A 144,179-nucleotide genomic window follows, 5' to 3' on the forward strand; every position below is an offset into this window, starting at 1 on the left:
TCTGGACTTGGGGACTGTGAAGAGACCTCTTGTGGCATGTCTTGTGGGGTATGCGTGGGTGTCAGAGCTGTATGCTAGTAGTTTAGACAGACACATTGGTGCATTCAGCATGTCAACACTTCTTACAAAAGCAAGTACTGATGAAGTCAATCTCTCCTTTACTTTGAGCCATGAGAGATTTACATGCATGTTATTAATGTTAGCTCTCTGTGTACATGTAATGGCCAGCCGTGCTGCCCTGTTCTGAGCCAAATGCAATTTTCTGAGGTCCCTCTGTGGCACCTGACCACACGACTGAACAGTAGTCCAGGTGCGACAAAACTAGGGCCTGTAGGACCTGCCTTGTTGATAGTGTTGTAAAAAAGGCAGAGCAACACTTTGTTATAGACAGACTTCTCCCTATCTTAGCTACTATTGTATCAACATGTTTTAAGGTTACAATCCAGGGTTACTCCAAACAGTTTAGTCATCTCAACTTCCTCAATTTCCACATTATTTATTACAAGATTTAGTTGAGGTTTAGGGCTTAGTTAATGATTTGTCTTAAAAAAATTCAAATATTTAGGACTAACTTATTCCTTGTCACCCATTCTGAAACTAACTCCAGCTCTTTGTTGAGTGTTGCAGTGATTTCACTCGCTGTAGTGCTGACGTGTATAGTGTTGGGTCATCAGCATACATAGACACACTGACTTTACTCAAGGCCAGTGGCATGTCATTAGTAAAAATTGAAAAAAGTAAGGGGCCTAGACAGCTACCCTGGGGAATTCCTGATTCTACCTGGATTATATTGGAGAAACTTCCATTAAAGAACACCCTCTGTGTTCTGTTAGACAGGTACCTTTTTATCCCCAATATAGCAGGGGGTGCAAAGCCATTACACATATGTTTTTCCATCAGCAGACTATGATCGATAATGTCAAAAGCCACACTGAAGTCTAACAAGACAGCTCCCACAATCTTTTTATCATCAATTTCTCTCAGCCAATCATCAGTCATTTCAGTGCTGAGCTTGTTGAATGTCCTTCCCTGTAAACCTGCTGAAAGTCTGTCAATTTGTTTACAGTAAAATAGCATTGTATCGTCCACTATTATCCTCAGTAATTTTCCATCCAGGATGTCAGACCCTCGTAGCCTGTCATTGTTGAAAAACAACAATAATATTTTCACTTCTTCCACACTCACTTTACAGAATTCAAAATTACAATGCTTGTCTTTCAGAATTTGATCAGTTATACTTGAATGTGTTGTGTCAGAGTTTGTTGCTGGCATGTCATGCCTAAATGATCTAATCTTGCCAATGAAAAAATCATTAAAGTAATTGGCAATATCCATGGGTTTTGTGATGAATGAGCCATCTGATTCAATGAATGATGGAGCTGAGTTTGCCTTTTTGCCGCAAATTTCCTCTAAGGAGCTCCAAAGACTTTTTCATTCTCATATATCTTTGTTTCATAGTATAGTTTGTTCTTCTTTTTATTAAATTTAGTCACATGATTTCTCAATTTGCAGTACGTTTGCCAATCAGTTGTGCAGCCAGACTTATTTGCCATTCCTTTTGCCTCATCCCTCTCAACCATACAATTGTTTAATTCCTCATAAATCCACAGGGATTTAAGTTTTTACAGTCATTTCCTAATGGGTGCATGCTTATTAGTAACTGGAATAAGCAATTTCAGTAAATGTGTCAAGTGCAGCGTCTGGTTGCGCCTCATTACACACAACAGACAAATACTCTTTACATCAACAACATAGGAATCACTTGTAACGACTGTCTATCTCTTCCTCCTCGTCTGACGAGGAGAGGCGAGAAGGATCGGAGGACCAATACGCAGAGTGGTAAGTTTCCATGTTTTAATATAATCCACGAAAACAAGACACAATACAAAATAACAAAATACCTAACCGAAACAGTCCCGTGTGGCGACAAACACTGACATGGAAGACAAACACCCACAAACCAACAGTGAAAACAGGCAACCTAAATATGGCTCCCAATCAGAGACAATGCAAAACACCTGCCTCTGATTGAGAACCATATCAGGCTAAATGAACAAACCTAAACATAGAAACAAATAACATAGACTGCCCACCCCAACTCACGCCCTGACCATACTAAATAAAGACAAAACAAAGGAAAATAAAGGTCAGAACGTGACATCACTACAAAATGTATACACTATATTAGGCCCAGCCTTTGGAACTTTGGTTTTCCTAGATATGGCTATATTGTGATCACTACATCCGATGGATTTGGATACTGCTTTAAATCAAATATCTGCAGAATTAGTAAAGATGTGATCAATACATGTTGATGATTTAATTCCTGTGCTGTTTGTAACTACCCATGTAGGTTGACTGATAACCTGAACCAGGTTGCAGGCACTAGTTACAGTTTGAAGCGTTTTCTTGATGAAAGCCAGTTAATATTTAAATAACCCAGAAAATATATCTCTGTTGATATCACATACATTATCAAGCATTTCACACGATCTCCAGATACTGACTGTTAGCAGTTGGTGGTCTATAGCAGTTTCCCACCAGCATGGGCTTTTGGTGAGGCAGATGAGCCTGTTGCCATATTACTTCAACAGTATTTAACATTAGATCATCTCTAAGCTTTACAGGAATGTGGTTTTGAATATAAACGGCAACACCCCCACCTTTGACATTTCTGTCTCTTTAGACAAAAGCAGTCCCAGCGATGAAGACTCAGGTAGATCAGGTACCAGTGCAACAAAGCTATTCCTTATGTCAATCTGTCCAAACCTCTCGCAGACACTCCAGTCTACTTAGCAGCATGCTGCTGCCTTCGGTTTCCACAACTTGTGACATGGGACCAGAGCTGATTGGAACAATCCTCTTGCTGTTCTCAGTCTACTCCACTACAAGATGGAGGAGAAGCAGATAGAGATTACTTTCTTGGAATGCAAGTTCCAGGTAGCACAGGGCATTCGGATGGGGACAAATGACAAGGCGGGGGGATACATGTATCAGGCACGAGCGGCGTCCAGGTACAGGAGTTGAGAACGACAAAGTTCCCATTTGCGTTTTCCCCATAAGTTCGCACATTCCTGTAATCCTCCACAAGCAAACAATTGCCCCATTGGAACTCTGGATTGTCAATATTGACCCGGACAAGAGCGTAATAAACACAGCTTCTACAGTGTTGGAAACTTTCATTAGCTATTCCAGGCTAAGCAGGCTCCATTGCAACCTAGCTAGCTGGCTAGTTGGTAGCAGGTGTTGACACAAACATTTATGAACAAAATAAAAAATAAAACAAAATACAACTTTGGAAACAACAGGCCGAAACAACAAGTCGAGCGCAGGAGGTATCCTAGTTCTTCACAGCAGTTTGTGGAGTTACAAGTGTGATCAGGGATTTTTATTGGAGTGACCCAAATTTCAGTATGGCATGGCTGACCGTGTCGAATGCAGCACTGTGGTCCAGCAGTATGAGGATGCTGGCAGCCCCAGAGTCAGCATTTATGTGGAGGTCATTGGTGACCCTCACCAGGGCAGTCTCAGTGCTGTGTCTAGTTCTGAAACCCGACTGGAAAGGCTCAAGTAGGTTGTAAGTGGCCAGATGGTTTTGGTGTTGGCTAGAAACCGCACGTACGAGGAGCTTACTCAGGAAGAGCAGGTTGGAGATAGGCCTATAGTTCTGGAGGTTGTCAGAGTCAGATCCAGGCTTTGTAAGTACTGGTGTGACTGCAGCCAGTTTGAGCTGAGAAGAGACAGATCCAGTGATGAGGGACTTCTTGATCATTTCTGTGAAGAAAGGCTCCAGAGCAGGTAAGCAAGTCTTGACAAGGGAGTTGGTGATGGGATCAAGTGAGCAAGTCGTGAGGCTCATTGTCCTAACCAGCTTGGTTACTTCAGCTGCAGTGACTGTGGTGAAGGTGGAGAACCTTGACTCAGGGAGCGTAGGACTGGGTAGCTCCACCACCGGGTTTGAACCGTTCTGGAGAGGCTGAGATAGCAGAATTGTTCACAGGTTGGAGGAGCTTGCTCACAGGTAGTTACCACTGCCGTTGCTGATCAGTTGGGAGTAGTAGAATGTACGAGCTGGTTTTATGGCCTGTTTGTATTCTTGCTGACGTTGCTCATACATCTGTGCATGTACAGTTATCCCAGTTTCCCTATAATGTCGTTCTAGACGACACCCAGTTGCTGGCAGGTAGGAGGTGTATTCAGTAAGCTGGGCAGTGTTTATTGTTTTCAGACTCCTAAACTGAATGGAGCGTTTCTTGGGCTGAGTGGGTAGGTAAGGGTGATGAGTTTATGGTCGGACAGCCCTGACACATTTCTTTTCAATTTGGCGAGATCCACACCTGTGGTACAGACCATGTCCAGTGTATGGATGACGTTACAATGATTTTAGAGCTTTTTAATGGGAATTCCTAAGCCAAAAATAGTGAACATAGAAAAACATTCTATTGTCTCTGTCAGGTCCACATTGAGTAGACCTCAATAGAAGAATAGGAAATGACTATGAAATAATAAAATATTTCATTTGTGTATATTACTTAGTTTTTCCGAAAGGCTTGGCACATATATTACTTTGTTTTTCCGAATGACTTGGCACATAAATACTTAGGCTGACTGGCTGTCGTTCAGGTAAATTAGAAATAAGCACACTCAGGCTCTACGGAAGGCCACATTTTTTTACTTTAAGGAGCAGTTCTCTCTCTTTGGGTCTAACCCCAAGAAGTTCTGGAAAACAGTGAAAGACCTGGAGAATTGTAACGCTCATCGTTAGGTGGAAGAGAGGAGGACCAAAGCGCAGCGTGGTATGTTTCCATATTTATTGGAAACACTTAACAACACAAACAAAACAATAAACAGAAAATGAAACTAACGACGCTACAGACCTGAACATGTGAACATACAGACAACGAAGAACGCAATGAACAGGAACAATCACCCACAAACAAACAGTGAGAACAGCCTACCTAAATATGGTTCCCAATCAGAGGAAACGTAAAACACCTGCCCCTGATTGAGAACCATATCAGGCTAGTTGACAACCCTAAACCAAACATAGAAACACATAACATAGAATGCTGAGTCACTGGCTTGCTGGTGCTCTTTCATGCCGTCCCTAGGAGGGGTGCGTCACTTGAGTGGGTTGAGTTACTGACGTGATCTTCCTGTCTGGGTTGGCGCCCCCCCTTGGTTTGTGCTGTGGTGGAGACCTTTGTGGGCTATACTCGGCCTTGTCTCAGGATTGTAAGTTGGTGGTTGAGGATTTCCCTCTAGTGCGTGTGGGGGTGTGCTTTGGCAAAGTGGGTGGGGTTAATCCTTCCTATTTGCCCTGTGGGGGTTTCTTCGGATGGGGCACAGTGTCTGACCGCTCCTGTCTCAGCTCTCAGATTTATGCTGCAGTAGTTTTTGTCGGGGGGCTAGGGTCATGTTGGTTACCTGGAGTACTTCTCCTGTCTTATCCAGTGTCCTGTGTGAGATTTAAGTATGCTTCTTCTAATTTTCTCCTTTCGCTTTCTTTCTCTCGGAGGAGCCTGAGCTAGGACCATACGTTCGGGGACTACACCGCCTGTGGTGACTTTCTTGCTGTCCCCACCCGCCGGCCTTGCTGCTATTCCAGTTTCCAACTGTTCTGCCTGCGGTGATGGAACCCCTACCTGTCCCAGACGCGTGTTTTCAACTCTTAATGATCGGCTATGAAAAGCCAACTGAGATTTACCTGATATATTATTGACGCATGCTTGTCATTTGGAAAAATTTGTGAAAATTGGCTCTCTCTCTAATTTTCTCCTTCTCTCTTTCCTTCTCTCGGAGGACCTGGGCCTAGGACCTGCGTCGGGACTCGGCCGCCGTGGTGATCTTGCTGTCCCCAGTCCGCTGGCCTTGCTGCTATTCCAGTTCAGCTGTTCTGCCTGCGGTTATGGAACCGCCACCTGTCCCAGACCTGTGTTTTTTCAACTCTTGAGGATCGCTAGAAAAAGCCAACTGAAAATTAATTCATGATATTATTTGACCATGGCTTGTCATTATGAACATTTTTGAACTCTTGGCATAGTTCGTTATATTCTCCACCCGGCACAGCCAGAAGTAGGACTGGCAGCCTCATATAGCCTGGTTCCTCTCTAGGTTTCTTCCTAGGTTTTGGCCTTTCTAGGGAGTTTTTCTAGCGAACCGGTGCTTCTACACCTGCATTACTAGCTGTTTGGGGTTTTAGGCTGGGTGTCTGTACAGCACTTCGAGATATTAGCTGATGTACGAAGGGCTATATAAAATAAAATTGATTGATTGATTGAATGCCCACCCAGCTCACGTCCTGACCAACTAAACAAGACTAAACAAAGGAAATAAGGTCAGGAACGTGACAAGAATAAACAATCCTCCTCACAGCTACCCATGTCCCTTAATGTTGATGATGTGGTTGTTACTGACAAGGAGTGTATAGCTGAGCTCTTTAATTACCACTTCACTAAGTCAGAATTCCTATTTTATTCAGCCATGCCTCCTTGCCTGTCCAATACTTCCCCTATCCCAGCCCTTCTAATGCAACTAGCCCTGATGCGCCTGCCTCTTTTCCCCCTGCCCCGCTACACAGCTTCTCCCTGCAGGCAGTCACTGAGTCTGAGGTGCTAAAAGAGCTCCTTAAACTTAACCCAAAAAAAACATCTGGGTCAGATGGTTTAGATCCTTCCCAGCACCTATCATCGCCGAGCCTGTCTCTCCTCTCTGGGAAGGTTCCCAGTGCTTGGAAGGCAGCCACAGTGCATATTTTATTTAAAGGGGGAGATCAAGCTAATCCTAACTGTTACAGGCCAATTTCTATCTTGCCCTGTTTATTAAAAGTGTTGGAAAATCTTGTCAATAATCAACTGACGGGATTTCTTGATGTCTATAGTATTTTCTCTGGTATGCAATCTGGTTTCCGCTCAGGTTATGGATGTGTCACTACAACCTTAAAGATTCTAAATGATGTCACCACTGCCCTTGATTCTGAGCAATGTTGTGCTGCTATTTCTATTGACTTGGCCAAAGCTTTTGTGGGTCGGCTGAGGAGCATTGGTGTCTCTGAGGGGTCTTTGGCCTGGTTTGCTGACTACGTCTCTCAAAGAGAGCACTTTGTAAAGCCAATGCCTGTCACCAAGGGAGTACTCTAAGGATCGATCCTAGGTCCTACGTTCTTCTCAAATTACGTCAACAACATAGCTCCGGCAGTAGGAAGCTCTCTCATCCATTTATATGCGGATGATAGTCTTATACTCAGCTGGCCCCTCCCCAGAGACTTGAATTCCTCTATCGTAATCATTCCTCTCTCACCCCAGCTGCCAAATTAACCTTGATTCAGATGACCATCCTACCCATGCTAGATTACGGAGACGTAATTTATCGATTGGCAGGTAAGGGTGCTCTCGGGTGGCTAAATGTTCTTTACCATTCAGCCATCAGATTGGACACCAATGCTCCTTATAGGACACATCACTGCACTCTATACTCCTCTGTAAACTGGCCATCTCTGTCAAGACGGTACTGTACATACTCATTGAACACTGGTCACTTTAATGTTTACATACTGTTTTACCAACTTCAAATATGTATACTGTATTCTATTCAATGCTCATCCTATATAACTACTGTTGTACACATATTTTCTACTCATATACTGTCAATCATTTCTATACACACCATCATATACATATAAATGTAAATTCCAGACTGACATTACTTGTTCTAATACTTCTATATTTCTTTTTTGTATTTGCGTGTGTTGTTTTGTTAGATATTACTACACTGTTGGAGCTAGGAACATAAGTATTTCGACTTACCCACGATAAAATTTGCAAAATATGTGTACGTGACCAATAACATTTTATTTGATATATACTCATTGGGCTGATGCCAAGGCTTAGTGAGGCAGAGAAAGTCTAGACTTGTATCACTGATGATGTCATTCAGTAGTAAGCCTTTGTTGTTCATGGATCTTGCATTTAAAAGCCCCAGTTGAATTACCTGAGGGGCAGCCTGCAGAACTGTCCAGTGTCCTTTATCATCCACCTCCGCTGTGCATGATGTACTGCTCGCATTGCAAGTGCACACAATAGACTTAAGTTTGTTCATTTGTGTCTTACCGCCCCACACATTTGCAATTTAGTTTTTTTGTCAATTACAAAACTAGATTTCAGAAAAGTACATGTCTAAAGATGACTTTTCAACATTGCCTGCTCCTGAACGTTCTCACTACTTAGAAAAACATAATATTGTAGGGCTTTCTTTATGCCCCTGTTTATGATGGTGCTAGCAGTCATGTGAAGGAACATTGAAGTGGCACTGACAGCATTTTAGTAACAAGAAAATGACTGTTTTAAAAAAAAACATTTTAGACATTTTATAGATTCATAGAATGTTTGGGAATGACGTATACAAAGGTATTTGGGAAAATTCTATAGCAATATACTGTAGAGTGGGAAAACAGCGTTTGGGCAATTAATAGACACTGCAGGAAATAAAAACGAAATAAAAACATCTGTCTTGTCCAGGACCGGTGTCTACGCAGATGTGCGAGTGCCTTTTGAATTTTGTATTACTTCTAAACAAAATAACTTTTTTAGGTTGTCATACACTTACAATTATGTTTTTATTCTTGCTTGATCAGTCTCTAAGATTATATTTGGTTGTGATCTTTGCAAATGAACTATTTTGGATGCAGCAGTTGTTAGCTAGAATGCTAACACATTGATATAGGCTATAGCAACATCTTGCTAAAGAGACATTTAACTGTTTGCAGTTGAAGTGTTTTTTAAGTATAATACAGTTTATTTGTGATGATGACACAAACATTATATTAAGCAGGACAAGCAGGCCATTCATACGAGCCTTAAAATCTATTTATAATCCAAAAGTAGTGTGAAATGTACTCATAAGCAACATGTAATAGTGGTTAGAGCGTTGGGCCTGTAACCGAAAGGTTGCTGGATCGAATCCCCGAGCTGACAAGGTAAAAATCTGTTGTTCTGCCCCTGAGCAAGCCAGTTAACCCACTGTTCACTGGGCGCCGAAGACGTCGATTAAGCCAGCCCCCCACACCTCTCTGATTTAGAGGGGTTGGGTTCAATGCAGAAGACACATTTCAGTTGAAGGCATTCAGTTGTACAATAGAGGCTTTTTCTGCTGGCGTTCTATAAGAACCCCCCTTTGTTCTACCACCAACTTGCGCTCATCACCCTCGTGCGGCAATGTTTGTAAACAGAGAAAGGGGTCTATATCGACTATGAGTATTCAGTTCCCACTGGGATTCTTATTTCCTCCTCTAATATCAATTTCAATTCAATTTAAGGGCTTGTATTGGCATGAGAAACATATGTTAACATTGCCAAAGCAAGTGAAGTAGATAATTAACAAAAGTTAAATAAACTATACAAATGAACAGTAAACATTGCACTCAACAAAAGTTCCAAAAGAATAAAGACATTTCAAATGTCATACTATGTGCAAATAGTTAAAGTACAAAAAGGAAGATAAATAAACCTAAGTATGGGTTGTATTTACAATGGTATTTGTTCTTCTCTGGTTGCCCTTTTCTTGTGGCCACAGGTCACAAATATTGCTACTGTGATGGCACACTGTGGTATTTCACCCAATAGATATGGGAGTTTATCAAAATTGGGTTTGTTTTCTAATTTTTTTTTTTTTTTAAGGGGTGGATCAGCTTAATATTGCGGAAAGAATGTTGCTTCCAATGTAATTGTCTGCATCATTTCCAATCCCCCATATTTTTGGGGTAAATATATATATCCATACACGCATGCATACATATACACATATATACATACACATACCTATATAGACATACATACTTTTTAAAAAGAATATACCTTTATTATTATTCCCCGCAAACCCTACCGCCAATCCCCCAATTGCAGTAAACTAATAAACACTTCTGCTTTTACCTTCAATTTATACATCTTATACACATTTTACAGACACAGTCTACTTTACAATAGTTCTCTCTTGTTTGTTCTTAGTCCTGCCTCTATTTCTGATGTCCATCCAGTTTGATTTCTATTTGTAACTATTTGTAACTATGCTATTTGACAAAAGTTCCGAACCTATATACATTTTACAGATCCCGTATGCTTTACATTGTTTATCTTGTTATTAGTCCCACCCTTCAAGCCCATTCAACCCCTCCCATCTATCTCTCAACATCATCCATTTCGGATTTCTATTRGCCATATATTTTTCAACTGTGCTGTGATGCTTCACAAAATAATTGAACCTTCCTATTCTCATAGCTTCTACAGATTGTAAATTAAAAATAAACATTTTTGCTAAAATAATTATTATATTATTGATTGATTGACTATGGCTTTTCAAATTCCCCAGTATTGTTATCTGTAGCGTTAGTTCTAAGTAAATGTTGCAATTCTTCAGCCATTCCTGGACCTGTGACCAAAAACGAGCTACATATGGACAATACCAAAATAAATGATCTAATGACTCTGCCTCCTCACAGCAGAATCTGCAGAGCTGGGAAGATTGTATCCCCCATATATATAACATTCTATTAGTTGGAATAATTTTGTTTAGTAATTTAAATAGAAAAATTCGAAGTTTTGAATACGGCGTTGTTTTGCGTATCAATTCATAAACCATGTGCCATGGAATGGGTACATCAAAAATCTCTTCCCAACTATTTTGCAATTTATATGGCAGAGCTGTCAGTTTTTTGGTCCTTAAATGAAATTGGTATATGTTTTTATTTATCACACTTTTCTTTAACCATTTATGTTCTTTAATACAGGGCCYACATACAAGTTCCTTACTTTTTTCCCCTTCTACTTGCCTCTTCCATTTTTYTGGTAATGCTGCAATTAATTGGTTGTAATTTTGGGTAGAGCAGACATTTCCATATGTCTGTGTTAGCTGCATGTGTGACATAACTCCACCAGTCCTATTTATGATATCATTCACTAAAATTATACCTTTTTTAAAAATGTCTTCGATAAATACAGTTTTTTTTAATCAATTAGTATATTTGAATTTAACCACAATATTTGTTGTACTATTTGTTCCGTCCTTTCAGGTGGATTAAACTGAAATTGCAACCAACTTTCTAAAGCTTGTGTCACGCCCTGGCCTTAGTATTCTTTGTTCTCTTTATTATTTTAGTTAGGTCAGGGTGTGACATGGGGAATGTTTGGGTTTTATCGGTTTTGGGTGGTTATATGGTAAAGGGGGTGTTGGGTGTAGTGTATGGGTTTGTGTTGAGTGTATGTGTCTAGCTGTGTCTATGTTGGTGTAGTTGTCTAGGAGAGTCTATGGTTGCCTGAATGGGTTCCCAATTAGAGACAGCTGATTTCTGTTGTCTCTGATTGGGAGCCATATTTAGGGTAGCCATAGGCTTTCGTTTGATGTGGGTAATTGTCTATGTCTGAATGTTTGTAGCCTGTATGTGCACTACGTTTATTAGCTTCACGTTTGTTAGTTTTGTAAGAGTGTTTTGTTTTTGGTTCTCCTTCTTTTTAATAAAAAGAAGATGGCTTATTTTCCTACTGCTGCGTTTTGGTCCGTCAATCCTCCACACGATCGTGACAGAATTACCCACCAATACAGGACCAAGCGGCATGTAAAGCGGCAACAGGACCCACCTACACAGGATTCTTGGACATGGGAGGAGATACTGGATGGTAAGGGGCCGTGGGCACAACCGGGAGAATATCGCCTTCCTCGTGAAGAGCTGGAGGCAGCTAAAGCCGAGAGGAGGCGATATGAGGAGGCAGCACGGAGACAAGGCTGGAAGCCCGTGAGTACAACCCAAAAATTTCTTGGGGGGGGGCCTTAAAGGGAGTGTGGCGAAGTCAGGTAGGAAACCTGCGCCTACTTCCTGTACTTACCGTGGAGAGCGAGAGTACGGGCAGACACCGTGTTACGCAGTAGAGCGCACGGTGTCTCCTGTACGCGTGCATAGCCCGGTTCGGTACATTCCAGCTCCACGTATCGGCCGGGCTAGACTGAGCGTTGAGCCTTATGTCATGAAGCCGGCCCAACGCATCTGGTCACCAGTGCGTCTCCTCGGGCCGGCGTACATGGCACCAGCCTTACGCATGGTGTCCCCGGTTCGCCTACATAGGCCGGTGCGGGTTATTCCACCTCCCCGCACTGGTCAGGCGACGGGGAGCATACAACCAGGTAAGGTTGGGCAGGCTCGGCGCTCAAGGGAGCCAGTACGCATGCACGGTCCGGTATTTCCGGCGCCACCTCCCCGCCCCTACCCAGTACCACCAGTGCCTCCTCCACGCACTAACCCTATGGTGCGTGTCTCCAGCCCTTTACCACCAGTGCCTAAACCACGCAACAAGCCTCCTGTGTGTCCCCAGAGTCCTGTGCGTCCTGTTGCTGCTCCCCGCACTAGCCCTGAGATGCGTGTCCACAGTCCGGTACCACCAGTTCCGGCACCACGCACTAGGCCTAATGTGCGCTCCCAGGGTCCAGTATGCCCTGTTCCTTCTCCCCGCACTAGCCCTGAGATGCGTGTCCCCAGCCCGGTACCACCAGTTCCGGCACCACGCACCAGGCCTACAGTGCGCCTCAAGAGTCTGCCGTCTGCACAGCGATGCCTGAACTGCCCGTCTGCCAAGCGCCATCTGAGCCATCCGTCTACCCAGCGCCATCTGAGCCATCCGTCTACCCAGCGCCATCTGAGCCATCCGTCTGCCCCGAGCCATTAGAGCCGCCCGTCTGTCCCGAGCCGTTAGAGCCATTCGTCAGACAGGATCTGCCAGAGCCGCCAACCAGACAGGATCTGCCAGAGCCGCCAACCAGACAGGATCTGCCAGAGCCGCCAACCAGACAGGATCTGCCAGAGCCGCCAACCAGACAGGATCTGCCAGACCGCCAGCCAGACAGGATTGCCGATCCGCCAGCCAGCCATGTGCAGCCAGATCGTCAGCCAGCCATGTGCAGCCAGATCCGTCAGCCAGCATGCAGCCAGATCCGTCAGCCAGCCATGAGCAGCCAGATCCGTCAGCCAGCCATGAGCAGCCAGATCCGTCAGCCAGCCATGAGCAGCCAGATCCGTCAGCAGCCATGAGCAGCCAGATCCGTCAGCCAGCCATGAGCAGCCAATCCGTCAGCCAGCCATGAGCAGCCAGATCCGTCAGCCAGCCTGAGCAGCCAGATCCGTCAGCCAGCCATGAGCAGCCAGATCCGTCAGCAGCCATGAGCAGCAGATCCGTCAGCAGCATGAGCAGCCAGATCCGTCAGCCAGCCATGAGCAGCCAGATCGTCAGCCAGCCATGAGAGCAGTCCGTCAGCAGCATGGCAGCAGTCGTCAGCCAGCTGCGTCCTCAGTCCGAGCTGCGTCCCGTCCGGAGCTGCGTCCCTCAGTCCGGAGCTGCCGTCCTCAGTCCGGAGCTGCCGTCCCTCAGTCCGGAGCTGCCGTCTCAGTCCGGAGCTGCCGTCCCTCAGTCCGGAGCTGCCGTCCTCAGTCCGGAGCTGCCCGTCCTTCAGTCCGGAGCTGCCGTCCCTCAGCTCCGGAGCTGCCCTTACCCTGGTACTGCCTCTTAGTCGCGGAGCTTGCCCTTACTCGAGCTGCCCTTAATTCAGTGGGGTTAATGTGGAGGGGGGTCTTTGGAGGAAGCTAAGGAGGCGGTTAGTGACTGTGGTGGGGTGGGGACCACGACCAGTGCCGGAGCCGCCACCGTGGAAGGAAGCCCACCCAGACCTCCCCTAGACTGTGTGCTGGTGCGCCCGGAGTTCGCACCTTAAGGGGGGGTTATGTCACGCCCTGGCTTAGTATTCTTTGTTTTCTTTATTATTTTAGTTAGGTCAGGGTGTGACATGGGGAATGTTTGTTTTATCGGTTTTGGGTGGTTATATGGTAGGGGGTGTTGGGTGTAGTGTATGGGTTTGTTGAGTGTATGTGTCTAGCGTGTCTATGTTGGTGTAGTTGTCTAGGAGAGTCTATGGTTGCCTGAATGGGTTCCCAATTAGAGACAGCTGATTTCTGTTGTCTCTGATTGGGAGCCATATTTAGGTAGCCATAGGCTTTCGTTTGATGTGGGTAATTGTCTATGTCTGAACGTTTGTAGCCTGTATGTGCACTACGTTTATTAGCTTCACGTCGTTTTGTTTGTTTTGTTAGTTTTGTAAGAGTGTTTTGTTTTCGTTTTCTCTTCTTCTTAATAAAAAGAAGATGGCTTATTTTCCTACTGCTGCGTTTTGGTCCGTCAATCCTCCACACGATCGTGACAGCTTGTTTAAAAATTTGATATTTTGAGATTATTTCCTTTTCAAACCACGAAAGTGAGCAGGTGTAATCTGAATAAAGGGGAAAAGGCCCTTCCTGAATATAGGATGAGACATTTGTACCAATTGACTAGAGAACCAGTTTGGATTTAAGTATAACTTTTCTATGACTGATGCCTTTAGTGAGAGGTCTAATGCTTTAATATTTAATAATTTCTGCCCCGAATTCATATTCGTTATATAAATAGGCCCTTTTCATTTTATCTGGCTTGCCGTTCCAAATAAATTGAAATATTTTTAGTTCATATAATTTAAAAAAAACAGGTCACTAGTGGTAGGCAAAACCATAAGACAAATAGGTAAACTGTGAATATAACTAAAGTTAATCAGGGTGATTTTTCCACAATAGACAGGTATTTTCCTTTCCATGGTAGAAGATTTATCTATTTTTGCTAACTTTCTATAAAATTTATTGGAGTGAGATCATTTCTTTTTTTGGGATTTGTATACGCAGTATGTCCACATCCCGTCAGACATTTTAATTGGTAAACTACATGGAATGTAAAATTGATTTTTAATGATCCAATACGTAATATGGTACATTTATCATAATTTGGTTTAATCCAGAGAGGATAGCAAAAGTATCTAGATCCTCTAAGAGGCCGTGGAGAGACTCTAATTGTGGTTTTAAAGAAAACTGAATCATCAGCGTACAATGACACTTAAGTTTTTTAAGCCACGTATTTCTAATCCTTAATTATTATTGTTTTGATCTAATTTTAGCAGCTAACATTTCGATGGCAATAATAAATAGATATGCCGATAGTGGACAACCTTGTTTTACTCCTCTAGATAGTTTAAAAACTTTCTGAGATGTAGCCATTATTTACTATTTTACACCTAGGGTTACTATACATAACTTAACCCATTTTATAAAAGATTCCCCAAAATTGAAATGTTCTAGGCATTTATATATAAACTCCAGTCGTACTTTAACAAAAGCCTTTTAAAATCACTACTGTATGAAAACAGGCCTGGTGTCCCGATATTTCATAGTGTTCTATTGTTTCCAGTACTTGTCTTATATTATCTCCAATGTATCGTCCATGTAAAAACCTGTCTGATTAGGATGAATAATATCTGACAATACTTTTTTAATTCTATGCGCCAAGCATTTTGCTAGGATTTTGCATCACAACACTGAAGTGTAAGAGGTCTCCCAATTTTTATAATTGGCTGGATCTTTATATAATTACCACTTGGGTCCTGTTTCAGTAATAATGATATCAGACCTTCTTGTTGCGTGTCTGATAATCTACCATTTATATAGGAGTGGTTAAAACAAGCTAATAATGGTCCTTTGAGTATATCAAAAAAGGTTTTGTATACTTCCACTGGTATGCCATCCAGCCCTGGAGTTTTCCCATCCTTAAAGGCCCCAATTGCATCAAGCAGTTCCTCCTCTGTAATTTGAACTTCGCATGAGTCTTTCTGTACAGATGTTAATTTTACATTATTATTAGGAAAAAAATCCATACAATTAGTTTCAGTTAGTGGAGATGGAGGAGCCTGAAACGAAAACATATACAAGTACTTTACTTCCTCTTTCAAAATATKATTTGGTGAATCATGCGTGACTCCATCATTTGTAACAAGTTTTAATACATTTTTTTTGGTAGCATTTCTATATTGAAGATTGAAAAAGAATTTGGTGCATTTTTCCCCATATTCCATCCAGTTCGCTTTATTTTTATAATATATTACACTGGATCTTTCTTGAATAAGTTCCTCCATTTCTTTTTGTTTTTCCTCTAACTTATTCTGTGCCTCTATAGTACCGTTTTTATTGCTATCTAACTGTACTGTTAGTCCTTCAATTTCCTTTGTTAATATGGACTCTTGATCTAAATTGCTTTTGTTTTATAGATGAGTACTGAATTGCATTGCCTCTAAAGGCACATTTAAAAGTGGCCCATACAATAAGGGGATCTGCTGTCTGAAAAAGTCAGTTATAAATTCTTCTGTCCTAGTTCTAAACAATTTATCATCTAGTAGACTTTGATTAAATTTCCAATATCCTCGCCCACGTGGAAATTCTGTAAGAGTAATATATATGCCAATTATGTGATGATCCGACCGCATTCTGTCCCCTATCAACACTTTTTAAACTTTTGGTGCCAGAGAGAATGGTATAAGAAAGTAGTCAAGACGACTAGCTTGATTAACCCTCCGCCATGTATATCTCACTAGGTCAGGGTATTTGAGTCTCCATATATCCACTAATTCCAATATATCCATGATATTCATGATTTCCTTAAGTGCCTGAGGGTGATAGTTTGTAGTGTGATTTCCTTTCCGGTCAATAGAGGTATTTAAGACCTTATTAAAATCTCCCACCATAATAAGAGTCTAGTGTTGCTTGTAGAGTTGATAAATTCTTATATATATTTTCAAAGAAGCTTGGATCATCATTATTCGGACCGTATAGGTTAATAAGCCATATCTGTTTATTGTCCAATAACATATTTAAAATAATCCATCTACCTTGAGGATCTGTTTGGACAATTTGCGCATTTGGTTTTAATTAACAATAATTTTGATCCATCACCCCTTTTGAATTTCTTTGCCCATGGGAGAAGTATATTTCGCCCCCCCAGTTCTTTTTCCACAACTTCATCTAAAACTGTTGAATGGGTTTCCTGTAAACAATAGATATTATATTCCTTCTCTTTTAGCCAGGTAAATACTGATTGTCTTTTCTTATTATCTGCTAGGCCATTACAATTGTAACTGGCTATACTTATTTCACCACCTATCATAATGAGACACAACTTTCAATTATTTTTATCAAAATATATGTTTGTAAACGTACCATTAAAAAGTAACATGATGATTGAGTGTCTATATAGCTGTACCATGATATTTGCATTTCTACTAAGTAAACCTCCAATTGGTCCCTACTATTCCACCCGCTAAAAGCCCTCCTCATCCCGAGTTGGGTTGTCATCCCAATGCCCGGCAGACCACCCTCGACCCCCTGCATCCCATTGCCCTGAACCGACTGGGATCCATCCTTTGAAAAGAGCACACAGTGCCATTTACCGAATTGAAGTAGATTAACTGCCAAATGCATTTCCATCGCCCTCCCCTCGATTTGTATTATATATAGCTGTGGATCATCCTCTATTGTCCCTAACATATTTTGCTCCTTCGCAACAGTTGTGGGATACACACATACACCCACACACACTCAACCCATACCCCCACACAACCATAAGCTCACTTACTCAACAATTGCACCAACCCAGAGCCCAACTCAAGATAGGTCTTGATTTACAAATGCACTTGCAGTTGCAACTGCATGAGAAGGCCTGCAAGACCGCGCAAAAAAATAGGCAAAAATTGAGAGATTTTATTTACCATTGTCACATCCTAGATGATGGAGGTCAAATGTACACCTTCTTCCTGAAACACCCACAATGCGGTCACCCGTATTGACCATATTCCCAATATTCCATGCAGTCCGACTTTGATTTTGTGCCACCAGGGTCACAATAATATACCCCCTCTCTGAATGTCAGTGGGGCGAACCCCTCCCCATGGGTTACTGCAGCTAGTGTTGCCAGCACTGCCACTGCCTGTGTGGGGGCACCCCACCGGGATCCCCACCGGCTAGGTACAAGGTCATCAAGGTTCTCATTAGCAGCTTTGAGAATTTCCTTGTGTAGTATGCTCTCCCTTTAGGGGGCTTTGGCTTTGCAGGACCAARCCTGCCAAGCAGGCTCAGAATCTTGAGYGGGCAGTGCTGCTCTTGGTCTCTGACCTCATTTTGGCTGCARACAGACCGCTTACAGCAMGCACATAAAACAGTTAGGGACTTCTCCTTAGTATCTGGGTCATTCAGSTGGGTGTCTASGMTATAGGGTCATGGACCGTARCATTAAAATAGGATCATAAATAAATAATTAGATATAATTTATTTAAAAAATGTAGTTCCCCATGATAGGACAATAACAAATCAAATGTATCATTTATTTTAAAACTGTTCCACCATGATAGGACAATAAATAAATAAGACGTATAATTCATTATAAAAGTATATCCATCATCTGAACAACATTGAAAGCCCTCTCATACCCCGGCTCACAACAATACATTGGCTCTGGGCTATGCACCATTTCATTACTCACTCACTCAACTTTCCAAACATAACAAATAAAAATAAACACACACCACACCATCCACACATACTGTGCCTCCTGTTTACTTAGTTTTTATCTTCACTGTGAATTAGTGCTTGTGTGTTCAATTAGTTATATGTGAAGATATATAGAAAAGCTCTATTTTTTTATTGTATTGTTACAATCCATAACCGGGCTAGAATTGTTTATTTTCCTCATCTATGAGAACTTTGTAATTTTTTAAATAACCATGGAGTAGTCTTTGTGTCTCTGAACAACTGGTTATCAATATATAGTTTATCAACGACGAGAGCTACTCATTTCGCTTTTAATCTATTTTCTTTGAAAATTTGATAATTTCATTGAGGATACTATCAACACCACAGGCCTTTTTGGGTTGGAGGGTTTGTATTTTGTCCTGTAGTTCATTCAATGTCATTGTAGAATCCAGTGGGTTCTGGTAGTCTTTAATAGTTGATTCTAAGATTTGTATTTGATCATGTATATGTCTTTGCTGTTTGTTCTTTGTTATAGGGCCAAAAAGATTGGATAAGTGGTTTACCCATGCATCTCCATTATGGATTGATAACTCTTCGTATTGTTTGTTTGGTGTTTTCCAATTTTCCCAGAAGTCGTTAGAGTCTATGGATTCTCAATGACATTGAGCTGATTTCTGATGTGCTGTTCCTTCTTTTTCCGTAGTGTATTTCTGTATTCTTTGTTTCACCATAGTCAATCAATCAATCAAATGTATTTATAAAGCCCTTCTTACATCAGCTGATGTCACAAAGTGCTGTACAGAAACCCAGCCTAATACCCCAAACAGCAAGCAATGTAGGTGTAGAAGCACGGTGGCTAGGAAAAACTCCCTAGAAAAGCCAGAACCTAGGAAGAAACCTGGAGAGGAACCAAGCTATGAGGGGTGGCCAGTCCTCTTCTGGCTGTGCGGGGTGGAGATTATAACAGAACATGGCCAAGATGTTCAAATGTTCATAGATGACCAGTAGGGTCAAATAATAATAGTGAAGGCGTAGGCTCTGGTTTTCTGGGTCCCTTTGTTTTTGGTTGGATAAGTTTCTCAATTTCTTTCTAAGGTTTTTGCATTCTTCATCAAACCATTTGTCATTGGTGTTAATTTTCTTTGGTTTTCTGTTTGACATCTTTAGATTTGATAGGGAAGCTGAGAGGTCAAATATACTGTTTAGCTTTTCTACTGCTAAGTTTACACCTTCACTATTACAGTGCAACGTTTTGTCCAGGAACTTGTCTCAAAGGGATTCAATTTGTTGTTGCCTAATTGTTTTTTTGTAGGTTTCCAAACTACTTTCCTTCCATCTATAGCATTTCTTATTATTATTTAGTTCCTTTGGCTTTGATGAGTCATGATTGAGTATTGCTCTGTTCAAGTAGACTGTGATTTTGAGATAACCACTTGTGCATTGGGGAAAGTAGAAGAAGCTTTTTCAATCACTCCCTTGAGCGCTGTGGCCAGCCTTTCCTGTGTTCTCAGGTCATTGTGCCTGTGTGTATTATTATGTGGCTGGGTGACCCTAGTTGGTTCTGGGTGACCCTCGACCTTCTGTCCTGAGACAGAAGATCTAGGGTGCGCTAGGTTTTTGGACACCAGAGTTTAGACACTGTGTTTGGGGAAAAAGTGTATTTTCTTGTATATATTTCCCATTTGAGTCCATAAGTATTACAATCTGTGGCTTGTGTATGTCCTCAGTGGGTGTGTGGGGGGGGTTATCAGGAGCGCTATCAGGATGGCTGACAGGGGGGCTGCTCAGAGGGGGTGGGACTGTTGGGGTTCTTCATTTGTCTGTCCTGCTGTGATGTCGAGGCTATGGTCATGGTCTGGGGTAGACTGTTCTGCTGTGGTGTCGAGACTTTGGTCAGGGTCTGAGGTGAGCTGTTCTACTGGCTTCTCTGCGAGGGTGGCCAGCTCTTTAATTGGTTGTCCTCTGTCACACATCATCGTTCTCACCTTCTACTCAAGCACTTTCACCTTCTCCTCTAGTGCTTTGTTCTTCTACTGCTCCTGCTCTTTCTCCAGTTCATGTTGTCTCACCACAGTCCAGTGAAGATATGTCTCTCTCCACCTCCAGCTCTCCGGGTCTGGTTAAGAGGGTGTTATTGAGCTGGACTATTTTTTGTGCTGACTGGAGTGTGTTCACATGCTGATACAGCTCCACCTGCCGTACCTCCAGCTGGGTTAATTTATCCTTCATTTCAAGGAGGGAGTAGTACCCTGTGCTGGAAGGTTGACCTTCTGCTCGGGGTTGCTCGTCTGTGGCGTTGGATATTGAAGAGGTCTGGTCTGACACGCTCGGGGTGGGAGTATGTTTTTCAAAGGAGAGCTTATCCTGCTGAGCTATCTCTTTGATTATGTGAAAGTCCAGCTGAAACTGTTTGGGGTTGCCCTGTACCATTACTCTTCCAGACTTGTACAGGTTGACATGGGCTGACTCAGAGTCCTCATTGTCTAATAATATCCTGAGTTTCCACCCATCGCTAACACCCCCCTCTTAACAGAGGGGTAGTGTGTTAATATAGCTTTTTTCAAAGGCCTCTGCATTTGGGTGGGGTAGGCTGTGAAACTCTTCTGCCATTGTTGGGCTCAAGGGCTTTGACACCTTTCAATTCACACCTCAGTGCTAATTGAAGCTGCAGTCAGATATGTTCTGTCCAAGCAAGCTTGGTAGCCTTGACTTAGCATTCAGTCCTTATAAAATATATAATTGTAATGTATTTTTCTTCTTTGCTTTAAAAGTAGATTCTGACTAAACATGCCTCACTCAGTTCCAGGTTGGATGGTGTTTTCAGGTTTCTGTTGTTTGTTTGCCAGAGCATTTGCTGTATAGCTTGGAAATTAGTATCTTTGGTAGAAGGAATCATTCCATGTTATTTTGTCCAAAATCAGGTTGTGGGTTTGGAGTTTTGATTTGGAGTGAAGGTTATGCCAAAAGAATCCAAGTTTATCTCACTCTAAATCTATATTTTTGTAAAAACATGCTGAAAAATGCAGAAGCTCATCTGCTCAACTCTCTTTCTTCTGTATTCAGTGTGTATCTCTGTCTAACAGTCGTCTCGCGCACGAACTGCATATGTGCCGGCCATCAAATCAAAGGCACTCCTTCGATATAAATTTGTTTTTGACGAAAATGAAAACATGTCAGTTTGTCACATTCACAAGGTTGGAGTAATAACATGTTCAACTACTTAATACATTGGCTCGAATCTAGGTTGTGCCTTTAGATTTTGAGAAAATCAACAACTAAGGAATAATCTTTTAAGGTTTAAAATTGTTTCACAGTTTTTTTTCTAGTCTCTGCCTCTTATAAAGAAACAGTCTGTGAGAAAAGCACCTCAAAGATAAACACAGAACCCTGCAGGGGAAAGAGATAAGAGACTATTCAGACATACCTCTGTAAATCAACTTGGGGAGTGGATATTTACTGCTGAGCCCTTATAAAACACTGGAACTATTGTATCTCTCTTGCAAGTTTGTATAGCTGTGTATGCATGGGCTTGGTCTGTTGAGTAGAAGGTAATGACGTATGTAGTGACATCACTAGAGCTGGACTACGGGCTAAATAAAATATCTTGGGACTTTTCCTATTTTGCAGAACTCAGGATAAACATCAGTTGTATGTGTGATGTTTGATATTTGACTTCTGTCTACAGCTGTCTTTTGTTTTAAAAAAATGATGATTTATAAGTGCACATTTTGAGTGTTCCTTATTTGTTAAGTAAATAAAACGGAGCACAGAAAAACGGAACCAGCACTATCTACCACTCGAGTTTGGACAAATTACCATTATTCTGGTCTATGTGCAATAAGGAAGCTGCTGACAGGATCACAGACTGTTTCAATGCTGCGCTTTCACGATCAACTGACCAGCCAGTATTTGTGCTTGGGGATTTTAATACGCTCTCCCTCTCCGCACACCTCCCCACTCTGCAACAGTACGTCACCTGTCCAACTCGCATCCTGGATCAGTGTTATGGGAACGTAGAGGACGCATATAAGGCAGTGCAGAGCACCCATTGGGAAATCAGACCATAATGTTATCCATCTCCTCCCGAGATACAGGCAGCAGGTGAAACGCAAAAAAACCTGTAGAGAAATCCATTCAGGTTTGGACAGAGGAGAGTAGGGAGGAGCTCAAGGATTGCTTTGATGTCACAGACTGCGAGGTGTTCTTTGACTCATGCAGAGATCCCCACGAGTTGACAGACAGCATTGCATCATACATCCAGTTCTGTGAGGATACTGTCATTAATACAAAAACTGTCAGAGTATTTCCCAACAACAAGCCCTGGGTGTCTCAAGACTTGAAAATGTGCCTCAATGAAAGGAAGTTTGCGTTCCTGAAAGGAGATGATGATGCTGTAAAGGAGAATGAAAATGAATTCAGGTCAAAAATATGGAATTCAAAAAAGGACTTCAAGGATAAAGTGGAGCAGAGGTTCTGTACAGAAAATCCAAGACAAGCATGGGAAAGGCTTATTGCAATGATGGGAAGAGAAAGGAAAAGAGAGAACAATAATATGGCAGACTGTTCATCCTTTGTAAACGACCTAAACTGTTTTATGGAAGATTTGATACTGTTGATTTAAAGACGAATGTAAACCAATATGTGAGAGTATCCCCAAATTCTCTCCTGTCCAGATAACAGAGAACGAGGTGGACTCGTGCTTGTCAAATATTAAGCCACACAGAGCACCGGGCCCAGACGGACTACGGGGCAAAGTACTGAAGGTTTGCGCCGACCAGCTCAAGGGAGTTCTCACACGACTGTCTCAACTCCTGCTGAGCACCTGTACAGTGCCAAAATCTTGGAAGGTGTCGGCCATTGTACCGGTGCCTAAGAAATCCCCAAATGACTTTCAACCTGTGGCCCTCACGCCCCTTTTGGCCAAATGCATGGAAAGGGTTGTTAGTAAGCACCTTACCCTTTCCATAGCAGATCAACTGGACCCGTTACAGTTTGCCTATAAGGCACAGAGGGGGACTGAGGATGCTACCCTGACCTTGGTGAACATGGTTGCTAGTCACCTTCAACATGCAAAATCATATGCACACATTTTATTTATTTACTTTAGTTCAGCTTTCAAACAATGCAAATACACATACTGCTGAAACGACTACTGGACCTGAATGTCAACAGAGGTCTCACAGGTTGGATCAAGGACTTTTTAACTGAACGCCCACAGAGGGTCCTCATGAATGGGGCCCTCTCTGATGAACTGACCCTGAACACAGGGGCGCCCCAGGGGTGTGTCCTTTCACTGTTGTTGTTCTCTACCTACACTAAAAAGATGAAGATCCGAGGAAACAATGTGAGCCTTTTCAAGTTCGTGGATGACATGGCTCTGGTAGGACACTTTTTTAAAGATGCTACGTCAGATGGGGACAGCTATTTTAAATAGACCAACAACCTTCAAGAATGGTGTCGGTCAAGTGCCTTCCACTTCAATGTGGAAAAGAAAAATGAGCTGATCATCAACAGCAACAACTTACCAATGTCCCAACCACTGTCTCTGAATGACCAACCAGTGGAGGTGGTTGAGTGTTTTAAATACCTAGGGCCACAAATTGATAACAAGCTGAGTTTTACAGAGAATGCAGACAGTATTTTTTTTAAAGCAAGCCAAAGCCTGTTCTTAATCAGGAAATTAAAGGGGTTTGGGGTCAGCCAGGATGTTCTGGAGAGGGTGTACAGCAGCTTGGTGGAGAGCATCCTCACGTTCAATATGACAGTCTGGTATGGTAATCTGAGCGTGAGGTTAACACAGCCAGCAAAGTAATTGGTCGACCACAGGCACATTTGAGCATTCTGTTCCACAAGTCAACCATAAAGAAGGCACTGGCTTTCATTGGCGACCCCTCCCACCCTCTACACCCTCAGTTCGAGAGGCTTCCCTCTGGCCGGCGCTTCAGAATGCTCATGGCCAAGAATAACATGTTAAAACATTCATTCGTTCCTTGTGCTGTTGGCCTACTAAATGCAAAGTAAATTGTAGCGGTATATGTACTATCTAGTGCAGTTGAGACAGTGATCAGTTGTGAGTGAATGTATTAATGTCCTCTATGTTGTTAGTGTATGCAACATGATGGACTGACTGGTTTAAATGTGTATGATGTGAGAATGTACTGTATGTGTAATGTGATTATTTTAATGAAGGTGATGGCAAAGAAAAATGTCCATCCTGGATGGACAATAAAGTTGTATTCTATTCTATTCTATAGCTTAGCTATTGAGCTACTGTACATCGTTGCTTTGTACTTTGAGAGGTAATACTTTTCTGGTTAATTAAAATGTCAAGCAGGTCAGTAGTTTACTTAATTCAGAAAATAGCATATTCCTGCGATCATCCTTTACTCAGCAAAATCCTATTTAACTGTTTTCATCCCGTCCTATGGTGAAATGGATAGCACTCTGGACTTTGAATCCAGCGATCCGAGTTCAAATCTCGGTAGGACCTTGTCCTTTTGAGACACACAGAGTGCTGATATCACTGTACGAAAATTCTAAAAGCTAACACTGTGTGAATGTGGATCAAACGGCATTGATTCATTCCTGCATAGGTTTGCAAAACTACTGGTGTGGTGATACTGACGGTTCTCTGCACTGATGGCTTCTACTGTTGTGGCTAGATGGAGTACAGCATTTCAGCTAAGCTTAACCCTTTTCCTAATTATCCTAACCTGCTACTTTAATTCTCCAAAGGTCAGTGCAATACATGATCCTTGGGACGCCATTAACCTAAACCCTAACCTTAACCCCTACCGTTACCCTAAACCTAACCCTTACTTTAACCACTTTACATTTCAACTTCAATGGGGTAGTGTCGGAGTTGGGAAGTCCCAAGTATACCGGATAGCAAGGATCATTCTCCTAACCAGCTGCTACATTAAAGGTAGACTCAGCTAAATTACGTTGCTGCGAGCAGCACCACAGAAAATAGCAGTACCACAGATGATAGCCATATTCGAGAGCATCAAAACCGTGATGTATCATGGGTAAATTGTGGCTGACTGACTGAACTACAAATAATAATTATTCGTTATTTATGATACAAGGTGATTTGTAGATCAGTCAGTCGGCAGTCGCCTGCACTGTCGGAGGCAATGTCGAACAAGCCCATTGCGATGAGCAAGATGCAAGTCTTCGCTCCCACTGTGGTAGGTACAGGACCTAAACAGTGAAGTTTAGGCTTGCGCTTCAAAGCTCTTAGTTGTGGTAATTGACCCACTATGTTGTTTACTTCTCACCTACGTCACAGATGGAACAAGTAGCCTGATGTGTCACCGGATTTATAAATCTGAAGCATCCGGTTGGAATTTCCTCTCCCCACCAAATATGGCAAGGATATGAAGCCCAGTGGCTGGCCTTGTGATAGTAGGGAGCGAGATGGAGCCAGGCAGACATTCTGCTGATTTTCTGTTCGAAGAAAAGCCCGTTCTCAATACAGTTCTCGGTTCCCAAAACTATAATATTTTATGAACAGAGTGCACTAAGTTTTGTAGACTTGACAATTTGCCAGTTTCAAAACAATGGTGTCGTTTGCAATGAGTGCAAGGGAGAATTGAGTGATTGCTCACAAACACTTTACAGAGAAGGCGTTCCCTAACGCCAATAGGCTATCACTAGCTTGTGCTGAGCTCTGCCCACCTCCTTGCTTGTTATGCCCACTATGCTTAATTTGCTCCCATAGAAAACAGATAAACTCTCAGTTTAGTTATAAATATCTTTGCCTATGTCACAGAGCTGAGTCTATCTTTTAATTATCCATCTAGCCACAATGTAGAAGAAGACAGTAATTAAAAGTTAGAGGAATTCAGTCATTTTGGTAAATGGTAACTTTGGTAATTACAAAAACAATGTTTTACTTTTTTTATATTCTGTGTCTGTGTCCATACTATCCATGAGTTTCTAGACCATATGGATCAGGAGAAAATAGCCAAATTAATTCAAAAAGCATCTCAACAATTAACTCTGCAACTCAACCAACTATTTACTTTTTTTCAACACTGCCACCAGTTTTGTGCAAAAACATTTACAATAGACATTGACATAGTAAAATAAATAAAAGTGCATACAAATATAAAGTAGTTTTCATGCTGAAATCCTTTTATTAAACCAATGGTATTTGCTAAGTTGAAGTGTTATATTTAGGAAAATGTTTTACAGCTTTGTAATTCAATATACAGTGGGGAGAACAAGTATTTGACACACTGCCGATTTTGCAGGTTTTCCTACTTACAAAGCATGTAGAGGTCTGTAATATTTATCATAGGTACACTTCAACTGTGAGAGACGGAATCTAAAACAAAAATCCAGAAAATCACATTGTATGATTTTTAAGTAATTAATTTGCATTTTATTGCATGACACTAAGTATTTGATCACTACCAACCAGTAAGAATTCCGGCTCTCACAGACCTTAGTTGTTTTTCTTTAAGAAGCCCTCCTGTTCTCCACTCATTACCTGTATTAACTGCACCTGTTTGAACTCGTTACCTGTAGAAAAGACACCTGTCCACACACTCAATCAAACAGACTCCAACCTCTCCCACAATGGCCAAGACCAGAGAGCTGTGTAAGGACATCAGGGATAAAATTGTAGACCTGCCACAGGCTGGGATGGGCTACAGGACAATAGGCAAGCAGCTTGGTGAGAAGGCAACAACTGTTGCGCAATTATTAGAAAATGGAAGAAGTTCAGATGACGGTCAATCACCCTCGGTCTGGGCTCCATGCAAGATCTCACCTCGTGGGGCATCAATGATCATGAGGAAGGTGAGGGATCAGCCCAGAACTACACGGCAGGACCTGGTCAATGACCTGAAGAGAGCTGGGACCACAGTCTCAAAGAAAACCATTAGTAACACCACTACGCTGTCATGGATTAAAATCCTGCAGCGCCACGCAATGTCCCCCTGCTCAAGCCAGCGCATGTCCAGGCCCGTCTGAAGTTTGCCAATGACCATCTGGATGATCCAGAGGAGAATGGGAGAAGGCATGTGGTCTGATGAGACAAAAAATAGAGCTTTTTGGTCTAAACTCCACTCGCCGTGTTTGGAGAAGAAGAAGATGAGTACAACCCAAGAACACCATCCCAACCGTGAAGCATGGAGGAGGAAACATTCATTCTTTGGGGATGCTTTTCTGCAAAGGGGACAGGACGACTGCACCGTATTGAGGGGAGGAGGATGGGGCCATGTATCGCGAGATCTTGGCCAATTACCTCCTTCCCTCAGTAAGCGCATTGAAGATGGGTCGTGGCTGGGTCTTCCAGCATGACAATGACCCGAAAACACACAGCCAGGGCAACTAAGGTGTTTCTCCGTAAGAAGCATCTCAAGGTCCTGGAGTGGCCTAGCCAGTCTCCAGACCTGAACCCAATAGAAAATCTTTGGAGGTAGCTGAAAGTCCGTATTGCCCAGCGACAGCCCCGAAACCTGAAGGATCTGGAGAAGTCTGTATGGAGGAGTGGGCCAAAATCCCTGCTGCAGTGTGTGCAAACCTGGTCAAGAACTACAGGAAACGTATGATCTCTGTAATTGCAAACAAAGGTTTCTGTACCAAAATATTAAGTTCTGCTTTTCTGATGTATCAAATACTTATGTCATGCAATAAAATGCAAAGGAATTGCTTAAAAATCATACAATGTGATTTTCTGGATTTTTGTTTTTAGATTCCGTCTCTCACAGTTGAAGTGTACCAATGATAAAAATTACAGACCTCTACATGCTTTGTAAGTAGGAAAACCTGCAAAATCGTCAGTGTAGCAAATACTTGTTCTCCCCACTGTATATTAATATATATATATAGTATATTATGAGACAGTTGAATTCGGAAGTTTACATACACCTTAGCCAAATACATTTAAACTCAGTTTTTCACAATTTCGGACATTTAATCCTGGTAAAAATTCCCTGTTTTAGGTCAGTTAGGATCACCACTTTATTTTAAGAATGTGAAATGTCAGAATAATAGTAGAGAGAATGATTTATTTCCGCTTTTATTTCTTTCATCACATTCCCAGTGGGTCAGAAGTTTACATACACTCAATTAGTATTTGGTAGAATTGCCTTTAAATTGTTTAACTTTGGTCAAACGTTTTGGGGAGCCTTCCACAAACTTCCCACAATAAGTTGGGTGAATATTGGCCCATTCCTCCTGACAGAGCTGGTGTAATGGAGTCAGGTTTGTAGGACTCCTTGCTCGCACACGCTTTTTCAGTTCAGCCCACAAATTTTCTATAGGATTGAGGTCAGGGCTTTGTGATGGCCACTCCAATACCTTGACTTTGTTGTCCTTAAGCCATTTTGCCACAACTTTGGAAGTATGCTTGGGGTCATTGTCCATTTGGAGGACCCATTTGCGACCAAGCTTTAACTCCCTGACTAATGTCTTGAGATGTTGCTTCAATATATCCACATAATTTTACTCCTCATGATGCCATCTATTTTGTGAAGTGCACTAGTCCCTCCTGCAGCAAAGCATCCCCACAACATGATGTTGCCACCCCCATGCTTCACGGTTGGGATGGTGTACTTTGGCTTGCAAGCATCCCCCTTTATCGCTCCAAACATAACGATGGTCATTATGGCCAAACAGTTCTATTTTTATTTCATCAGACCAGAGGACCATCCCCATTTCTCCAAAGTATGATCTTTGTCCCCATGTGCAGTTGCAAACCGTAGTCTGGCTTTTTTATGGCAGTTTTGGAGCAGTGGCTTCTTCCTTGCTTAGCGGCCTTTCAGGTTATGTCGAATTAGGACTCGTTTTACTGTGGATATAGATACTTTTGTACTAATTTCCTCCAGCATCTTCACAAAGTCCTTTGCTGTTGTTCTGGGATTGATTTGCACTTTTCGCACCAAAGTACGTTAATCTCTTCCTGAGCGGTAGGACGGCTGCGTGGTACCATTGTGTTTATACTTGCGTACTATTGTTTGTACAGATGAGCGTGGTACCTTCAGGCATTTGGAAATTGCTCCCAAGGATGAACCAGACTTGTGGAGGGCTACAATTTTTTTTCTGAGGTCTTGGCTGATTTCTTTTGATTTTCCCATGATGTCATGCTAAGAGGCACTGAGTTTGAAGTTAGGCCTTGAAATACATCCACAGGTACACCTCCAATTGACTCAAATGATGTCAATTAGCCTATCAGAAGCTTCTAAAGCCATGAAATAATTTTCTGGAATTTTCCAAGCTGTTTAAAGGCACAGTCAACTCAGTGTATGTAAACTTCTGACCCATTGGAATTGTGATACAGTGAAATATAAGTGAAATAATCTGTCCATAAACAATTGTTGGAAAAATTGCTTGTGTCATGCACAAAGTAGATGTCCTAAACGACTTGCCAAAACTATAGTTTGTTAACAAGAAATTTGTGGAGTGGTTGAAAAACGAGTTTTTCTAAGTGTAAGTAAACTTCCGACTTCAACTGTATATATGGGTAGAATCTACTGTACACCAAAAACAATTAGCTAAGGTGCTGGATGCAAAATGCTAAGCTGGAGAAACAGTCAGATGGTAATTTATTTAAATAGAGAATCTAAGTTTTTGGTCAATCGACTTTCAGAGAATATTTGTAATAACGGAGCTGTGAGTCGGGAAGCACGTGCAGGTGAAACACTTAATAAAACAGCGAAACCAGTAACAAGACAATTCCATAAGGCTACACGCCGGTAAACAAGAACAATAACAACTGGTGAGAAAACATAAGGGAGTGACATATAAAGGGGAGGAAATTATGACAGTAATGAAGTCCAGGTGTGAATCATGATGAACAGATGTGCGTAATGATGAATCCAAGGACCGGTGGTTAGTATTCTGGCGATGTTGTACGCCGGAGGGGAGGAGCAGAAGAGGATGTGACAATATTCCCACAAACAATTATGGAGTGCAACTCTTCCCGGTGCACGGTAGGCCTTATGTTCATCATCTTCAATATATCTGCAATAAATGGAACATCACCCAACTAAAGACCTACGTCTGGAACGTCAATTACCTACATTATGTGGACTCATCATGAACTGCTCTCAACCTGTACCAATAGCGTATCATAGGGAATTGCCATTACAAATAATGCTGGCCTAATGTCACGGTTTTCTAAAATCGAACCCAGAAGCAGACCAGGACAAGGAGAGTAGGACGAAGGTGAGTATTTATTTACAAGTTTAAACGTGGAGGTAGAAAGATCCGGTGGGGAGCGGGCAGCGGAGGTGAGTTGATGGGAGTGAATAGGCAGATCCAAGGGAGTAACAGAAGCCACCGACGACCAGGCAGGGATGGGTGAGTGTTCCGGGTGAATGACTGTAGACAGAACAAACGGAGGTAAGTTCAGGCAAGCAAGACGTACAAAACAATAAACACAAACTCTATCAAACTGGAGGCTGATACGCTGGCACAACATACTGTTCATGGCTAACGATCCGGCAGGGAATGGATGGCAGGTCAGAGCTTATGAAGTGGAGGGGTGATGATCAGGACCAGGTGTGCAGATAGCTGTATGAGATACAGGTGCGGGTAATCAGAGATCTCCCAACTAGCTACGTCGCCCGGCAACCAGACAGGGTACGTTCCAGGACACCGGAAAAACACTCCAGGACAGAACACAGGAAAAACAGACTCAGGAAGCGGGATTCGTGACACCTAAATTGGATGTAAGGTTCATGTGATCAAGTATTTACTTTAGGTAGCTTTTTTTAATGTGGAGAGAAGCCTAATCTAAGACACAGGAGTAACCAGCCCTAAAAAGTAACCCCTAAAAATTTCTAGCAATACAGGATTGACACAGTCCCTTATCCACCTAAGATGAAAGGAGTCTGGAAAATAACCAGCCCATTTTTAATAGCAATCTTTATGGTTTGCAAGAAATATCCCCTTTCGACTTGCAAGTTTAAAACTTCTTATGGCTGAAGTCCGTTAACGGGATCGATATGACAACAGCCAGTCGAAGTGCAGGGCGCCAAATTCAAAAAACAAATCTCATAATTAAAATTCCTCAGTGTCTTACAGTGGGGCAAAAAAGTATTTAGTCAGCCATCAATTGTGCAAGTTCTCCCACTTAAAAAGATGGAGAGGCCTGTAATTTTCATCATAGGTACACTTCAACTATGACAGACAAAATTAGAAAAGAAATCCAGAAAATCACTTTGTAGGATTTTTTATGAATTTATTTGCAAATTATGGTGGAAAATAAGTATTTGGTCAATAACAAAAGTTTATCTCAATACTTTGTTATATACCTTTGTTGCAATGACAGAGGTCAAACGTTTTCTGTAAGTTTCACAAGGTTTTCACACACTGTTGCTGGTATTTTGGCCCATTCCTCATGCAGATCTCCTCTAGAGCAGTGATGTTTTGGGGCTGTTGCTGGGCAACGCGGACTTTCAACTCCCTCCAAAGATTTTCTATGGAGATCTGGAGACTGGCTAGGCCACTCCAGGACCTTGAAATGCTTCTTACGAAGCCACTCCTTCGTTGCCGGGCGGCGTGTCTGGGATCATTGTCATGCTGAAAGACCCAGCCACGTTTCATCTTCAATGCCCTTGCTGATGGAAGGAGTTTTCATCAAAATCTCACGATACATGGCCCATTCATTTTTCCTTTAACACGGATCAGTCGTCCTGGTCCCTTTGCAGAAAAAAGCCCCAAAGCATGATGTTTCCACCCCATGCTTCACAGTAGGTATGGTGTTTCTTGGATGCAACTCAGCATTCTTTGTCCTCCAACACGACGAGTTGAGTTTTTAACCAAAAAGTTATATTTGGTTTCATCTGACCATATGACATTCTCCCAATCTTCTTCTGGATCATCCAAATGCTCTCTAGCAAACTTCAGACGGGCCTGGACATGTACTGGCTTAAGCAGGGGGACACGTCTGGCATTGCAGGATTTGAGTCCCTGGCGGCGTAGTGTGTTACTGATGGTAGGCTTTTGTTACTTTGGTCCCAGCTCTCTGCAGGTCATTCACTAAGTCCCCGTGTGGTTCTGGGATTTTTGCTCACCGTTCTTGTGATAATTTTGACCCCACGAGGGTGAGATCTTGCGTGGAGCCCCAGATCGAGGGAGATTATCAGTGGTCTTGTATGTCTTCCATTTCCTAATAATTGCTCCAACAGTTGATTTCTTCAAACCAAGCTGCTTACCTTGAGATTCAGTCTTCCCAGCCTTGGTGCAGGTCTACAATTTTGTTTCTGGTGTCCTTTGACAGCTCTTTGGTCTTGGCCATAGTGGAGTTTGGAGTGTGACTGTTTGAGGTTGTGGACAGGTGTCTTTTATACTGATAACAAGTTCAAACAGGTGCCATTAATACAGGTAACGAGTGGAGGACAGAGGAGCCTCTTAAAAGAAGAATTACAGGTCTGTGAGAGCCAGATTTGCTTGTTTGTAGGTGACCAAATACTTATTTTCCACCATATTTGCAAATAAATTCATTAAAAATCCACAATGTGATTTTCTGGATTTTTTTTCTCATTTTGTCTGTCATAGTTGAAGTGTACCTATGATGCAAATTACAGGCCTCTCTCATCTTTTTAAGTGGGAGAACTTGCACAATTGGTGGCTGACTAAATACTTTTTTTGCCCCACTGTATATCATTTTAAAGGTAATCTTGTTGTTATTCCCACCAAAGTGTCCGATTTCAAATGGCTTTTCAAGCGATGACAGAATAGCCTTAGAGGAGTAATTTCTGAAACAGGAACATAGATGTTAAAACCGAAGCATCAACTAAAAAAACAAGGGCGGCACTACAAACGATTATGTTAGGTCACCACAAAACCACAATAATCACAGCCATTTTTTCCAGCTAAAGATAGCTTCACAAAAACCAGAATAGAGATAAAATGAATCACCAACCTTCGATTATTTTCATCAGATGACACTCATAGGACTTCATGTTACACAATACATGCATGTTTTGTTTGATTAAATTCATATTTATATGAAATAATCTGAGTTTACATTGAGGCGACTAGATTCACTAGTGGCAAAAATATCAAGTGACTTTGCATAGCCACATCGTTTCAACAGAAATACTCATAAATATAGATGATAATACAAGTTATACACATGGAATTATAGATATACCTCTCCTTAATGCAACCGCTGTGTCAGATTACAAAACAACTTTACGGAAAAAGAAACCCACGCTATAATCTGAGACGGCGCTCAAAAGTAAAACACCACAGCCGCAAAGATGGCGTCAACATAAACAAGAAAATATATGATAAATATTCCCTTACCTTTGATGATCTACATCAGAAAGCACACCAGGAATCCCAGGTCCACAATAAATGTCTGTTTTGTTAGAAAAAATCCGTTATTTATGTCCAAATACCTTCTTTTGTTAGCGAGTCTGGTTTACATATCCGTTATATCGGACAAAAACTTCAAAAAGTGTTATTACTGGTCGACGCAACATTTCAAACTAAGTACAGAATCAATCATTAGGATGTTTTTAACATATAGCTTCAATAAAGTTCCAACCGGAGTATTCTTTCTTGTCTTTGTGAGCAATGGAACGTAAGTGACTTCCATGAGGAAAAAGCATGATCAGAAAATGGCTGCTTGATGGACACCTGACTGATTCTGCTATCATTCTCTCCCACATCATAGAAGTCTCATCATAATTTCTATTGATGGTTGACATCTAGTGGAACCCCTAGGCAGTGCACAATCATTCATATCTCAAGGGGATTTCATTAGGGACTCATACATACAAGCTCAGATTTTTGACTTCCTGTTTTGATTTCAACTCAGGATTTTGCCTGCCAATATGAGTTCTGTTAATCTCAGACATAATTCAAACAGTTTTAGAAACTTTAGATTGTTTTCTATCCAATACTAATATGCAAATATTAGCAACTATGACTGAGGAGCAGGCCGTTTGATATGGGCACCTTTCATCCAAGCTACTCAATACTGCCCCTTCAGCCATAAGAAGTTAACTAAAGTTAATGAGTGTCCGTTTTTAACTAAAGCTTTTCACTCCTGGTGGTCGTATTTATTTTAATACATTCTGAGCGAGTCAGACCTACATTATTAAAAAATAACCCCAAAACCATAATTCTATGGACAAGAAAACTCAGGCACAAACCAAAATAATAAACATTTATTAAATTATTATTTAATTTTTTTTACACTTAAAACACAAGTCATTTGGAAGTTAAAGTGGAATGTTTTTCATACACTGCATAGTAAATTCTCCCCACTACACCCATACAGAGTATGCACAGTTCAACTGCAGCTCAGCGGTATAATACATGTATCCTCTTTGATTTTTCAAAGATTGTGTGTAGCAACTCAATATACAAGATCTGCTAAAGCATAAGAAAGTAACACTGGATAAAAAGTGTTGTGTCAGACATAGTAGAACCTGTGATGAGGGATGCCCTATTAGAGATTGAAAGGACACAGCCAGACTTTTCCTCATTGTGTTGTATTCCTTATACACTGTCATCTTACTTGCCTCAGAGAACTTAACATTCAGCAGTCAGAACTATGCCAAGTTAAGTAGTCATTTCATTTTTTTAAAAAGGCAAGATTATGTAACACATTTATATAATAAGTTCCACATCATTAAAGTGACATAGAAAATACTGATCCAAACCTTTACAATATAGCCTTAGCAGTGTCAGAGTAATAAAAAAAAAAAAATTAACGACACCAAAAATTCCTAATATACCAACACTTACAGTGGCAAGAAAAAGTATGTGAACCCTTCGGAATTACCTGGATTTCACCATAAATTGGCCATCAAATTTGATCTGATCTTCATCTAAGTCCTAACAATATACATACATAGTGTCTAATAACACAAATTGTATTTTTCCTTGTCTATATTGAATACATAATTTAAACAGTCACAGTGTAGGTTGGAAAAAGTATGTGATACCCTAGGCTAATGACTTCTCCAAAAGCTAATTGGAGTCAGGAGTCAGCTAACCTGGGGTTCAATCAATGAGACGAGATTGGAGATGTTGGTCAGAGCTGCCTTGCCCTATTAAAAAAAAAAAAAAAAAAAAAACTCACTAAATTTGAGTTTGCTACTCAAAAGAAGCATTGCCTGATGTGAACCATGTCTCGAACAAAAGAGATCTCAGAAGACCTAATATTAAGAATTGTTGACTTACATAAAGTTGGAAAGGGTTACAAAATTATCTCTAAAAGCCTTGATGTTCATCAGTCCACGGTAAGACAAATTGTCTATAAATGGAGAAAGTTCAGAACTGTTGCTACTCTCCCTAGGAATGGCCATCCTGCAAAGATGACTGCAAGGGCACACCACAGAATGCTCAATGAGGTTAAGAAGAATCCTAGAGTGTCAGCTAAAGATTTACAAAAATCTCTGGAATACGCTAACATCTCTGTTGACGAGTCTACGATACGTAAAACACTAAACAAGGATGGTGTTCATGGGAGGACACCACAGCAGAAGCCACTGCTCTCCAAAAAAAACATTGCTGCAAGTCTGAAGTTTGCAAAAGTGCACCTGGATGTTCCACAGCGCTACTGACAAAATATTCTGTGGACAGATGAAACTACAGTTGAGTTGTTTGGAAGGAACACACATGCACCACTGTGTCGAGAGAAAATAAAGGCACAGCACACCAACACCTAACCCAACTGTAAAGTATGGTGGAGGGAGCATCATGGTTGGGGCTGCTTTGCTGCCTCAGGGCCTGGAAAGCTTGCTATAGTCGACGGAAGAATGTATTCCCAAGTTTATCAAGACATTTTGCCAGAGAATGTAAGGCTATCTGTCTGCCAATTGAAGCTCAATAGAAGAAGTTGGGTGATGAAACAGGACATTGACCCAAAACATAAGTAAATCAGCAATAYAATGGTTTCAACAGAAGTCCTGACCTCAACACGATTGAGATGCTGTGGCATGACTTCGAGCAGTTCACACCAGACATCAAGAATATTGCTGAACTGAAACAGTTCTGTAAAGAATGGGCCAAAATTCCTTCTGACTGTTGTGCAGATCTGATCCGCAACTACAGAAAACGTTTGGTTGAGGTTATTGCTGCCAAAGGAGGGTAAACCAGTTATTAAATCCAATGGATCACATACTTTTCCCACCCTGCACTGTGAATGTTTACACAGTGTGTAAAATAAAGACAAACGTATAGGGTTCATACTTTCTTGCCACTGTATATACTGTCCAATAGGCCCACAGGAATTGATTACATCAGACACTGATTGGCACTGAAGGCCAATAAACATTGCCAGAGATAACCCTCTTTATTGGGTCATGTTATCACTGGGATTGTTCCATAATATCTCGTGCCTAAGGCCAAAATCAGCAACAATGAAAAGCTACCGTGAAATGTATATACATCTGGTGGCAAATAATTGTCTGTAAGGTTTCAACTGGACCCTGTAAGCTGCTCATTCATTATCAGATGTCTGTATATGTGTTTTTGTCTGTGTTTGCATGTGTATCTTGTACACATTTGTGTGTGTATATTCTTACCACGTGTGTGATCCAACATTTACAATAACACAAAAGGTCATGGCCCCCCATTTTCTGCATTGATCAATTGTCTGTGGCCAATCTGTGAGTTTAGTGAGCCTGTTTGTCACAGCATCATGTGATGGTGCCTATGGGAAGTGACAGTGCTGTGCTATCAGATGTCCGTGGTCTCCAGGATCCTGGGCGTGTCCATCTCCCCGTTGGTGCAGCGTTTGCCGTTGCTCTGTCCATTGGCTCGGTAGTGCACACTACCACCTGGCTTAATGATGGTGTTCCCCTCAGGAGCGGTGAGCTCCAGGCTAACTGTAGCACGACTCGTCTCGGTCACAGAGGAGTTGGTGTGGTAGTGGGAGTAGGAATCTGTCCATTTCCACACCAGCTTAGTCTGTAACCATTTCCTCCTAAGACATGCCTGCACCTATGGAACCAGACACTGAGTGGTTTAAGAGCAACATAAATGCTAGCTTGAACATTCTCAGTAAATACTGGCAAACAAATATAAGAATTTCTGAATGATAATGATTATATTATTAAATAGAAATGTAAATTGTGATAGGTATACTGAGCTTAATAATCATATTTAAGATACTGGCACTTACCTCTGCATTGTAAAAGCAGAATATAATTGCGACCAGCAGTCCCTATATAAATATAAAAGTAATTCAGTGAATATTGAGTGTGGAGAGGTTATAACAATGTTTTGAATACATGATACATACTGTATGTAGGCTAGTTATATTCATTTGTAAGGCACTGTCTATGCTACCAAACATCGATTTAGGTTTGTATAGAATGGAACTGTGAGCAGCACCATCCAATCCATACCTGGAAATGTGCAAAAATGTTCATGATGAACTCGTAGATGGCCCTGGCCTTACGTCCCTCTGGCCTCCAGGGAACCAGGATGAACTGGGCTCCCAGCAGAGGGATCAGGATGAGAGTAGCTCTCACCACCTTCATATAGGCATTAGACTCTGCACTGTGGGTCACCTGCAGCTTGGTGATCAACACACGCACTATATTGAGCAGGAAGAACAGGTTCACCTGGAGAAAGAGTGTAGAAGAGGAAGGGGAATAGAGTGAGTGAATTGAGTGATTGCATTCAGTGATCGATTGTTTTCCATGAGCAATTGGCGTTTGAGAACACTTTGGTTGCTATTTCTGCTAAATGTTTGTTTGTTTTGGTAGTGCAGAATCACCAGCAGGGCAGCATGGACAGGCCCATGGATGATGTAGAGCAGGTGTGTGTCAGAACTGATCCAGCATCTGGGAGACAAAGAGACAAACCTGAGCTCAACTGAGACAGAAACATCTGATTCTGAGTTTAACTGAGATATCAGTAACTGACAATGTTGTAATGCAGTATACAGTGCAGAATGTCAATCTCTGCCACTAATATGCACTGTATTCAGAGGGAGTTGTGACACATTACCTGTCATCATAGAAGAGCCCACGGGCCACAGCATGTGTGATGGCAGGAATGATGGGGAAGCCTGGGAGAGAGACGGAGTTCATGACTGTTGAGCTTCTATAAGGCCTTCATAGATATGACTTAACAAATAGAGCTCTCATCGGGGACCCCCAGACATTTCACAATTTTGTTGTAGCTCTGAACTAGCTCACCTGATTCACCTATTCAAGGGCTTGATTAGTTGACAAGTTGAATCAGGTGTGCTAGCTCTGGTATAGATCGACTGGGGGTACCCGAGGAGAGGTTCAAGAACTGATAACGCACAGGCGGCTGGTGGCACCTTATTTGGGGAGGACGGACTCATGGTAATGACTGGAACTGAATAAATGATATATCAAACACGCAGTTTCCATGTGTTAGATACCAATCCATTCACTCAATGTGATAGAGATATGAAAGCATAGAAGACTCATTGCACATTATGTAAGGGGAACTGTACCTCCTTACCTTCAGGCTATGCCCAAACACTACATCCCAACCATTCTGCCACCTCTGGTCTCTTAGCCCTCCCACCCCTACGGGAAGGCGGCTCCCGCCCAGTCAAAGCTATTCTCGGTCCTGGCAGCCCAATGGTGGAACAAGCTTCCCCCTTAAGTCAGGACAGAGGAGTCCCTGCCCATCTTGCGAAAACGTCTGAAACCCTACCTCTAGTATCTTAGATAACTCACGGCACCCCGGACATCTGATCATTTACTAAAATGGCATTGTAAGTAAATTACGTGCTAGGGGAAAAGGATGGTCAAACAATGAATATCAGACAGCAGAGCAGGACACAGCAATTTGAACAGTGAAAAATAAAGATGCAGTCACTCACCCCAACCCAGGACATAGTACCAGCCCAGCTGCTGCTCTCCCACAAACACAGCCACGATGATAAGAGTGTGCAGGTAGATCCCCTCACACAGCATCCAGAAGTAGTTGGATCCAAACGTATACTGGTTCAAGACTGTCAGAATCTTGCATCCAATCTGAGAGAGAACACAGGGAGAAGCCTCAGGACAGGGGTTGTTTTTGCACATATAAAATGCTAACTTTAAATTGTCACTGGCACTCATTTCCACACATTGTGGAGTGTAGCACCTCAAGATGTTCACCAACCGAGTTCAACCAGTAGCTATTCACCCTGATGGCAGAGATGCACAGTACTTACAGGGTTGCTGGCCCCCAGCTGCTGGTTGTTGGCTACAGCAGAGAGCCAGATGACGGTGCAGATGGAGTTGAAGATAAAGGACAGGAACATGTTCTTATGGAGGGAGATCCTCTGGCAGCTCAGACTCCTAATGGGAGGATTAGAACAGAAAGGGAGGCGCACACTTAGGAAACAAACAAGTGTGTAACTGTATCTACACTGGCTCGTATAGGGTCATAGGAAAGCTCAGTCTTTCATTTGACTATGTGAATGAATGTTGGCAATGTAGGGAACAACCAAAGACCTCTGTTTAGAATAGAGGGCTCTGGTGTAGGAAGAGCAATACAAACAGAATCACTTTGATTAGAGGGTGTAAAGTGAAAAGGTACACTAAAGTGACATTCAGAGCACAGTCTATCTGGTGGGTCCATAGAGGAAACGATGCATGACTCACTTGAAGTAGGAGAAGATGCAGAGTGAGATGATGAGAGATACCACAGACAATCCATGTCCCACAATGGCCAAGTAGTACAAGCTAAACGCAAACTGGGCAAGAAGGGAAAGCATTAATTCCCTTCTTTAACCTGGTAAACTCAGACACCATCTGGTGGTATTTTTTAAATGACACATAACATGTAAAATCCCTTCATTAGATACATTTAGACTTCAAAAAGTCCAAGAAACGCATGCCTAGTATTGTTAGAAAAGGTAAGAACCGTGGGATTCTGATACAGGTGTACAGCAACAACGTTCCCAAAATTGTCCCCATGTTAGGGAATAAGAGATTTGAAAGTCTAGGTTTGAAATAAAATATGTTACACTTACCATTCCAAAAGGATACATTTTTTGTCATATCTTTTTCCTAATGCTGGCACTCAAAACATGTGCAAATTCCTATAGTAAGACAGCCATTTTAAAAGTGCAGGCCTTATGCAACATGCCATGCCTTCTTACAGGAATGCTATGCATACAGTGCATTCAGAAGTTATTCACACCCCTTGACTTTTTCCACATTTTGTTGTGTTACAACCTGAATTTAAAATTTATTAAATAGAAATTGTGTCACTAGCCTACACGGCATTACCCTATAATGTCAAAGGGGAATTATGTTGTTTAGAAATGTTTACAAATTAATGAAAAATGAAGTGCGGAAATGTCTTTAGTCAATAAATTTCAACCCCTTTGTTATGGCAAGCCTAAATAAGTTCAGGAGTAAAAATTTGCTTAACAAGTCACATAAGTTGCATGGAGTCTTGAATGACTACCTCATCTCTGTACCCCACACATACAATTATCTGTAAGGTCCCTCAGTTGAGCAGTGAATTTAAAACTTAGTCAACCACAAAGACCAGGGAGGTTTTTCAATGCCTCGTAAAGGGCACCTATTGCTAGATGGGTAAAAAAATTTAAAAAAAGCAGGCATTGAATATCTTTGAGCATGGTGAAGTTATTAGTTACACTTTGGATGGTGTATCAATACACCCAGTCACTACAAAGATACAGGTGTTCTTCCTAACTCAGTTGCCGGAGAGGACGGAAAACACTCAGGAATTTCACCATGAGGCCAATAGTGACTTTAAAACAGTTAAAAACAGTTAAAAACAGAGTTTAATGGCTGTGATAGGAGAAAACTGAGGATGGATCAACATTGTAGTTACTACACAATACTAAACTTAATGAAAATATTGAAAAGGAGGAAGCCAAAACATGTATCCTGTTTGGAATATGGCACTCAAGTAAAACTAAAAAAATGTGGCAAAGAATATCACTTTATGCCCTGAATACAAAGCATGATGTTTGGGGCAAATACAACAAATCACTGAGTAACACTTCATATTTTCAAGCGTGGTGATGGCAGCATCATGTTATGGGTATGCTTGTCATAGGCAAGGGCTAGGGTGTTTTTTAAGATGAAAAGAAATACAGCTAAGCACAGGCAAAATCCTAGAGGAAAACCTGGTTGTCTGCATTCCAACAGACACTGGTAGACAAATGTACCTTTCAGCAGGACAATAACCTAAATCACAAGGCCAAATATACACCAAGAGGATATTGAATGTTCCTGTGGCCTAGTTACAATTGCCTAAAATCAGCTTGAAAATCTATGGCAAGTCTTGAAAATGGCTGTCAAGCAATGATCAACAACCAACTTGACAGAGCTTGAAGAATTTTATAAAGAATAATGTGCAATCCAGGTGTGCAAAGCTCTTAGACTTACCCAAAGAGACTCAGCTGTTATCACTGCCAAAGGTGATTCTAACATGTATTGACTCAGGGGTGTGAATACTTATGTTAATGAGATATTTCAGTATTTCATTTGAAATAAAATTTGCCAACATTTCTAAAGACATGTTTTCACATTGTTATTATGGCGTATTGTGTGTCAAATGGGTGAGAAAACAATTTCATCTATTTTTAATTCAGGCTGAAGGTACTGTATAAGGAGAAAGCTGAAGTCATAACATTTTCACTGATGTAATCAACTCATGTCAGATTCCCAGTTCGTCCACTAGAAGATCACATGACATGACCACTTGAAACTAGAGGCGTCTGGTTTGGGTAGTACCTCACAGTGCGAAAATGGCTGAACGGATTTTCAAGCCTGACATCTTAAGATGACCCAAAACTTATCATAAAAAAAAAAATGTAACACACAGACATGCGAAGGAACTTTAAAGTTATTTTCTGATTCATTTTTCCCCATTGGAAACGAGAGATCAACAGCAAATATGGAGGATGCATTCAAGGTCATGACATATTAAATGTGGATGGATAAGAAATTCATTGCATTACGCTGACCACCAGGGTGTACCATTTCCATTCATACAACATTTTTGCACTTCTGGTGACTTTACCTAAATGACATACTCTATTACCATGACCATAGCATAGCACATGATTTATGGCCTATGGGAGGATTCTTATGACATCGCCAGCAGTAAGATTTCCAAAAATAAAACTGCTGTAGCTTTCGAAAGATATGCCACTTTCTATTTTCTGACTGAAATTGACAGAGTGGGTAGCAGTTAAGCTCTGTGGGCCCAAAACAACCCTCAGTGTTTAACAGGTAATAACTAAATGAACACAATAGAGAGAGATGAACTTAAAAACAATCACTAAATTGACTAACAAAAATGTCTAAGCCACTGTCAAAATTACTAAACAAGTTGGCTTAGAAGTATACCGTCAGTTTGTCCTTAGTGTACATCTGACACTGGGTGTAATTGGACCAAATACGGTTGCTCTCAGGGTGACGAAACCACTGTCCGTCCGAGTTGCATACTTTAGTCGCTTTCTCTGTTTGAATGGACACAGGGAGAGGATGATGTCACAAAACACTTCAGGTTAGGCATCATTATTAAATATCAAGTCAGTTTAATTGTGATTGTTAGATGTGTGGCTGGCTGGTTTACCCGAGGGGTCAAAGTCCTGGAAGTACACAGGGCAGAGCTGCATGGCCGTGCCAGGTGCAGAGTCATCCCAACACAGCCAGCCGTCCCACGTGCGGTTACAGAATGTGCCTGCAAGGGGCGACAACAGAAGAGTAGCTGTGTACAGTGTATTATAGTAATGCAACTGTTTCATGTTTAAAATGTTAAGGATCATTGCCTTTGTTATCTCTGAACTGTTTGTTATATCATGGACATAATATAAAGAGAGAGTGACATTGTTAGTGATATTATAACTTCTAAAACATCTAAAATCTAGGGCTAAATCTGTCACCATAAAATACAGTGTTGAGGCATTTAAGACAAACTGAAAACGGTCTCTTATTTCCTGTGAATGTCATGCGAAAGCAGAGTAATGAAACAGATTAAAAAAAGCAAACACCTGTTAAATGTTTAAAATGTCTGTTCAAAATTAATGATTTACTACATTGAAAATAGTATACATGCATCTAAAACAGAGAGAAACAGCTACATGTGCAAACAAAGATCACTTTAAAAAAACAGTCCTAGTGAACAATACAATGAAGTCTGTGTCCAGGTTGTAGGTACGGAAATAGAGTGCAAAATAGCATTTCAAAAGCCTTGTGAGGTCGAGATACAGGGGCAGCTTGGAGACAAAGACCACTTCCCTCCTTTCAGACCTTTCTCCCCTGACCTGCCCCACTCCTCCACTCTGCTATACTGTATGTGTGTGCACATGTGTGTAGTGCCTCACCAGCTTCAGTGCGTGGTGGGTCATAGATGATCTTCAGGTAGCACTCAAACTGAGCTGAGAGGATCTGGCTGCGGGTCACGGTGGTCGATAAAGGGATGTTGGGCACCTCCTCGGATGACAGCATGGTCCCCACATCTTCACAGTGGCATACCTATTGGATGTTTAACAGCCCTTTTATAGATTCTAATCTGACAAAAACACACATATTCAGGAGTCTCTCTCACCTCAACGGCCAGTAGTAGCACCGGAAGCCATAGCGCTGGGATCCTCCACATTGTTCTATATGGGACAAAGAAAGGTGTTGCCAGTGAACTACAGTGACTTGTGAAAGTAGTCACCCCCTTTGGCATTTGTCCTATTTTGTTGCCTTACAACCTGGAATTAAAATTGATTTTTGGGGGGGTTTGTATAATTTGATTTACACAACATGCCTACCACTTTGAAGATGCAAAATATATATTGTGAAACAAGACACAAAAAAAAAACTGAACACTTGAGCGTGCATAACTATTCACCCCCCCCCAAAGTCAATACTTTGTAGAGCCACCTTTTGCAGCAATTACAGCTGCAATTCTCTTGGGGTATGTCTCTAAGCTTGGCACATCTAGCCACTGGGATTTTTGCCCATTCCACAAGGCAAAACTGCTCCAGCTCCTTCAAGTTGGATGGGTTGTGTGCAAACACAGCAATCTTTAAGTCTTAACACAGATTCTCAATTGGATTGAGGTCTGGGCTTTGACTAGGACTTTTAAATGTTCCCCTTAAACCACTCGAGTGTTGCTTTAGAAGTAAGCTTAGGGTTATTGTCCTGCTGGAAGGTGAACCTCGGTCCCAGTCTCAACTCTCTGGAAGACTGAAACAGGTTTCCCCTCAAGGATTTACCTGTATTTAACACCATCCATCATTCCGTCAATCCTTACGAGTTTCTCAGTCCCTGCCGATGAAAAACATCACCACAGCATGATGCTACCAGCACGCTTCACCTTGGGGATGGTGTTCTCAGGATGATGAGAGGTGTTGGGTTTGTGCCAGACAGAGGCTTCCTTGATGGCCAAAAAAATTAATTTTAGTCTCATCTGACCAGAGTACCTTCTTCCAAATGTTTGGGGAGTCTCCCACATTCCTTTTGGCGAACACCAAATGTGTTTGCATATTTTTTTCTTTAAGCAATGTCTTTTTTCTGTCCACTCTTCCGTAAAGCCCAGCTCTGTGGAGTGTACAGCTTAAAGTGGTCCTATGGACAGATACTCCAATCTCCGCTGTGGAGCTTTGCAGCTCCTTCAGGGTTATCTTTGGTCTCTTTGTTGCCTCTCTGATTAATGCCCTCCTTGCCTGGTCTGTGAGTTTTGGTGGGCGGCCCTCTCTTGGCAGGTTTGTTGTGGTGCCATATTCTTTCCATTTTTTAATAATGGATTTAATGGTGCTCTGTGGGATGTTCAAAGTGTCTGATATTTTTTTATAAGCCAACCCTGATCTGTACTTCTCCACAACTTTGTCCCTGACCTGTTTGGCGAGCTCCTTGGTCATCATGGTGCCACTTACTTGGTGGTGTCCCTTGCTTGGTGGTGTTGCAGACTCTGGGGCCTTTCAGACCAGAGAGAGATTATATATAGATATATAGATATATATATATAGAGAGAGAGAGATCTTATTTAGGGGCTTCATGGCAAAGGGTGTGAATACATATGCACGCACCACTTCCGTTTTTAAACATGTTCTTTTTTTTCCATCACACCAATGTGGACTATTTTGTGTATGTCCATTACATGAAGTACAAATAAAAATCTATTTCAATTACAGGTTGTAATGCAACAAAGTAGTAAAAACGACAAGGGGGATGAATACTTTTGCAAGGCACTGTATGACGAGAGGAATCACAAGCATGGAAATAGTAGAGGGGAGCGGCTGTATTTCTAACTGTGGGATATACTTCTATGGTCTGGTTCATGGTATAAATTATTTGCAGCAATAGCTCCCTTTGAATGGACCACTCAACAGTAATTGGCCATACTATATGAGGAGACAACAAAAATACATGTTTGTTTATGTGTTTGTGCTGACGGAACACACATTGCAGGGTCTCAGAACAGGATGTCCACTCAACAGGTCACAGCACTGCAGTCGTTCCGCCCATGGTCAGGGAACATGCATATTTACAATACCAAGAAAGACCAGGATGTTTATTTGAAGATCGCTGAAATCTGATGTAAAAGTATACAAAGCTTGTCCCTCATGAAATCCACACTCTTCTTACAAAATGTTAATTCACTAACCCAGCAAAAGAAACCTTTTGAATTATAAAGCACAGTCAAATTCCAGCTGGAACAGGAACATAGAAGTATTGATCTTTGAGTACTACGAGACATATGAAAACATATTTTTAGTGAGTTATTAAAAAATGATGAGTGTAAAACATGAGCAGAGGGAGAGAAAGACAGGAGGAGAAGAGGATAGAATGTGGAATGCTTTGGAGCTTTGGGGAAGACTGTTAGTAAGGGAGGATGAGTCACACACTTCCAGCTCTCTCTCGCTCCTTACCCCCGGGTTCTTTGGAAATGTCATAACTGTCAATGGTCACACAGAGATGGGTGTGGATCACAATCTAAGGGAGCCACAGCATCTTACTGCAGCTCTGCTCTAGATCTCTTGTAAATTGTCTTTGACCTTTTATCTGTGACCATGGGTGTGGGATAGAGAGATAAAAGAGAGAGGAATACAGAGAGAGAGAGGGTAAGACCTGGTACAGAGGCAGAACACAAGCCCCATGGCTGACAATCCACAGAGACGCACGGTTGGCCCAGGAACTCAATACACTGGTGTAGTCTATATATAGGGTCCTCTCTCTTCAATGGCTTGTCACCTGATCAAAGTCCCAGGACGGACACGGGTGTCACACTTGTTCAGTAGTGTTCTCATACAACACCCTTTCAAAATCAAGCAACGTTCCCATTCCCTTTCAGTCTGTAAAACTACTATTTGCCTCCTATGCCAAGGAAAACAAACACACTGAGTATTAACATTTTATAATTTGTAGTAGTAATATGATTTTTTGGGTCATTTGTTGACAATACAACTATCACTTAATCAAACTGCTCAAAACTAATGAACCAAAATGATGTAGTGCCTAGTTAACGTTTATAGTTTGATAACTGCTAAACTCTGTCAATTTCTATAGTTTCACTTCACAAATGTATCAATTTGACATCCATTTATGTTTGAAGGTAAAACCAAATCTATGGATAAGGCTGTAAATACTACATAATCATTCTCCATCAGGCAGTGTGCTGGTGTAGTCTATATATAGGATCCTATATCTCTTCAATGGCTTGTCACCTGTCACAAGTGCTCAGTAGTGTTCTCATTCAATGCTATACAACACCTTTTCACAATCAAGCAACTTCCCATTCCCTCTGTAAAACTGCTATTTGCCTCCTATGCCAAGGAAAACAAACTGAAATGAGAACTGTAATTACAGTCTGGTTGTTATCATGAACTGAATAGTAATGAGCAGGATATTACATCCTGATGATATCAATTAATCAGACTTGATTCACTATATAAAAAATGTCAAGTGTCACATGACACATGACACACGAGCCCTAGAGAGAGAGTGAGACGCACACAGGGAAATCAATCAGATTGTTACAGAAATTAAAACCTCTTATTTGACATATTGGGAAAATGAAACAAAAACAAAGAATAAACTAAATTGCTATTTGGCCCTAAAAAGAGATTATAAATAACTCTACTCTAAATTAGCTCTACTCTGTCAGAAATACAAAACAGAGACCACCAATACAGGACCACAGAATGAGTAGTAATACCCATAAAACCTAGGGGTCAAACAAGAAATGATTCCAATTGTTTTTCCATCATTCATTTTTCCTATAGAAGATTTTAGAAACACTTCCAATAAGGGCTGTTTCGTGTAGGCTTACCATGGCGTGATGTTTTAATAACCTTGTAAATCTCTAGGACAAGGTGACTTTTATCAATATATATGTCTGTATTTATCCCCCCAAAATTAAAAGCTAATTAGCTGCTAATGTGGCTATCATAAAGAACTACAAATGCCATGATGATCTGGATGAGACTGCCAAATCGAGGAAAATGTAAGAATCTCTGGATTCTAATGTTAACTACATTTAGTCATTAATAAATTGGCAACATTTCTTTAAAAATCGACAATTGTCTTAACTGTCTTGTCCAAGTTTTAAATTGACACAATACCTGTTAGCAAATGTGTCAGCTAGAGATGACATGCAGGAGCTTGCAGGGATTTGTAGTCTTGCATGATGTCTACTTTTAATCTAATTAGCATTTTCAAATCTGAGTGTAAATAGAGCCGAATATATTGATAAGACACTTTGTCCGAGAGAGATCTACATGGTTATCCAAACGTCACGCCAGGGTAAACCTACACAACACAGACGTAATTGTAAGTGTTTCTAAAATTCCCTATGGGAAAAATTATTGGTGGAAAAAAGATTGGAACCATTTCCCTGTTTGACCGCTAGGTTTTATGACACTTCCACTGTGGGGCTTTATTGGCTATAGAAAAAGGGAGACACAAAAAGACTTGGCTACCCAAAGAGTAGTGTGTATGTCGTCACTGCACGACAGGGGAAGTAAAGATAGAGATGCATTTCCTCCGCCATTAAAAATATATTATTCAGTAAGAGTCATTCTTCGAAGAAAATACTCAATTTATTCAAAAAAATATATTATTAAACCCAGAGGAAAAATTGTAAATACTCAATGACGAAGGAGCGTTGGCTCCTCTTGCAGCCAAATATGTATTTGCCACTCATTGCCTGACACTGGGCCAATTGAGATATTGCGCGTGACTAATACATTTCAGTTAATTACTATAGCTCTCGCCCTTGGGCCAATCAGTGTCATTTTGTAAATGCCGGATCTCTATGGCCAGACGCATAATTCATCCAAGTTGAGTCAAAATCGGAACAGTGCTGTCTGAGGTATCGCGTGTGACGAAAGTACAGACTGAGACAGATCCACAGTCTCCTCCCAAATTAAACAGTAACACTCGCTATTATTAAAATTTCCATGATTATTATCCCAAATGGTAATGATGGTAGTTGTATCACTAATATAGTGGCGATTATAATAGTAGTAATAGTGTTAGTAGGTAGAAATGATAGCTAGTAGTGGTAATAGTGTAAATATAAGTGGTTGAAGCGTAACTTTTTGTAGTAATAGTGTTTTGTTATTTCTCATGAGAGCGAGAGAGACATTTAGTAATGACAAATACATTTGAAACTTCACGCACAGTAAAACGTTTGTATGACTTAATAAAATAGGGGGGGTGCTTGTCCATTGACAGCTACACCAAAGCACAAACTAATAAAATAAAGACAGCACTTCAAAAAGTCTATTTCACACGATAGCCTGCTGAATTTGCGGTAACTTTTCTTTCATTTCGGCATAAATTAAAATGTCGCACTGACTTGTTCACGGATTGATGTTTCAGCATTGTTTCAATGAAGAGTTCGGGGATCGACGAGCCATGAGCAACATACAGTTACAAGCCTGTTAGAGTTAGCGGCAGGTGAACGAGCAATATCCACCGTCGTACTGTAGTATGGATAAAGCCTGAGCTGGAATGGGAAGCTAAGTGAGCTGGCTAGCTTAGCAGTATACGTCTCAGGCGCCTTGCGAGGCTATTGGCCCCTTAACCTGAGCCCTAATCTAGGTTCAGCAGAATGTCAACTCAAAACAAAAGACAGTGTTAAAGATCGACTCCTTAGTTGCTGCATCCATTTAATGATATGTATGCCCATTGATTCTTAAAAAATATAAACTTAAATGCCTCAGCTTAGTTCAACTGTCATACCACATCAGAACCTAAAACATGAGCTTGTTTTACTCCAATGTTTGTAAACAACGTGAATGGGAACAAACACTGTATATCCTCAACATGGCTATGGTTACAATCATTGGTCATGGTCATTCCTTGTATCTTTAGCCGTCTATGAATATGAGGTGACAGCTTTCTTATTGTTTCAGATTCTAGCTTCAAGGAATTAATATAATTGGTCTACCAGCATCCCAGGTAGTTCACTTAATTCAAGATATAATTGGTACTTATAATACCTGTAGTTAAGCAAAAATAAATGCTCTACACTATTTAGATGTATTTATTCACTGGTTTGCAGACCAGGACAAACAGTTAAGGTATGACTATATAAAAATGTAATTACTGCTAGAAACTGTCCCTTGACAACCACTCAGGAGGCTCTTCATAACCACTCAAGGAAATTCATGAAGTTGTCATTCCAGTCCAAGTCTTCTTTAAGGCGGACTCAGAGTTATTCTAATCTTTGATATAGGACCATCAAATCAAAGTACTTTAACTTGTTTTAAATATCCTCGTGTTACATGTAACACTGATGCGCTCTTTGCTAACCTCTTTATCCATGTACCATTACAGTATATGGATATTTTCAAGTTCACCCTTCCTTACATCATTTTCTACCAAAGAGGCCTGCCACTGGAAAAGTACAGATGTGACTACAGTGTGTCTTGAACATCTTGAATAATACCAACTTGTTTCAAGCAGACCACCATAGTCCCCGTGCCCAAGAACATCAAGGTAACCTGCCTAAATGACTATCGTCCCATAGCACTCACTATTTAGCCATGAAGTGCTTTGATAGGCTAGTCATGGCTCACATCAACACCATCATGCCAGAAACCCTAGAGCCACTCCAATTCACATACCGCCCCAACAATCTCTATCGCACTCCACACTGCCCTTTCCCACATGGATAAAAGGAACACCTACTGTATGTGAGAATGCTGTTCATTGACTACAGCTCAGCATTCAACACCTTAGTTCCCTTCAAGCTCATCACCAAGCTCATGACCCTGGTACTGAACATATCCACGCTACTGGATCCTGGACTTCCTGACGGACCGTCCCCAGGCGGTGAGGGTAAGCAACACATCCGCCATGCTGACCATCAACACGGGGGCCCCTCAGTGGTGTGTGATTAGTCCCCTCCTGTACTCCCTGTTCACCCACGACTGCGTGGCAGTGCACGACTCCAACACCATCATTAAGTTTGCTGATGACACGATGGTGGTAGGCCTGATCACCAAGAACGATGAGGCAGCCTATAGGTAGGAGGTCAGAGATCTGGCAGTGTGCAAGACAAAGGAGCTGATTGTGAACAACAGGAAACGATGGGGCTGTAGTGGAGCGGGCCGAGGGCTTCACGTTGCTTGGTGCCCACATCACTAAGGAATTAACATGGTCCACACACACAGTGCCTCTTCTCCCTCGGGAGGCTACAAAGATTTGGCATGGGCCTTCAGATCCTCAAAAAGTTCTACAGCTGCACCACTGAGAGCATCTTGACTGGCTCCATCAACGCTTGGTACGGCAACTGTAAGGCACCCAACCACAAGGCACTACAGAGGGTGGTGAGTAAGGCCCAGTACACCACCGGGGCCGAGCTCCCTGCCATCCAGGACCTATATATTAAACGGTGTCAGAGGAAGGCCCCCCAAAAAATTGTCCGACTCCAGCCAATCAAGCCATAGACCGTTCTCTCTGCTACCGCACGGCAAGTGGTACCAGTGCACCAAGTCTGGAACCAATAAGACCCTGAACAGCTTCTAACCCCAAGCCACAAGACTGCTAAACAAGGCGGCTAGATAGCTAATCAAATAGCTACACGGACCATCTGCATTGACCCTTTTTTTAACAAACTCTTGCACTGACTATGCACACACACCCCAACATACGCACACATGGATACTGACGCCACACACACACGCTGCTGCTCCACATATGCTGCTGCTACAGATGTCTATTATCTATCCTGTTGCCTAGTCACTTTACCCCTATCTACAGTATATGTGAATATCTACCTCAATTACCTTGTACCCCTGCACATCGACTCGGTATTGGTACTCCCTGTACATAGCCATGTTATTTTTACTCATTAGTGTTATTCACTGTGTATTTATTCCCTGTGTCACTATTTCTATTTTATCTTTAAGGACCCGTAAGTAAGCATTTCACTGTTAGTCTCCAACTTAACTACCAGTCACCAACATTTCCCTGAGCAGTTTGCTGTTTCCTTTTCCAGTTTTTTTCTTCTAACTTTCATTCAGATGTATTAATTCCTCTGAGACAGACCTTGATGACTACTTGGGTACTGAATGTCCACCCACACGTTAGAAGCATCTTTAAACATTTAACGTGAAGAGATGCTAATCATGCATTCCATATTTTATGAAAATTATTTGGATTTCCCAGCTCCTTTCTGACAACCCCATGACCCCTGAGAGCAATGCATCTTTCTGTCCTTTAGAGCAGGGTTTCCCAAACTCGGTCCTAGGCCCCCCCCACATCATTTCCCCCCCTCTTTTGCTTACTGTAGGTCAGGCTGTCATAGCTCACTGACTAACTCACTGAGGAGAAGCCTGTTTATTTGTATTACAAAAGGGGCTGTGGAGAGCCTCTCCGAATCCCAGGAAGGATGAAGTATGAGGAGGCCTCTCTCACTTCCACCCCCCTCGCCCAACAACCACAGGTTAAAAATAAGCCATTGTTAGCCTACACCAAGGCCTAGGGTTTTAGAGGGAAGTAAACTTTGAACTTCCATCATTAGACGTCAGTAATATCGTTTAACTTTTTTTAAACATATAACTGCCAGGAAATGTGACTTTGATAAAACTAGAACAGTTATGTTATACACGCCAACAACATACTGTGTGTAGGCCAACCTCAACTAATGTATGGACCACAGTCAAAAGTCTACTATGACATACGGTAGGTAGAGTATTCTTTACTTTTACTCTGATTCCATAAATCTCAGAGTCAACTTTTGTTTTCCAGGAATTTTCATAAAGCTTTCTATTGGTGAGTGATTATGGACTTTTCCCATAGCTGGATCCAGAAATAGTTTTCGAAGCTTGGAGCCATGCCATACTGTTTTGCCAGAGAGAGAGAAAGAGAGAGACAGAGACAGAGAGATTAGACCGTCCACAACCACACTGTCCCATCACTGTGATACTCCAAACAAACACACTCTCCCACTGGCCGTGGTGCCAGTAGGACTGGGTGGACATACTGCACCCACTCCCAACACATACAAAAATATGATCCCTATTTTATGATCCAGATTTTGCCACCAACCATCCCCCCACTGTACTGATATCCATAACACTGACAGAGCAGGTATGACATGTTTCAGACCTCCTGTGGTTATATTACTTAAAGGGTTTATGCATGCCCCTGGCAGTTTATATACCATCCTGCTACTCAAAATAATCCATAGGTAACATTAACCCCTGGTCCCCTTTCCTTCCACTACCCAGAAAAAGCAGTTAGTTCGGCACAGGGTCTTGGCATGATCGCAAAAGGGTTTTGGACTAAAGTAGCAGGCACAACACATACCACTCAACAGCTGCCTGGCAGGGGCAGTGTGTTCTAGGGCAAAGATATGTTGGAGGGCTGGGACTCCTGAACAGAACCATTAAAACCAGCAACACAATATGCACAAATAGAACAGACCTGGAAACACCTCAAGTTGCTTACTTACTGATAGCCTTTGATGTGAAAGCCTTTAATGTTAAATTTGAGTGACATACAAAACAGTCACGTGTAGTATGTAATTATGCAGGCACAACAGTCAAGGATATTCGTAATTTAATTTCACTTCCATCCTTTGTTCTTAGAAAGCCAACTTGTTGCAATAACCACGACCGCACGAACGCAGGCACATACGAGCACACACACATTTAGATTTTTTTTAACTTCAATTTATACCCTCCAAATTCTCCAAACAAGGCAACCAACTGGCCAGGGCGTTTGTCATGCAACCTGTTTGGGTGGGGTTACTTGGAGACTGCGCGTGCATTAGTGCCCAAAATGTGCCCATATGACCAAATGCATTTTATTTGTCTAATTGATATTGTTTAGTTGATAGGCTATTCATTTTTATTTTCTTAAAATGACACGGAATTCTATTTCGCTGGGCATGCATAGGCTAATGACAGACAATCGCGTCTATGACAGTAACCTAGATGTCACATTCTGTAGCTTGCAACAACAAAAAATGCTCTTATAGTGTTTAAAGCAAAAACATTTGCAGCTACAATGGACATCCTCTTGGAAAATAAGTAAAAAAATACACATACCTTCAGAATTTGTTGGATGCTCTCTACTTTCCAAAATCTTCCCACCTTCACATGTTCCAGTGTAAACGTCTCAGGCACTGTGTCCAGTCCGCACCAAAGCATTGAATTGATAGCCGCGATTGTTGAGGGCGGTCCGTCTCAGGGTTTTAGGGTTTTTATAATCAACATGAAATTTGGATTTCAGAGCCTAATTGGTTATTTCCATGATTGAATCAGTGTTTCAATTTTTTGAAGCAATGCTTACACTGTTACTACCACTGTAAATTAGTTAGTCTGCAACTGACTGTTGACATTAATGACATGAGTCTTTTAGTCTAGCAAGCTGCTGCTTCATTCAAATGAAATAGAAAACGCATGATTTATTGCTGAGGGGCTGTGATTTTTTTGTAGCAATTTCATGCGTTCCCAAATACATCAATATAGGCCTTGGTTGTCACTGGTTACCACAGCCACTGAGTAAAGATTGTCTAGGCCTATATTGTAAAAATTCATGAAAACAAAAATTAGATTTTTGGTCTTAATTTAAGGTTATGGTTAAGCATACGGTTAACAGAGTGGTTAGGGTTACGTTTAAAATCAGATTTTAAGAAGATAAATTGTAGAAATAGGCGGGGTTTAGCCATAATTATGACTTTGTGTCTGTGGTAACTAGTGATTGGCTACTAATAAAAAGGCACAAACTCGGCACAACCCGCATTTTGGTCACTGATTCAACGTCTTACTATCCAACGTTAATTAATATTCTAGACTAGTCTGTCTAAAACCAATGTCCGTAACTACATTTGAGGACACCGTGGTCCGGACCTCGGTCATTTTTTACATTTCATTTCTATATATATTTCTATACAGTACCAGTCAAACGTTTGGACACACCTACTCATTCCATAAAAAAATATATGTTTTTACTATTTTTTATACTTTGTAGAATTATAGTGAAGACATCAAAACTATGAAATAACACATATTGAATCACATAGTAACCAAAAAAGTGTTAAACAAATCAAAATATATTTATATTTAAGATTCTTTAAAGTAGCCACCATGTGTCTTGATGACAGCTTTGCACACTCTTGACATTCTCTCAACAAGCTTCATGAGGTAGTCACCTGGAATGCATTTCAATTAACAGGTGTTCCTTGTTAAAAGTTAATTTGTGGAATTTCTTTCCTTCTTAATGCATTTCAGCCAATCAGTTGTGTTCTGACAAGGTAGGGGTGGTATACAGAAGATAGCCCTATTTGGCAAAAGACCAAGTCCATATTATGGCAAGAACAGCTCAAATAAGCAAAGTGAAAAGACAGTCCATCATTACTTTATTAAGACATGATGATCAGTCAATCCGGAAAATTTCAAGAACTTTGAAAGTTTCTTCAAGTGCAGTCGCAAAAAAACATCAAGCACTATGATGAAACTGGCTCTCATGAGGACCGCCACAGGAAAGGAAGACCCAGCGTTACCTCTGCTGCAGAGGATATGTTCATTAGAGTTACCAGCCTCAGAAATTGCAGCACAAATAAATGCTCCACAGAGTTCAAGTAACAGACACATCTCAACATCAACTGTTCAGAGGAGACTGCGTGAATCAGGCCTTCATGGTCGAATTGCTGCAAAGAAACCATTACTAAAGGACACCAGTAAGAAGAAGAGACTTGCTTGGGCCAAGCAACACGAGCAATGGACATTAGACCGGTGCAAATTTGTACTTTGGTCTATGAGTCCAAATATGATATTTTTGGTTCCAACTACTGTGTCTTTGTGAGATGCAGAGTTGATTATCTCTGCATGTGTAGTTCCCACCGTGAAGCATGGAGGAGGAGTTTTGATGGTGGGTCGATGTTTTGCTGGTGACATTGTCTGTGATTTATTTAGAATTCAAGACACACMTAACCAGCATGACTACCACGGCATTCTGCAGCCATACCCCATCCCATCTGGTTTGCGCTTAGTGGGACTATCATTTGTATTTCAACAGGACAATGACCCAAAACACACCTCCAGGCTTGTAAGGACTATTTTACCAAGAAGGAGAGTGATGGAGTGCTGCATCAGATGACCTGGCCTCCACAATCACCCAACCACAAACCAATTGAAATGGTTTGGGATGAGTTGGACCACAGAGTGAAGGAAAAGCAGCCAACAAGTGCTCAGCATACTGTATGTGGGAACTACTTCGAGACTGTTGGAAAAGCATTCTAGGTGAAGCTGGTTGAGAGAATGCCAAGAGTGTGCAAAGCTGTCATCAATGCAAAGGTTGGCTACTTTGAAGAATTTAAAATATAATTTTCTTGGTTTCTACATGATTCCATATGTGTTATTCATAGTTTTGATGTCTTCATTATTTTTCTACAATGTCCAAACTTTTGACTGGTACTGTATATATAATTCAGTCAGATCAAGAATATATACAATGTACACAATAAAGAAAATCATATATATATTGTACACAATAAAGAAAATCAATTATGGGTCAACATATAAACATTGCTCCCAGTGTTGATCAAAGCTCAGAACGATTATATTCTTGATCTGACTGAGTTCTAATCTCGCCTGCCTCTGCAAATGAGTGGAATTATAAATAGCAAGCTGCAGCGCTCCTAGTTGCCGGTGATTTTCATTCAGTAAAATTGCAATCCATTTTACGAAAGATTATGGATACTGACAAGATATTTCTCTCCGCCCTAACAATGGGAGTCGTTGTCTACAAAGCAGCACGGTGGGCTGTTTAGCTCCCACCCATCCTTTCTTTGGATTAGTGGATACATCTCATTATTGTAATCCTTTTTTAATATTCAATGAGGGTTGTTGACATCTTCCGCTTGTATTCAATGGAGAGAGATACTATTCTACTAGCCTCATGCCATGAATATGCAAAGCCATCTCGAGACAACTCCGATATAAAGTGTTTTTTCTCAGTTGCCGGGATGTCAAGTGTCCTTCTTATATCATTGCACTCGTAACAACTTAAGCATTACAAAACGTATATTCGATCAAATAAACCTCATGTAGCAAATAAGCCATTCATTTTTTTTTGCCAAATTCAACACTCTCTCATTGACCTCCATACAAAAACTCCTTGCTTGGTGGGTGAAACACTGAAAAAACGGGCACCTGCTGGAGGGGGTCCGATTTTCCGCAGAGTTACTCCTCTCGCTACCTCTTCTGGACTGGAATATGTTCCAGGGATTAATCTGATGGCATTTTAGAAGTTTAACACATCAGTCACCGGCTTCATTAATAAGTGCATCTGTCACGTCCTGACCATAGTTCCTATGTGTGTTGCTTGTTTTAGTGTTGGTCAGGACGTGAGCTGGGTGGGCATTCTATGTTGTGTGTCTAGTTTGTCTGTTTCTGTGTTCAGCCTAATATGGTTCTCAATCGGAGGCAGCTGTCAATCGTTGTCCCTGATTGAGAATCATATATAGGTGGCTTGTTTTGTGTTGGGGATTTGTGGGTGATTGTTTTCTGTGTCAGTGTTTGTGCCACACGGGACTGTGACGGTTAGTACGTTTGTTATTTTGTATTGTGTATAGTTTCGTGTTTATTAAATCATGGAAACTTACCACGCTGTACATTGGTCCTCCGATCCTTCTCGCCTCTCCTCGTCTGAGGAGGAGGAAGAGCTAGACTGCCGTTACAGCATCGACAACGTCGTCGCAACAGTGACCATACGTACATAGCCCAACCAGAAGCCATGGACTACAGGCAACATCTGCACTCAGCTAAAGGCTTGAGCTGCCCCTTTCAAGGAGCGAGACATTAACCCGGACGCTTATCCTGCTACACTCTCGGACAAACAGGCAAAGAGTCAATACTGGACCAAGATCGAATCCTACTACACCGGCTCTGATGCTCGTCGGGTGTAGCAGGGCTTGCAAGCTATCAAAGATTATAAAGGGAAACCCAGCCATGAGCTGCCCAGTAACACAAGTCTACCAGATGAGCTACCTTCTGTGCTCGCTTCGAGGCAAGCAACACTGAATCATGCATGAGGTCACCAGCTGTTCCTGACGACTGTGTGATCACGCTCCTTAGCTGATGTGAGTAAGACCTTTAAACAGGTTAACATTTACAAGGCCACAGGGCCAGATGGATTACCAGGAAGCGTACTCAGAGCATGCGCTGACAGCTGGCAACTGTTTCACTAAAATGTTCAACCTCTCCCTTACCCATTCTGTAATACCTACATGTTTCAAGCAGACCACCATCGTTCCCAGGTAACCTGTCTAAATGACTAGCACTCACATCTGTAGCCATGAAATGCTTTGAAAGGCTGGTAATGGCTCATCATCCCAGACACCTTGGATCCACTCCAATTTGTATACTGCCCCAACAGATCCACAGATGATGCAGTCAGAGACCTGGCAGTGTGATGCCAGAACAACAACCTCTCCCTCATTGTCAGTAAGAGACAGTTTATGCTGGCTGGTGTGACGCAAATGCAGAGCCTCCAGAGGCACGCAGAGGCCAAATTGTGCTCCGCTGTGCACGTCTCAAATTTTCTAACTATGCGGAGGTCTCCGTATACCTTTGCATTGACATGATTGGTTGATGGTAGGTGAGGGTGGGAGGTCAATCAAGTATCAGTCAACTAAGACCTGATGAGAAGTTTGATGAAATGTGCTGTTGTGGAAAAATTCTTCCACATTGACACTTGAAGTCAATCTTAAATGACTCATTGTTTATTGTCAGTGTGCTGGAGAGGTTCCAACCAACTCAATGCACCATGTCAATCAGGAGCTCTCCCCCTGGGCAGACCCAGCAGTTGTCTTATATACGGCTATACACAGAAGTTATTTTTGCATAATTAATGAATCATTACCGTGTTGTTTCATCCATGTGACCGACCAATACTGTTTCATGAGGCTTCCCCTCTCTAAGCTGAGATCTTGAAACTGAGATATCTTTAGTTTGTTCTCAAAACACGGTCGTTCAATCTCAAAACCACGTTTGGGCGTACTGCCAAATTGCAGCTACTGATAGGTGTGATTTGTACAGTCAGCCTGTAACGTCTCTCGTCGGAAGGCATGGACCAAAACGCAGCGTGGTAAGTGTTCATGATTCTTTGTTACTCAAAAACACTCTAACAAAATAACAAAGTGAAAAAACGAAACGAAAGTTCTGTCAGGTGCAGACACTAAACAGAAAATAACTACCCACAAAACACAGGTGGGAAAAAGGCTGCCTAAGTATGATTCCCAATCAGAGACAACGATAGACAGCTGCCTCTGATTGGGAACCACACTCGGCCAAAACAAAGAAATAGAAAACATAGAATGCCCACCCCAAATCACACCCTGACCTAACCAAATAGAGAAATAAAACGTCTCTCTAAGGTCAGGGCATGACACAGCCACTTGCATGAACACAGAAATTGGTTATTAGAACAGCACATGAATAGAACACAGAAATTAGTAATAGGAATAGCACAAACATTTAAAAAAATCCCTTACAGTGCCCTAGCCTACCACACAAAAGCACTATGGATTTATTTTCCCTGTTTGACACAGACATGCTCAGGAAAGACATATCACAATTTAAACCTTCTACCTGCCTTCTTGATCCTATCCACACCACCTTCTTCAAAACAGTTTTTAATTGCATATCTAAAGAAGCGCAAGCTATTGTTAATCACTCCCTGTTCACAGGCACTTTCCCCACTGCACTAAAAACTGCTATGGTCAAACCCCTTTTGAAGAAAAGTCATCTAGATTCTTCAGCTTTTAGCAATTTTCGGCTAATCTCCAACCGTCCATTCTTAAGCAAAATTCTGGTTATCAAACAGCTAAATTATTTTTTAAGTGCTAAATGTATTTTAGAAAAATTCTAACCTGTTTTTTGGGCCCACCACAGCACAGAGACAGCATTAGTTAAAGTGATAAATGATCTTGGAGCCAACACAGATGCAAAACAGCTGTCTGTCCTTGTACTCTTGGATTTAAATGTTGCTTTCGACACTGTTGACCATGATACCCTTCTGGACAGAGGTGGGTTGGCCTCTCCGGTCCAGTTCTAAAATGGTTTAGGACCTATTTAACGAGTAGAGTTTTTTGTCACCCTTGGTGAACAGAAGAAAATACATATCACATGTGGCGTTCGATTTAGGGTACAGTACTGTTCAGTTTATACATGTTATCCCTTGGCAGCGTTATCAGAAAGCACAGCATTAATTTTCACTGCTACGCAGAAGATACACAACTTGCCATTTCTGTGTCATTTTAGCTCCACAGATAAATTATTAGACTGTAGTGAGGTAAATACTTGGATGGCTCACAACTTCCTCCAGCTAAATCAATACAAGACCGAAGCACATACTGTTGGAGCCAAAGCACAGAGAGAGAATCTGGCCGCACATTTGAATTCACGGGCAATAAAGATAAAACGCCAGGTAAAAAAAACAAGGTGTTTTTTAGATTCTGAACTCAATTTCGAATCGTACACTAGGATTGTGACCAAAATAGCTTTTTACCACCAGAGGAACATTGCCAAGGTGCGGCCGTTTCTCTCTCAGGCTGATACAGAAAGACTACTGTAATGCTCTCCTGTCTGGTCTACCCAGGAAAGCCATTGGTCAACTGCAAAACATACAGAATGCTGCAGCACGAGTACTGACCAAGACCAGACGAAGAACACCCATTACACCGGTTTTAAGGTCTCTGCACTGGCTGCCTGTGAGTTTTAGAATTAATTTTAAGATTATTCATTTGGTTTTTAAATCCATCCACAACTGTGCACTCCAATACATGTCAGATATGCTTTTAAGTTATGTACCCAGTAGGTCCCTCAGGGCCTCCGGAATAACCTGCCAGAGAACCTGAGGGGGGCTGAAACTGTGGACATATTTAACAGAGATCTTAAAACACATCTTTTTAGCTTTGCTTTTCCTTGGGGTGCTTTTTAGTCATTCCGTTTTTGTTGTTAATCTTTTTTTTAATCCTCATGTTTGTTGTGTGTTAAATATTTCAGTTTTTATTTTCAATGTTTTTTTGTTTTGTTTTCTGTGAAGCACATTGTGTTGCATTCCATGTCTGAAATGTGCTGTATGAATAATGCTTGATTTAATTTGATCTGTACAGATGCAAAACAGGTCCACCTGCGCTCTCCCGAACCTTTCCCACAGCTGTAACACAACCTGAGGATGCAGACTCCAGTCCCTTTCTCGAAAGCGTCTCTGCTGCCCGGTTCAAGACCCTGGGGATGTGCTCTGCCCGCAGTGATGTTAAGCGGGTCTGAGCACACAGCAAGAGCTCCCGTGCCATTTCGTGGAGGTGCTGTGATCTTAATCCCCTCTGGTGATTGATATACGCCACTACCATGGTGTTGTCTGATCTGACCAGGACATGCTTCCCTTCCAAGTAGGGCAGGAACTGTTGGGGTATCAGGCGAACTGCCCTGAGCTCCAGCACATTGATGTGCTTGCCACTCCATGTGGAGCTCCAGCGTATGCTCACAGCTATGCCTCTGAACACCGCCCCCAACCTGCTAGCGAGGCATTGGTGCACACTAGCTCCCTGCGGTGGACTCTGTTCAGTATCACTCCCTCCAACAGGAATGTGTGAGAGTGCCATTTCAACAATGTCCTCACACATGCATTTGCCACCGATAGCTGACGATGTCTGTGTCGTCTCTGGTGTAGATGGTGAGAGTTGAACCATCGCTGGAGTGGCTTGAGGTGAAGAAGGACCAGAGGAATCAACAGAGAAGCTGACGTGAGTAGGCTGAATAACTTCTAGAACTCTAATACGGACAAGGCTCGTCCAAGCCAGAAACGGTCTAGATAAGTCTGGAGAAGATACAATCTCACCTGAGGGAGACGTGCTCTCATAAGAGTTGAGACAATCAACATCCCCAGGAAGACCACCATCTGTGAGGGAGTCAGGTTGCTCTTCTCCCTGTTTAGGGTGAGGCCCAGGTCTTGAATGTGCTTCAAGATTATCCTTGTGTCTGCTGTAGCTTGCTCTCTTGATTGAGCACACACCAGCCAGTTGTCCAGATAGCACTAGAATGCCCTGGGATATGACAGGCTCTAGGACTGCGTCCATGCACTTTGTGAATGTACGTGGCGCCAGTGAGAGGCCGAATGGGAGGACTTTGAATTCATAAGCCACTCCTTCCAAGGCAAATCGGAGGTACTTCCAGTGATCTCGATGAACAGGAACGTTGAAATACGCATCCTTCAGGTCGAGCTTGGTGAACCATTGGCCGCTCGAGATTGCCTGTAACACCCGTGCTGGCGAGAGCATCTTGAACTTGAGCTCTTTTAAAACCTCTTTGGGCTAGGGGGCAGTATTTTCATGTCCGGATGAAAAGCGTGCCCAAAGTAAACTGCCTGTTACTCAGGTCCAAAAGCTAGGATATGCATATGCATGGTAGTATTGGATAGAAAACACTCTAAAGTTCCTAAAACTGTTAAAATAATGTCAGTGAGTATAACAGAACTGATTTGGCAGGCGAAACCCCGAGCACAATGCATCCAGGGAAACATTTTTTGCAGGTCATTGTGTTTTCCAATGCCTTTCTATTGGAAACCTGATTTATTAGGGCCCAGATTACAGTTCCTATGGCTTCCACTAGATGTCAACAGTTCGTAGAAAATGTTCAATGTTTTTATTTTGAAAAATGAAGAAGTAGTCCTATTCTTTCTATGTGTCACTCAGAAGGACTCTAGTCTTTTGGTGCGCGTGAACAGGAGGGCGCTCCTCGTTCTTTTTCTCCGGTATTGGAAACAGTTTATTCCGTCTTACATTTTACCGATTATTTACATTTCAGGTTACCTGAGGTTGGATTAGAAACGTTGTTTGAAATGTTTGGACCAAGTTTACAGGTAACTTATTAAATACTTCGTAGTCATGTTGGGTGAGTTCGAACCGGTGTATTTCTGAATCAAACGCGCCAAATAAATTGACATTTTGGGGATATAAAGAAGGAATTTATCGAACAAAACGACCATTCATTGTGTCACTGAGACATTTGGGATTGCAAAAAGATGAATATCTTCAAAGGTAAGGCATTTATTACATCGCTATTTCTGACTTTTGTGTTACACCTGCCTGGTTGAAAAATGGTTTTCATGTTTGTGTATGCGGGGCGCTGTCCTCAGATAATCTTTTTGAAATCTGACACAGCGGCTGGATTAACAAGAAGTTAAGCTTTATTTTGATGTATTACACTTGTATTTATATGAATGTTATATATTTATATTTCTGTAGTTTGAATTTGGCGCTCTGCAATTTCACCGGATGTTGTCGAGGTGGGTCGCTAGCGGAACGCCTGCGCTAGAGAGGTTAAACATTTGTTGAGGCCGCGCAGGTCCAGGATCGCCCAAAGGTTACCGTCCTTTTTCGGAACTATTAAATACTTGGAATAGAACCCACTTAGCCGATCTAGCGGCTCTACCTTCCTGATTGCATCATTGCTCAGGAGCGAGGCTATCTCCAACTGGAGCACCTCCTTCCTCATCCCATCTGCCACCAAGGTGACCCAGATGCCCTGTAAGATGGAGGTTGGCATCAGAACTTGAGTTTGTATCCCTCCAGGACTGTGCCCAGTACCCAGGGAGATCACCTGCATCTCCCAGTTTGCTTTTTGGGCCTGGGAGAGACAGCCCGAGGCTGACTACCAGCACCTCAGGAAGACTGCCGGGGCACATCCTTTTTAGCTGCATGCCGCTGCTTGTAAGGGTGATCACGACGCCTGTCCTTCTGCTGTCAGGTTGTAAAACGGCGGTTCCCATTTCCCTGCCCCTGCTTTCTCGGTGGTGGAGGACTGGGGCCAAGAAGTTGCTGGTGCACCCTCGAGACATCCTGCCCTGTCTTCCAGCTCCTCTGAGGGGCGGCGGTAGAACGCACAGTTGCCAAGAACCCCTGCAAAGTCTCTCTGTCTTTGCACAGTTTTGAAGTTTGCTCTATGATGTTGTCGACCCCTGGCCCAAAGGTAAAACCTGGTGTGAAGGGGAGCTCCAAGAATATTTTCTAAACTGAGGGGGTGGCAGTTTAGACTGTGCCAGCCAAAGATGGCAGCGTGAAGTCACCAATTGACACCTCTGTGGCCTCCTTATGTTAGTCACCACCCCCTGGGAGGCAAGGGATAAGCAGGGAGAGGTAGGATTGCAGCATCGTTTACAAGATGCACCATGATGGAGAGGGTCCCTTAAGTGCTTTGCAGCCGTTCATCGCTTATTTTTTCAGGTCCTGCTTTGAGGCAAGGCACCTTGCCAACGATCTCCTTGTCAGGGAGGATCATGGCAGCCAGCATGTCATCCATCACCGGATAGTGGTCTAGCCCCAAGGACTCTGCATCCATTAGGAGAGTCCACGGCCTGGTCTGGTTGTTGCAATGGAAGCGCCCTCCCATCTTGCTCCAGTATTTGTGGAGAGCCAAATCGAATGGAGATAAGGAGTTGCTCAGATGTGGCTTCTTCCAGATTGATATCAAGGGTGGCAGCCACTCTCGCTAAAAGCTCCCGTGTTGTAATCTGACATTCTTACTCGGAATGTATCCATATTGGAGTGATCCAATATAGTGCTACATAACTGTTGTGAAGGAAGTTGTCAAGGAAGTGAGTTTCTGTTTATACAGGACCTCCCGCCCTCACCTACAGTCAACTTGTTATGCAGCACTATATTAGATCACTCCAATATGGTATCCTTCCACACGGCAGGATACATTGCGAGTAAGAATTTCAGATTAGTCCCGTGTACCGGGTAGTGCTGCGGCTGACCCCCTTAAATAGCTGCCGCCACACAACTTCCACCTCTTCCTTTTCTCGGTACATTCCAGAGAGGATTTGCTTGGTAAGAGCTCTATGTTAGAGTGTATAAGCGCAGAAGTATACCCGCAGCTATTCAATAGCTTGTAGCTGCTAGTTGGCTAGCTTCTCCATCAGGGTGCTCTGCTGTCCCCCCACTCGGTTTGGCTTGTGCCATCTCGTTTGGGTTTCATCCTTGTTTTTATTACTTGGGACAGTGTACCAACCTGGGCGATACTCGGTTTGCTCTACCAGTATTGCGGCGCTTAGGGTTCCACTTAATAGTCTGTTGGACTTTCTTTCCACCGGAACCCTCCCGGTTATAGCCTTCAGGTTCGGGGACCACGCCTACCCCGCAAGATCAGGAGACTGTATGTTTAGCTCCGGCGGGCTTGCAGTTCTCCAATGAGAGAACCACATTTCATCTCCCACAGGGCACAACCATCTTGCCTAGACTCTTGTGTGTTCCACTGTGAACGAGCTATGCAAAGTAGCTAGCTTAACGAGAGGTGACCATTGCAGGACTAAGCACGGTTCTAAGCACACTTTCCCTTAAGTCCTGTCAACTAGCACACCCACATATATAGCAAGAGATAAGCTATAAACATGGCGTGAAATACAGCCGAACCACACGTATAAAGTAATAAATGAGCTATAAACGTGTGTGAGGTAGATTGCTCTGCCACTTCACTGTCAAGCAGTTTACACTGTTGGCTTAATTATTTTTCCACAAGGAAAAGTTACAGCCATTCATGTCTCCTCTCCTTCATTCAGATAATGTATGAGACAAAGGCTGATTCTGTAGGTCCCATTCTATACCATTGAAAAGTATTGCGCAGTTCATGACACTGTCTGTGTGTGTGGACCATTTCAGTTTGTCCGTGATGTGTAGGCCGAGGAACTTAAAACTTTCCACCTTCTCTACTACGGTCCTGTCGATGTGGATAGGGGGATGCTCCCTCTGCTGTTTCCTAAAGTCCACGATCATCTCCTTTGTTTTGTTGACATTGAGTGAGAGGTTATTTTCCTGACACCATACTCCGAGGTCCCTCACCTCCTCCCTATTACACTGAGGGTTTCAGTATATAGCTGGGTTTACTATAGTTTTGTTACATTAGTTTACAGTAAAGATATCTATCCTAGTTTCCCTTAGAAACGAACATAACAGCTAGATCACACTGCTGGTCTTGCACAGTATGTAGCTGGGGTTGCCATATTATTTTGTTATACTGCAGAGTATACTACCCATCTCTTCTTCCCACAGAGAGAAACTATCCTTTCCAATATAGCTTTTTGCTTTGATAAATGTGAGGTGTCCCTGCCAACAGGCAGCGGACTGCGTCTAAGAAGGATGGCACTCTGCAGTCACCCTGAGGTACTTGCCGCTGGCATTGACAGCTTCTCACAGGCCCAAAGGCCAAACTAAAAGAGGCAAGTTGAGTCCCCACGGGCACTGAATACAGTGATGGAAGGCTATGAACTCCAACTCCGATGCTGGCTAATGCTATAGTTCTGGCTCATCAAATGTTGCAGGGTCTTCTATTGCTGACGCTCTGGTTGACTGAATGTTTCCGAATGAGATCAGATGAAGGAGTGTCAACCTACATCCAAACCCCTCATTCTGGCCAAAGGTTCTGTCTGACAGACACGTTAACCGGCCATTACAGTTGTTCACACACACCCCTCTCGCTGTTGCGGGTGAACTAGGGGCTTCTCCCAGTGTGTTGTGCCAGGCTACGGCAATTGACAATTTTCACAGATGCAGGCAATATGAAAGTTTTATCAGTTTTCGTTAACTATGGTGAGAGAGTTTTTGACCAGGGCCTATCCGACCAGACTCTCACGTTGCATGGTGGACACTGTTACTGCAGCATTTCAGCTGGCCCACCGGCCTTTGTCATTTGTCTGTTGCTGTGTTGGCATATTCTACTGGAGGAGTAAATGCCTTACCTGGATGATTGGATAGTTTGAACCATCCAGGGAACAGGCCACAACGGATGGGCCTCACCCTAAATGAGGAGAAGAGTCACCTGACCCCCTCACGGAAGGTGATCTATCTCGGGGGGGGGGGGGGGGACTAGAGACTACACCCTCAGGCGGTGCTACAGGTTTGGGACAGGTTTGGGAGAGCACAGGTGGACCTGTTTGCATTTCAGGAGAACACTCATTGCCCCAGCTGGTTCTCAATGTCGGACCCTATAGGTCTGGACGCCTTCGCTCGCGATTGGCCGGCAACACCGCTTTAAGCTTTCCCAACATTTATCCTGATCACAGCTACGCTAGCCAGGGTCATCTTGATAGCTCCATGCTGGCCAAGATCACCAGGGTTCAGCCTCCTGTTGTCTCTCTTCTCGGCGACCCCATGGCAGCTGCCCCTGAGGCCCGACCTTCTCTTCAGGCTGGGGGGACACTGTAGCATTTGGACTCGCACTGCCTCCATCTTCGGGCTTGGCCTCTGAGTGGCGTTAGTGGACCAGTCTAGGACTTCAGGACAACGTGGTGAACACGGAGTGCCATGGTTTCTTCCACCAACGCGTCATATCAAATGTGGTGCAGCATATTCTGTACCTGTTTTACGGTTTTCATAGTTACGGTTTTCATAGTCACTGCTTAATACGGGGCGAGTGGCATCCACATTGAGAGTGTATTTAGCTGCTATCTCGGCATTCCATGACTGTGACCAAGAGGGACCCATGTCTGGCTACCCATTGCTCTCAAAATTTATGAAGGGAATTTGACATCTGTGTCCAACAATGGCTCGCTCGGTACCAAACTGGAACATTGACGTGGTGCTGTCAGCGTTTGCTAAGCCGCCCTCGAGCCCCTAGAGTCGATGACTTTGAAGCACCTATCTATGAAGGTAGCATTCCTGTTGGCTATTAACTCCACTAAGAGGGTGAGTGAACTTCATGCACTTTTAGTGAGCACTGAATGTTTTTCTGAACGGGTCCAGACAAGAGGAGTATCACCCTTCGTCTTAACTCCTCACTCTTGCCGAAGGCCCTGTTTGACATGTGAACCAGCCCTTACATTTGTCCGCATGTGCTCTTCCTGCGGCTGTGGGTGAATTGAGTGTTATCTTCCCCAAGTGTGCTCTGCCCAGGGTCAGGGCCTTGGACACTTATATTACACAGACACAGGCAATGCGGCAGTCTGATTGGCTATTTGTTTGTTATGGTGAGAGAGTTCTGGGCCAAAGCCTATCGATACAGACTCTCACATTGGATTGTGGACACTACTACTACAGCATATCGGCTGGCCAGCCGGCCTCTGCCGTCTGATGTAGTGACGCATTCTACTACAGGGGTAGTTACATCGTGGGCACTGCTCCGAGGAGTTCCCCTCAATGACATTTGCGCCTCGGCAGCTATTTATGGGGGTCAGCCGCAGCACTACCCGGTACACAGGACTTATCAGAAATTCTTACTTGGAATGTATCCTGCCGCGCGGAAGGATACCATATAGGAGTGATCCAATAGCTCACATGACCGTGGTTACATACGTAACCTTCGATTTGGTCTCTGCATGTCTCCAGAGGCTCTGCCATTGCGTCACACACTCTCCATTCTAAACCTCCGACCACATTGCGGATCAAGCATAAATTGGCTTTAAGTCTACACATGTGGTCTATGAAGCATGTGACATCAAATTGGATTTGATTTGATTCGTTATGTTAGCCTATGTCCTCCGGATTTACCTCCTGGATTTGCCTTTTTAGCAGCACATTCACCACTCACTCAAATGAACTCTGCCCTCTCGGCACAGGCCGAGGGCGACCTGAAACAAAATATTATTTATAATGCTACTATTAATAATAATAGTAATAACAATATTAATAATAATATTATCATTATAATAGCCTAATCAACTTTAGAAAACACTATTACATCCCATTGTTAATTAGCCCATTCGTATTGCATGATGTTTGGTACGTTTTTCACATTGGACATGCTGCACTGTAGTACACAATATCCTGTACATTGTGTCGCAGTAAAAAGACCACTTCTAGTTACCCAATCCATGGAGCTTACACCCAGAGAAGCTACACTGCTCATTTTGCAAAAGAGTGGCCCATCAACTTAGATCCAATTGTTTTTTCATATAGGACATACATATTGCACCATATCAAATCAAATCAAATCAAATCAAATTTTATTAGTCACATACACATGGTTAGCAGATGTTAATGCGAGTGTAGCGAAATGCTTGTGCTTCTAGTTCCGACAATGCAGTAATAACCAACAAGTAATCTAACCTAACAATTCCACAACTACTACCTTATACACACACAAGTGTAAAGGGATAAAGAATATGTACATAAAGATATATGAATGAGTGGTGGTACAGAACGGCATAGGCAAGATGCAGTAGATGGTATAGAGTACGGTATATACATATGAGATGAGTACTGTAGGGTATGTAAACATAAAGTGGCATAGTTTAAAGTGGCTAGTGGTACATGTATTACATAAAGATGGCAAGATGCAGTAGATGATATAGAGTACAGTATATACAATATGAGATGGGTAATGTAGGGTATGTAAACATTATATTAAGTGGCATTGTTTAAGTGGCTAGTGGTACATTTTTACATAATTTCCATCAATTCCCATTTTTAAGTGGCTGGAGTTGAGTCAGTATGTTGGCAGCGGCCGCTAAATGTTAGTGGTGGCTGTTTAACAGTCTGATGGCCTTGAGATAGAAGCTGTTTTTCAGTCTCTCGGTCCCTGCTTTGATGCACCTGTATTGACCTCGCCTTCTGGATGATAGCGGGTGAACAGGCAGTGGCTTGGTGGTTGTTGTCCTTGATGATCTTATGGCCTTCCTGTGACATCGGGTGGTGTAGGTGTCCTGGAGGGCAGGTAGTTTGCCCCGGTGGTGCGTTCTGCAGACCTCACTACCCTCTGGAGAGCCTTACGGTTGTGGGCGGAGCAGTTGCCGTACCAGGCGGTGATACAGCCCGACAGGATGCTCTCGATTGTGCATCTGTAGAAGTTTGTGAGTGCTTTTGGTGACAAGCGAATTTCTTCAGCCTCCTGAGGTTGAAGAGGCGCTGCTGCGCCTTCTTCACGACGCTGTCTGTGTGGGTGGACCAATTCAGTTTGTCCGTGATGTGTACACCGAGGAACTTAAAACATTCCACCTTCTCCACTACTGACCCGTCGATGTGGATAGGGGGGTGCTCCCTCTGCTGTTTCCTGAAGTCCACAATCATCTCCTTTGTTTTGTTGACGTTGAGTGTGAGGTTATTTTCCTGACACCACACTCCGAGGGCCCTCACCTCCTCCCTGTAGGCCGTCTCGTCGTTGTTGGTAATCAAGCCTACCACTGTAGTGTCATCCGCAAACTTGATGATTGAGTTGGAGGCGTGCATGGCACGCAGTCGTGGGTGAACAGGGAGTACAGGAGAGGGCTCAAGAACGCACCCTTGTGGGGCCCCAGTGTTGAGGATCAGCGGGGTGGAGATGTTGTTACCTACCCTCACCACCTGGGGCGGCCCGTCAGGAAGTCCAGGACCCAGTTGCACAGGGCGGGGTCGAGACCCAGGGTCTCGAGCTTGATGACGAGTTTGGAGGGTACAATGGTGTTAAATGCTGAGCTGTAATCGATGAACAGCATTCTCACATGGGTATTCCTCTTGTCCAGATGGGTTAGGGCAGTGTGCAGTGTGGTTGCGATTGCGTCGTCTGTGGACCTATTGGGTCGGTAAGCAAATTGAAGTGGGTCTAGGGTGTCCGGTAGGGTGGAGGTGATATGGTCCTTGACTAGTCTCTCAAGCACTTCATGATGACGGAAGTGAGTGCTACGGGGCGGTAGTCGTTTAGCTCAGTTACCTTAGCTTTCTTGGGAACAGGAACAATGGTGGCCCTCTTGACAGTGGGGAACAGCAGACTGGGATAAGGATTGATTGAATATGTCCGTAAACACACAGCCAGCTGGTCTGCGCATGCTCTGAGGACGCGGCTGGAATGCCGTCTGGGCCTGCAGCCTTGCGAGGGTTAACACGTTTAAATGTTTTACTCACCTCGGCTGCAGTGGGAAGGAGAGCCCGCAGGTTTTGGTAGGGGGCCGTGTCAGTGGCACTGTATTGTCCTCAAAGCGGGCAAAAAAGTTGTTTAGCCTGTCTGGGAGCAAGACATCCTGGTCCGCGACGGGGCTGGTTTTCTTTTTTTTTTGTAATCCGTGATTGACTGTAGACCCTGCCACATACCTCTCACATACAAAGTTATCTGTATGTTTTGTCATAGTAAAAGGGGCATCCATTCTACTCAGGAGCACTTCTAGTTTCCAAACCCACAGAGTTTACACAAAACACACCCAGAAGCATAGAACAGGAATGAACCTACTGTACAAAATGATCTAGGATCACTCTAGGAGTGGGGTTATATGAGACATACGTAAATCCCACCAAACAAGCTTAAACTGTAGGCTAAACTCATCTTTACAGTCCTTTTTTCCATCTCCAGGCAGTGAAGAAAACATTCAAAGAAATTGACAACCAGATCATTACCAGTAAAACTCAGATAAAAGATAGCTCTTTTACTTCAGTCTACAAGTCAGACTCCTGGCCACACCGCCCAACATGATGAGATGAGAAATGTTTTGACTGAGATCAATACAACTGTTTCATCTTTGTTAATAGATCGATGTAATGATCTGCGAGATTTGATTGATAAGTTAATGTCGTGACTACATGATTTGGGCCTTAAAACTGTTGTCAATGTCAAATACATAGATAATTGTGAGAAATGTAAAACCTGTTTTTTGCAGAATGGCATTCCACCTTCTGTTTATAAAGTTAGTCTATTAACAGAATCCTTTGCTGACACTTTCCAGCATTTATTCACAAGGGGGATGCATCAAGTACATGTAGAAAATGTTATTTAGTGCTAGGCAGACAAACAGTGTGGACTGCCAATCCAGATATTCTTATCCTTCATGTGAACTGTTACCTCAGATGGTAAATCAGTTAGGCGAGATCTGATATCCCAATTTCGTAGTATTGACATTCCAGTTGGCAAAAACAGGCAGGCATACAGATGGAGATCAGGTATATGCCACTCAGGCAAAGCCGCAAAAAAGGGGCACTACTGGTCACACAGTTGATTTTTTATGGTTTTGAATTGAAGGCAGATGACCTGCATATTTAAAAAATGCCCAAGAATAATGAAAACACAGATGGAGTGATTTATTTTTATGACATTTGTAAAGAGGAGCCTCATGGACAAACTGAAGGAGAAGAGGTCTGTTATATAGATATTGCTTCCATTCAGACCCCCTACAACTCCAAACATGCTTAGGGTTGTGCTTTACCCATTCTTTCTTAGCCGGACACGGTGGCGACTCGTCATTCAGAGTCCCACCTGTTTTGAGCCGCACTTGTTTAGCATGTTATTTTGGCATTAACACGTGTCACATATCAGTTTGCAAACAATGTATAAGAAAAATATTTTAGTTAATACAAACGTGGTCTCTTTCTTGCTTTCTTAAGGCAGCTCCAAAATGCAGGTGTTTCAGCCTAGCTCAGTGCTTTCTGTGGTGGAGGGGCAGCCAGCGGAAAATACGGAGCGTAGTGTTATGTAATGTAATGTTCTCTAGTTGCACCAGGCTTGGCTCAGTGTTCTGTCAGTCATGGGGACACTACGTCACTGCAAAATCGACGGGGAGAGCTAGAAAATTCAAGCCCCTTGAGTGCTGCCATAGATTTACATTAAAAGTTCCCATCCAAGAAGGGTAAACTCGGGCTTCTATCTAGAGCTCCGACCTGAAGATCACTGACGTCATGATTTGACGTTGTCTTGAAAGCACTATAAATCCAGAGAATGCCAGACTTTGATGACGATGTTTGATGACAAAATATGCCCACAAGAAGAACCCCCGCGCCACATTCCTGAGCACAAGGTGAGTCCAAAAATATATTGTATGCTGCTGCATAAATGACGTAATATGCCAGGGAGATATGTATACTGTAGCTAAGAAAGTAATACTAAGTGTGTGTTGTGTAGTAAGCTGATAGTAGCCTGTGTGTCTCACCCTAATAATGTGGTCCCTTTCCCCCTCATAACTTAACCTACTGTTCTGACTTGGTGGCGCACATGTAGCCTTAGCCTGTTTAGAGAAATATATTTTATTTTGTTATTTATTTTGTTTATTTATTTATTTATTATTATTATGAACAATAAAACAAAAACAGAAACATACAAACATGATTACATAAACCTAACAGACAGGGGTATTACAAATAAAGATACATTTTCAATTAGTCAAAAAGTTTTATGGTGGCATTGCTTTTTTGTTTTTAAACTTACTGATCATTTCAAAATAATATTTCAATTCTATTTTAAACAATGTGATCAGAGGTTTGTTCACTACCCCCTTCATTTTATGGATAAAGAATCTTCCATGAAAAATAAACAAATTAACAATGAAAGTTAAATCAGGGTCCATATCATTTGGATCAAAATAAAACATAATATCAGAGTCTTTCAAATTAACATTAATAGTAGTTTATTTTAAAATAAAGTCTTCTAACTCACTCCAAAATAGCTATTTTGAATCTGTGTTCAATAAAGTTCTTTACAGGGTAGATTCTATGACTGAGTTTGTTTGATACTTCTTTCACCTTATTAGATGTACAATATTTGCCAGACAACAACAAGATTTTGTTCCAGTTCACTTGTCCTAGGGCTGCATTCCAGTATATTCTAGGAGAGGGAATAGGAACATCTTATTATTCTTATTATATACATATAAATATATTTATATACATCTTATTTAGTATATACATGTTATTACATTTATAGTTTAAAATGTCAATTCCTTCTAGCTGTATTGAGGCCACAAAATCCTCAACAGTTGCACTTGGAGTATTGTTATATTCTCCTAAAAGAAGAATAGCACCTTTAGGGATAGCTCTAACAACTATTTGAATCTCCTCAGGTTTGACTGTAACATTGTGTGTTCTCATGAATTCTGGATAATCATATAGTTGTCCATCATTATTCAATAATTGTTTACCCCAGATAATGCTGTTGTCAAACCAGTTCTGGAAAAACAAAGACTTGTTTTTGTATTTTATTTCTTCATTGTTCCAGATTGTACTGTATATCTATGTGGGGGAAAATTAAGTTTGTACGAGGTTCCACGTTAGAAGTACTTGTTTACGAAAGTTAGCAAGCTTAATAGGGACCTTACCCACATCAAAGTTGCATTTGAGTAAGAATTTTAGACCACCAATCTGTTGGAATATTAAATTAGGGATTATATTCCAAATGTAATCCTTATTTCTTAAATAGTTTTGTATCCATTTGATCTGAAAAAGGATCGGACCCTTTTTTTCAATTTTGGCCTAAAATGACATACCCAAATCTAACTGCCTGTAGCTCAGGATCTGAAGCACGATATGCATATTCTTGTTACCATTTGAAAGTAAACACTTTGAAGTTTGTGGAAATGTGAAATGAATGTAGGAGAATATAACACATTAGATTTTTCATAATCTTTGAAATGCAAGAGAAAAGCCACAATGTTTTATTCCTGTTTAGGCGCAATTTAGATTTGTGTAAAGTTTTAGACTGCTCCAATGAACCATTGTATTACTGTTCAAAATGTTGTATCAAGTCTGCCTAATTGGTTTATTGATACATTTTCAAGTTCATAACTGTGCACTCTTCTCAAACAATAGCATGGTATTCTTTCACTGTAATAGCTACTGTAAATTGGACAGTGCAGTTAGATTAACAAGAATTTAAGCTTTCTGCCCATATCAGATATGTCTATGTCCTGGGAAATGTTCTTGTTACTTACAACCTCATGCTAATCACATTAGCCTACATTAGCTCAACAGTCCCACGGGGGACACACCGATCCTTTAGAGGTTAAATGATCAGTTAATCTGACTATTCTCTCATTTATTTCATTTACTAATTTCAGCATTTTGAGCTTAGTTGTCTAATGTTGTTGGAGCATATTATAAATATAATAGTTTTTCTTCAGTGTATTTTTAACAGTGCTGAGATTTACTTTAAACAACAAGAATAACAAGAATTTAAGCTTTCTGCCCATATCAGATATGTCTATGTCCTGGGAAATTTTCTTGTAACTTAAAACTTCATGCTAATCACATTAGTGCACGTTAGCTCAGCCGTCTCATTAGGAGGGGTCACCAATCCCGTAGGTTTTAAAATCCAGAGCATTCAACCCTCCCTCACTTTGGGTGCTACATACAGTGCTGTGACAAAGTATTTTCCCCCTTCCTGATTTCTTATTTTTTTGCACATTTGTCACACTTAAATGTTTCAGATCATAAAACAAATGTTAATATTACACAAAGATAAATTCAGTTTTTAAGTGATACTTTTATTTATTAAGGGAAAAAAGCTATCCGAACCTTCATGGCCCTATGTGACAAAGTAATTGCCCCCCCTTGTTAAATCATGAATTTACTGTGATTAATCACATTTTTTGGAAAGCTGAGTTCAATTTCACTAGCCACACCCAGGCCTGATTACTGCCAGACCTGTTGAATCAAGAAATCACTTAAATAGAACCTGTCTGACAAAGTGAAGTAGGCCAAAAGATCTCAAAAAGCAAGACATCATGCCGCGATCCAAAGAAATTCAGGAACAGATGAGAAACAATGTAATTTACATTTATCAGTCTGAAAAGGGTTACAAAGCCATTTCTAAAGCTTTGGTACTCCAGCGAACCACGGTGAGAGCCATTATCCACAAATGGAGAACATTTGGAACACTGGTGAACCTTCCCAGGAGTGGCCGGCCTACCAAAATTACCCCAAGAGCGCAGCGACGACTCATCCAAGAGGTCACAAAAAAAACACAACAACATCTAAAGAACTGCAGGCCTCACTTGCCTCAGTTAAGGTCAGTGTTCATGACTCAACCATAAGAAAGAGACTAGGCAAAAATGGCATCCATGGCAGAGTTCCAAGGCGAAAACCACTGCTGACCAAAAAGAACATAAAGGCTCGTCTCACTTTTGGCAAAAAAAACATCTTGATGATCCCCAAGACTTTTGGGAAATATTCTGTGGACTGACGAGACAAAAGTAGAACTTTTTGGAAGGTGTGCGTCCCATTACATCTGGTGTAAAAGTAACACAGCATTTCAGAAAAAACACACGGCCCCGTGTGGCTCAGTTGGTAGAGCATGGCGCTTGTAACGCCAGGGTTGTGGGTTCGATTCCCACGGGGGGCCAGTACAAAAAAACTATGAATGTATGTACTTGTAAGTCGCTCTGGATAAGAGCGTCTGCTAAATGACTTAAATGTAAATGTAACAGTCAAATATGGTGGTGGTAGTGTGATGGTCTGGGGCTGCTTTGCTGCTTCAGGACCTGGACGACTTGCTGTGATTGATGGAACCATGAATTCTGCTCTCTACCAAAGAATCCTGAAGGAGAATGTCTGGCCATCAGTTCGTGACCTCAGGCTGAAGCGCACTTGGGTTCTGCAGCAGGACAATGATCCAAAACACACCAGCAAGTCCACCTCTGAATGGCTTAAAAAAACAAAATGAGGGTTTTGGAGTGACCTAGTCAAAGTCCGGACTTGAATTCGATTGAGATGCTGTGGCGTGACCTTAAAAAGGTGGTTCATGTTCGAAAACCCTCCAATGTGGCTGAATTAAAACAATTCTGCAAAGAAGAGTGGGCCAAAATTCCTCCACAGCGATGTGAAAGACTCATTGTCGGTTACCGCAAACGCTTGACTGCAGTTGTTGCTGCTGAGGGTGGCACAACCAGTTTTTAGATTTAGGGGGCAATTACTTTTTCACATAGGGCCATGAAGGTTCAGATAGCTTTTTTCCCTTAATAAATAAAATCATCACTTAAAAACTGCATTTTGTGTTTACTTGGGTTATTTTTGTGTAATATTAAAATGTGTTTGATGACCTGAAACAAGTGTGACAAATGTGCAAAAAAATAAGAAATCAGGAAGGGGGCAAATACTTTTTCACAGCACTGTATTACCGCTTTTCTTAAATAATTAGGTTTATTCCTCCATATGAATTTAAATAATTTAGTATCAACCATTTTAGTTACTGACAGAGAAACATCCATAGGAAAGGGAGGTATTAACTAATCTGGACAGACCTTCAGATTTTGACAAAGGTAAACATCCAGATAAAGAAAGATCTCTTAATAACCAGGAGTGAAATCTCTTTCCAATTTTCTGTACAATAGGAGAACAATTTAAGTTGGCCCTTTCTTTCTGATATTTGCTAACTTTAATACCAAGATATGTGATCACATTTTTTGCAGGGATATTACATACTGAGTTTTTAGTCACATCTTTTCAATGCAAATAATTCACATTTCCTAATATTCTGAGATAAACCAGATACATATGAGAAGGCATTAATACACTCAGTAGCCTTCCTGACTTCATTATGATGGCGTCTTCAGCCAATTGTGAAATTGTATCTCTTTATCTTGAATCTGAATACACCTACAACTATCCTTATTGATATGAAATGCCATAACTTGTCTGACCAATAGAAATAAGAAAGGAGAAATTGGACATCTTTGTTTAATTCCACATCTAATATCAAATCTCTGAAGTTCCATATGATAACAGAGCTGTTGCTATTATTGTAAAGTGTCTTAATTACACTTTGAAAATAATAACCAAAACTAAAAAATCTAAGAGTCTCAAAAATAAAATATCACATTTTAGGAAAGACCCAGATACAGACAGTGTTGAAGTAACAAAAGTGTATTACTAGAACAGGGGGGCAGGCAGGGGTCAGTAATCCAGGGCGGTGTAACAAGGTATAGAACGGCAGGCAGGCCTCCGGGCCAGGGCAAGCAGAATAGTCAAAACCGGGAAAACTAGAAAACAGGAACTATAGAAAAAGACAGGAGCAAGTGGAAAAATGCTGGTAGGCTTGACGGACAAAACGAACTGAACTGGCAACAGACAAACAGAGAACACAGGTGTAAATACACTGGGGATAATGGGCGACACCTGGAGGAGGGTGGAGACAAGCACAAAGACAGGGGAAACAGATCAGGGTGTGACAGAAAATAATGTTCAACTGTATCAAAAGCCTTGTAAAAGTCTACAAATAAAATAAAGCTATCTTACTAGTCGAATACTATTACATATATGTCATTAAACCAGACTGGGTGTCATCAATGATTAAGGTCAAGACCTGTTTAAGTCTTTCTGCAAAGTTGGATGCAAGTAGATTTCCATCATTGTTCATTAATGTGATTGGTCTCCAATTTTCTAACATCATAGGATCTTTGCTTGGTTTGGGGATTACAGAAATGAGGCCTTGTGACATAGAAACAGGCATGAGCCCTAAATCAACTGCCTCCTTAAAACCATTAAATAGAAATGTAACAATATCTTCCTGAAAATATTTATAGAATTCACTAATAAGGCCATCATTCCCTGGAGATTTGTTATCTTTATCTTGCTGATACATTGTTTTATTTCATTGATAGAAATAATTTCATCACAAGTCTTCATCTATGAATTTTGCAGAGGTCTTTGACAGAGTCTAGAAAGGCAGACATGTCACTAGTAGGACAGGCATTACCGGTGTGAAGATTACCATATAATTCTGAAACATATTTTGAAATATCTTTGGGGTTTTCATTTTCAATGCCATCTATATTAAGTTTATGAATAGAGGTAAATTCAGAATTTTTTTCTCTCAAAATTTTCTAAGTATTTTGTGTTTTTTTCACCTTCCTCCAACCATCTCCTTCTTGATCATACAAATGCCCCTTTTTAAAAATGTTTTATTTTAATTTCACCTTTATTTAACCAGGTAGGCTAGTTGAGAACAAGTTCTCATTTACAACTGCGACCTGGCCAAGATAAAGCAAAGCAGTTCGACACATACAACAACACAGAGTTACACATGGAATAAACAAACATACAGTCAATAATACAGTAGAAAAAATCTATATACAGTGTGTGCAAATGAGGTAAGATAAGGGAGGTAAGGCAATAAATAGGCCACGTGTCACGTTCTGACCTTAGTTCCTTTTTATGTCTTTGTGTTAGGTTGGTCAGGGCGTGAGTTGGGGTGGGTAGTCTATGTTCTTTTTTCTATGTTATTGTATTTCTGTGTTTGGCCTGGTATGGTTCTCAATCAGAGGCAGCTGTCGATCATTGTCTCTGATTGAGAATCATACTTAGATAGCCTGTTATCCCCATTTTGGTTGTGGGTGTTTATTTTTCTGTTTTAGTGTCTGTTCACCTTGCAGAACTGTTTCGTTTTCTCCTCGTTGTTATTAAATTATGACCAACACTTACCACGCTGCATTTTGGTCCTCTTCTCCTTCACCAGACGAGAATCGTTACACCATGGTGGCGAAGTAATTACAATATACCAATTAAACACTGGAGTGATATATGTGCAGAAGATGAATGTGCAAGTAGAGATACTGGGTTGCAAAGGAGTAAGATAAATAAATAAATACAGTATGGGGATGAGGTAGTTGGATGGGCTGTTTACAGATGTGCTATGTCCAGGTGCAGTGATCTGTGAGCTGCTCTGACAGCTGGTGCTTAAAGCTAGTAAGGGAGATATGAATCTCCAGCTTCAGTGATTTTTGCAGTTTGTTCCAGTCATTGGCAGCAGAGAACTGGAAGAAAAGGCTGCCAAAGAGGAATTGGCTTCGGGGGTGACCAGTGAGATATACCTGCTGGAGCGTGTGCTATGGGTGGGTGCTGCTATGGTGACCAGTGAGCTGAGATAAGGCGGGGCTTTACCTAGCAGAGATTTGTAGATGACCTGGAGCCAATGGGTTTGGCGACGAGTATGAAGCAAGGGCCAGCCAACGAGAGCGTACAGGTCGCAGTGGTGGGTAGTATATGGGGCTTTGGTGACTAAACGGATGGCACTGTGATAGACTGCATCCAAGTTGTTGAGTAGAGTGTTGGAGGCTATTTTGTAAATGACATCGCCGAAGTCGAGGATTGGTCAGGATGGTCAGTTTTACGAGGGTATGTTTGGCAGCATGAGTGAAGGATGCTTTGTTGCGAAATAGGAAGCCAATTCTAGATTTAATTGTGGATTGGAGAAGCTTAATGTGAGTCTGGAAGGAGAGTTGACAGTCTAGCCAAACACCTAGGTATTTGTAGTTGTCCACATATTCTAAGTCAGAACCGTCCGGAGTAGTGATGCTGGACGGGCGGGCAGGTGCGGGCAGCGATCGGTTGAAGAGCATGCATTTAGTTTTACTTGCATTTAAGAGCAGTTGGAGGCCACGGAAGGAGAGTTGTATGGCATTGAAGCTTGTCTGGAGGTTAGTTAACACAGTGCCCAAAGAAGGGCCAGAAGTATACAGAATGGCGTCATCTGCGTAGAGGTGGATCAGAGAATCACCAGCAGCAAGAGCGACATCATTGATATATACAGAGAAAAGAGTTGGCCCGAGAATTGAACCCTGTGGCACCCCCATAGAGACTGCCAGAGGTCCGGACAACAGGCGAGGCAGTCATTTGAGAAACCAAGGCTGTTGAGTCTGCCAATAAGAATGTGGTGATTGACAGAGTCGAAAGCCTTAGGCAGGTCAATAAATACGGCTGCACACTAATGTCTCTTACCGATGGCACTTATGATATCGTTTAGGACCTTGAGCGTGGCTGAGTTGCTCCCATGACCAGCTCGGAAACCAGATTGCATAGCGGAGAAGGTACGGTGGTATTCGAAATGGTCGGTAATCTGTTTGTTAACTTGGCTTTCGAAAGACCTTAGAAAGGCAGGGTAGGATAGATATAGGTCTGTAGCAGTTGGGTCTAGAGTGTCTTTCCAGAAGCTTTCCAATCTTTGGGAATCTCAGACGATACGAAAGAGAGGTTGAACAGGCTAGTAGTAGGGGTTGCAACAATTTCGGCAGATCATTTTAAAAGAGAGGGTCCAGATTGTCTAGCACGGCTTATTTGTAGGGGTCCAGATTTTGCAGCTCTTTCAGAATATCAGCTATCTGGATTTGGGTGAAGGAGAAATGGGGGAGGCTTGGGCGAGTTGCTGTGGGGGGTGCTGGGCAGTTGACTGGGGTAGGGGTAGCCAGGTGGAAAGCATGTCCAGCCGTAGAAAAATTATTCTTGAAATTCTCAATTATAGTGGATTTATCGGTGGTGACAGCGTTTCCTAGCCTCAGTGTAGTGGGCAGCTGGGTACTCTTATTCTCCATGGACTTTACAGTGTGTGGTTCGCACCCGTGTCGGGGCGAGGGGACAGTCTAAAGTTATACTGTTATATTGATGCTGTTGACCCGGATCACTGGTTGCTGCGGAAAAGGAGGAGGTTGAAGGGGGGTGAGTGTAACAGATGTGAAATGTCTAGCTAGTTAGCGGTGGTACGCGCTAATAGCCTTTCAATCGGTTACGTCACTTGCTCTGAAACCTAGAAGTAGTGGTTCCCCTTGCTCTGCAAGGGCCGCGGCTTTTGTGGAGCGATGGGTAACGACGCTTCGTGGGTGTCAGTTGTTGATGTGTGCAGAGGGTCCCTGGTTCGCGCCCGAGGTCAGGGCGAGGGGACATACTAAAGTTATACTGTTACATTGATGCTGTTGACCCGGATCACTGGTTGCTGCGGAAAAGGAGGAGGTCGAAAGGGGGGTGAGTGTAACGGATGTGAAATGGCTAGCTAGTTAGCGGTGGTCCGCGCTAATAGCGTTTCAATCGGTTACGTCACTCGCTTTGAGACCCTGAAGTAGTGGTTCCCCTTGCTCTGCAAGGGCCGCGGCTTTTGTGGAGCGATGGGTAACGACGCTTCGTGGGTGTCAGTTGTTGATGTGTGCAGAGGGTCCCTGGTTCGCGCCCGTGTCGGGGCGAGGGGACGGTCTAAAGTTATACTGTTACACTGCTACTCTCTGTTTATTATCTATGCATAGTCACTTTAACGCTACCTACTGTACATGTACGTATTACCTCAATTACCTCGACTAACCGGTGCACCCGCACATAGACTCTGTACAGGTACCCCCTGTATATAGCCTTGCTATTGTTATTTTACTGCTGCTGTTTAATTATTTGTTACTTTATTTTCTATTTTTTTTACTTAACAGTTCTTTTTGTAAAAACTGCATTGTTGGTTAAGGGCTTGTAAGTAAGCATTTCACTGTAAGGTCTACACCTGTTGTATTCGGCGCATGTGACAAATACAATTTGATTTGATTTGAGATACAGAATTAAGATCTCCACCTAAGATAATTTGATATCCTGAAATACACCTTAAACTCTATTAATCTATTCTTCAAATTCTTGAAATAATATCACATTGTTTTGTTTGTTGTTGGATGCAAAGATATTCCCCAATAAAAACATTTTGCTGTTCAAATTCACTGTTCAAATTAACAGTCTTACTACTGATGACCTTCCCTTTAAATGCACCTCTTAAAACTGCTACACCTGCAGAGTTGCCATATGCAGTGGGGATTTTAGCATGTAAATCTTGGTGGGGCAAAAAAAAAGTGGGACTTATGCCTGCAAAGCAACTACACTAAACAATACATTAATTTTACTATAACGGTGACAAATAGTGCCCACAAACTGTTTGGGTCTACATAAAGCAGTCCCAACACCTTACCACTGCTACACCTGGCTACCAGCAGAGCCTTGTCTGGCAGCGAAACAGTTCATTCAGCCTCATTTACTGCCTTTTAAAAAACATAGCTGATATGGCTGACTTGCTTAAACAAATGTGGTTTCTACTGACAATTGAGATGTACAAACTATGGCATAATGAGCGAGCCAGGACGGATGTAGTCAATATAACTATTTGTTCAGCACTTTTGAAATGTACAGCGACAAAATTCAGAACATGGGCCTTTCTTACAGTGTTCTCCCTCTACACCAAGTCAGTGCCGTAGGATAAATTAAGGGGGCATATAAGCAGACAATGAAAGCTCTTACAATATTTGTCCACACTTGAACAGGAAGGTCCTTCGTGGGCAAATTTTGTCATCAAAGTCTGGCAGTCTCTGGTGCTTTCAAGACAACTGGGAACTCAAGTGGAAAAAAAGGTTGAATCATGAGGACATCAGTGATCTTCATGTCGTAGCTCTAGAAAGAGGCCCAAGTTCCGAATTTACAATTCCAAGTTGGATGAAAGTTTAAAACGTATTTTCCCAGACGTAGCATGTTTTTCCCGAGTTACCAGTTGCCTTGAACTCACTAAAGTCCGATTTTGCAGTTCCGAGTTAACAGTTGTTTTGAGCGCGGCACAAATAATGCTTAATTGACAGCATGGCCAATGTTGAATGTTTATCATTTTAAACTAGGAAAAGAGACCCTTAATCTTAGACTTGGGACCACACAGCCACTCCCCTGTATAGCAGGCTAATGATTGCTAGACACTGATTCCTTATAAACCACTCATTGTTGAATTTGCGATTTCCAACTTGTTGTGTAATGTTTATGTCCAATGGTCGATGAGCACCAATACGTTTTATCTATAATTTCTCTTCATTCTTTATCTTCATGTGATTGTCGACAGTAGATTGTCGACTCGATTCATGATGATGACTGTTATCTAAGATTTTGAAAGTATGATGTTGACATAATCAGTCCAATCAAAGCTACTGTAGATATAATGTGATTTGATACAACTTTATCTGTGGCCAATGACCTTGAGCCTTCTTGGATGGGCACTTCTAATGTAACTCTATGGCAGCATCCAAGGGGCTTGAATTTTCTAGCTCTACCCTTAGACTTGGTGGTGACGTAGTGTCCCCATGAGTGACTGAACACTGAGCCAATATTTCCTGCTGGCTTGCCCCACCACCACAGAAAGCATTGAGCTAGGCTGAAACACCTGCATTTTGGAGCTGCCTTACTCAAGAAAACAAAAAAGAGACCATGTTTGTATGCGGATTTATTAACTATCAATTGTATCGGGTTGGCTTCATGTTCAAGCCCCGTTCTACCACACCTGATTCTACTAATCAGTTTATTAGTAGAAATATGTGGTAGAACAGGGCTTGAGCAAAGGCTTGCATACCCTGTGGGTCCTTAAGAGCAGGCTGGACCAGCCCTGATTAATAAGTTCTAGTTCCTACATTTTATTATTGTAGGTTTGGCTGTTAAATGTTTTTTTTTTATACATGTAAGTCACTATTTTTATAGGTATTCTAAATCACATTTCAGTGTAAAGAGTTAAGTTACTGTTAATGATTTGTGTATTTCCAGGAGCTTGCTCGATTGTCTTAAAAACGATCTGGGACGTTATTTTAGTTTCTCCAACTTTGGCTTAAATGGTTTTCTGTTTTTTAACTTCCCTCTGGAAAATAGGTATTTCAAAGTAGCATCAAATAAAAACTAGCATTGATGTTATGTCTGTTTCCATGTGTCATAACTTACCTACATTTTGCATTCATCTTCATCAGCAACTCATTGAAGGAGCTCTATGCATTGATTACCAGTTTTCTATGACTTTTCCACAGATTAAGGGCCACAATAATAGCAGGAATTGTGTACAGTGCAATATGTACACTGAGCATACAAAACATTAAGGACACCTGCTCTTTCCTTGACATAGACTGACCAGGTGAATCCAGCTGAAATATATGATCCCTTATTAATGTCACTTGTTAAATCCACTTCAGTCAGTGTAGATAAAGGGGAGGAGACAGGTAAAAAATATATATTTTTAAGCCTTTAGACAATGGATTGTGTATGTGTGCCATTCAGAGGGTGAATGGGCAAGACAAAAAATGCAAGTGCCTTTGAACGGAGTATGGTAGTAAGTGCCAGGCGCACTGGCTTGTGTCAAGAACCGCGATAGTGCTGGGTTTTTCACGCTCAACAGTTTCCTGTGTGTATCAAGAATGGTCCACCCCTCAAAGGACATCCAGCCAACTTGACACAACTGTGGGAAGCATTGGATTTAAAATGGGCCAGCATCCCTGTGGAACTCTTTCGACACCTTGTAGAGTACATGCCACGACGAATTGAGGCAGTTCTGAGGGCAAAAAGGGGGGGTGGGGGTTTGTAACTCAATATTAGGAAAGTGTTCCTAATGTTTGGTATTCTCAGTGTATGTTCAATGTAACACTGAACACTACAAAAAGGCCATATCCATCGTCAGTCAGGCTTTTAAACAGACACTAGATGGGGTAGCTGTTCAAAGTGAAACGTTTTCTTGAATATGTTTCTCTTTTAACCATGTTAATTTTCTTATTTGTCTTATGTAAGCTCAGTGGTGGAAAAAGTACCCAAATTTCATACTTGAGTAAAAGTAAAGATACCTTCATAGAAAATGACTCAAGTAAAAGTGAAAGTCACCCAGTAAATTACTACTTGAGTAAAAGTCTAAAAGTATTTGGTTTTAAATATACTTAAGTATCAAAAGTATATGTAATTGTTCAAATATACTCATTTGAAATTCCCTATATTAAGCAAAAAGATCCACAATTTTCTTGTTTTTTAATTTACAGATAGCCAGGGGCACACTCCAACACTCAGACATAATTTACAAACAAAGCATTTGTGTTTAGTCAGTCCGCCAGATCAGAGGCAGTAGGGATGACCAGGGATTTTCTCTTGAACGTGCAAGAATTATTATTATTATTTTCTTCATGAATGTAGTGAAGTAAAAGGAAAAGTTGTCAAAAACATAAATAGTAAAGTACAGATACCCCCAAAAATGACTTAAGTAGTACTTTAATGTATTTTCATTTAAGTACTTTACACCACTGTGTAAGCTGCACTGCATTTCAGTTTTATTGCAAACTGCCAAAGTGTTACATTATGGCACATGTATTTGTATAAATAAAACTGAGCTATCTAAAATGCAAATATCTGGATGTAAGCTGATTTCCAACTCTTAAAGGACAACAACAATAATAGCAATGAATACCTTGGGGGTGTAAACTCTTGTGGATTTGGAAACTACAGGTGCTCCTGAGTAGAATGGACCCCCTTTAACTGCAACATAATATACAGAAAATTGTATATGGTGCAATATGCATGTCCGATATGAAATATGGCCGCAAAATGAGCAGCGACACTGGGTGTTAACTCTGTGGATTTGGAAAGCTGAAGTGCTCCTGAGTAGAATGGACCCCCTTTTACAGCAACACAACGTGCAGGAAAGTATGCAGTGCAATATGTATGTCCAATATGAAAACCGATTGGATTTAATCTCATGGGCCACACTATAAGGTCCGCCAAATGAGCAGTGGCGCTCCTCTGGGCGTAAACTCTGTGGATATGTAAACAAGAAGTGCTCCTGAGTCCTGATAGAATGGACTCCCCTTTAGGCCTTCAGTCCACGTTTTTAATGGAGTTAGCGAGGGTACAATTATGTTCACCTCAGGGCCTGAAATGCCCCATAATTCAATTTGCGATGATTGTTCATCCGCTAAAACAAGTCCGGCAAAATGTAAAAACTCAACGTCAATATGGAGTCAACATACAAGTGTAAGTAAACACGAATGTAAGTAAGTTAGAAATTGTTCTACTAATGCACAAACACGTCTCATAAAAGTAATGTTTTTGTTTGGTTAGCTTTTGGAAATTGTAGAAATAAAACATTTTCCTTCTTCAGAAGTAGCTAGCTAATGAGCTATTTAGCTTCCAGTAGGATGCTCTACCAAGGTTAGTATCAGGGGTAAATATTTTGATACTGGAAGCTAAATAGCTCATTATTAAATAATGATATAGTTAAATTTGAGGTTAAAGATCTGCTCTCATACTTTTGGGAAAGGCCTTGTGAAGAAAAATCTTATTGCAAGAACTGGGAGCTATTTAAATTTGAGAAGTCCAAATATCTTTGAAAATATGGTAGTAATCTTGTTAAGACCAGAAGAGCTGAGGAGGAAAATGTGATCTTTAAGATAACTTCCCTTTCTCAGTGGTCCCCAGCCGGCCTTCGGGGGAGGAGAAGATGGAACTGATTGAGTTACAAAATAAACTGGATAATATATATAGATGAAATAAACTTGATAATTTATATAGATTAAATCAACTGGATTATATATATATATTTAGTGGTGTACAGCAGGCCAGCCACCAGGGGAAGACTCGTCGAGGCCTGGTAACAGATGGAGTATACATAACGAGGCGGTGGCTCCATCTGCTGGACGTGCCAGGTCTCGACGGGCTCTCCAGAAAGGACTAATTGGGGCTGATTGGGAGCTGGTGAGTAATCAAGGGCGGATTACTCATCAGCTGTGCGAGGCCCATAAAGCTGCCAGAAGGGCAGCACACAAGGAGGACTAGGGGAAGTGAGGTGACTTCCAGGTGGTTGGATACGGTTACCCGAGCTAAGATGAGGGGGTTGAGTTTGTGTGCCATACAGGAAGAACCGGAGCCCAGGAGAAGGTATCCCGGAGAGGGTCTCATGGGGAGACCTGTTCTTTTCTTTTTTATTTATTATTTAATAAACACCCTTGAAACCCAAGCTAATCATACTCTGTCTGTGTCTGATCTATGTAAACGTCTTGACCAAACCCCCTGGTCTGCCACAATATATATACAGTTGAAGTCGGAAGTGGACATACACTTAGGTTGGAGTCATTAAAACTAGTTTTTCAACCACTCCACACATTTCTTGTTAACAAACTATAGTTTTGGCAAGTCGGTTAGGACATCTACTTTGCATGATACAAGTACTTTTTCCAACAATTGTTTACAGACAGATCATTTCACTTGTAATTCACTGTATCACAATTCCAGTGGGTCAGAAGTTTACATACACTAAGTTGACTGTGCCTTTAAAAAGCTTGGAAAATTCCAGAAAATGATGTCAGGGCTTTAGAAGCTTCTGGTAGGCTAATTGACATCATTTGAGTCAATTGGAGGTGTACCTGTGGATGTATTTCAAGGCCTACCTTCAAACTCAGTGCCTCTTAGCATGACATCATGGGGAAATCAGCCAAGACCTCAGAAAAAAAATTATAGACCTCCACAAGTCTGATTCATCCTTGGGAGCAATTTCCAAACGCCCTAAGGTACCACGTTCATCTGTACAAACAATAGTACCAAGTATAAACACCATGGGACCACGCAGCCGTCACACCGCTGAGGAAGGAGACGTGTTCTGTCTCCTAGAGATGAACGTACTTTGGTGCGAAAAGTGCAAATCAATCCCAGAACAACAGCAAAGGACCTTGTGAAGATGCTGGAGGAAATGAGTACAAAAGTATCTATAACCACAGTAAAACGAGTCCTATATCGACATAACCTGAAAGGCCGCTCAGCAAGGAAGAAGCCACTGATCCAAAACCGCCATAAAAAAGCCAGACTATGGTTTGCAACTGCACATGGGGACAATGATCGTACTTTTTGGAGAGATGTCCTCTGGTCTGATGAAACAAAAATAGAACTGTTTGGCCATAATGACCATCGTTATGTTTGGAGGAAAAAGGGGGATGCTTGCAAGCCGAAGAACACCATCCCAACCGTGAAGCACGGGGTGGCAACATCATGTTGTGGGGATCCTTTGCTGCAGGAGGGACTAGTGCACTTCACAAAATAGATGGCATCATGAGGGAGGAAAATGATGTACAGTCATGGCCAAAAGTTTTGAGAATAACACAAATATTAATTTTCACAAAGTCTTCTGCCTCAGTTTGTATGATGGCAATTTGCATATACTCCAGAATTATATGAAGAGTAATCAGATGAATTGCATTTGATTGCAAAGTCCCTCTTTGCCATGCAACTGAACTGAATCCCCCAAAAACATTTCCACTGCATTTCAGCCCTGCCACAAAAGGACCAGCTGACATCATCTCAGTGATTCTCTCGTTAACACAGGTGTGAGTGTTGACGAGGACAAGGCTGGAGATCACTCTGTCATGCTGATTTAATTCGAATAACAGACTGGAAGCTTCAAAAGGAGGGTGGTGCTTGGAATCATTGTTTTTCCTCTGTCAATCATGGTTACCTGCAAGGAAACACGTGCCGTCATCATTGCTTTGCTTTGCACAAAAAGGGCTTCACAGGCAAGGATATTGCTGCCAGTAAGATTGCACCTAAATCAACCATTTATCGGATCATCAAGAACTTCCAAGGAGAACGGTTCAATTGTTGTGAAGAAGGCTTCAGGGCGCCCAAGAAAGTCCAGCAAGTGTCAGGACCGTCTCCTAAAGTTGATTCAGCTGCAGGATCAGGGCACCACCAGTACATAGCTAGCTTAGGAATGGCAGCAGGCAGGTGTGAGTGCATCTGCACACACAGTGAGGCGAAGACTTTTGGAGGATGGCCTGGTGTCAAGAAGGGCAGCAAAGAAGCCACTTCTCTTTCCAGGACAAACAGTATTGTTTTTTTCGTATCTTTATTATTATATCTTGTTTGCGTCCTGAATTTTATCAGGGTGAAAAAGAAAGAAAAACATAACACAGACTGATATTCTGCAACAGGTACAGGGATTGCCTGCTGAGGACTGGGGTAAAGTCATTTTCTCTGATGAATCCCTTTCCTATTGTTTGGGGAATCCGGAAAAAAGCTTGTCCGGAGAAGACAAGGTGAGCGCTACCATCAGTCCTGTGTAATGCCAACAGTAAAGCATCCTGAGACCATTCATGTGTGGGGTTGCTTCTCAGCCAAGGGAGTGGGCTCACTCACAGTTTTGCCTAAGAACACAGCCATGAATAAAGAATGGTACCAACACATCCTCCGAGAGCAACTTTCCCAACCATCCAGGAACAGTTTTGGTGACGAACAATGTCTTTTCCAGCAGGATGGAGCACCTTGCCATAAGGCAAAAGTGATATGTGGCTCGGGGAACAGAACATTGAATTTTGGGTCCATGGCCAGGAATTCCCCAGACTTAATCCACAAACCTGACTCAGTTACACCAGCTCTTTCAGGAGGAATGGGCTAAAATTCACGCAACTTATTGTGGGAAGTTTGTGGAAGGCTACCCGAAACGTTTGACCAAGTTAACAATTTAAAGGCAATTCTACCAAATACTAATTGAGTGTATGTAAACTTCTGACCCACTGGGAATGTGATGAAGAAATAAAGCTGAAATAAATCATTCTCTCTACTATTATTCTGACATTTCACATTCTTAAAATAAAGTGGTTTGATCCTAACTGACCTAAGACAGGGAATTTTTACTAGGATTAAATGTCAGGAATTGTGAAAAACTGAGTTTAAATGTATTTGGCTAAGGTGCATGTAAACTTCCGACTTCAACTGTATATATAGATAGATAGATTAAAAGCAGAAGGAGCCTTTATTAGATCTATGAAAAAAAATGGCTTGAGGGAGAACAGAATTCATCCTATTTCTTTAGACTTGAGAAATTTCACTCTACAAATAACACTATCCACAAGTGAAACATTAATGGTGTTATTAGAGATGACCAAAAATGTATCGCTAAATACTGTAGCAATTTTTACAGAAAATTGGATAGTTCTACATACTCTCAGGAATCCGCAGATGTTTTTTGATTCACTGAATAATGTTCACTCTATCAGTGATACTGATTCTAAACAGTGTGATGAACCCATCAAAATTGAAGAGATTATAGTCTATCAAACATCTAAAGAACAATAAAAGGATAGCTTCATATTATTTTTTGGATTTTTCTAAAGAATTTGACACAGTAGAGCATCAGTTCCTCTTCCTCTCACTTGAGAGACTTGGCTTTGGGGATTTTTTCTGTAAGGCTATTAAAACTCTATACAAATGGTAACAGCTCTATCAAACGGAAACATGGCACTTCACATAGATTTGAGTTAGGACAACCTTGCCTAATTCCTCTCTATCTCTCCGTATCTGTTTTATTAATCACCCAACTTCTTACAAATTATTTAAATAATAGTCCTGTACAGGGTATTTCCATAGCTGGTAAAAAAAAGATTATAAGCCAGCTTGTTGACGACACTACAATTTTTCTGAAAGACCAAATTCCCATATTGATCAATGTGATACAATCCTTTTCCAAAGCATCTGGTCTATATTTTAACATTAATAAATGTGAACCAATGTCTGTCAAAGATTGTGTGACACCTTCATATTATGGTATTTCAGTGAAATAAGAACTTACATATTTATGCATAACCATTACTAAGGAGCAGAAGTCTAGAGGTTTAATACATTTTAACCCTCTTATTAAAAAACCCCAGAAGAAGCTAAATCAATGGCTACAGAGGGACTTATCTTTAAAAGGAAGAGTCCTAATAACCAAGGCTGAAGGTATCTCTAGGCTCTATCTTTATATCTTGACGGTAAAATAAGCAAGGAGATAGACCAGATGTTTTTCAACTTTGTTTGGAGAAACCGTACACATTACATTAGGAAAACTGTTGCAATGAACACTTATGAGTATGGTGGTCTGAGTTTTCTGGACTTTACTACCGTCAATAATACTTTTAAGATCAATTGGATAAAACAATTCCTAAGAAGACCCACTTCTGTGTGGAATTTTATTCCTCATCATGTCTTCTCTACTTTTGGTGGCCTTAACTTCATGTTGTTTTGCAATTATAATATTGACAAAGTTCCAGTGAAACTCTCTGCTTTTCATCAGCAGGTTTTCTTGTCATGGTTCTTAATTTATAAGCATACTTTTTCTCCACACAGATATTATATATGAAATAATTGGGATATATTGTATAAAAATGCTTCTTTGTTTTTAGAATATGGGTTCCGAAATAATATCCTATTGGTGAGCCAACTTGTAAATGCAGAGTTTAAAAAAAAACTTAGTTATAAGGAATTCTTATCAATTTACAAGGTCCCTGTAACACCTAAAGATTTTGCAATTGTTATAGATGCCATTCCCTCAGGTGTTGCTTTATTATTCAGGAACGTGTCAAGACTTGACCCTCAGAGCCTACCTTCTATTGACCCTGTTGACTCATCAGTAGGAAAGATTTGCTTCTCTTTTGATCCATTCAACAACAGAGCGATACGAACCTTGTTTCAGCAGGATGTTGTATCTACACCTTATGTCATGCCTTATTGGAACAGATTTATTGATAATATCTGTTGGGAAAAAGTTTGGATGTTCCCACACACATACCTACTTGTTAACAAAATTAAGTAAGTTTCCTTTAAAATTATTCATAAATATTATCCTGTCAACCACTATATGAAGAAGTTTAAGGAAAACATCAACTCAAATTGCTCCTTTTGTAATGACCACCCAGAAACAGTGTTGCATCTTTTTTTGGCATTGTATTCATGTAAGAAAACTGTGGCAAGACATCAGTAGATTTATAATTGAACACATTTATTAAGATTTTACACTATTGTGGAGAGATGTACTGCTTGGAAGCTTTATCTACAATAAAATTGTTTCAACTAATTTCTATGTAATTAATTTCATTCATCTTTTGGCCAAATTTCATATTCACAAATGTAAATTTACAAACAAAACACTACATTTTCTTACCTTACAAAAATAAATGTAACTATATTTTAAGACAATTAAATACTCTACTAACAAAAAAGCTGTTAGAATTATAAGTGTATCCCTTAAGGTCCCTTAAGGTCCTTGTGTAATGTGAAATTGTACCCCCTAGCCCAATTGTCCTTTGTATATAATGTTTATATACTTGTGTTCCCCCATGTACTTTCTTTATTGATTTGTTGTTCTTTTTTTTTTTAAATACATTTTTTTTTGAGGAGATGGGAACTCCATTGGAATCGCATAAATGCCACGTTCATATACTAGTTGGTACTATGAAACTCGAACATTTCAGACTTTTTTGATTTGTTTAACGCGGCACGTGGATAACTAATTACAAGCAGTAAGGAAGTCGGAGTCGGACATTTCCACATTTTCTAGTTCCGACTAACACTTGAATGTGACAATACACCCATTGTGTTACCAATGCGTTGTCATTGGGACGCGAGGTCCATTCTGGGTGAATATAGGACAAGGAGATCAGTCCTTCAAGAAGTGAATGGGAGTCAATTGGGCGCTAGTTGAAAAACCCAACATCAGCATGAATAACGTGAACAACATGTACAACATTACAAATGTTTTCCCAAATGTGAGATAATAAACTTGTTCTCTGTAATATCGTATAGCTTTGAAGTCGTGACATTACGTACTGTCGAGGAAAATAGGCATGTTTCTCGACTCATACCCTGACTTTAAGAAGGGATTGCCTGACGATTATCGTAGCAAACGCGTGACGCTGCATGACACCGTGAACGCGATTGGTCGACAGTCTTTCCGGGTGGAGCGTTGTACGTTTCTATTCATTTATCGCTGGTATTTATGTCCTCCTCGAATAGATATGGTTTTGGTCACGTGAGACGATTACGAAGATGGTGGAAGTTTCTTTCTTGAAGTGAAGCCGCAAAAGAACCCAAAACAGACAGGGATATTGGGGAAAGTTGCCTGTAACGTCACGTCTTGAACTTCTTCTGCCCTTGGATTCGGGTAAGCGAAAGGACCGAGGTGGAAAGTCCTCAACCACAATATTTTGCAAACTCACTCTTCCACTGGGCTAGCCAGCCATGACACGAGCTAGCTAGCTTTTTTTGCGATCAGGTGCCAGATGACATTTAACACGTAAACAACAACACCGTTTCAAAAATATTGAATACAAACTCTGCATCCCGGAGTTGAATGCAGCATATGTAAATAACATTTAGTTAGCTATCAGATTTTAGAGTTTCATGGTTGTCATTTCACTAATTTTGAGACAGAGCTAGCTACTCAGCTAGCTAAGCTAACGTTAGCCTCCTTGTCAATCAAACAGGTCGTCACTAAGCCTTTTGCCAATGTCATGCGCCTGACGATAACGTCAAATCCTAACGATGGCAAACAAATTGCAGCCATTATTTTCTGTGTTTATACTGTCCAGCCCTAATATTGTTATTGAGTAAGATGCCGTTGGGTATCTCTTGCTGTTATCTGGTCACATTTGTGTAAATAACAGCATACTCTGTTATTTCACCAGCCTGACCTTTCCACTTTGTTTCGTGAGTTGAGGGGTGGGGCTGGTTAAATGTAGTTAACCTCTCACGAATGCACTGTTGGTTAAGACAGTAGTATTTAGTTCATAGAGCATTTATAAGTTATATTCTTCAAGATTCAGAGCTCTTCCTTTTTTAATGTTGCTCTGTAACCATTCCATGTTTTTAAAAGTTAAACATGCCTGTATGTATATCAGTAGATTTTTGTCAGTTCAGTGGTGTAAGTGTAATAGCATATTTTATTCACTTTTGATTCGTTTATGGAATATCTGACACTTTCACAAAAACACAGTCATTGACTGATGGTGCATCTTTCTTCCTTGTCTCAACTGATGAGCTCCTGACTTGTGAGTCATTTAGCTGGCTTGCAAAGCAGTCCATCACTGTGAGTAACACACAGAATCTGTGTCACAGATCCTTTCTCTGTAGGCCACAGAATCAGTACTGATAAATTATTTACTCCGGGTACAGTCAAAGTGAAAGTTTATCCAGAGCTCTTTCTCTCATTTGCACAGGGGAAGTAGGCGGGGGAACATACATTATGCACAGTGAAGTAACCACAAACCAGGAAAGAAGACTAGGCTATGCTTCCTGGTGCTATTTTCACCTGTTTAATATTCTCTCGTGGCATTTTCCAGAGAGCAAGCATGATTATACAGTGCATTCAGAAAGTATTCAGGCCCCTTGACTTTTTTGACATTCAATCATTTTTTCCCTCATCAATATTAGAGGTGGCCGATTTAATTGGGGACGATTTCAAGTTTTCATAACAATCTGCATTTTTGGACACTGATTATGGCCGATTACATTGCACTCCACGAGGCTGCGTGGCAGGCTAACTACCTGTTATGCTATTTCAGCAAGGAGCCAAGGTAAGGTGCTAGCTAGCATTAAACTTATCTTATAAAAAACAATCAATCTTAACATAATCACTAGTTAACTACACATGGTTGATGATATTACTAGTTTATCTAGCTTGTCCTGCATTGCATATAATTGATGCGGTACCTGTTAATTTATCATTGAATCACAGCCTACTTCGCCAAACGGATTATTTTAAAAGCCCATTTGCGAAAAAAGCACTGTCGTTGCACCAATGTGTACTTAACCATAAACACGAATGCCTTTCTTAAAATCAATACACAAGTATATATTTTTTAAACCTGCATATTTAGTTAGTATTGCCTGCTAACATGAATTTCTTTTAACTAGGAAAATTGTGTCACTTCTCTTGCGTTCTGTGCAAGCAGAGTCAGGGTATATGCAGCAGTTTGTGCCGCCTGGCTCGTTGCGAACTGTGTGAAGACCATTTCTTCCTAACTAAGACTGTAATTAATTTTTCAGAATTGTATGTAATTATGACATAACATTGAAGGTTGTGCAATGTAACAGCAATATTTAGACTTAGTGTTGCCACCTGTTAGATAAAATACAGAACGGTTCCGTATTTCACTGAAAGAATAAACGTTTTGTTTTCGAAATGATAGTTTCCGGATTTGACCATATTAATGACCTACGGCTCGTATTTCTGTGTTATTATATTATAATTAAGTCTATGATTTGATAAGAGCAGTCTGACTGAGCGATGGTAGGCAGCAGCTGGCTCGTAAGCATTCATTCAAACAGCACTTTCCTGCGTTTGCCAGCAGCTCTTCGCTGTGTTTCAAGCATTGCGCTGCCTATGAACTCCTGAGATTAGGCTGGCACAACTAAATTACCTAATAGAACATCCAACAGTCAAAGGTATATGAAATACAAATGGCATAGAGAGAAATAGTCCTATAATAACTACAACCTAAAACTTCTTACCTGGGAATATTGAAGACTCATGTTAAAAGGAACCCCCAGCTTTAAATGTTCTGAGCAAGGAACTTATTTAAACCAAATTTAACATGTTTCATTATTTGAGACTAAATTAATTTTTAGTTAAAATAAGTGTATTCAGTATTGTTGTAATTGTCATTATTACAAATATATATATAAAAATCGACCAATTAATCGTTATCGGCTTTTTTTGGTATTCCAATAATCGGTATTGGCGTTGAAAAATCATAATCGGTCGACCTCTAATCAATATACACACAATACCCTATAATGACAAAGCAAAAACAGGTTTTTAGACATTTGAGAATTTTGTACTCAGTAATTTGTTGAAGCACCTTTGGCACCGATTACAGCCTCAAGTCTTCTTGGGTATGACGCTTCAAGCTTGACACACCAGTATTTGGGGAGTTTCTCCCATTCTTTGCAGATCCTCTCAAGCTCTGTCAGGTTGGATGGGGAGTATCGTTGTACAGCTGTTTTCAGGTTTCTCCAGAGATGTTCGATCGGGTTCAAGTCCGGTCTCTGGCTCGGCCACTCAAGAACATTTAGAGACTTGTCCTGAAGCCACTTCTGCGTTGTCTTGGCTGTGTGCATAGGGTCGTTGTCCTGTTGGAAGGTGAACCTTCGCCCCCAGTCTGAGGTCCTGAGTGCTCTGGAGCAGGTTTTCATCAAGGATCTCTCTGTACTTTGCTCTGTTCATCTTTCCCTCGATCCTGTCTAGTCTCCCAGTCCCTGGCGCTGAAAAACATCACCCCAGCATGATGCTGCTACAACCACGCTTCACCGTAGGGATGGTGCCAAGTATTTCATCAGACCAGAGAATCTTGTTTCTCATGGTCTGACAGTCCTTTAGGTGACTTTTGCCAACTCCAAGCGGGCTGTCATGTACCTTTTACTGAGGAGTGGCTTCCCTCTGGCCACTCTACCATAAAGGGCTGATTTGGTGACGTGCTGCAGAGATGGTTATCCTTCTGGAAGGTTTTCCCATTTTCACAGAGGAATTCTGGAGCTCTGTCAGTGACCATCGGGTTCTTGGTCACCTCCCTGACCAAGGCCCTTCTCCCCCGATTGCTCAGTTTTGCTAGGGGGCCAGCTCTAGGAAGAGTCTTGGTGGTTAAAAACTTCGTTGTTCTTGGGTCCTTCAATGCTGCAGACATTTTTTGGTACCTTCCCCAGATCTGTGCCTCGACAATCCTCTCTCTGAGCTCCACCGACAACTCCTTCAACCTCATGGCTTGGTTTTTGCTCTGTCATGCACTGTCAACTGTTGGACCTTTTTATATAAACAGATGTGTGCCTTTCCAAATCATGTCCAATCAATTGAATTTACCACAGGTGGACTCCAATCAAGTTGTAGAAACATCCCAAAGATGATCAGTGGAAGAGGGATGCACCTGAGCTCAATTTCTAGTTTCATAGCAAAGGGTCTGAATACTTATGTAAATAAGGTGTTTCTGTTTTTTTATATTTTTTTATATACGTTTGCGAACATAAAAAAAAAAAAAATAATACAAATAAAAAATAAATGTTTTCCACTTTGTCATTGTGTGTAGATTGAGGGGGGGGGGCCTTATTTTAGAATAAGGCTGTAACGTAACAAAATGTGAAAAAGGGGATGTGGTCTGAATACTTTTCAAATGCACTGTAGATGTCAATAGGTGTAAAGTAAACCCAGACTGCAGAGTTATTTGTTGTTAGGAATCATAGTATCAATCACACATCTAGTTACTGTTTTGTATATAAATTATTTATTCATCCATTTTTATTTTTTCTTAACTCCGCTGGATAAGTTGGACACCCAGACTATGATCTTATAGCGAGGACTAGTCAGATAATGCCCGGTACCTGCATAATCTTTTATGCTTTATAGCAGTATAATTTTATTACCATTCAAAAGAGGTGAATGTGTTTTCGTCGCTGGGTGGTTATCTAATGTAATGCTGACCATGATATTTTATGTTCTTGTTCCATTACGCCTGTAAAGATTAGATCGCCCAATGTCTATAATATTGTAAAGCGTTTGTCACAATGCATTGAACAAAAAATATAATTTCTAGAAGTAAGGATGGAAAGGCTATGTATGGAATGTGCTTTGGGCCATTGAATGAATGGTTTACTGAATGTGTGTTTGTTTGTTGCAGGTAGCCAGCCCTATGTCATGGCCTCCAGCGTTGCTAAACCAGGCCCTGGGAATGGCTACCCCATGAAGGCACAACTGCAAATTATGGGTTTGTTTATGATCTGTCATTTTCATAATACGTAGCCTATTCGTGTCATATTTTGGATTTCTTCAGAATGGAAATTAAAAGGTGACATTTGGAGAATTAGGATGCACGTATAGTGTCTGATTTTATATTTCCCTTTTTTATTTTGGTATTGAAGTCCGTTGCATAGCCATGTTTTGTATTGTAAGGTTTTAGTCCATAGTAAATTATGTTTTTCAGGGTGTGGACTGTTTATATTGTCTACACTCATAAAAACATAATTGACCCGAAGTACTGTCAAACTAACTCCTACCAGACAGTCTAACTTATAGCTCTGCCCTAATTGACAACACTTTTTACATCCCCTCAGTGCTGTCAGCAAAACTGAAAGAAAACAGGAAGAATTGGTTTGGCCCCAGTCCATATGTTGAAGTGGCCGTTGATGGACAGTCCAAAAAGACAGAGAAATGCAACAACACCCACAGTCCCAAATGGAAGCAGCCGCTCACAGTGTAAGTTGTCGTTGTGTTTTTGATGACAGTCAGTGTTGAGAACAAGGAACTTCCTCTTAATTTGAGTACAAATTCTTTACACAAGTGGCAAGTATACAGGGTTTACTGAGGATCCACTCATGATATACAGGTAACTGCCAATATAAAGGAAACACCAACATACTGTCTTAATAGGATGTTGGGCACCACGAGCCAGAACAGCTTCAATGCGCCTCGACATAAATTCTACAGTGTCTGGAACTATTGGAGGGATGCCACACCATTCTTACACAAGAAATTCCATCATTTGGTGTTTTGTTGATGGTGGTGGAAAACGGTGTCTCGGGCACTGCTCCAGAATCTCCCGTAAGTGTTCAATTGGGTTGAGATCTGGTGACTGGCATATGGTTTGCATCATTTTCATTCTCATCAAACCATTCAGTGACCACTCGTGCCCTGTGGATGTCACCTCCTGGGGACGTAGCAATGGTTGCCAAAATAATGGCATGTCCAGCATTTTTATACATGACCCTAAGCATGATGGGATGTTCATTGCTTAATTAACTCAGGAACCACACCTGTGTGGAAGCACCTGCTTTCAATATACTTTGTGTTCCTCATTTACTCAAGTGTTTCCATTATTTTGGCAGTTACCTGTAGTAGTGCCAACACATCCACATAATCAATCCCTTCATTTTATTGCTTTGGACTCTTACTCTACTGGCCCTTCTTAATTTAGAGTGGGCCACTCTCCTGTTTCAGTATGTCTTGGTGTGGTGTATTCAGAGCAGTCATACTATGGTGTAGTAAGCTGATGGGCTTCCACAACTGTATTTTCCTGCAAGCATTCAGGATTTAACTAGCAGCTGTTATAGTAGGCATGGACACTTGCTTCTAGTCTCCCCGCTAACACTGTTGAAACATTTCTTCAAATGGAATAATAATCATAATAGTAATATATTCAGCCTTTATAGCGCTATTCATTACATAAAGAATCTCAGTGCTTTAAGGCAACAAAAAATACAAGAAATGTAGAAAAAGAACATCATTAGATGTTCATCATAGACGATCATCTTAGATGCTTTCATATATTGCCTCTCACCTACAATATCTGCTATATTTACAGTGAATTAACTGTCATATTCATTGTCTGTCTTTCATCTTGTCAATAGAATTGTCACTCCTTTTAGCAAGCTAATCTTCCGAGTATGGAGTCACCAGACCTTGAAGTCGGACATATTGTTAGGCATGGCAACTCTGGAGGTCAGCGAAACACTCAAAGCCAACGACATGAAAAGTGAGTGCCTTCCTTGTATCATGTTATGCATACCTTGCTTGGCTATGTGCCTGTACTGCGTCTGTGCTAGTTATCTTTCACACACACGGCACAGGCACCAATTTCCCCTCATAAAGAGTAAATTCAGTCCACTGCCAATTTTCAAATGTTATTGGTCACATACACATGGTTAGCAGATGTTAATGCGAGTGTAGCAAAATGCTTGTGCTTCTAGTTCCGACAGTGCAGTAATATCTAACAAGTAATCTAACAATTCCCCAACAACTACCTAATACACACAAATCTAAAGTGGTGAATGAGAATATGTACATATAACTAAATGGATGAGCGATGGTGGATGTGGATAGGGGGGTGCTCCTTCTGCTGTTTCCTGAAGTCCACGAGCATCTCCTTTGTTTTGTTGACGTTGAGTGTGAGGTTATTTTCCTGACACCACACTCCGAGTGCCCTCACCTCCTCCCTGTAGGCTGTCTCGTCGTTGTTGGTAATCAAGCCCACTACTGTTGTCGTCTGCAAACTTGATGATTGAGTTGGAGGCGTGCATGGCCACAGTCGTGGGTGAACAGGAACTACATTTACATTTAAGTCATTTAGCAGACGCTCTTATCCAGAGCGACTTACAAATTGGAAAGTTCATACATATTCATCCTGGTCCCCCCGTGGGGAATGAACCCACAACCCTGGCGTTGCAAGCGCCATGCTCTACCAACTGAGCCACACGGGACGTACAGGAGGGGGCTGAGCACGCACCCTTTTGGGACCCCAGTGTTGAGGGTCAGCGAAGTGGAGATGTTGTTTCCTACCTTCACCACCTGGGGGTGGCCCGTCAAAGTCCAGGACCCAATTGCACAGGGCGGGGTTGAGACCCAGGGCCTCCAGCTTGATGATGAGCTTGGAGGGTACTATGGTGTTGAATGCTGAGCTGTAGTCAATGAACAGCATTCTTTAGATATTCCTTTTGTCCAGATGGGATAGGGCAGTGTGATGGCGATTGCGTCGTCTGTGGACATATTGGGGCGGTAAGCAAACTGAAGTGGGTCTAGGGTGGCCGGTAAGGTGGAGGTGATATGGTCTTTGACTAGTCTCTCGAAAGCACTTCATGATGACATAAGTGAGTGCTATGGGGCGATAGTCATTTAGTTCAGTTTCCTTTGCTCTCTTGGTTACAGGAACAATGGTGAACATCTTGAATCAAGTGGGGACAACAGACTGGGATAGTGAGCGATTTAATATGTCCGTAAACACACCAGCCAGCTGGTCTGCACATACTCTGAGGACGTGGCTAGGGATGCCGTCTCGTTCAGCAGCCTTGTGAGGGTTAACACATTTAAATGTTTTACTCACGTCGGCTAAGGGGGGGGGGGGGCGCCAAGTCCTTAGCGGGCCGCGACGGTGGGACAGTATTATCCTTATTTTCTAAACACATTTAAGCCAAACCAGATAGAAAATATCACATCACTCTCCTATTTTGATGATCGGTAAATGATGATAACTTTGGTTTGAAGTAGGATAATTACTCTGTTTCTTATGGCTGTATATTTGCTAACAGAACCCCTCTGTTTTGATTGGTTGGTTTTCTTGCCTTTTATGGGGATTCTCTCCATTACTTTTTCCATCCACTAGTTTGTTGAAGGTATAATTGATAAGGTGATAACAGCGAGAAACATTGGTCATAGTCTTTGTGGTGTACTGTCCCTCATGTCCCAAACTCGTTCAAGTCCTGGTGTAAAGTGGCAGAGAAGGATGATTCAAAGGGCTGATAACGGCGTCTGACAGGCGAGGAGCTGAGTGGAAGGAGGGCTTTTGTTACATAACCAATGCTTTTGTTCCATGTTTCCCCCCCGCCCCCCAGTCTCTGAGGTGGTGCAGACGCTGCAGCTGAGTGCAGACAGAGACCAGACCGATGTCGTGGGGGACCTGTCTGTCTGTCTGGATGGCATGCAAGTGGACCCAGAGATGTTTGCCTCTGCTGCCTCTGCTAACACCCAAAGTGAGTCTGCTCTGTGCGATGTTATCCACAGTGTTATCTGTATTGATTTGTAGTGAGAGTTATGGTTTTCCCATCCTGCCCAGAAAATAAGCTCCAGCTTCCCCTCAGTACATCCAGTTCCCAACTCTGTGTTTCTGGATCTCAGGTACTTCGAATGGGGAATCGCAACAGAACGGGGATGATGTGAAGTAAGCATATTATTCATGGTTACTGTGGTAATGATAGTCTTGCTTATATTTGTATATGGACACTGTCTTGTCAGTGCTCCAAAGTTAATAGTTGATATTGTGGCAGGCGGAGTAGAGACAGCTCTCCTTCTGTGGATGGTTTGGAGCACAGAGCTTCCCCAAATGGTTGTGCGGTCGCAGTGAATGGCACAGGGTCTTGCAAAGGGTCTCCCGCTCTGTCAGCAGGGGGCTCCAGGGGTAATCCTCTACGCCCCCCCAGGCCCTCCCGACCCCCTCCACCCACCCCGCGCAGACCAACCTCATCTCCAGGTGAGGCGGTCAAACTCATAACTCATCTTAAGACCAACAGCAATGCTCCTGGGGATTTATTGGTATAATATTTAGCTTTATATGTCCACAATTAAAGTGTTTGTCAGATAATGGCAGAAAATGACACTAGGTGGTTTTGTTTTCTCAAACTTACTAAATTTTATTTTCTCATTCACTGGTTCACAGCAGCATCCTCTAATGGATCCATTCCAACTGAAGAAAGCGACGGCCCCAGCTCAGAGACCCCAGTCAGTGCACCTGCAGTACCAGACCCCAACGCCCCACCCCCTACACACGACCAGAGCCAAGCAATAGCAGCCAGCCAAGCAGACAGTGTAACCCCAGGCCCCCCCAGAGCCCCCGCTGTCGCCGCAGGCCCATTGCCTCCTGGGTAAGGGTCAAACCATCCATGGTGATCTGGCAGGCAGAAACACACTGTTAATCAGTTTGTGGTGTCAATACAACCACCCTCAGGATCATCTTACTGTTATGCTTTGTTAAACTCAAGAGATTAGAATGTGGCTTTGGCTATTGTCATGACTGCAATGACCTGTTGTTATTGCTCCAGGGTTACGTAGTCTCATCACTTTTATAATTTAACTTTACCCTACCTGCCGTGACTTGAATTTTTTAATTTTGTATTTGGCTGACTGATGTTGTAAATGTTTTAATTTTCTTTGAATCACATGTTCCTGTGAAGATGGGAGCAGAGGGTGGATCAGAACGGAAGGCTGTATTTCGTAGATCATGTGGAAAAGAGGACGACATGGGAACGGCCTGAGCCTCTACCTTCTGGGTAACTCCCCCTTTACATATCCTGTGTCTTTTTCCAATCCACGTATTTACACCAGTTCACAAGACAAGCAGAAGAATAGTGTGTCTGTTACTAGAGGATACTAAATGCCAAAGCTCTTTAATAGTCTACCCTGTTCCTCTTTGCCCTGTATGTAGGTGGGAGCGGCGAGTGGACCCCATGGGCAGGGTCTACTTTGTAGACCACATCACCAGAACTACCACATGGCAACGGCCCACTATGGAGACGGTGCGGAACTATGAACAGTGGCAGCACCAACGCAACCAGCTACAGGGTGCCATGCAGCAGTTCAACCAGCGCTTCATATTTGGAGTGAATGGGGTAAGTGGGAACTCTGACTGGTCAAACCAAGTGCTCAGCTCCTTAAATAACAGTACTGAACTGGTGTGAAACACTCAACAGGTGATGAGTTTAATGGGATACTTTGAGATTTTGGCAATGAGGCCCTTTAATTCCCCAGAGTCAGATGAATTAGTGGATACAATTTTTATGTCCATTGTGTCCAGTATGAAGGAAGTAAGAGAGAGTTTCGCAAGCCAATGCTAACTAGCATTAGTGCAATGATGAAGTCTATGGGTATCCATAGACTGCTCTCAGTCATTGTGCTAACTACCTCAGTCAGCTGCTATTTGCGCTGTGTGAAATGATAATGCCATCAAATGGATTGGGTAATTACAGGAAGTCTATTTGGAACAAAGAAACTAGAGGGACACTTTACCTCACCCCTCGCTTTATTTAGCTAGCTGGCAAGCCATACAGAGCTGTTGTAGGAAAATTATATTATAACTCTGAAATGTAATTAATTGGGCCTTCGTGTAGTGCCCACACAATCTTTTATAGTATTTGGGTGTCAGCCTTATCAGCTTCTCTCTAAGATGGGCCATGCAGTTAACCTAGCGGTTAGAGAGTTTGGTCAGTAACCTGAAAGGTTCACTGCACCTATCTGGTGTATGTGACAATATAATCATCTTTATTTTATTTTTTTGCTTCTCTTAACTCTGTTTTACATATTGGGCTGTAAACAGTTTGTCCTTTTTCAGTTGGGGATATTTAACCACTCTTTATCATTTGATTTTTAACTTTGTTTGGTAATTATTATCTTTATCTTCTCTTGTGCACTGAAGCTCCAGGACCAGGTTCCAGCCACTGAGAATAAGCAGTTTGATCCCCTGGGCCCGCTGCCACATGGATGGGGTAAGATCTCACTCACATCTCACATGAAAAGGTCACAAATTAATCTGTTTTCTAGACTTTTGAATGAATTGAGGATTGTACTTAAACTGTTCTGTTTCATTCCATTTACATTCTCAGAGAAAAGAACTGACAGCAACGGGAGAGTGTACTTTGTTCAACACACCACACGAACTACACAGTGGGAGGACCCTCGCACTCAGGGGTGAGAAGTTAATCTGTACTACTCTTAGTACAGATGTATCTTAACAGCTACTTTTAACATCAGTGGGTGCTAGCCTGTAACACCTAGAACAGCGTAAGATTAGCGCAGCCCCTGGATCTAGTACTCTACACATGCCCATACACTGGAATTGTGTAAATTCAGACATTGTGCAGATCTGTATCCTACTGTATGTCCCTGTTTTATGTTGACACTCCCTCTCCCTCAGGCTGCTGAATGAGAAGCCTCTTCCAGAGGGCTGGGAGATGAGGTTTACAGTCGACGGCATCCCATACTTTGTGGACCACAACAGGAGAGCCACTACGTACATCGACCCTCGCACTGGAAAATCCTCACTGTACGTCCCAACTTTACAGTCACTTATCAAAGCATTGGACTACCTCTCTGACTAAGCATCATAGACTAAAATGAGGCTCTATGTAGCAAACACGGGTCTGTATCATAGGCACTAGTTTGATTCCAGTAATGAAACTGTTGCTAATAATAACGCTTTCTTTCTGTACCCAAAACATCAAATTAGGATGACTAATATGGGCTGAACAGATAATGTACTGTCTGTATCTTTCAGTATTCTAATGAGCCACACCTAAGTGACGATATTGGTGTACTGTCAACATGACTGCTCTCTGTTTAACAGTGACTATGCTCTGGCTGTGCTCTATTCCCCAACTAACAGGAATAACCTGTTTGGTGCCTTTCACAGGAATGTTGTTTCATTTGTCTCACCTGTAACCTACTTTGGCTTAAACATTTATCATTATCAGTTTAGTCTGTGCAGAGTAGTGAAAACATAACATTTGACTGTCTGGGGTCTATGGTTTGACATTCTTGTGTAGTTCTAATACACTATAGTAAAAGCCAGGTAATCTGACAAAGTTGATTCAGTATTTGGTCCATGATGCGTGACTGAATGTGCCTTTTCCTTCCCTCTCTCTCTCCAACAGTGAAAATGGGCCCCAGATAACTTACGTTCGAGACTTTAAAGCCAAAGTCCAGTACTTCAGATTCTGGTGCCAGGTAGGTCTCATGCCTTCTGAGTTTGAGTGGTTAAACAGTGACATTGTTTTTATGGTCAACAGAACAACATGAATTCCAATGCACAGTGACATAATTAAAGGAACGATGACCTGCTATTTTTGTTGGCACGTTTGAGGGGGGGGGGGGATCACATCACATGCTTCAAAATCACTTATGATTTCCTCTTCTTGTCCAGCAATTGTCAATGCCTCAGCATGTCAAGATCACTGTCACCCGCAAAACCCTGTTCGAGGACTCGTTCCAACAAGTGAGTAAACATCCTCCCAAATGAGCATGTTGACACTGACCTATGTTGTCCATATTAATTTGACTCTCCATTGTAGATAATGAGCTTCAATGCACAGGACCTCCGCAGGAGACTATGGATCATATTCCCTGGGGAAGAAGGTCTTGATTATGGAGGGGTGGCAAGGTAAAGTTATAATGTACTCTTTTCAAGTGATCCCATGCAGTTATTGCACCCCAATAAATAATAAGTCATTCAGTGGCGTTCCGTGGCGTTTAAGATTAGGTTAGGACATTGTTTTTTATTTTTTTATGAGCATGGCCTTATTTCTATTACAGCATATTGGATGACTGTCATTCATTTTCCATTCACCCAGTTCAATGTAACAGTGATAGGTTTAGGCTACTACATGATACTAGAATTTTCCCTATACCCATCATGAGGTTGCTATAACCTAGCCTACGAATTCAAGTTTACAACGTAGGTGCACCGGTAGAGAGACAAACTGGAGTAATCATGGTGATTGCCGAGCAAATAACTGCTGGACTCATGGTAATTGACCGTTACTTAACATAAACACATTTAGCATCTCCTGGCTTCGACACACAGCCTACAAGCCACTGATGCAGATATTAGGAACATCTACATTTTAAAAGTCAAATGAATCCATGTTATATAGCCTACTTCACAATAAATCCATTATTTATTTTGGAAGGGTCTAAAGAAACATGATATGAAGAAAATGTAGTTTATTTCAGAGGAACAGAATAGCATACTCTTGAGTTGTCCTTATGTTAAGCCCTGATCTGGCTATGCCATATGGCTGTGGGTTTCACTAGTTCATTTGGCAGGCAAGAATTTCTTAGAATTCTGTGGCATTATTTTATAGTATGAAGAATACAATTGAACAAAGAGGAATAAAATAGAAAGGATATTTTCTCCAAACGATTTGAGGGAGTGCGGACATGCGGCTATTCTGTGTTGAGTGGTTAACAAAGAAACAGGTCCTCCTATATGCTTAATTTAGAGTTTCTTAATAATGCCTCGAATTTCCCGGCGGCATCTGCTTTGTGTGGTTGTAGGGCCCCCTAAAAAAAATCCCTGCCTTTTGCGGCCAGGGCTGTTGTGCCCTTGGGCTGAATATTATAATTCCTTTCTACCGGCTGCGTGCCGAAGCACCTCTCACTCATATGGCTCTCAGATACCGTCGCTCAATTCTTATCAGCCAATGCCGTCACGTGGTCGGGTCTTTCTCACAGGCTACAAGTGAAGATGGACACATCGGGGACGCAACTGCGTACGTCCTTATCCAATTCCGAGGCGCATATTGAAAGAACTGTCCACACTGTTCAACAAGATGAGTAGGCCTAACGAACAGCAGAAGCACTAGCTTATGTCAGTCTACTGTCCCCTATAGCACGAAAGTTGACCTATTCTGTGCGAGACATAAATATTCCAAACATAGTCTGGGACAGTTGTGGGATGCGATAGTTCCGAAATTAATACAACCACTAGCATCCCAAAAACTTTTTCAAGCAATGAGGCAGACAGAATCGATCAGAATGTTTAGGTTAAAATGTCGATAAACTATTAGGTTATTTCTTCACATTATAAGCACAGCAATGCGCACATGGCAGTAGGCTATAGGTGTGAATGTTCCAAAATACAATCAGTTAGCGGGAAAATGGCATTCTCAAAAGTGACCGTATACGCAATTATGCATGTAATGATTTTATTATAAAAGTGAATTTTTATGGGAAAATGATCGTCTCCAATCTTGAAACTCACAAACTGCGTGTGTATGCCAGTTAGGCTCTACACCCATTGTAAAGTGGATTAATGTGCTTCATTTTAAGAAGTTATTTGGCCACTTTAGTTGTGATACAAACCTTATCAAAACATAAGCTTTGGGCTAGGCTACATGAGGTGTGCGACTATGATTTGAAAAGGTTTGCGCTGTTTCTTTCCTTACTGCACACAAGCTAGGCATCATTCACAAGTGATAATATAATTCACAAGTAGGCTAATATTGTAGGCTAATATTGTCACCCATCAGACTATTCTTGTTTAGTCTTGTCTTTACATATATTATTTAGTATATGTGTGAAATTTGTTTTAATTTAGAATGGATCATCATGCACCTGTCTCGAAACGGGCAGGGTTCGTTTTCATGCCTGCCAGGTGGGCTATAATCCTGTTGTAAAGAGAAGCAATGTGCTTAATATTAGGAAAGTTGAGAAATAAATATAGTAGGCCTAGCCTATAGAGAGCTGATGGGATCTTCCTTTTTTTTAATAGAGGCCATCACAATTCCTACGCAATTGCATAGCCTATAGAAATGTTGCGCAACATGAGCTCATGGGCTCTCATGAAGTGTTTTATTACATTTTTGAAAAAATTTCATAGATGTCAGAGTGATTAGAGAGACAATAGAGTGCTGAGTACCAGGCAGTTAGCAAGTTTGGTAGGCTACTAATGACCATCAGAGCTTGGAGAAGCCTAATTAACGTGACTAAAAAGTCACGTGGAATATGACTGCCGTCATGACTCGTGACCGCTGGTGTGGCGGTCACTTTTTGTTCCGTTTGCTTCTTTTAAGAAATGTTTTGAAACAGAATTGGCAGAATGAATACACCACTGATCACCCGCACCCACAGTTCCCTATCATAGCAGCCATTAAAACATTTTCCCTTCGCTTGTGGACTTCAGTGCACAACACAATAGCTGTCTGTGACCAGGCAACAAAAAAAAAACTCTCCAAGCCAAACCTTCATACAATAACCGTTACACACAACCTACTTCGATGTCACCATATTTGCTGTCAACATAGTTTTAGTAGTTAATGTGTTTGTACACATGGATTGGATTGTGGGTTTACTATCGCGCAGTAGTGTACATACAGCAAGCAGTTTTGCAGTTACACCGGCGGGCTCCAGTGGCAATACATTTACAGTATAAAACTGAAAGCTTACCTTGAATGTGTTGGCTAGCCTTAGCCAGCTAGCTAACATGAATACCATTCCTTTCTGTTTGTCAGGTTGTTGAGTAGGCAAAATTAGCTGCATTAGCTAGCGTAAGTGAAAGTGCAACATACTACTAAATATCTCTGCTGTTTCTCCATAACTTTTTAAGAAATTAATTTGTTCAAAACTGTTCCACTATTCTTTTTTTTTTGTCCACATGTTATGCCCTTCAGTGCTAGCTAGCTGTAGCTTATACTTTCAGTACTAGATTCATTCTCTGGTCCTTTGATTAGATGGACATGTCAGTTCATGCTGCAAGAGCTCTGATAGGTTGGGGGATGTCCTCCGGAAGTCGTCATAGTTACTGTGTAAGTCTATAGATGTGGGTGAGAACCATGAGCCTCTTAGGTTTTGTATTGAAGTCAATGTAGCCAGGGGTAGCACCGGTTAAACCTTGGTGCTACCCTACTGCTGTTGAGGCTACTGTAGACCATTGCAAAACTGTGTTTTAATCAGTTATGTGGTGACGTGAATATATTTAGTATAGTTTTTACCTAAAAAATACCTTTTTAAAGCTGCAATATCTAACTTGTTGGGCAACCTGACAAAATTCACATAGAAGTGTTCGTTATAGATCTGTAATTCTCATTGAAAACATGTCTAAGAAGCGGTAGATCTGTTCTGTGTGCTATTTCTATGCTTCCCGTTGTGAAGGTTTGTTTTTGCATCTTTTACTTTCAGTTTTGTACACCAGCTTCAAACAGCTGAAAATACAACATTTTTGGTTATGGAAAAGATATTTGACAGCTGTTTAATTATTCTCTACACCAGGGGTACTCAACTCTTACCCTACGACATCCGGAGCTGCTGGATTTCTGTTCTAAGTGATCATTAATTGCACACACCTGGTATCCCAGGTCTAAATCAGTCCCTGATTAGAGGGGAACAATGAAAAAACGCAGTGGAAATGACTTTGTGGTCCAGAGTTGAGTTTGAAAGCTCTACACTATACTTGTTTTGTCATACAAACTGAGATTAAGTCAACTTTTTTAGAATTTTAGCAACCAGAAAATGGCGGAGCGATTTCTGCATAGTGCATCTTTGTTTCACTTTTTTAATGAAATGGTCCTCTGAGGAGCCGCCACCGAAGTTATTTTAGTGGTGAAGGAACCTTCTGTGCCCCCTGGTCTAAGGTTCAGCTACTTGAATGACCTTTTAAAACATCCCAGATAAGTGTTTGTTTGTCTACAAGTTGATATTTTACCCAGTTATGAAGTGTGGTGTTAACTGGATCCTTGCAGAGAGGTTTTGTATTGTGATGAGTGTTATGAAATATTATATATTTCTCTCTTTGTAGAGAGTGGTTTTTCCTGCTGTCTCACGAGGTGCTGAACCCCATGTATTGCCTGTTTGAGTATGCTGGGAAGGACAACTACTGCCTACAGATCAACCCTGCCTCCTACATCAACCCTGATCACCTCAAGTACTTCAAATTCATCGGACGCTTCATCGCCATGGTGATTATTTTTAGTCACTGTTTTTCAACTGCAATGTGACATTTGCGAGTGCAAAGATCTGCTGATGCAGTTCTGCATTTTTAAATGTTAACCTCCTGATCTCTTTTCGCAGGCTCTTTTCCACGGGAAGTTCATTGACACAGGCTTTTCGCTACCGTTCTACAAGCGCATGCTGAACAAGCCATGGGCACTGAAAGATCTAGAGTCCATTGACCCAGAATTCTACAATTCTCTCATCTGGATTAAGTGAGTCTTCTGAGGAAGCTGTACTAAAATTAACATTGGTTGTAGTAAATATTGTTTGTTTAATGTTTTTGTGGCTGTGATGAACACACTTAACTTCATGGCCCCACTTTCCTTGATAACATGAGTTTTCCATTTTGGGTTACTGATACGTGTCTTTGTCATCTGTTGTGCACTTCAGGGAGAACGACATTGAGGAGTGTGGCCTGGAGATGTACTTCTCTGTGGACAAAGAGATTCTGGGTGAAATCACCACTCATGAGCTCAAGCCGGACGGAGGAGAGGTCCTGGTCACTGAGGAGAACAAGGAGGAGTATATCAGGTCTGTCTCAGCATATGCCCCCCCCCCCTCCCCTCCTGGTGTGTGGTGCCTTGATGGTCTATGTTTCTCTCCCAGGCTTGTAGCAGAGTGGAGGTTGTCCAGAGGTGTGGAGGAGCAGACCCAGGCCTTCTTTGAGGGCTTCAACGAGGTTCTCCCACAGCAATACCTGCAGTACTTTGATGCCAAAGAACTTGAGGTACGAGTCTTAGTTTGGCCTATTTATTTACACCAGGTTCACCATATTCACTCTGGTAAAGATGACAGCTGTTGTTCCAACTCACATGTACCAGTGAGCCAATTTGTTACTTGTCAACTTTCTGCAGGTCATGCTGTGTGGGATGCAGGAGATCGACCTGGCAGACTGGCAGAGGAACACCATCTACAGACACTATGCACGCAGCAGCAAGCAGGTCCTCTGGTTCTGGCAGGTCAGTGTTACACATCTGTCCTCACCAGTGCTACAGTCAGGTGCCACATCTCCTCAGTATCATTACATTCATGCAACAAAGAACATCTATGAACATACTGTACCCTCTTGGACTTGCCTTCCAGCTCATCAAAGAGATGGACAATGAGAAGCGGATGAGGCTCCTCCAGTTCGTTACAGGAACCTGTCGCCTTCCTGTCGGGGGCTTTGCTGACCTATTGGGTAAGGAATTTAACCTGTAAGGGTAAAAGTTCATGAAATATACAATTTTGCCATTTTTGCCTCTAAGTAGATGGGTTAGTGACTTACATATTTGGTTTTGTAGGGAGCAATGGCCCGCAGAAGTTCTGCATCGAGAAGGTGGGAAAGGAGAACTGGCTACCCAGAAGTCACACCTGGTGAGTACTGTATGGAAGAGTCAAGGTTAAAACCGAGTCAAGGCTTCACTCGACAGATAACTAACATGCCTCTATTTTCCCCTTCTCTAGCTTCAATCGATTGGATCTTCCTCCTTACAAAAGCTACGAGCAGCTGAAGGAGAAATTGATGTTTGCGATTGAAGAGACTGAGGGCTTTGGGCAGGAGTGATCCAGCAACGGATCAATAGACAGAGGAGTGTGGTCTTCGTTTGTCAGGGAGCCTCTTGAAGACCAGCGTGTTTTTGTGTGTGCTTGCCAGTGTTTCCCCTATATGCATTTAGCAGTGAAACACCGATGCTACCTCCTGCATTTAAAAAAAATAATAATAATGTTTTATGTGGCTGTATAGATGTATGCCCCAGGAAGACCCCATTCACCGCCACCCCTCCCCCCTGCAAACTCTGCCACCTCTGCTGAAACAAATCCTAGGGGAAACACTGCGTGCTGTTGAAGGGAGAAAACTTGCTCTAAAATACTGGAAGAATATTTGAGAGTATTGATCCACAACAGTAAGCTACTCCCTTCTCTCAGAATGTCCCCCACATCATGCATGAACGCTGGAAACCCACCCTCAATAACATGTATGGGACAGGGATATCAGAAGCATCGGTCCCATCATCCTTTGATTGAACCACCACTATTTCTGACAATCCCAACGCTGACTTTGAGGAAAATGAAGACCTCTCTTCAGGCAATGGCCAGATCCAGAAGTTGCAATGCACATGCTTCAAAATAGAACAGTCCTTCTGTTCAAAGCTCCTTAGCATTTATCTGTGAATCAATAAAATATTGCAAGGCACAATATTGGCCCCTATATTTATGGTACAAGAGTACATGGATCTACTATGGCCCTAGTTTTATAGGGCATTGTGACATGATCAAATGATTTTTTTTTTTTTTTTTAGTATTCTGGGGAATAAGAAGTGTGAAATGTTTGTCTAGAATATTGCCTTGATGTCTTCGGTGATATGAGATTTAACCACATTGGAGACTAGATATACATGTAGCTTTTAATAGTCTGGGAGATTTTTAGCATATGAATTTAACGATTTTTATATTAATGGGAGATGTTTTTCTGGCTGTGGCAAAGGCATGGGAATACATCTTTTTTTCCTGGAAGATTATGAATGGAAATCCCAGGGAAGTAAATGTGTAAATAATCATTTGTTGCATTGCAAATAAAAAGCCAGCCCCTTTTATTTTTGTCTCCAGATGTATCTTTATGCAACGTAACTGCTATCCCTGTATATGAAACCATGTTGTAAATTGTTAATAACAAATGAATTTCCTTTTAGAAAAGGGGTTTATGGTGAAATGCTGTTCTGATTTATGTACATTTATAAATTTGTGTACTAAAGATTTCTGCTCAAATGAAATGAGTTTCCTTTGGCTGTTCCAATCATGTAGAGTAAAACTGCTTAGTCATGACTATCCATTTTGAATAGATGCAGCTTAATTTATTCAATAAACATCAAGTGCATGCCTTAAGATTCATACATTACATAAAATGTTTCACAAAATAGAATCAGTACCTAAGGTAGTCAGGAATGTCCACAATAGAGTGACTACATGTGGCAGGTGAAAAAATACCTTTTAAACAAAGTGCTTTCATAAGGATGAAAACATTATCACCTGTTGTCCAGTCACAGATGAGGCAACTCACTGTTCTGAATAACAATCACTAACAGGAAAAAAAGTGCCAAGCTTCAATGTTTTAATATAAAACATATAAAAACCTTTTAATTTGAGGGATATAGTGAGATTCAAATCCCTTCCACATGCAGAGGTAGTCTTAGGACAATATCAACATTTGGCTTGAATGTAACTCAGGCCACAATCCATTGTCTCTAAACATGGGTGCTCTGCTGTAAACAGCCAGTGTCAGTCAACAGTCTCCAAAGTGTTCCTCCTGCTCTGCCTCTCCTCCTTCCGGCTGATCCTCAACTGGAACAATTGACTCCACTGCCTGAGGGTCCTCAAGCCTCTCTTCCTCCCTTTCATCCACCTCTTCCCTGGTATGTTGCATCTCCGACTCCTGGTTCCCCTCTGTCCTGTGTCCCTGCCTCTTCGCACTCTTTTCCGCCCTGTCCTTCTCCACCGCAGCCACGGGGCACTTGTGGTCTCTGTAGTACTTCTGTCGCGTGAAGCCCTTGTTGCAGGTGGCACAGCGGAAACGATAGTTGTCTGTGTGCGAGCGTTGGTGCTCCAGCATGTGGGCTCTTCTGCTGAAAGCTTTCTGGCAGTACCCACATTTATAGGGCTTAATACCTTGGGATGACAGAAAAAGGTATGGCTCTATTGTTTTGAACCCTAACTTTAAAATGGCTGTCAAGATCTGCAACAAGGTTTATTATGTTTACAGCTTTGACTATTAATCATTTACAACAACAGACAGGACACACTCACCAGAATGAGACAATATGTGCGCCTTCAGCTTGTCTGGTCTGTTAAACTCTTTAGTGCAGCCAACATGTGTCCTGAAAGAACAAAACAATGTTTTGAATACACCAATAAATAAAGCAGAGCTTAGTTATATTGAAGTCAAAGGTATCCCCAGCTTTTTGTTGGAATCCTTTGTGACTCAGCTTTCCAAATAGCCTCACTTATGACCTGTTGGAACAGAAGTCTCACTTACCTAAATGGACATTTGTATTTCTTAAAGGGCTCATGAATGAGCATGTGCCTCTTCACCTTGTCCTTCCTGTTGAACATGGCCTCACAAACAGAACATTTGTATGGCTTTTCTCCTGCAATGAAATGACAGTGTTGCCATAAGCACAGCAGAGAGAATTGAGTGAAAGTTATTTGCATCATGGGCTAATGTGTCTGCATGCCTTACCTGAGTGGATACGAGTGTGCAGTTTGAGGTAGTGCTCAGTTTTGAAGAACTTTTTACATATCTGACATTTGAACCTCCCTCCGATACCATGTGTGGGCAGGTGTCGTCGGAAATACCTCTCACAAGGAAAAACCTAACAAAATGAAAAGCATTCTTTAGAGTCCAACTGTGCATGGAAAATAGATGCTAACCTAGCAGTGAATGACAACCATTTCTTCTAGACCATACCTTTTGGCAATGTGGGCAGGGGAAGTTATGGGAGGCAGTTAATAAATGCTGCTCCAAGGCCTCTTGTGTGGCGTACCGGCTTTGACATTTCATGCACCTGAGTGTGATAGAAACACTTGTGAAACCACTAACCATGGGGTCAAACTAAAGGTCATAAAACACAGAGAGAAGTTGTGATCACACTGAAAATAAAAATGCTTTAACCAAAGCCACTGACTGAACTTTGTAAGCATTAGGATGGCCTAATTAAAAGAGTGGAGATAGTGAAGCCGACCTATAGAAAGTGGTCTCCTTGCGTGGGTTCTGCTGGGGACAGAAGCAGTGGGAGTACTGGTGCACCCCCAGCTCAAACAGCGAGGGGAACACCTTGCCACACAGGTGGCAGCGGTAGGTGAGCTGCTCCTGGTGCGTCCGGATGTGCTCCAGGAACAGATCCAGCTTCTGGAACGTCTGGGAACAGGTCTTCACCACACACTTATATACCTGTAACACAGCAGGAAGGAACATTAGAAGGATGAGTGGTGAGAACAGAGCTTCTAAGACATCTGACACAAATCAAAGTTTACTGGTAGCGGACACAGATGTTATCGCAGGTTTCAAGCTCACAACAGTGCAGTAATACCTAGCAATATTTTTTTTTAAACAATACACACATAATCCAGAAATGTTATAAAATAAGTTATATAGGATGAGCCATGATTACAATACAGTATGTAAACATTATTAAAAAGTGACCAGTGTTCATGACTATGTACATTGGGCAGCAGTTAAGGTGCAGCATTGAGTACCGGGTACTGGGTGGAGGCCAGCTTGTGGTGACTCTTTAGCAGTCTGATGGCCTGGAGATAGAACCTCAGTCTCTTGGGTCCAGCTTTGATGCACCTGTAATGTCTCCATCTTCTAGATGGTAGTGGGGTGAACAGGCTGTGGCTCGGGTGGCTGAGGTCCTTGATGATCTTCTTGGCCTTCCTGTGACAACGGTTGCTGTAGAGGTCCTAGAGGGCAAGCAGTGTGCCCTCGGTGATGCGTTGAGCTGAAAGCACCACCCTCTGGAGAGCCCAGCTTCAAAGACGCATCTGTAGAAGTGTGTGAGGGTCTTAGGGGCCAAGCCCGAATTTCTTCAGCCTCCTGAGGTTGAAGAGGCATTGTTGCACATTCTTCACTACGCTGTCTGTGTGAAGGGACCATTTCAGGTTGTCAGCACGCCAAGGAACCTGAAGCTTTTGACCCTCTCCACTGCGACCCGTCGATGTGGATTGGGGCGTGCTCTCTCTGCTGTCTCCTGTAGTCCACGATCAGCTCCTTCGTTTTGTTGACATTGAGGGAGAGGTTATTTTCCTGGCACCACTCCACCAGGGCTCTCAGCTCCTCCCTGTAGGCTGTCTCATCGTTGTTGGTAATCAGGCCTACCACTATTGTGTTCTCAGCAAACTTGATGATTGAGTTGGAGACGTGCGTGGCCACGCAGTCATGGGTGAACAGGGAGTAGAAGAAGGGGCTAAGCACACCCGGTGGGGCTCCCGTGTTGAGGATCAGCGTGGTGGAGGAGTTGTTGCCCAACTTCACCACTTGGGATCAGCCCGTCAGGAAGTCCAGGATCCAGTTGCACAGGGAGTGGTTCAGACCCAGGGACCTGAGCTTAGTGATGAGCTTGGAGGGGCACTATGGTGTTGAAGGCTGAGCTGTAGTCGATTAACATCATTCTTACATAAGTATTTATCTTGTCCGGGTGGGATAGAGCAGCGCAATGGCGATTGTGTCGTCCGTGGATAGGTTGGGACGATATGCTCGAGGGTGTCAGGTAAGGTGGTGATATGGTCCTCAAGTAGCATTTCAAAGCACCTCATGATGACAGAAGTGAGTGCTACGGGGCGATAGTCATTTAGTTCAGTTACCTTCACTTTCTTGGGTACAGCAACAATGATGGACATCTTGAAGCAAGTGGGGACAGCAGACTGGGATATGGAGAGATTCATTTTTGAATAACTGTGCATCGGAGAACAAAAAAAGTTTGCCAAATAATATTAGCACCGATTGCCCCTGTGCATAATAAGTCTTGTGCATGAACGCTTCATTATTGTTCCCGGTAGATCCTTCCCTCTGGCCATGTGGACTCACCTGCTCCCCCTTGTGCTGGGTCATGTGAGATTTGAGCTGGAAGTAGGTGCTGAACTTGCCGGCACAGAACTGGCACTGGTAGGAGCTGTCGATCAGGATAATCTGCTTGGTCTGGGCCTGCTGGCCTTTCTGCTTGCTGTAACCATCTCCCAAGCTGTCCACATCAGTCTGGGAGTCACAGTCTCTCTCCTCGGGCTCACCTGGGGCTTCTGGACACACATTCAGTACACAATCTACATTTATAATACATACTTAAGCCCTTATACATTACTACATATTTCATTGACTTTGGATTTTGGTAATCATTACTTATTGGCTCTATGTCATCCTTAAAAAGGTCTTAGTGGCCTATAGAGAAATGATCATGATTAGACAGCGAGATGATTACCTGGCTGCTCCTCCTCTTCCTCCTCATTCTGTTGTTGTTGTTCCTCCTGTTCTTCCTGTTGCTCCATGACCTCCTCTGCACACAGTGGTACCACCTTGACTGTGATGGGCAGCCTGGACACTGAATTGGCCACTCCCGAAGGCCACACTTTGTGTGTCTGCATATGCTTCTTCACATTAGACTTCTGGGCAAAGGCCCGGCCGCATACAATGCACTGGAAAGGCTTTTCCCCTGTATGACTGTGGAGACATCCAAGATTATAATATAAAACATGTGATATTCTTATCCTGGGTAGCTTCAATGCATACGGATAGTGCTTTTCTATTTGGGCTGATTGGTGAACTCGATTTGTGAAACTCACCTTCTGATATGTTGCTGGAGATCAAAGTTTTTGGAGAAGACTTTGTCACAGAAATTGCACTTCAGCTTCTGGGACTTTCCTTTCATTTGTTCTGCTGAAAAGCCAATGCATAGAACATTATTAAATAATTAACATTATTTTATTTAGACAATAATGAGAAACATGTAATATAAAAAATAAAGAAACATTTCTTAGGATATAGACCTATATGTATATTGACATTTGTTTCTCAAAATCATACCTGCTGCTCCATCCTGGCCTTTCTTGCCATTTCTGGGTTGTTTAGGAATGATCACCTTGTCAAACTCCTCAAGCTCAGTTAGGTTTGCATTGATGCTGCAGGTTTTGGTCTTGGTGCCTTGCTTCCCAGGACTGTATACTGGAGGAGTGTTGAATGACTGGCTCTCCACACACTGACTGGGGACCTGTGGGGCATAAATAATACATTTTATTTTATTATTTCACCTTCATTTAACCAGGTAGGCCTGTTGAGAACAAGTTCTCATTTACAACTGCAACCTGGCCATGTATAACACACGAACGTGAACTAATGGTCCAACATCTTTAGGATGTTGCCCAAACACTGCAGAGTACAGACATGTAAATAAACAAGTCTGTCTTCCTCCTCATTCTGTGCAAATTACAGATTGCATTAGTAAAAGCTCACCTGTACAGATTGGAACGGCTGCAAGCCCAGGGTGTGAATCTCTGCACTACCACTCACAGACATTTGAGGCATTGTGCTGTAGACCTGGACCACTGAGTTGCTGATACTGGACAGCACCTGGGAGGACAGAGGCTGAGACTGTCCAGGTGGGAGAGAGTGGGAGGACTGCTGATGGTGCTGGAGGTAGGATGCACCTGTGTGCATACTCAGGTTACTCTGAGAAGGGAAAGTAAACTAGATTTACGGTTGAAGTCGGACGTTTACATACACTTAGGTTGGAGTCATTAAAACTCATTTTTCAACCACTCCACAAAGTTCTTGTTAACAAACTATAGTTTTGGCAAGTCGGTTACGACATCTACTTTGTGCATGACACAAGCAATTTTTCCAACAATTGTTTACAGACAGATTATTTCACTGTATCACAATTCCAGTGGGTCAGAAGTTTACATACACTAAGCTGACTGTGCCTTTAAACAGCTTGGAAAATTCCAGAAAAGGATGTCATGGCTTTAGAAGCTTCTGATAGGCTAATTGACATCATTTGAGTCAATTGGAGGTGTACCTGTGGATGTATTCAAGGCCTACCTTCAAACTCAGTGCCTCTTTGCTTGACATCATGGGAAAATCAAAAGAAGTCATCCAAGACCTCAGAAAAAAATATTATAGACCTCCACAAGTCTGGTTCATCCTTGGGAGCAATTTCCAAATGCCTGACGGTACCACGTTCATCTGTACAAACAATAGTACCAAGTATAAACACCATGGGAACACGCAGCCGTCATACCGCTCAGGAAGGAGACACATTCTGCCTCCTAGAGATGAACGTACTTTGGTGCGAAAAGTGCAACTCAATCCCAGAACAATAGCAAAGGACCTTGTGAAGATGCTGGAGGAAACCGGTACAAAAGTGTCTATATCCACAGTAAAACGAGTCCTATCGACATAACCTGAAAGGCCGCTCTGCATGGAAGAAGCCACTGATCCAAAACCGCCATAAAAAACCCAGACTACGGATTGCAACTGCACATGGGGACAAAGATCATACTTTTTGGAGAAATGTCCTCAAGTCTGATGAAACAAAAATAGAACTGTTTAGCCATAATGACCATCGTTATGTTTGGAGGAAAAAGGGGGATGCTTGCAAGCCGAAGAACATCATCTCAACCGTGAAGCACGGGGGTGGCAGCATCATGTTGTGGAGGTGCTTTGCTGCAGGAGGGACTGGTGCACTTCACAAAATGAATGGCATCATGAGAGAGGAAAATTATGTGGATATATTGAAGCAACATCTCAAGACATCAGTCAGGAAGTTAAAGCTTGGTTGCAAATGGGTCTTTCAAATGGACAATGACCCACAGCATACTTCCAAAGTTGTGGCAAAATGGCTTAAGGACAACAAAGTCAAGGTATTGGAGTGGCCATCACAAAGCCCTGACCTCAATCTCATAGAACATTTGTGGGCAGAACTGAAAGTGTGTGTGAGCAAGGAGGCCTACAAAGCTGACTCAGTTACACCAACTCTGTCAGGAGGAATGGGTCAAAATTCACCCAACTTATTGTGGGAAGCTAGTGGAAGGCTACCCAAAACGTTTGACCCAAATTAAACAATTTTAAAGACAATGCTATAAAATACTAATTGAGTGTATGTAAACTTCTGACCCACTGGGAATGTGATGAAAGAAATAAAAGCTGAAATAAATCATTCTCTCTACTATTATTCTGACATTTCACATTCTTAAAATAAAGTGGTGATCCTAACTGACCTAAGACAGGGAATGTTTACTATGATTAAATGTCAGGAATTGTGAAAAACTGAGTTTAAATGTATTTGGCTAAGGTGTATGTAAACTTCCGACTTCAACTGTATATAGTGAATACAGCCAGAAGAATAGCTTAATTCAATGAACACCACTTACCTGAATAGGGGGCTGCAAAGCTGCCATGGGTTGGTCAATGGACGTGAAGGCGGAGATTGCAGACATCAGAACATCATCACTCACTAAAACATTGCCTTGGACAAGTGTGTGAGTAAGAGGAGATGGAGGCACTGTAATGTATGTGGATACCTGATGTGGATGGCAAAACAAAGAAAAAAGGAAGACCGCATTAGCCAGCATTTACAATGCAAGCAAATTATTGTTCTAGAGAGGATGCTATGGTACTACGCACTGGCCCATACAGTAGCTACGTACAGGAGATAAGTAACTAGTTTCTCACTCATGGCACTCCACTTTGGGAAGAGACTAATTAATAACAAACATCTCAGCTAACAATAAAAAACATAAGTAACAAGCCAGTACCCACCTGTCTGTTGGCGGGGGTCTGTGGCACAGAGCTAATGGAGGGCACAGGGGTGTAGGCATTACTAGATGCCAGTGATACTGTAGACAGGGAGGGGGCATTGGACTGGCAATGCTCTCTCTTGTGGGCCATGAAGGCATGCAATGAATTGAACTGTTTCTTGCACTTCCCACAAAGAAAGACGTCTTCGTCGTCTGTAGAGAACAATTGGGGATATATCAACACTTCAGTATTTCAATGGCAATAAATGGAGATGCAGAATGCATGTTTGATGTGTTAGAGTAGTTCCTCTCTATGATCAACACAATGCAGTCATGCACTGATCAAGAGGATATAGGGGAAGTGAAGAGAAGTGCACACCCATTGACTGAATGGTAGATGACCCTGAGACGTTCTGGCTGTTTGGGTCAGGGACACCTCCCTGGCCATCCAACAGAGACTGGACAGCCAGGACTGTCTGGTTGTCCATCCCTGGAACAGAATAATATAACTGGGGGTCAGAACGGTGCAAATGATGGTGCATATACCATAGTACGACATGAACAAATCAAAATGCGTGATAGGACTGGTGCGCCACTGCTCTTTCCGACTACAAGACTGCCGATTCCTGCCATTTTCTGGTGGTGGTAAATGATTGCTAGCTCAAGTGGCAGTTGTTTATTCTCAACGAATTACCAAACCAAGGGAAAAGCAATGCATTACCACAAGCAAATCTAAAGAATCCATGGAAAATTATAAACATTTCCTCAACGAAATAATAGCTAGCTAGCTGTCTGGCATCGATTATAATGGCTCTATCATACCACAATGACATAATTTCACCTCCTAGATAACCTAAAATAACCGCACTGTTGCTAGAAAGCGTTGTCTTAAAACCCACTAGCATTTTGCTAAAATAAAAGTGTGAATATAATCAAATGTATTGATACCTTCCAGGACTTCAAATATAGCCTGCGCCATCTTGTAGTTCTTCTGTGTGTAGGCGCTCAATTAATACGACTGCGTGTCCGACAAAGTTAGGTGGGCGGATTCCCAACAGCTGTTTCAGGACCAGTTCCAACTGAATTTGTCTTGTCTTTTTACTTTGGGATATGGGTAGGACAGGCTGATCCCAAGTCAGACGTTAGTGGCTATGGTAACTCGGCGGTAACTCCTGCCCCCCTCTTGATTTGCATCACAAAATAGTTACCAAAGAATAAAGTGAATCAAATGAGTTAGGATATAGTCCAATATACACTTTCTTACATTTTATCTGACAAAAACATATTTTCCCATTCAAAACAACGAAAAGCGTGGTATCACAGAGAGTGGCACTTCATGGAACCAATGACAAGTCTGACTTTAGTGGGGCGCATTCACTCAGCCAATTGAAATCGTGATATTCATGCATATGTCAGTTTCGCGGCTAAAGGATTTGGCGGGTAAACCTCAACTCTTGTTCTGATCAGCTGGGATAATAGCACAAAATATCATAGTTGATTTGGGGCTCAGATGATACATTTTGTGCACGGATTATAGTCAAGGTGTTCATCGAAACGATCCATATGATTCGTTTATCGGAAATGTAGATTTTTTGTGTGAATATTTGTCAATATTTCAGTTTTGCGGTATTGCTTCCTGGGTGTGTTGACCAAAACGAGTGGGTGAAGAACTGAGTTTGCTAGTACTGTATCTCGCTAGCATGCTAACTTGCCCAAATTTTGTCATTTTGAAAGAACGCATTATATAAATCCGGTTATTTGTTCTTCCAAGGGAAACTAGACGTTCTGGGTAGTGCAATTTTGTTTGGAAGAGTAATAACTATTTAGATTGTTGACTTGTTGTAGCTGATGTTTTGCTTGTGAGTTTCGTATGAAACTGAGTTGTGTTCAAAGTTAACCCTGAAGCGAACACAACCCAATTTCTTGGCTAACAATACTAGCAAGCCAACTAGTTAACTAACTCGCTCAACTTTTCTAGGTCGTTGGATACAGTATTCAATTAACTCTTCGCTAGCAACACAGTAAGAAAATTATTATCATTATGTTTACAATTTGCTCTAAACTAACGTTGATGTAAATCAACGTTAGCTACAGTAAATAACCAGTTAGCTAACAACAATGGACAAAGGGAAGGAGTTGCTAGATGTGGCCTCGCCGCAGTCATTGGAAAGATGAAAAACTTCGCAGCAAGTTAGCACGCTAGTTGACGTTGGTGCTTGTTTATTACTTTTTTCAACTATCAATATACCATAAGTGTTGCTGTATTGTATGGTTTCAGACTAACTACTGTATATTAGACTGAAGCTGTCAGAAACCTCAACCACTGTCTCAACGTTATTTTATAGCTGGCTAATTTGTAGGAATCACGCCCTATATTTTATTTGACCATATATTCTCGAATGAGTCAGCTTTGTTGAATCTTGATTGTCAGCAAGATACTCTTAATATTAGACATGTTTAACCTCAGTATTTGAAAGTCAACTCTTTCAATACGTTTACACTATTATGCACATACATTAGAGATGACATATGTCAAAAGGTGCTAATACTACCATACCAAGCCATTGGACTTGAATTCTGCCCCAACACAATCTAGGGGACTAGAGCACCCCAGTTGTGTGTGCGATGTCAGAGACGCTCCTATCAGGTCAGACGTCGGAGGATCTATTGGTAGACTTTGAGTCTCTTCTGAATGCTGGGAGTATTGGCCTCTCAGAGGACCACCAAATAGTCATAATCTCCACTCCCAGCAATGTGGGCTTCAACTCTGCAGTCCCCAGCAACACTGGGGAGATCCTTCTGTTCGCCACCCCCCAAGGCCCTGCAGATGTGGTCCAGGACCAGCGACGGCCAACTCTGGGACGACCACCGGTAGTTAACTGACCATTTTGATATGGGTGTTGGCCGGAGTGTGACTAGGATGAGGTTATCCCTGTACACTGACTACAGAAAGTGTGTCTGTGAGAAATAATTATCTGTGTGCATCCATACCAACTTTTTACCTTGTATAAATTGTGTTCCAGGTGAAGAGGAAGCTGGACTTGGACAGTGATCACCAATATGTGAGCACCTCTCGCCCCCCTTCTCTTGGGAGAGCCCCAACATCCACACCAGCACCTCCTAGAGGTACAAGACCCCCTGTTTCAATTCACAATTTAAATATAACTATTCATGTTAATTCAGTTTTAACTATTATAATTTTGGCCAAAGGTAATAAATACAAGTATTTTCATTCCTGTCTCCCTTTCTCTCTCAGTTCCAAAGCTTTCAACAGAGAAGTCTCGCTATGACACGTCTCTGAACCTGACTACCAAGCGCTTCTTGGACCTTCTAGCCCAGTCTCCTGATGGGGTCGTGGACCTCAACTGGGCCTCGCAGGTCCTGGAAGTGCAGAAGAGGCGCATCTATGACATCACCAATGTCCTGGAGGGTATCCAGCTCATCTCCAAGAAATCAAAGAACAACATACAATGGCTGTAAGTCTGAACTCTTGTACTGTACATGCAGTATGACAATATGTGTTCTGGCCTTTCTGGCTTACAATCCTTATTGTGCTAGCCTCTACAGATATGAGTCAATGCATACATCAGTGATTCCACAGGATATTTGTATTAGAAACACTTTTTTCCATTATCCTAACTATGAGGTCATTCTATTTGTCACAGGGGGAACCGCATTGATGGAGCGTCTGTTTCCCGTTACCAGGACCTACAGAAAGAGGTCTCTGACTTCACACAGGCGGAGGAGAAACTGGATGAGCTCATTACCAAGTGTAACCTTCAGCTGAGACTCCTCACTGAGGATACCCAGAACAAGAAATATCCTTTTGTGTCTTGTTTTTTATTTTTTATTTTTTTTACTGTATGTGTTTGAATATGCATTATAGGGCAGTGTTTTTTCTTTAACATAATGGCACGCTGGGTTATGTCATGTGCCAGGATCTGCGGAAGTCTTTTGACTCTCCTGACCAGCTGGTGATGGTAATCAGAGCCCCTCCAGAGACCCAGATGCAAGTCTCAGAGCCCAGTGAGGTATGTGGGAGGGTAAAATAACAATGGACACTTGCTCAAGACTCTTTTTCTGGACCAAATACTGTATTCCAGTTAATGTGGTTTAAACTTCAACCACAACTGTTGATTTGTCTTCTGTTATTCTTTTGTCGTCTTCTGGCAGGGCTATCAGGTCTCCCTGAAGAGCACTCAGGGTCCCATTGACGTCTTCCTGTGTCCAGAGGACAGTTCTGGTGTCTGCAGCCCAGTGACAGGCATCAGCCCAACTAAAGCCACAGACCAGACAATGCCCCACCATGCAGAACAACCACAGTGCAGCACCACACAGGAAATTACATCAACAGCTCCGTCCCAACAGAACTCCTCCCCTCTACCGTTATGTCGTGAAGCGGGTAAGCTGCTCTCACTATTGTCACACTGTCACCCTGAGATTCAGGGATGTCTGAGATTTCGCCAAGAAATCCATTAACATTCCCCAATGGCTATTTGCTGTGGTCACTAAAAGTGCATTCCCTTTATTTCTGTCTTTCAGAAGCATTCCTGGAAGGCGACCCGTTCCCCAACCTGGGAGTGCTGCCGGACTTTGACCTTTCACCCCTGCCGTCCTCTGACTTCCTCGGTGGGGAGTGCTTTGGGAACCCGCTGGATGGCTTCATCAACCTGTCCCCTCCACAGAGCCAAGACTACCACTTTGGTCTAGAGGAGCACGAGGGCATCAGCGAACTGTTTGACTGTGACTTTGGGGACCTGACCCCACTGGAGTTCTGACAATGTGGTGGAAAGGAAAACCCAAAGAACTAGAATGAGGTTCTGTTTCTATGGGAACACCCCATACCATCTCAGAACAAAGAAGCATACCCAAGTGGTTAAAATACAGAATTGTACAGCACAGACCGTACTAGCACTTAGGTTGCCTAGCAAAATAATTTTGTTTTAGTTGGCTATTTAATTTATTTATATACAAATCATGTTTTTGTACAGCTTTTCTTTCTTTTTTCTGAGTGGTTTGTGCGGGCGTATTTGTGGGATATGGATGTGATTATCAGCTGGAATATTAGCATGTAAAGCTAATAATGAATTTGTTATATTAGACATTTTAGCCATAGTCTCAGGTGTAAGGAACAGTCAGACTTTTACAGTAAGAGTTGGGTTTCAGATGCATTTTAAAAAGTCATGCAGTATGTTGGCAAATTGTAATGGCAGGATCTACACTGAGTGCACAAAACATTAAGAGCACCTGCTCTTTCTGTAACATAGGTGAATCCAGGTTAAAGCAAAATTAGGAAGGTGTTCCTAATGTGAGATGTTTTGTTTATTTTGTCATTATCATGAACCTCGTCACAACTCTTTTCTGCAAGACTCATGTAGTGCCTTGTAAAAATAAAATATCAGGATGTCTGTTGGATGGATTGAATTCAGGTGTTATGCTGTGTGTAATGTTTATGAAAGTGTTAGATTTTAATTTATTAACTGCAAGTTGTGGATTACTACTATTTGGGGGGGGGGGCGTCAGGCTACTGTTCTTGACAATTCAGCCACTGTGCTAAGAACGTGTAAGGGAAACAAGGAAACTGACGCTGCAGTCAAAATCACATTGTTCTGCGCTTTGTTTTATAACAATGTCACAAGATTAACATTTTTGCCTCAAATTCCGTGGTAAAAAATAATTACTTGTACCAATCTAACAAATGGTTTCAAGCGTGTACTTTGCCTCAACTTTGTTTTTTAAAGAATAAAAACATTTTGATTTGACCCTACAAAATGTGTTAAAAGCAAGTTCTGCTGAGAATAGGTATGTAAACTAAAATATGACTGAAGTTCAGTGAGGCAAAGCAGAGGTGCTGATAAGACTGTACATCCCAAGCATTCCTACACGGCTTGTTATAAATGTACATCAGTAACACACAAGGCCTTGAGCAATGCGTCAAACATCGGTTGACTGTTTCTAAGAGTTGAGAAAGATGTTTATCTGTATGAGGGGATGTGCACTACCTGTTAACTTATCTTCTGCTATGCTATGTTGGTCCCCTGCCATTCTCCCCTCCCAAGATTGTACATTTAACATTTAAGTCATTTAGCAGACGCTCTTATCCAGAGCGACTTACAAATTGGTGCATTCACCTTATGACATCCAGTGGAACAGCCACTTTACAATAGTGCATCTAAATCTTTTAAAGGGGGGGGTGAGAAGGATTACTTTATCCTATCCTAGGTATTCCTTAAAGAGGTGGGGTTTCAGGTGTCTCCGGAAGGTGGTGATTGACTCCGCTGTCCTGGCGTCGTGAGGGAGTTTGTTCCACCATTGGGGGGCCAGAGCAGCGAACAGTTTTGACTGGGCTGAGCGGGAACTGTACTTCCTCAGTGGTAGGGAGGCGAGCAGGCCAGAGGTGGATGAACGCAGTGCCCTTGTTTGGGTGTAGGGCCTGATCAGAGCCTGGAGGTACTGAGGTGCCGTTCCCTCACAGCTCCGTAGGCAAGCCCATGGTCTTGTAGCGGATGCGAGCTTCAACTGGAAGCCAGTGGAGAGAGCGGAGGAGCGGGGTGAGTGAGAGAACTTGGAAGTGAACACCAGACGGGCTGCGGCGTTCTGGATGAGTTGTAGGGGTTTAATGGCACAGGCAGGGAGCCCAGCCACAGCGAGTTGCAGTAATCCAGACGGGAGATGACAAGTGCCTGGATTAGGACCTGCGCCGCTTCCTGTGTGAGGCAGGGTCGTACTCTGCGGATGTTGTAGAGCATGAACCTACAGGAACGGGCCACCGCCTTGATGTTAGTGAGAACGACAGGGTGTTGTCCAGGATCACGCCAAGGTTCTTAGCGCTCTGGGAGGAGGACACAATGGAGTTGTCAACCGTGATGGCGAGATCATGGAACGGGCAGTCCTTCCCCGGGAGAAGAGCAGCTCCGTCTTGCCGAGGTTCAGCTTGAGGTGGTGATCCGTCATCCACACTGATATGTCTGCCAGACATGCAGAGATGCGATTCGCCACCTGGTATCAGAGGGGGAAAGGAGAGATTAGTTGTGTGTGGTCTGCATAGCAATGATAGGAGAGCCATGTAGTTATGACAGAGCCAAGTGACTTGGTGTATAGCGAGAATAGGAGAGGCCTAGAACAGAGCCCTGGGGGACACCAGTGGTGAGAGCACGTGGTGGGAGACAGATTCTCGCCACGCCACCTGGTAGGAGCGACCTGTCAGGTAGGACGCAATTCAAGCGTGGGCCGCGCCGGAGATGCCCACTCGGAGAGGGTGAGAGGAGGATCTGATGGTTCACAGTATCAAGGCAGCCGATAGGTCTAGAAGGATGAGAGCAGAGGAGAGAGAGTTAGCTTTAGCAGTGCGGAGCGCCTCCGTGAACAGAGAAGAGCAGTCTCAGTTGAATGACTAGTCTTGAAACCTGACTGATTTGGATCAAGAAGGTCATTCGAGAGAGATAGCGGGAGAGCTGGCCCAGGACGGCACGTTCAAGAGTTTTGGAGAGAAAAGAAAGAAGGGATACTTGGTCTGTAGTTGTTGACATCGAGGGATCGAGTGTAGGTTTTTTCAGAAGGGGTGCAACCTCTCTCTCTTGAAGACGGAAGGGACGTAGCCAGCGGTCAGGATGAGTTGATGAGCGAGGTGAGGTAAGGGAGAAGGTCTCCGGAAATGGTCTGGAGAAAGAGGAGGGGATAGGGTCAAGCGGGCAGGTGTGTTTGGGCGGCCGGCCGTCACAAGACGCGAGTTTCATCTGGAGAGAGAGGGAGAAAGAGGTCAAGCACAGGGTGGGCAGTGTGAGCAGAACCAGCGTGTCGTTTGACTTAGCAAACGAGGATCGGATGTCGTCGACCTTCTTTTCAAAATGGTTGACGAAGTCATCTGCCGAGGGGAGGAGGGGGGGAGGGGAGGAGGATTCAGGAGGAGGGAGAAGGTGGCAAAGAGCTTCCTAGGGTTAGAGGCAGATGCTTGGAATTTAGAGTGGTAGAAAGTGGCTTTAGCAGCAGAGACAGAAGAGGAAAATGTAGAGAGGAGGAGTGAAAGGATGCCAGGTCGCAGGGAGGCGAGTTTCCTCCATTTCCGCTCGGCTGCCCGGAGCCCTGTTCTGTGAGCTCGCAATGAGTCGTCGAGCCACGGAGCGGGAGGGGAGGACCGGCCGGCCTGGAGGATAGGGGACATAGAGATCAAAAGGGATGCAGAAAGGGAGGAGAGGAGGGTTGAGGAGGCAGAATCAGGAGATAGGTTGGAGAAGGTTTGAGCAGAGGGAAGAGATGATAGGATGGAAGAGGAGAGGGTAGCGGGGGAGAGAGAGCGAAGGTTGGGACGGCGCGATACCATCCGAGTAGGGGCAGTGTGGGAAGTGTTGGATGAGAGCGAGAGGGAAAAGGATACAAGGTAGTGGTCGGAGACTTGGAGGGGAGTTGCAATGAGGTTAGTGGAAGAACAGGTAGCAGGTCATGTCTCATTAGCCTACAGTGTCTTGGCACATAGTTCTCTCTCATCACAGACCGGTTCTCACTCTCGGAGGAGCAGTCTGTCCCTGGAACTTTCAAGCAATGAGGGGAATTAAGACTTGCTCACCATGCGATACACACACAAGCAGCAAACAGGTCTGTTTGTTTTTTTACTAACAGATATACTGTCTTAATTTGACCAGTTTTTCACAACAGGAAAATAATCCTGCAGCAACAGGAAATGTGGAACATTTTTGTAGAGGTTGATACATTTTTCATTAGGGCAAATCATGTCTGACATTTTTAAGTGGAATTACAAAATGTTGAAGCATTTCTAAACTAACTGTCCAGTGTTTCCAAATTTCTATGAAATATTACCTATTACTTACAATATAAGTGAAATAGTTTTCCTTTCAAAAAATGCTAAATTAGTGTCAAAAAGCAGCTTTTCTGTGTTGGATTGGTGTAGGCGTACCCCAACAGAATGGTGTGGAAGCATACCGGTCATTAAAAATGCAAGTCGGCTGCTGATTGGCCAGCTCATCCCCTAAATCACTGATTGGCCAGCTCATCCTCAGGAGAATGACATCATATTCTATGAGGAAATAGCAAGGATTTTTTAAACGTTCTCTTTGAGATACAAGTTTGAAGTGGGTTTTTTGAAGTGTTTTTTTTCTCCAATTTATGCTTTTGCCACAAATACTAGTATAGGACGAGTCAACAGCATTATTTAGGTATGAGTTAACAGACCATTAACTTTTAATGTGAGATTTTCACTGGACAGCTACTTTAAACCTTGAATACACTCTGCCTTTGATTTTCCTGCTGTGCATCTATACTACTTGTCTTTCTCATATGTTCAGAAACTTTAGTGTAAAGTAGATAAATAAATGCATATATTGATAGCGTGGTGTGCTTTATCAAATGTATCCTCATAAATCCATGCTTTGTGTTTAATTCACTTTTGAGTCTGTTAAATCCTGTTCAATGAGGGAACCATGCTTTTGAATATTTAGTAATATATTTTCTTTATGTCATTGTTATGCCATTGTTTTTTTCCACCTATTAGCATTTGGCAATATACAAATAACAAATCCATGAGATTACAATTAAATGTAATTTTTACAAGGAAATTGGGCTGGCAATGGCATATTGTAGGAGCAACACTACTGTCCTTTGATTCCGATTGCACACAGCACAGACAGATACACACAATTCCTTGTTAGATAAGGCTGTACTGCATTCCTGTCATACAATGTTGTCATAGCCATTCAGCAACAGTATGATTGAGCAACTGTTTAAAAAATAAATAATAATAATACTTTTTTAAGGAGGTATCAGCTGTTGTTTGAGGTAACATCACTGTCTCTTCTTATTGAGAGATGCTAATAACTTAACTACACCAGCAACTATTCCGACAGGCCTGAAGGTTATTCATTAAATGGCCTTTATAATTATAGGCAGCTAAAGGTTTTCAGAGAAGTATGTGACATTTGTCACAAGATGTCTTAAGTTGGAATAGCTATCAAAAGTGCAGTGTAGTGTCGCCTATAATCTTTCTCCCACAAACATGGACACACTCTGTTTCAAATATACAGTGCATACCCCTCTCGCATTGCCCTCCAGTGGTGTATTTTCTTGCAGAGTGTACATGTCTATGCTGTTTGATAAGAGAAACTGTTTGTCTGCGTGATTCATCTTCTTGGTGTCACTCTGTTTATTCCCATGAGCATATCTGAGGCTGAAGCATGTCAATCTGGAGGTCCATGACAACCACACGGCCCACCAAACACTGGGCCTGAGCTCCAGGCACCTGGTGGTACGGCGCGGGAGGCCTTTCAAAGTCACCATGCTGTTACATGGAAGAGTGTTCAATGGATGGAGACACTCATCTTTACTGCCCTGCTAGGTATGCTACAGGCCAATATTTGATGTGAACTCTTTACGCTTTTCCTAGCAGTTGTTTGTTATCGCCCCTCTGTTAAAACCTGTTCAGGACATATGATGAAAATATTTTTTCTGTCGGTTATTGCCTGTGGCTATTTCTCACCTTTTCTGACTGTTCTGCTGTATAGGTGGGCTGTCTGTTGAAATCCCTGTCATGTAGTCAAAGGATGAGTCTATTTCTCAGTGGAGTGCCCATATCCACCCAGGGGAGAGGCATTCTCAGTCGGTTACTGTCCACGTCTGTTCCCCTGCTAAGGCTCCTGTGGGACTCGACGACCTTCAAGTCCACATTGTGTGTCTTGTTGGGCAACGCAGCTTCGCCATAGGAAGCGTTGTCCTGCTGTGCACCCCCTGGCTTCAGTGTAGGTTCATGTGGTGGTGATGATGGTGATGACCACTACTGTTATCATCATTGACTGGGATTTTGTATTTTTCAGATGATACAGTGTACATCCCTTTTGAAGACCAGAGAGATGAGTACGTTACAAATGACATTGAATTTTTGCACATGGGCACTCCTCACAATGTCATATCAAGACCATGGTCATTTGGCCAGGTAAGTAGCTGCAAAGAAAACCAACCTTAATTTATTGTTAATCATTGTGTCTCCTTGAGGAACTTACAGTAGTAACCCGATCCCCACCATCTCCTCTTCCTCCTGTGTGTAGTATGAACAGGGGATATTGGAGATTTGCCTTAACATCCTCCAGGTCAGCCCACAGCACAGCAAAGACAAGCAGGGAGATTACCTCCTCCGTGCAGACCCTGTCTACATCAGCAGAGTTGTGTGTGCCATGGTGTGTAAACTCTTATGCACTTTGATAGTTACAAGACCTCAAATATCCGCAGATACTAGTCAGTTATGTTCAAAATACCTGCGTGTGTTCTCACCACACCACCCTCTGTCTTTGACACACACACTCACAATGACTTTTTTAATTTGATTAATTTTTTATTTAACCTTTATTTAACCAGGTAGGCTAGTTGAGAACAAGTTCTCATTTACAACTGCGACCTGGCCAAGATAAAGCAAAGCAGTGTGACACAGACAACAACACAACAACACATGGAATAAACAATAAACAAGCCAATAACACAATAAACAAGTCAATGACACAGTAGAAAAAAGAAAGTCTATATACAGTGTGTGCAAAAGGCATGAGGAGGTAGGCAATAAATAGGCCATAGGAGCGAATAATTACAATTTAGCAGAGTAACACTGGAGTGATAAATGAGCAGATGATGATGTGCAAGTAGAGATACTGGTGTGCAAAAGAGCAGAAAAGTAAATAAAAACAATATGGGGATGAGGTAGGTAGATTGGATGGGCTATTTTACAGATGGGCTATGTACAGCTGCAGTGATCGGTTAGCTGCTCAGATAGCTGATGTTTAAAGTTGGTGAGGGAAATAAAAGTCTCCAACTTCAGCGATTTTTGCAATTCGTTCCAGTCACTGGCAGCAGAGAACTGGAAGGAAAGGCGGCCAAATGAGGTGTTGGCTTTGGGGATGATCAGTGAGATATACCTGCTGGAACGTGTGCTACGGGTGGGTGTTGTTATCGTGACCAGTGAGCTGAGATAAGGCGGAGCTTTACCTAGCATAGACTTATAGATGACCTGGAGCCAGTGGGTCTGGCGACGAATATGTAGCGAGGGCCAGCCGACTAGAGCATACAGGTCGCAGTGGTGGGTGGTATAAGGTGATTTGGTAACAAAACGCATGGCACTGTGATAGACTGCATCCAGTTTGCTGAGTAGAGTATTGGAAGCTATTTTGTAGATGACATCGCCGAAGTCGAGGATCGGTAGGGTAGTCAGTTTTACTAGGGTAAGTTTGGCGGCGTGAGTGAAGGAGGCTTTGTTGCGAAATAGAAAGCCGATTCCAGATTTGATTTTGGATTGGAGATGTTTAATATGAGTCTGGAAGGAGAGTTTACAGTCTAACCAGACACCTAGGTATTTATAGTTGTCTACATATTCTAGGTCGGAACCGTCCAGGGTGGTGATGCTAGTCGGGCTGCGGGCAGCGAACGGTTGAAAAGCATGCATTTGGTTTTACTAGCGTTTAAGAGCAGTTGGAAGCCACGGAAGGAGTGTTGTATGGCATTGAAGCTCGTTTGGAGGTTAGTTAGCACAGTGTCCAAGGAAGGGCCAGAAGTATACAGAATGGTGTCGTCTGTGTAGAGGTGGATCAGGGAATTGCCCTCAGCATCACTTTGTGTGATGCCCTCCTATTTTCTTTGTTTAGTGTCTGTGTTTCTAACTGTTTATAACCAGGTCAATTGTGAAGATGATCGAGGTCTTGAAGGGGTACTGGTCAGGAAACTTTAAATATGGATTTAACCCGATGCAATGGACGGGCAGCGCAGACATCTTAAAGCTCTGGGGCCGATCCAATTTCAGCCCTGTACGGTACGGCCAGTGCTGGGTCTTTGCCTCAGTCATGTGTACAGGTAACTGACATTTGACTATCCATTTAAAAATTATTCACCATTAGAGGTTGTTCCAGTGGCAATATACAACAGTAAATATCATTGTCTTGAGTTGTCTTTCTGTGCTTCTTTCTTTTTTCAGTTATGAGAGTTTTGGGGATCCCATCAAGAGTTGTCACAATCTTTAACTCCGCCCAGGACACCAATGGAAGCCTGGTCATCGAGGAATATTACACCAACACTGGGGGAACAATCAGCATGTCCAAGGACAGCATATGGTTGGTGTTCAATATCTCTACATGTCATATGTTTTGATCTGCAGCAAAGAACACTTTGTTTTCTCTCAGTCATCTGAGATGGTTTTATAACAATTTATAGTATTTTGTGCAATTGTTTATGTCCTAAATAAATAAATAGATGTCTGTGTCTATTTCCAGGAACTTCTATGTGTGGGTTGAATGCTGGATGTCACGACCAAACCTGGGCCCAGGGTTTGATGGGTGGCAGGTATTGGATCCAACTCCCCAGGAGAAAAGTGGAGGTCAAATACCTCATTCTATTCAATAATCACGTTCTGTTAGATCATTAAGATCTGTGTCAGCACTCATTTGTATAGCTTCACGGTTCGTTTTGTTATTTTGTTCGTTTTGTTCAGTGTTCATTCTTACAATAAAGAGGAATGTACGCATACCACGCTGCGCCTTGGTCTCCTCCTTTTGACGGCCGTGTCAATCCCGGACACTCTGGAACATTCACTGTCTTCCTGGTAAGCAACTCCAGTGTATATTTGGCCTCATGTTTTAGGTTATTGTCCTGCTGAAAGGTGAATTTATCTTCCAGACTCTAGTGGAATAGTAGACTGAACCAGGTTTTCCTCTAGAATTTTGCCTGTGCTTAGCTCCATTCCATTTCTTTTTTATCCTGAAAATTTCCCCAGTTATCCCCAGTCCTTAATGATTACAGGCATATCCATAACATGAGGCAGCAACCACTATGCTTGAAAATATGGAGAGTGGCACTCAGTAATGTGTTGTATTGGATTTGCCCCAAACATAACACTTTTTGTATTCAGGACATGGTCAATTGCTTTGCCGCATTTTGTGCAGTATTACTTTAGTGCCTTGTTGCAGACAGGATGCATGTTTTGGAATATTTTTTTTCTGCACAGGCTTTCTTACTTTCACTCTGTCAGTTAGGTTAGTATTGTGTAGTAACTACAATGTTGTTAATTCATCCTCAGTTTTCTATCACAGCCATTTAATAACTCTAACTGTTTTAAAGTCACTATTGGCTTCATGGTGAAATCCCTGAGCGGTGTCCTTCCTCTCTGGCAACTGAGTTAGGAAGGACCCCGGTATCTTTGTAGTGTCTGGGTGTGTTGATACACCATCCAAAGTATAAGTAATAACTTCACCATGCTCAAAGGTTGTCTGCTTTTTTGTTTTACCCATCCACCAATAGGTGCCCTTCTTTGCGAGGTATTGGAAAACCTCCCTGCTTTGTGGTTGAATCTGTGTTTGAATTCATTGCTCAGCTGCGGGACCTTACAGATAATTAATTGTATGTGTGGGGTACAGAGATGAGGTAGTCATTCAAAAATCATGTTAAACACTATTATTGCACGCAAAGTGAGTCCATGCAACTTATTATGTGACTTGTTAAGCAAATTTTTACTCCTGAACTTATTTAGGCTTACCATAACAAAGGAGTTGAATACTTATTGACTCAAGACACTTTTAATGAAAAACATAATTTAACTTTGACATTATGGGGTATCGTGTGTATGCCAATCTCAATTTAATCAATTTTAAATTCAGGCTGTAACACAACAAAACAAGGAAAAAAGTGAAGGGGTGTGAATACTTTTTGAAGGCTCTGTAAATTCAGCTCTCCAGCAGGAGGAACTCACTGGCATGCTCTTGTAGGTGGTGAGTGTATTGGACATTTTGACAGTGCTCTTCAACAAGCCTATAAGGACCAGGGATACAGATCAGCTTATAGAGGACTTGGGTTGTGTGTAGGGGAGAGGGGTAAGTTGAGCCACTCTTGTTTCTAGGAAACCATACACAAAATTAACAATATGATCAAATATTTAGGAAGAGGTCATCAGTACATGAAGTCTGTGAAGGAAGAACCATGGAATAAGTGGTAGGCAAGTTAGGTCCAAAAACTGCTTTTCACCAAGTCAAAATAATTTATTGTGTTAAGAGGTTTCATGATGCTTGTATCTAAACCAAAGTAGATCGTTTTAAGATTGTTCTGTACATCATTTAGGGTCTCAATAAGCTTCAATATGAGATCCTAAACTTAGCATGAAAGCGCTTCCTTTCAGGTGTGCGGGCTAATATTGTCTAAATGTTTGCCTTGGGGTAAGTTGATTCAATGGCCATGTGCTAATTTGGCAAGTTGAGCAAATTGAATTGTTTTCTTCCCAGGCGTAATGCAAAGAATTATGGCTGGCATATGAGGTAACAACAGGGCCTGGCCTTTTTTTTGTAAAAGTGTTTGTTATGAGTTAAGCCTGTGTTAAATGATGCTTAAAATGATTAAAAGACAAAACGCGATGGTGTTGAATTGTGTTTGGGAAATAAAGATGGACATGGTTTTAAAAGGTAGTGCTAATATTTAAATTGTGCCAAGATACCACTTTCTTTGGACAAGCAATATTTTCAAAACTGTAAAGTTGAGATTAATTCTGATTATTTCCAGGGATACACAACATCCTGAAATATATGTCGATATCTTGGAAATAATATATTTCCCTGTACAGAGTGATGCTGAATGTAAAGAATGGCTCAATTTACCCCACTCTCACCTATTGTGTAGTAGCCCTACCTGTTATGATCTTGAGTCATCACTAGATGGAAGCATTGAAGTTCCTCAAAATTCATGTCACCCCCTTGTAGCTGTGTGTGTTTGCCTTGTATCCCTTCTGTGTGAATATGACAAGTTATGATGTTTGTAGTTCTTTGAATGCTGCCATTGCTTTGACAAATGTTCTGCTGTATCATAGAATACAATAAGCATGATTTTTGCTAAAGTTAATTTAATCTGCCTCAGTTATTTCACTTGACATTTGACCAGTGCTGAGAGTGTCTTGATAAAAAGAGACACTAGTGGCCCTTCTTTGGTCAACATCAAGCTGTAACACCTAGATCACACATGAAGATCCTGACATTTAGCTTTTCAAATACAACCTCACCCAAATGGTGAGTAAGGGGCTGGTGGATCAGAAGATGACTATTAAAACAATACTTACCTACATATTGTTTGACTGATATATGGAACATCCTTGCAAACTCTCTTTTGGTGCCGTGGAGGGCTTTTACATGCAGTCACATTGGCAGACACAAGCAATAATCAGACTGCACAGTTGCTGATTTTCAGACAAATGAAATGTCTGGGGAGCAGGACCGCTCCGGTGCTTTAAAAAGCTGAGGCTATCATAAATTATTAACGGCTTCTCTCTCCCTCCCTCTGCCGCTTTTAAGAGCGTCACACCAAATTTGATTTAAGAGGTACTGTATAGGCTAGAGGTAAAGTTGTTGAACTTCACAGAGGAGTGGGGGGAAACAATGTGAGAGAGTAAATAGATAGTTTTTAAATTAAAATTAACAATGACGCAGCTGCAAAGTCAAATGTCAGTCCAACAACTCTAATGGACAAGCAGAGAGGGTGCTAGGTTTCATAGCTTGGGATAAGAAAGAGTGATATATGTCTTAACTTTTCATTATTCTGTAGCCTAGTGTATGATTGAAGTATGTCTTATCTTTCCAAAAACTGTTTTATTGAAGCCTTTGCAGAGGTTCACTGCCAAATGATGTGTTACCTATTGCAAATATGGACATATAATGGGGAAGTCAGGGAGAAATTATTCAAGCTATTGCATGGGTGGTAATAATAGTCCTCTAACAGCCCTGAGTAAGAGATCTGGGAGTAATCAGATTTTGATGACTGATAATTAATCTACTAGTGACCCATCCATCTTCACCCATTAATGGGTTTGCTCCCGAGGTCACAGCTTCAATGGCTCATTACTAGCATTGCCTAATGTGCCAAAGGCACCACGCATTGGTGAAACAATCCATTTATTTAGTTGTGCAATTGTATCATTAACTTTGCGTTGGTTCTTCTCACACCACTGATCTCTGTGTTTTTCATTATGGTCTCTGCATGTGCTGGAGAGTTGAGTGAGGATATTTCCAATGCTACCGATACCTACTAAACCTGCATTCTTTCATAAGCCAAAAGAGGGTCGCCTCTGGTCATTGCAATTACCTCTAGACAATCAATTTTGGCTCCTGGTCAGGCTAGGTAATGTGAGTGGATTTGCTGGGGGCTGTTCTAATAGGTGCAGATTGACGGAGAAGTAGCTGGGCCCTGCATAGATCTGTGTTCTGTTGTGCTTGCTTTGTTTTATTGAGCATGTTTACTGTATCCATGGTGCAGTCTGCTGGGCAGAGGTGGGCTATTGTTCCTGCAGTGAGTTCTTAGCTTATCTCTCTTGGACCTTGTTTTTGTATTTATTCAGTATGCTATTGTAACAATGAGAATCAGATGTTCATCAGTAATGCCTGACCTGTGACTATAAATGCCTGTCTGTCATTTGAACTGATGGAGATGGTGGTTGCTTCAAGAGAATAAAGACATGTTATACATAGCTCCTGTGTGCTACCTCTGTCTGCTCTTAACTATCCTGTAGTTGTCGTTCCACTCTCCAAAGCCTCTAAACGGCGCGTTACATTATTTCTGTTTTAAAGGTTACTGTTGTTGACTAACCACATTCTCTTCTTGAATCTCTGGTATCTGGTGAAGTTGGATTGTAAGTGCTACTGCAGGGTTTTTGTGGCCCCCATAACTACACCTGAAGAGCTGTGGTGGCTGGTCTGGGGGGACCTCTGTGGAAATGGGTATTTTATCAGAGGCAGGATGGAAGGCCAGGCGACAAATGCAATCGTTCTCGCTGGTTTCCTGAAAATACCAAAGGAACAACTCATTGATGAATTTGCTATTCATGCCCAGGTCTCTATGTTTCTTTATAAGAGGAAAGGATTGGGAGGGTCACCTGCATTGACATGAATTGCATCTGGAGTTTTAGTGCCTGTATCAGAGAAATCTGATACCCCTGAAATGAAATGTCACCATGTTTACGGCGAAATCAATACTTGCCACAAACTGTTATTGACCTCTGTCTAGCCCACCTAGTCCTGCCCTGAATCACAACATGTTAATGCTATTACTTCTCTGTAGAGCCACAGCAGGACATGTTAGAGGGTCATGTCATTCCACACTGTCACGCTCCATGCCGTCGAATAGCAGCACGTGCGAAGACATACAGTATGTCACGCGGTCCAATCCAATATTGCAGCCAGCACACCTGCTACCGCCTTGTTAGAACTGTAAGGAGGAGTAGAGAAATAGAAAACTTGAATCTTTCCCATGCAAGTTAGCCATTTGTGAGTCAGCATGCTTGTTAGGGTTTAATCAGTCAATTAGACCAGCGGATGATGAATATGACAGGATTGGCAGAACTAGAGCTAACACAGAACTTGGCCAACAGTCCATGATCAACCCCTATTAATTACAGTAAGTGGGCTGTGAGTTGAGACCATTTTGTATGATGAAGACAAAACAGGATACATATACACAAGGCATAAGTGCATCCAGAAATGAACAATTTAATCAAAACTAATATGGGTAGCCAAGTGTTCATGTCATCATCAGTTAAAATACAAGCATGATCTTTTCAGGAGTTGAAATCAGTTTAAGAAATCAATTTCTTGAAAATCGACAATCGATAATCTTGGGTCATGTAGGCTATTGAGCATTGATCGAGCATTTCTATATGAAGTTCCCTGCATTTCATTAATATTCTAATAATACCTCACACGGTTTCCTACAGAAATAAGTACAGTGTAATACATTTTACAAGAGTAGAATATCGGGGAGCTTCAGGATAAGCAGCACCTGTACAGATGGAGCAGCATGCCATGCGGTGTAATTAATTCCCCGGCTCTTTTAATATATATAGATTATGAATCACAAAGAGACTATACAGGTGAGCCAAACAGTGCCTGATGAGTGTTTACTGTATATCATTCCCGTACCCCTGGGGTTATGACATCCATTTGCACAGCGACAGCTCGTCTGGAAAGTTGAATTAGTATTTAAAGGTTCGGTGCAGCCCTTTTTTTAAATCTCAATAACAAATAATTTTTGGGTAACAATTTAGTATCGAATTGCGATTGTTTTATTAAAATGGTAAAAAAACAAAAAAAATGAAATAGCTTCTTAGCAAAGAGAAATTTCTCAAGCAAGAATTTTGCTAGGACTGTCTGGGAGTGGTTTGAGTGGGGAGGGTAAAACTGAATTTTAGCTGTTATTAGCAGAGAGGTTTGGCACTCTCTTTCTTATTGGCCTATTAACTAATTTACCGCATGGTGATGTCACCATGGAAGGCCAAAACTCCCTCCCACCAAAATAGGCCGAAGTTTCAGGCAGTCTTTTTAAACAGCTTTTACACTAAAAGGGCATTTTCATTTTCACAATTTCACAGTGTTATTCCAACCTCATAGTGTGGAGATATATATAAAACACAGTAAAATCTTGTTTTTGACTGCACTGAGCCTTGGCAAGACTATCTGCCTCTTCTAGAGTGAAATCTATATCATTGTCAGAACATACTGTACATGTCACCAAATTTGTTTTAGTTTACTGTAGATGACGACAGAGTTAGCAAACAGATGTGATTTCTTCTGTTGAGGTGAGCTACACTGAAACGGCAGGAATGGATAGTCTTTATCATTATACAACGTCATAGGATATCACTGAAATAAACAATTTACTGGATGTGTGCTACTACTGTAGATCTGTATTTTCAATGGACAAAGATTACTTGGAGAATTAGGGACTGAGCTATACTGCTATAAAAAAAATGGAAATGTGTTAAATCTGGAAATAAAATGTGATTTTGTGACTATAGCCAATTGTAAAAGTCTGATTTCCTTCAGTAAGTTTCTTTTGGCACCGAGTTCCCTTTCCGCAGAGAATGAGTCATGAATCTTGAACAATAATAAGCAGGAGATGGGGAAATAAGTGTAAAAGCATTTTATCTCAGTGGCTTGGACGAACTCCAACCTCATCAGAGGAGCACATTTATTTTGGACTCAGAATTCATTCCCTTTAATTTCACGCTGAATGCCCTGATAGCAGCCAGAAGAGGAAATGTAACGTTGAATGTTCTGCCAGGAGTTACTAGCAGAGAGAATGAACGTGCCATACACAAAGAGAGAAGAAAAAGTTAATTTCAGAGGTTATGTAAATTAGAAAAATTATAAACTTTGTTTGGATTCATTTACTTCATTTTGGTGAACTATATGTTTTTGTTTTGTTCTCTCTTTCTGAGAGTTGTTTTCCTCTGCTTTAGTGTCACGTTCTGACCATAGTTCTTTTGTGTTTCTTTGTTTTAGTGTTGGTCAGGATGTGAGCTGAGTGGGCATTCTATGTTGTGTGTCTAGTTTTCCTGTTTCTGTGTTTGGCCTGATATGGTTCCCAATCAGAGGCAGGTGTTTGTCGTTTGTCTCTGATTGGGAGCCATATTTAGGTAGCCTGTTTTGTGTTGGGTTTTGTGGGTGGTTGTCTTCTGTCTTTGTGTCTATGCACCAGATAGGACTGTTTCGTTTTTTTCACATTTGTTGTTTTATAATTTTGTAGTGTTCAAGTTTGTCGTCTTTATTAAAACATGTTGAACACTAACCGCGCTGCGCTTTGGTCCTCTCCTTCGTCCACAGAAGAAAGCCGTTACATTTAGAAGGGGAATAATGGATATTTGCTCTGTCTACTGTGTCAGATATGATATTGGAAGTTTGATGTTCCACTTTTGTGTTCCATTAATATTCCTCTGTGTTGTCCAGCCTGTTGATGCCTCCATGCTGTTTGGGCTTAATAACCAATTCACAGAGAGAGTGGAGTTTCTCTTCATTCCAGCTAGCCGCTTGGAGGATAGTTGAATTATTCTATATCAATTCCTCTTTGAGCTGGAAATCACTGTTGGCATTACCCATTCTACTCCAGATTTTCCCTGGTTGTTTTTGCTGTCTGTTGTCGATTCCTACTATTCATCCAACAGACACCATGGGTTTTGCCCATGAGAGTATTCACATTAGATATATCTACTTTACATATTTTCATTGTATATTTTCTATTGAACCTTTATTTAACTAACCAGGTAAGTATATTACATGATCTTATTTAGTTTGCATACTAATGTATAGTCTTATAGTGTAAATGCCCAATCCAAATCACGTCCTAGTTCATTACAACAGCCCAAACCCCAGTAATTTGGTGGATTGTCACAAGTAGACTTGTATACAATATTCAAATGTTATTTTGTTGTTGTGTGAAATAGTTGTAGATGTACATCCGAAAAGTTGCTTTTGCTTTGGATGTCGTTTTTTTTAGAATGTCATTCATTTCTGAGTTGACAGACTAAAACAAAAGTCAAAGTATGGAGCGCTTTCTGCGATCTTTGTATTTACTTTCTTATTTGTTTGCAGCAGAATAATACCTAGTAGGAGAATGAATGAGACATTGATTTAGGCCCTCTAGAGTAATAGTTTGTTTTTACTGGAGTGAGAGTGCGACCAGCCCAGCTCATAACCCTGGCTAACAATCCATTCTTATCAATAGACATTATACTTGATATAAATCTCTCTTCTGAAATCAATGGACATAAAATATCATAATTTCCTGCCCATTCCCTATGCAGCACAAGCTCAAACTGCAGGGAGTATATCACAGTGAAAACAGTTTTATCTGTGTGGACCTCTGGCTTTCAAACATCAGCTGAGAGCAGTAGTAACTGTTGCTGAAAGCCATGCAATGGGGGCAAATCAGCTTAAATCAGCATGATCATCCAAGTGTTTCAGGTTGTGTAATATCACTATAGAGGTTTGACAGTTTCAATCAACATACTGTCCACTCTAACCACTGAAATGTTACAACCAAATGAAATGTAAGATTTGGTTCATTTACCAAATAATAAAGAACCACACAAAATACTGGAGTAAAATATTAAAGTGCAAAGCATGTCTGGCAACTTAGTGGGAGGCTTTTGGAATAATGTAGCTGTAGATGGATGGCTTGTTGGATTTTACAGAGCATGTTGCAGGTATTGCTCACATGCTGAGGTCATCAATCATCCCTGTCTCTGTTGTAGAACATAAGGTCATCGTTTGCCAACTCTGCTTGTACGCTGTTGACATGGATCCAAAGGTAAACTGCTTGTCAGGAACATATGAAGATGGATAGTGCTGGTGTGTGTGTTCGTCTGCGCATGTTTGTGTCAAATCAAAATATACACAAAATGTAGCGTGAGTATGTTGGTCATCCGTCTGCCTCTCATGTAAGTTTTACCATAGTAATGAGGGAGCGGTTAGCTAACAGTGACCTTGTTGCCCTGTGTGGAGTGTGACACATCCAGGTACTGTACTGACAGAAAAACAGATGTATCCATGTTTTCCTATCCTAACTGTTCTCACAATTGGTTATCACAAAGGGGACTTCATGCTATCATTTTCTGGACAAGTTACATAGATGAGGTCAAAATATGGGGGGAAAATAAACATTTGACTCCATAGCCATGGTGAAATTTCAAGGGGATCATAATTACTTGAGTTCAATAACTCAAGCTGTTCCGAAGGTGATTGTACCTTCGTGAAATGTTTTATAGATATTGAAGTTTCTAGTTAATCTATTGACCATGGTGATTAATGTTCACACTCTCTGACGATAGGTGGCCTAAGATCTAATGACTACTTATTAGCTGCAATTAGCCATTAAACGATCATGCATTAATCACATCTATTGGCAATGTTTAAGTCCAGGACCACATGCGTATGAACTCATTAGTAGTGTAAAAGGCATTTTGAAGTGCCAACCCCTGCAGAATGTATGCTCAAGAAAATCATTATATTCTCACAGGTGATTCGAACAAAGCCCATGGCTTCAGTAGAACTGAGGCATGGACTCATTCTGCATGTTGAGCTCCATGTCAACAACCTGTCAGGTCTGCCACATCTCTCAAGACAAAGCCAATAAGCTGCTTCAGGTTAAAATAGGCTGATCTTATGTATGTTCCATAGCAACGGATTGGAAAAACCTAGCTCACAGATGCTGTAGGAGATGCATGTACAGCCAGAGACAGGCTGGCACTTACACATACAGGCAAACACACACACATACACAAACACACACACAGATTGTAAATCAAGAATATGCAACAACGAGAGTGAAATAACTCTAGATCATATTGTGTAAACTGGAGAGATGTCCTCACTATCCACTGCAGAAGGAACTTAATGTTGGTTACATAGTGATTGTTGACAGATTATGATAGATTCAATTGAACAAATACAGTAAAGGCCAACATCAAACAAACTAGTTACATGCACAAATGAATCAATTTTCTGATGTCATTGAAATACATAATTGTTAAAAATAGCACATAATATACATTAATCATCTATTGACATAAAAAAAAAAGTCTTTCTGATGGACCAAAAGACCACTGCAACCTTTTTCATACTGATATTCTGAAGAGATCTGCTGCTAGATTCATAATTTAGTTTAAGTTACAAGTCCTGTATAATCCATTTCTCAGCTTTGACATACTGTCAGACCTCTATATACTGCAGTAGTTTCAACTGTTCAAATACTTGCTAGTCTTCTCTTATCTATCACCTCTGTGAGTACAGCAGAGAGAGAGAGAGGGGGGAGCAAAGACAAAGCGGTCATAACATGTGGAACCTGCTAGAAGGATTTACAGGAAGTGACTAGATCTTACCGGTAGTTCAGATTTTGTTGAATTTAAAATGTTGAATTCTGCTTGTTTCCCCATAGTATCAAGAAATGTATCTTTCAGGGAAAAGTAATGGTTTTTAATATTTATTATACTCTATCTGTGATCATACACAGCCGCATGGTTAACTCACTGATTTACAAAACCATCCTATTCAAAATAGATTACTATTCTGATGACTTTAAGAATAGGAAGTGGGGGGGGATCTGCCTTTTAACTGTACCAGGAGAGGTGGCATGATGAGAAGAATTATCACTTGGGATTAGGGTTAAGACAAGCTTTACCTTTACTGTGATGTATCTCTTGGCTGAGGCCTTGTAGAACAGACATATAACATCTTTTATCTCCCTTCCTGTTTCTCATTGACCTAGGTTGAAGATGACAAAGGTTAAGCCAAGACGATTCTAATTCTAAGTCTCATAACTCCATGCAACAACAAGTCCAGATATGGCTCTTGGACC

General features: G+C 41.9%; 5 protein-coding genes and 1 non-coding gene across 10 annotated transcripts; 4 read left to right on the forward strand and 2 right to left on the reverse strand.

Moving 5' to 3' along the window:
• Window positions 1-34,530: 34,530 nt before the first annotated feature.
• LOC111976266 (calcitonin gene-related peptide type 1 receptor-like) lies at window positions 34,531-54,023 on the reverse strand. Of its 2 annotated transcripts, none has more exons than XM_024005046.2 (13): window positions 53,850-54,023; window positions 43,901-43,955; window positions 43,677-43,827; window positions 42,926-43,033; window positions 42,697-42,809; window positions 39,967-40,058; window positions 39,534-39,660; window positions 39,198-39,351; window positions 38,345-38,405; window positions 38,112-38,178; window positions 37,738-37,956; window positions 37,512-37,553; window positions 34,531-37,330 (listed from the first exon to the last, which is right to left on the reverse strand). In XM_024005046.2, exons 2-13 carry the CDS (start codon window positions 43,949-43,951, stop codon window positions 37,067-37,069), a joined length of 1,449 nt encoding a protein of 482 aa, XP_023860814.1. In that variant the 5' UTR covers window positions 43,952-43,955; window positions 53,850-54,023; the 3' UTR covers window positions 34,531-37,066. The 2 variants fall into 2 exon arrangements, with proteins under 2 accessions (XP_023860814.1, XP_023860813.1); XM_024005045.2 differs by lacking the exon at window positions 53,850-54,023 and adding an exon at window positions 49,145-49,285.
• A 21,711-nt stretch (window positions 54,024-75,734) lies between these two features.
• trnat-ugu (transfer RNA threonine (anticodon UGU)) lies at window positions 75,735-75,810 on the forward strand. The gene has a single exon. It is a non-coding gene; the product is annotated as a tRNA-Thr (tRNA).
• A 16,919-nt stretch (window positions 75,811-92,729) lies between these two features.
• Window positions 92,730-112,357, forward strand: itchb (itchy E3 ubiquitin protein ligase b). Of its 3 annotated transcripts, none has more exons than XM_024006180.1 (24): window positions 92,730-92,933; window positions 97,438-97,524; window positions 97,871-98,012; window positions 99,164-99,288; window positions 101,141-101,278; window positions 101,424-101,466; window positions 101,573-101,775; window positions 101,962-102,166; window positions 102,476-102,571; window positions 102,727-102,910; window positions 103,714-103,783; window positions 103,901-103,985; window positions 104,212-104,340; window positions 104,948-105,020; window positions 105,217-105,288; window positions 105,365-105,453; window positions 109,588-109,747; window positions 109,860-109,993; window positions 110,172-110,312; window positions 110,388-110,508; window positions 110,636-110,740; window positions 110,865-110,961; window positions 111,065-111,137; window positions 111,228-112,357. In XM_024006180.1, exons 2-24 carry the CDS (start codon window positions 97,455-97,457, stop codon window positions 111,325-111,327), a joined length of 2,655 nt encoding a protein of 884 aa, XP_023861948.1. In that variant the 5' UTR covers window positions 92,730-92,933; window positions 97,438-97,454; the 3' UTR covers window positions 111,328-112,357. The 3 variants fall into 3 exon arrangements, with proteins under 3 accessions (XP_023861948.1, XP_023861950.1, XP_023861949.1); XM_024006182.1 differs by having other exon boundaries at window positions 101,965-102,166; XM_024006181.1 differs by having other exon boundaries at window positions 97,442-97,524.
• A 172-nt stretch (window positions 112,358-112,529) lies between these two features.
• On the reverse strand, window positions 112,530-121,148 carry LOC111976972 (zinc finger protein 341). Of its 2 annotated transcripts, XM_070447904.1 has the most exons (16): window positions 120,993-121,148; window positions 120,424-120,534; window positions 120,067-120,257; window positions 119,679-119,828; window positions 117,760-117,975; window positions 117,334-117,517; window positions 117,093-117,186; window positions 116,732-116,970; window positions 116,344-116,552; window positions 116,121-116,180; window positions 114,500-114,708; window positions 114,226-114,322; window positions 113,998-114,130; window positions 113,794-113,905; window positions 113,565-113,635; window positions 112,530-113,426 (listed from the first exon to the last, which is right to left on the reverse strand). In XM_070447904.1, the coding sequence occupies exons 1-16, from the start codon at window positions 121,021-121,023 to the stop codon at window positions 113,044-113,046; spliced, it is 2,490 nt and encodes an 829-aa protein (XP_070304005.1). In that variant the 5' UTR covers window positions 121,024-121,148; the 3' UTR covers window positions 112,530-113,043. The 2 variants fall into 2 exon arrangements, with proteins under 2 accessions (XP_070304005.1, XP_023861951.1); XM_024006183.2 differs by lacking the exon at window positions 116,121-116,180 and having other exon boundaries at window positions 120,993-121,146.
• Window positions 121,149-121,458: 310 nt separating this feature from the next.
• Window positions 121,459-125,468, forward strand: e2f1 (E2F transcription factor 1). The gene is made up of 7 exons (XM_024006186.2): window positions 121,459-122,915; window positions 123,068-123,170; window positions 123,301-123,520; window positions 123,710-123,862; window positions 123,961-124,075; window positions 124,218-124,446; window positions 124,587-125,468. The coding sequence occupies exons 1-7, from the start codon at window positions 122,670-122,672 to the stop codon at window positions 124,820-124,822; spliced, it is 1,302 nt and encodes a 433-aa protein (XP_023861954.1). The 5' UTR covers window positions 121,459-122,669; the 3' UTR covers window positions 124,823-125,468.
• A 3,140-nt stretch (window positions 125,469-128,608) lies between these two features.
• On the forward strand, window positions 128,609-133,553 carry LOC111976922 (protein-glutamine gamma-glutamyltransferase 5-like). The gene is given in 10 exon segments (XM_024006083.2): window positions 128,609-128,636; window positions 130,211-130,384; window positions 130,438-130,442; window positions 130,588-130,789; window positions 130,865-130,983; window positions 131,096-131,224; window positions 132,706-132,728; window positions 132,730-132,881; window positions 133,003-133,138; window positions 133,298-133,553. Coding segments are annotated over 10 exon segments (1,098 nt in total). The 3' UTR covers window positions 133,428-133,553.
• Window positions 133,554-144,179: the final 10,626 nt, after the last annotated feature.

The sequence above is a fragment of the Salvelinus sp. IW2-2015 genome, linkage group LG17 (assembly GCF_002910315.2).
Source record: "Salvelinus sp. IW2-2015 linkage group LG17, ASM291031v2, whole genome shotgun sequence".
NCBI lineage: Eukaryota > Metazoa > Chordata > Actinopteri > Salmoniformes > Salmonidae > Salvelinus > Salvelinus sp. IW2-2015.

Bases quoted from the DNA above. Each gene is read 5' to 3' on its own strand.
- LOC111976266 (XM_024005045.2), bottom strand. From the start codon at position 49,170: ATGCTGAAACATCAATCCGTGAACAA. The intron at 39,661-39,966 runs GTGAGTCATGCA...TCCTCCCATTAG, and splicing joins TGCATCTTCTCCTACTTCAA to GAGTCTGAGCTGCCAGAGGA. The intron at 38,406-39,197 runs GTGAGTGACTGC...TCTCTCTCCCAG, and splicing joins GTACTATGTCCTGGGTTGGG to GCTTCCCCATCATTCCTGCC.
- itchb (XM_024006180.1), top strand. From the start codon at position 97,455: ATGGCCTCCAGCGTTGCTAAACCAGGCCCTGGGAATGGCTACCCCATG. The intron at 103,986-104,211 runs GTGAGAAGTTAA...CCTCTCCCTCAG, and splicing joins GAGGACCCTCGCACTCAGGG to GCTGCTGAATGAGAAGCCTC. The intron at 105,454-109,587 runs GTAAAGTTATAA...CTCTCTTTGTAG, and splicing joins GATTATGGAGGGGTGGCAAG to AGAGTGGTTTTTCCTGCTGT.
- LOC111976972 (XM_070447904.1), bottom strand. From the start codon at position 121,023: ATGGCGCAGGCTATATTTGAAGTCCTGGAAG. The intron at 116,553-116,731 runs GTAATCATCTCG...ATGTGTGTCCAG, and splicing joins GGAAGAGGAGGAGCAGCCAG to AAGCCCCAGGTGAGCCCGAG. The intron at 114,709-116,120 runs GTAACTGAACTA...GCTGTGTTACAG, and splicing joins CTGTACCCAAGAAAGTGAAG to GTATATAAGTGTGTGGTGAA.
- e2f1 (XM_024006186.2), top strand. From the start codon at position 122,670: ATGTCAGAGACGCTCCTATCAGGTCAGACGTCGGAGGATCTATTGGTA. The intron at 123,863-123,960 runs ATATCCTTTTGT...ACATAATGGCAC, and splicing joins GAGGATACCCAGAACAAGAA to GCTGGGTTATGTCATGTGCC. The intron at 124,076-124,217 runs GTATGTGGGAGG...GTCTTCTGGCAG, and splicing joins AAGTCTCAGAGCCCAGTGAG to GGCTATCAGGTCTCCCTGAA.